Source organism: Pelodiscus sinensis, chromosome 1 (genome assembly GCF_049634645.1).
Source record: "Pelodiscus sinensis isolate JC-2024 chromosome 1, ASM4963464v1, whole genome shotgun sequence".
NCBI classification, from domain to species: domain Eukaryota; kingdom Metazoa; phylum Chordata; order Testudines; family Trionychidae; genus Pelodiscus; species Pelodiscus sinensis.
Genome location: NC_134711.1, coordinates 97,014,480 through 97,158,658, shown reverse-complemented (window position 1 = coordinate 97,158,658; position 144,179 = coordinate 97,014,480). Strand labels below are relative to the sequence as shown.

The window sequence follows — 144,179 nt, the reverse complement described above, 5'->3', positions numbered from 1 at the left end:
CATCTCTTTGGATACTGTGACCAGTAAAGCTGGGAAGTATAGTATGTTTTGCAGCTATTATGCAAGGTTATATAGTTGTGGGGGATTAAGCAAAAAAGCATCTCCCCTCACCAGGCTTTTTGTGAATCCTTCCATTCTTGAAAGGAGCAGTTTCCCATTCAGAGTAACTGCCAGTACCACAAGGAAAGGATGGAAGCATCACATGTACTCCTGGAATCTACTGACCCTCAGGAGAGAGCCTTTCATTTTCCAGTGTGGGCACAGGTCAAGTCACAGACTCAAGTCATAAGAGCTGCGGAGTGCAGCTTGGTGGTAGCCCCACTGTGAAACCCAGGTTTGAAATGCAGTGTGGTCGCCCAGTCATTGTGGTCTTGGACTTTCCACTGTGCTGCACTACGCAAGCCCACTGACTTCCCAAACCCAGAAGCTTGGGCCCCAAAGATCTGAGTTTAGTATGCAGTGTAGACGTTCCCTGGCAGAGGTTTGGGCCAAATGTCCAGCAGACCTGAGTCCATATCATACAACATGGAATCCAGGTGTGTCATAGGTGATTTTGCAGTTTCAGTCTGGAAGCTGAAACACTGAGGCTCTGACTGACTTTCATTTTGAAATTTTGGTTTGTTCCATTCCAAAACTCAAAGCAAAACTTGCGGGGATCTAACAAGAAGAGCAAGAGAGTAGCTTTGTGTAACCTTGGTTTAATGAGTGGTTTTGGACTTGGATTTGGAGGATTTTTAACAGGGTAACTGCTCCTCACACCCACCAGATCTTAAAGGTGTTTGATACAAGGTATTGTATAGCTTGAAAAATTAATATAATGAGACTTGATTCTCTCTTACCCTCAGCCCCCTTTACAATTGATGGCTTTAAAGTGGATATAAAACTAATTCACTCCCACTTTAAGACCTTTTATACTGTCAAAGCAGCATTAAGTGGCCTAACTCCTAACTCTGGTTCCAAGTCGGGCACATATCACCAAAACAATTTATATCTGATTTTCCTATTAAAAAAAACTAGTGAAAAATGCTGAAAAATCATTCAACTTGGCTGGTATTGTACAGTTCAGAACATATCTTACCAGCATATGATTAGAGGTAACCAATCTGTAAAGTGACACTCGTGTGTGTGTAACACTGTCTAAAGATCAGTTTACTGGGCCAGTCAGCAAACCAGTTTGGGAAGAATTATACATGTTTTTAATGTTTAGTTTCTCTTTCTGACTGGTATTTGGTTGCATTGAGGCTATGTCTGCACTACAGAGTTTTTTCGGAAAAAAAGGCCATTTTTCCAAAAAAAACTTCACTTACATCCACACGGCAATTGCGTTCTTTTGAAAGAAAAATCAAAAGAACAGAGGGGGTTTTCCGACTTTGGTAAACATCTTTCTATGAGGAAGAAGCCTTTTTCTGAAAGAGCTCTTTCGGAAAAAGGTGTGAGTGGATGGGGAAAAGGGAGTTCTTTTGAAAGAAGAGGAAAGAGGGAAAAGCACAGGTGCCCTGGTAGCCACTCTGAACACAGTAATCACAGCTTAAATACGAGATAGCATCCATTCAGTGTGGACACTATCTGTCGAAAAAGTATCTGGCGCATTCTCAGTGCGCTTTTGCTGTGTACATGCTCTCTTTCGGAAGAAGTTTTTCTGAAGATCTCTTCTGGAAAAGCTTCTTCCAAAAGAAGCCCACAGTCTAGAATAGCCTGAGAGAATTAAGTTTCTTCAGTGACTGTTTTCCTACCTGCATGCATCATTCTAATGCAGCACTTATTATTTGTATTGATGGTTGTGCATTTATTTCACGGCAGTACTCTGTTTCTGAATTAAATAGAATGAAGGAAATTTATCTTTGACGTAAGTTAATTGAAGACAGAGAATTTATACCAGGAGGGAATTTTGTCTGTGGTATTACAGAAATAGTGAGACAAAATCCACAAGATGAACCACCGATGTATGTTTATGCTAGGCAGTATACATGCCTCAAAGAGCATTCTTTCATCTTCAAAGGAATTAAATAGTCTACCCTTTTTTACCACAGCCAAGAATCAGGGCTGAGTTTGGCATGGATCAAATCCTTCTTAGTTACACCCAGCACTGCTTTATTAACCCAAGATGTTCAAAGATATTCATTTGTTGCTTCATAAAAAGAAACTCACCTAAACCTCAATTTACAGATTTCTGAACCCCATCTTTTTGCAAGGTGAAAACAAGGTAAATAGTTGTCTAGACCAGCCTCTAGAAGTGGGCAAAAATTTCCGTGTGTACAGAGTGTTTTGTTTTCTGCTAGAGTTTGGGGCATTTCTGTGCAAGGTATATCTGTGTAAGACAAGAGAGAACAAGCTAGCTGTCTGACATTGCTGTGTGTGTATATATATACACACACACACACACACACACACACACACACATATATATATATATATATACACACACACTCACACATATATATAAGTAATATATACAATGTATAAATACACACACACACACACACACACACACAGAATGATAAATTAATTGCAGATGGCATACAGTAAACCTCAGTCTCCTGGGAGTTAGTCAGTAATATACAACAACAACAACACAATCTCTGGGCTCTACACACACCACCCACACTCAACAAAACTAAGGGCTTCTTAAATCGTTATGCCAAATTGTAATGCAAACAGTGTACAGAAGGATGAACAAAGAAAATAATTGACGTTTCTACCCTGAGGTTTCTCTCCAGATTAGAGAGGCCCTGGGGCTGGAATGTTATTTTCTTTGTTCTTCATCCTTCTGCTGGTTGTTTGCATTACATTTTGGCATAAGATGATTTAAGGCACCCTTAGTTTTGATGGATGCAGGTGGCGTGTGCACAGCTCTTCAGTAAATAATGTTACCAATATGGATTGCTTTAAATGGCTCTGCTATAGGTTTAAAGAGCAATATGGCTTTATTTGAAAATGCATTTAGGAGATTAAATAATGTCTCGGAACTGGATTATTATGTCTTCTCTGATTTTAATACTGTTCTAATTAAGACCCCAAACTCATAATTATTTAAAACATAACAGTAAGTAACCAGTTCTTTTTATTATTATAAATTAATACATGGTGGGAGAATTAACCCAAAACACTTATGCACAAAGGCGCCATGTGTAACCTGGCAAACAGTAATATTGGAAGAGCCCTTGGGATGATAGACAGCAAATCAGATGTTTCCTTTGTAATATATGGCTGCAAAAACAGCCTATGCAGTTTTAGGGACACATACACAGAAGGGTCTCAGAGAAGGGAGGTGGTCATCTCGTGCTGCACAGCAGTGGTGCAATGGCATCTGGAATGCTGTCCATGCTCGATGCTGTGTAACTACAAAGATACTGACAAACTGTTGAAGGGGCTTTGGAGAATAGGAGCACAAATTATTGGGGGGCTTGGGGTTTAAGAGGAAAGATTAAAAGAACTGGCTGAGTGACAACTGGATATATTTGCAGCCTCCCTGAGTCCTACCACCCAGCAAAGGGAGGGTAGAACAATCTTCTATCCATAATCCCATATGAATTTGGCTCTTGAGTCTTTCTCCTCCATTCCACTCTGTCTTGAAGCTGTTCCTCAGAAATTTCTTAGCTAATCAGATCCTTTTGCAGAACATCCAACTCCCAAGTGTTGGGTCTTCCAACCCTTCTCCTACCCCCACTTCTAAGTTGAACATGCTGTTTGCTATTTATCTTCTGATCTTCTTTACACATGCATCTCAACTATTCTATATTGGTACTATCTTCACACTTCCCTTAATTCGTTTGGTCTGAACCTGTCCTATCCTGGTAACTCCAAGCATCCATCTTCATATTTTCATTTCCACCCTATTCAAAATCTATTCCTATTTCTTCCTCGGGACCCAGCATTCGGAGCCATACAAAAGCGCAGGCCTGATTACGGTCTTTGTAGACCTTATTTTTCAGTTTGATAGGCATTGCACATCGCTTCACTCACTTCTCACCTGTTAGCCCAAGTCTCTCAGGTTCTGCTAATAATTTTGTCATTGAGTACACTGTTTTCCTGTATTAGAGAACCTGTGTACTTGAACTTCTGTATGTCACAGGGTGCACTCCCAGTCTGGCAACTCCCTTGCCCGGCGTTGTCGCTGCAGCTGTGGCAGCTGGTTCTCTGGTTGCAGGGGCTGTCCAGGAGCCCCTGCCTGAGCTCCTTCCCCTCCAGTGGTCAGCCTCATCTGCCCTGAGTAGCCCTCTTTTATGCCCAGCAGGGTACAAGGGGTGTGGCCTCTCTCGCCCTCAGAGTGGAGTTAACCATTTCTGGCCTAGTGCGGGGGGGATCTTACCCCATCACACACCCACCCCTTTCAGAACGAATCCCCCTCAGGTCTTTCTGTACCTTCCCTACCCTCTGGCTGAGAAAAGAAGTCAGCATTCAGGTGCGCCTTCCCTGGCCTGTTTTACCTGAAGTTCATAAGGCTGTAGTGACAGATACCACCGCGTTATTCGCGGGTTGGTTTCCTTCATGCAATGGATCCTCCGCAGCAGAGCATGGTCCGTCACTAACACGAAAGCTCCCTCCCCCCCGAGCAAATAATACCTTAAGGCCTCTATAGCCCACTTCACAGCCAAAGCCTCTTTTTCTATAGTAGAATACTTAGTCTCCAGGGGAAACAGCTTACAACTCAAATAGAGCACTAGGTGTTCTTCCCCCTCCACTTCCTGGGATAACACCACTCCAATTCCTACAGTTTGCAGGATAAAGAGTTTCTGGAAATTAGGATTAGTTAAAACTGGCTTCTGGGTTAGCATTTAAGACCCTAAAGAAGAGGCTATCTCGCAGACCTGTGACCATTGGACCTTCTGGAGAAAGGATGTTTTTGTTAGATCCGTCAATGGGGCTGCTATGGTCGCAAAATCTAAGACAAACCATCTATAGTAGCCTTCCAGACCCAAAAACTGACTCACTTGTTTCTTAGTCATAGGGAGCGGGCCAGTCCTGCAGTGCCTTTACTTTACTGACTAGCGGTTTCAGTTGTCCTCCTCCCACAGTATACCCAAGGTAGGCGACCTCAATTTGCCCAAAGCTGCATTTGGCGGGGTTGGCTGTAAGCTGGGCTTCCTTCCAGACTTGCAAGACCTCCGCTTGAGGTGATCTTCCCAGGTAGGGCTACACACTATAATGCCATCTATATAAGCTGCCGCGTATTGAGCATGGGTCTGTAGGACTCGGTTCATTAACCTTTGAAATGTGGCAGCTGCCCCGTGGAGTCTGAAGGGCATCGTCACAAATTGGTACAAACTGAATGGGGTTGGGAAGGCCATCTTCGCACAGGATGCCGGATTCAGGGGGATTTGCCAGTACCCCTTAGTGAGATCTAACATGGATAAAAAGGTGGCTCCACCCAACCTCTCCAGGAATTCCTCCACCCGAGGCATCGGGAAGGTATCAAATTGAAAAATTTCATTGACTATTCTAAAGTCTATACAAAACCTCATGGATCTGTCATGCTTCAGGACCAATACTATTGGACTCCGCTACTTACTATGTGATTCCTCTGTTACCCCCAAGTCCAGCATCGTATCTAGCTCTTTCCTCACCGCCTGCCACATTTTCTTGGGTAGGGGTCGATGGGGGTTCCGTATTTTTTGCCCCAGGACCATGGCTATGTGGTGACTGGTGACCTTAGTCTGCCCCGGTTTGGTGGACAATACTTCTGCGTAGTCCCTTAATGGGTCCTGGAGCTGCCGTGTTTGGGCTCAGTTGAGAGTTTCCCCTATTGAGAAGGGTCCGCCCTCCTCCTTTTCACAGGCTAAAGGTCCCAATTCAGGTTCTGAGGGGTAGGGTGCAATCAGTAAGGGTATGTGTACACTACAAAGTTAATTCAAACTAACAGATGTTAGTTCGAATTAAGTTCGAACTAGCGGTTTGCCTGTGTAGCGCCTATCAAAGTTAATTCGAACTACCGGTGCGCTTAATTCGAACTAGGTAAACTTCATTCTACGAGGACTAACGCCTAGTTCGAATTAACTAGTTTGACTTAAGGGCTGTGTAGCCACTTAATTCGAACTAGTGGGAGGCTAGCCCTCCCCAGCTTTCCCTGGTGGCCACTCTGGGCACCACCAGGGAAACTCTTCTGTCCCCCTCCTGGCCCCGGAGCCCTTAAAGGGGCATGGGCTGGCTATGGTGCCCGTGCCAGGTGCAAGCCTGCCAGCACCCAGCCAGCAGACCCTGCACCTGGCACGGCACAAGCCAGCCACCCGCTGCCACCCAGCCCTCCGCCTCTTCCCGGGACCAGGCTGGCGGCTCCCGGGAGCCTGCCCAGGTCCGCAAGAGGCGGGCGCCCACCTGGTCTAGTGCGGACATCGTGGATCTCATCCACGACCTCCGCACTAGGCACAGGAAAGTGGCCGTCTAGGGCAGGAGAGCTGCCAGCCTGGCCACCCAGGAGCAGGTTTGCATGAAAATCAGGGTGGTCCAGTGAGACCCCCGACCCTGAGCCCTGAGCTTACAATGGCCAAACTGGGTCAGACCAAAGATCCATCTAGCCCAGTAGCCTGTCTGCCGACAGTGACCAACATTAGGTATCCTGGAGGGGATGGACCGAAGACAATGACCAAGCCATTTGTCTCATGCCATCCATCTCCAGCCTTCCACAAACAGAGGCCAGGGACACCATTTCTACCCCCTGGCTAATAGCACTCCATGGACCCAACCTCCATGAATTTATCTCACTTCTCTTTAAACTCTGTTCTAGTTCTAGCCTTCACAGCCTCCTGCAGCAAGGAGTTCCACAGGTTAACTATTTGCTTTGTGAAGAACAACTTTCTGTTATTAGTTTGAAGCCTGCTACCCAGTCATTTCATTTGGTGTCCTCTAGTCCTTCTATTATGGGAATAATGAAGAACTTTTCTTTATGCACCCTCTCCACACTACTCATGCTTTTATAGACCTCTATCATATCCCCCCTCAGTCTCCTCTTTTCTAAGCTGAAAAGTCCCAGGCTGTGTCCAGACTCCATGCCTCCGTCGACGGAGGCATGTAGATTAGCCAGCTCGGAAGAGGGAAATGAAGCCATTTAAATTTAAATGGCTGCCCCGATCTGCCGACAAACAGCTGATCGTGAAACCAGGTTTACCTGTGCCGATGAAGAAAGGCTTCTTTGTCGGGGCATCGCGTCCAGACTCTCCCGATCTGCCGACAAACAGCTGATCGGCAGATCGGGGCAGCCATTTAAATTTAAATGAAGCCGCGATTATTTTAATCGCGGCTTCATTTCCCTCTTCCGAGCTGGCTAATCTACATGCCTCCGTCGACGGAGGCATGGAGTCTGGACACAGCCCCAGTCTCTTTAGCCTCTCTTCATATGGGACCTGTTCCAAACCCCTGATCATTTTAGTTGCCCTCCCCTCTCTCACCCTCTCTCTTCCCCTCTCCCACCTCCTTTTCCCAGTCTCCCCGAGTTTTGCTCAATAAAGACAGTTTCTATTTTTGAACACAAGTGTCCTTTATTTTGTACATTAGGAATTGGGGTTAGGGAGGGGTAAGTGGAAGGAGGTGAGGGAGGAATGGGGTACGAGCCCCCAATGGGGAGGACTGGGGTGGCTCTGCGGGCTCCTCGGGGTGGAAGCTCTCCTGTAGCCCCCCGATTGACCCCCCCCCCTCTGGATGGCAGCCTGCGGCAAGTGCAGTCGGGCTGATGGCCGAGTGCTGTGATGTGCCGAGTGTGGGCACTCAGGGCACTCCAAGCCAGGACTGCTTTGCAAGCGGGGAACCCCTGAGAACTGTCTGTCCGGGGAGGGGTTCGGGTCCCTTTAAGCACAGCCCTCGGCTAGCCTGAGACAGCAGCTCCACGCTCAAAGTCCTAATCTGATGCCCTGCCGGCACTGCTTCCGGCCATCCTTAACCTCGGTTCAGGGTCCACTCAATGTGGACATGCTAGTTCGAATTAGCAAAATGCTAATTTAAACTAGTTTTTAGGTCTAGATGCACTAGTTCGAATTAGCTTAGTTCGAATTAACTAATTCGAATTAAGTTAGTTCGAATTAGTGCTGTAGTGTAGACATACCCTAAGAGTTTCCGAAACTTCCAGGGATTAAGCAGATCACAAGGTATGTTCGGGTCTCACGATGGTGGCCTGGCAGCCGCTCCTTGTAATCCACCGGCCTTATCTTCTGCACAATTTCAAACGGGCCTTGCCATTTGGCCAACAGTTTTGATTCTGAGGATGGCAATAGAATCAAGACCTGATCCCTAGGCTCGAAAGTCCGAGGTCATGCCCCTTTATTATAGTGTCTGCTTGGGCTTGTTGGGCCTGCCCTAAGTTCTCTTGGGCCAGTTCGCCTAACTTCTGGAGTTTTTCCCTCAGCTGTACGATATAATGGATCACCCCTTTGGCTTGGGTCTCTTGCTGTTCCCAGCTCTCCTTCAGCAGGTCAAGGATTCCCTGCAGCCAACGACCATACAAAAGTTCAAATGGGGAAAACCCGGTGCCCTTCTCTCACGGCGAACAGGAGTGCTGGCAGCAGGGAGTCCCATCGATGTGGATCTTCCTGCATGAACTTTCAGATCATGCTCTTCAGGGTTTTATTAAATCGTTCCACCAATCCATCTGTCTGAGGGTGATACAAGGAGATCCACAGGGCCTGTATGTCCAGGAGGTGGCAAAGCTCAGCCATCAACCGGGAAGTCACATCTGTCCCCTGGTCGGCCAAAATCTCCCAAGGAATCCCCACCTGAGAAAAAAGTTTGATCAGCTCGGCGGCTATCTTCTGGGCTGTGGCTGTTCACAAAGGGATGGCCTCAGAGTAATGAGTCGCGTAGTCCACTATTACCAGAATATATTGGTATCCTGCGGCACTCTTTTCTAATGGCCCCACCAAATCTAGCTCTATCCACTCGAACTTTATACCAATGACAGGGAGGGATACCAGGGGTGCCTTGGGTACTTCTTTCGGTCCTGCTTTCTGGCATTCACGGCATGACCCACAGTAGTCTCTGACCTCCTGGTGGATCGCTGGCCAAAAGAATCATCACGCCATCTGCTGGAGGGTTTTCTCCCAGCCTAGGTGCCCTGCCCAGGGTACTGCATGGGCCAGGTACAAAAGTCCTTGGTAGCATCCATGGGGAACTAACAACTGTCACAAGACTTCTCGCGTCTGGGATTCTTTGACTATACGATAGAGATGATCATTCCAGATCTCAAAGTGGGGGCCCTGTATCCTAGTAGCATTACTCTCTTTAGGGTCACCCATGGAGGCTTGTTCCCAGGCATGCGGCAGGATCCTCCCTCTGTTCCTGGACGAAGTCTCCCTCTCTCTCCAGGGCCCTCTGCACTTCTTCCACCTAAGACCAAGTCAGGATATGCAGGTCTGATGCGGTGCTGTGCCCCTGGAGGTTCCCTCTCCCGGGTCTTCCTTATGTGGGTCCCCCACCCAATAACCCAGCTCGCACTGGCCGCCCTCTCTCCCTGGCTTGAAAGTCCTAAGCTGTTTTTTTCACTAAATCTCTGAACTACGGCCAGTCTTGCCCCAATATTACTGGATAGACCAGCCTGGGCACTACCCCAACAGAGAGGGAGGTGGTCTGGTCCCCAACCTCGCACTTCACCTTAGCCATGGGATAGGCATGAAGGACCCCATGGACACATTGTACAAAAATAGGGTTCCCTGCTGGTGATGACTCAGGTACCAAGTCTTTCTGAACCAGTGTCTATGAGTGCGGCTGGCCACCCCCTCAATGATCACCGGGGCCTTCAGTTTCTCAGAGCCTCTCCTTCTTGCACAGAGGCTGCCTACCCAACCTTGTGCATAGCTGCAGTCCATAAAGGGGCAGTCCCACCGAAAATGGCCTTCCTGGCCACACTCAAAACACTGTTCCCATCCCCCACTAGCCGTTGCCTTCCTCCCCACCAGCTCAGGTCCTCCAGTGGGTCCCTCCTCCTGCCGCTGTGGCCCCTTACCAGTGGGTAATTAATGATCCATGTCTTTTGCCTTATGTGGCACCATCTTCCCTCGGTACATTGCCCCCTGGGGCCCCGGTGGAGATGGTCTCTGGGGAGGTACGGTTTTCCACCTTGACTCCTCTGTCCTCTGGGGTTGCAGTGAAGGGGTTCTTCTGCCATAGAGTCCTCCATAAGGTCCATGGTTTCTAAAAGCATGGTGGGCTGATGTCTCTGGACCCACTCCTTCCCTCCTGATGGGAGGATGGGAGTGAACTGTTCCAGCACCACAGTTTCAGTTATTTGCATGCTAGACCTTCATTCAGGCTCTAGCCACCACCATGTATAGTCCCAGAGGTGCTGAGCCACCACCCAGGGGCTAGCCCTGTCAGATATTGCTCCTGCTGAAAGTGTTGACAGTATGTCTCAGGGTTAATCCCCGTCTGGTCCAATATGGCAGCCTTTACTTTTGCGTAGTCCAGGGCTTCCTGCAGGTCCAGGTTACGATATGCAGCCTGCACTGACCCAGTCAAGTAGGGGGCTAAAATGGTCGCCCAATGCCTAGCTGGCCACTGCCCTACCGTCATCACTCGCTTGAGAGTCACTAGAAATGCTTCAGGCTCGTTACCTGGTCCCATCTTGGTAAACCTCAGTGGGACTCCCGATGAGGGAGCACCCAAGTCGGCATCCCCCGGTGTGGTGAATGGCATACTGAGTGTCCTCCACAAGGTTGCCAGCTGCTGGACCAAGTCTTCTTGCTGGGCTCCCTGTTGCGCCACTACAGTCTTCATCAGCTCTTGCTGGTGCATCATTACCTGCTGACAACACCTGCACATACTGCTGCTGCTGCTGAAGGGATTGCTGCTGCTGGTTCTCCACCAGCCACTTTAGGACCTGGTCCAAAGACATCTCAAGCCCACTCCTTTAAACCTCTATGATGCAAAAAACACCACCAAAACAACAAACAGAAAGAGGAAAAAAAAAACCAAGGAACCCTGCGTTCTGTTTGAGTTCCCCTTCCCTCCTTAGTCTAGGCCTTCCCTCAGGCCTGGGGCATTGCCCACATTCTCCAACATGTGTCACAGGGTACTCTAATGCCTGGGGCACCCCTCGTTACTCCCCACACAGTACAGCCCTGTGACGGAGCACCCACGTCCCGGGCCACTTGCATTTGTACGACACCCCTCGTCCTCCGTCTGGGGAGGGGTCGTGCATAACACCTTTCAGGTGTCACGCCCTTCCCGGTGTGCAGTCAGAGTCTGAGTACCCTTTGCCGTGATACATGCACTTTCTGGGTCTCTGGTGGTTACCGAGACCGATCAGGGGGGTAGGGGAGCTCAGGCCCTCCCCCAGTTCAAGCCCTGACCCAGGGCCCTAAGAACTGAAGGAAAGAGCTTCTCCCATGGTTCGGTTGGTGGTGGTTCCACCCCTGCAACGCACCAATCCACGGGCCACCACAGCCATGCCCTGGGTCGCTTCCTACCTCCCGTGGCCAAGGGTCCATGGTCTCAGGGTTCCAGCCGCCTCACTCGCTCCCGGGGAGCTGTCCCTTGCTCCCCTCCTCTTCCACTGGTGGCCACCTTTTGAGTCGTCCCACCGGCTCTGTAGCTGATGTGTGGGGGAACGGGGCCGTCCAGCGTCCAATCGGGTCTTCCCCTGGCCGGGAAGACGCAGCCAAGCCTCCTCCCACTCTTCCCCCTCGGCTCCACTCCCCCCCCCCATCCGGTGCAATGTGCCACCGCTGTGCCGATGGCGTAGGGGTTGGAGCCTCTGGCGTCTGGCCAAACGCCACCTGGCTGGGGGTGCGCCTCTCCCCAGAGGGACAGGGATGGCGCGGCCTTGTAGTGGGGAGCCAGAGCGTCCCCGTCACAAGCCCCTATTAGGCTACTTACGGCCCCTCAGGCCTACTCACATACACAGCCTCACTCCCTCAAGGTGTAAACAGGCTTTTGGCCTATTTCCCAGGTAAGCTTCCTCTAAATTTAGGTAGCTGGGTTATGGTGGGGCGGGGAGGTCTGGGCACCCAGGCCCTCCCACTCCACTGGGTCCTGGCCCAGGGCCCTGTTGGCCCTGTTCACTGCCTGCTCGGTAAGGATGCGGCCAGAACACGCCGAACTCCCGGAGGACAATCCTCCGCCCTGGGCCATTTCCTACCCCGCCGGTGCACTGCACTGTCCTCTGCGTGTGGCTCCGGCAGTCACTTCCAGTCTGGCAACTCCCTTGCCCGGCATTTTCACTGTGGCTGTAGCAGCGGCTGTTGCAGCGTCTGGTGCTGGTTCACAGGTGGCTGCAGTTGTAGCTATGGCAGCTGCATCGGCCAGTGCTGGTGCTGGTCTGGCAGCAGCTGCGGCTGTAGCTGTGGCTGTGGCTGCTGCGGTGGCTGGTGCCACTCTGGAGGCAGCTGCAGCTATAGCTGTGGCAGCTGATGCTCTGGTTGCAGGGGCTGTCCAGGAGCTCCTGCCTGAGCTCCTTCCCCTCCAATGGTCAGCCCCATCTGCCCTGAGTAGCCCTCTTTTATACCCAAGCAGCAGGAGCCCTGCAGGCTACAAAGGGTGTGGCCTCCCTCGCCCTCAGAATGGAGTTAACCACTTCTGGCCTAGTGTGGGGGGATCTTACCCTATCACGCTGTCTTTGGTATGGCTGGCCTTCAAATGTAGTCCTGTTGTTTTCCTGCAGGGTATCATTTCAGCTACATACCAATCGTCTGTTTTATTTCTGCTGATTTTTCATGTCATTTCTTTCAAGTTCACACCTCTAGCTCTGTAAATCTTCTTCCACTTCCCCTCTGCTGTCCTCCATGAACCCTACTTCACCTGCAAAAAGCCATTCTGAATGGTTTCTGTAAGTGCATCTGTGACAAACAATTTCCTGTAATACCCTGAATGAACTGTATTGAATTAAGTTAAACCTTATTGAATTAGGGGTTACATACACAAAGCGGTCACAGCGAAGGGAGGTAACAATCTCTTGCGGTACAGCTCTGGGGCAAAAGCATCTGGAAGTGTCCAGTACTCTGGGGTTCCCCTTTGGGGTCTATTGTATTAAAAATGCAGTTGTTTGAGTGTTATTGCAGAATTACATTCCATTTCCCTGGGAAGGGTTAATAGGAGAACAGCAGGGAGCAATTAGGCAAATTCACTCAGATTGTAACTTCCCTGGAGAAGCCAGTTGTGTCCCCGTCCCGTCCCTCCCTCCCCCCCGCCCAACTCCTCACATAGTCTAGTTCAATGTGGCTTCTCCAGAGACTGACAAACAAGGAAAGGGGTTTTGGAGCAATGGCCTGATATTAAACTTGACTTGGAGTCACCTTCCTGATCCAGCAAATGGGGATCAGGAGGCCTGGAATGGGGCAGCAGCAGCAGGGGGCAGCCCCTTCACACTCACCAAGGTGGCAGGAGACGCAGGAAAGCAGAGCCATGCAGCAGCCTGACATCTCCCAAGCCAGGCCAGATGTCCTGCTTCTCCACTCTGCACACACCTCCCCCCTGGGCCATGGGGACATGCTGGCAGCGGCATAGAGTTGGCAGCTAGACATGACAGAAACCCCCCACTTCTCCTGTGTCCTGCCCAAAGGAGGTGCCCACTGGCTCGCTAGAAGGATTTGAGGACTGCCACTGGCTCTAAGATAAACTGAATTTGAGACCCCCCATCCTAGAAACTATTCATTTTCTCCACCTGGCCTGCTGACTTCGGTAATAGCACCCTCCTCCATGTCCTGGATGGGTATGAGAAAGTCTTCAGGCATCAAAGGATGAATATAGGCAAGCAACACGGGAATGCAGGGGCAAGATTAGAAAGGCAAAGGCACAAAATGAGATCAAACTAGCTACAGGCATAAAGGGAAACAAGAAGACCTTTTATAAATACATTAAAAGCAAGAGGAAGACCAAGGACAGGGTAGGCCCACTGGGCGGGAGAAGCAGAAACAGGAAACTTGGAAATGGCGGAGATGCTCAATGACTTCTTTGTTTCAGTCTTCACCGAGAAGTCTGGAGGTGTACCTAATGTAGTGAATACAAGCAGATAGAGGGTAAGTTTAGAAGATAGGATACACAAAGAACAAGTTAAAAATCACTTAGGAAAGTTAGATGTCAGCAAGTCACCAGGTCCTGATAAAATGCATCCCAGGATACTCAAGGAGCTGATAGAGGAGGTATCTGAGCCTTTAGCTATGATCTTTGAAAAATCATGGAAGACAGGGGAGATTCCAGAAGACTGGAAAAGGGCAAATATTGTGCCCATCTATAAAAAGGGGAATAAGAACAACCCAGGAAACTACAGAACAGTCAGTTTAATTTCTGTGCCAGGAAAGATAATGGAGCAGGTAATTAAGGAAATCATATGCAAACACTTGGAAGGTAATAAAGTGATAGGGAATAGCCAGCATGGGTTTCTGAAGAACAAGTCATGCCAAACTAATCTGATAGCTTTCTTTGATAGGATAACGAGCCTTGTGGATAAGGGAGAAGCGGTGGATGTCATATACCTAGACTTTAGTAAGGCATTTGATACGGTCTCGCATGATATTCTTATTGATAAACTAGGCAAATATAACTTAGATAGGGCCACGATAAGATGGGTGCATAATTGGCTGGATAACCGTAGTCAGAGAGTTGTTGTTAACGGTGCTAAATCCTGCTGAAAAGGGATAACAAGTGGAGTTCCGCGAGGGTCTGTTTTGGGACCCGTACTGTTCAATATCTTCATCAATGATGTAGATATTGGGATAGAGAGTACGCTTATTAAGTTTGCAGATGATACCAAACTGGGTGGGGTTGCAACTTCTTTGGAGGATAGGGACATAATTCAAAATGACCTTAGCAAGTTAGAGAAATGGTCAGAGGTAAACAGGATGAGGTTTAATAAAGAGAAATGCAAAGTGCTCCACTTAGGAAGGAACAATCAGTTCCATACATACAAGATTGGAAGCGACTGTCTAGGAAGGAGCATGGCGGAAAGGGATCTAGGGGTCATAGTGGACCACAAGTTGAATATGAGTCAACAGTGTGATGCTGTTGCCAAAAAAGCAAATATGATTCTAGGTTGTATCAACAGGTGTGTTGTAAGCAAAACTCGTGAAGTCATTCTGCCGCTCTACTCTGCACTAGTTAGGCCTCAGCTGGAGTACTGTGTCCAGTTCTGGGCGCCACATTTCAAGAAAGATGTGGAGAAATTGGAAAGGGTACAGAGAAGAGCTACAAGAACGATTAAAGGTCTAGAGAACATGACCTATGAAGCCAGGCTTCATGAACTGGGCTTGTTTAGTTTGGAAAAAAGAAGATTAAGGGGGGACATGATAGCGGTGTTCAAATATCTTAAAGGGTGTCACAAGGAGGAAGGAGAAAATTTGTTCCTCTTGGTTTCTGAGGACAGGACAAGGAGTAATGGGCTTAAAGTGCAGCAAGGGAGGTTTAGATTGGACATTAGGAAAAAATTCCTAACTGTCAGGGTGGTCAAATATTGGAATAAATTGCCAACGGAGGTGGTGGAATCTCCCTCTCTGGAGATATTTAAGAACAGGTTAGATAGACATCTGTCAGGGATGGTGTAGACGGAGGTTGGTCCTGCCTTGAGGGCGGGGGGCTGGACTCGATGACCTCTCGAGGTCCCTTCCAGTCCTATGATTCTATGATTCTATGATCTGCTTTTCATTCTCATATATCACCAGATTAGCAGCAAAGAGAGAATTACTGAGCTATATGTAAGAGTTACAGAAAGAAACGGAGACAAGAGAAAATGTTCAGTAAGGGCATGTCTGCACAGCACCATTATTCCGAAATAACAATGCTCATGTCTACACAGAAAGCCGTTATTTCAAAATAATGGTGAGCTGGAGGACTTCTTACTCCGACTCCTGTAGCCCTCATTTCACGAGGGCTACGTCTAGATTGGCATGATTTTCCGGAAATGCTTTTAACGGAAAAGTTTTCCGTTAAAAGTATTTTCGGAACAGAGTGTCTAGATTGGCATGGACGCTTTTCCGCAAAAGCACTTTTTGCGGAAAAGCGTCCGTGCCAATCTAGACGCGCTTTTCCGCAAAAAAGCCCCGATCGCCATTTCCGCTTTTTTGCGGAAAACAAATCTGGGCTGTCTACACTGGCCCTTTTGTGCAAAAGTTTTGCGCAAAAGGACTTTTGCCCGAACGGGAGCAGCATAGTATTTCCGCAAGAACACTGACCATCTTACATGAGATCGTCAGTGCTTTTGTGGAAATTCAAGCGGCCAGTGTAGACAGCTGGCAAGTTTTTCCGGAAAAGTGGCTGATTTTCCGGAAAAACTAGCCAGTCTAGACACAGCCGAGGTGTATTCAGCTTTGGAATAATATCCCAGGAGAAATAGTAGAAGCAGGAGCCATGCTGGCAGGTAGAGCATAGTTAGCAGAGCCTGTCACTATGGGATGGTTCCTGACTCTGCAGAAATGGGTGCTCTTCCCCAATGAGAAGATGTGAATATGCACATTCTACAGTCTCCCTAGCACCTCGCATCAGATGGAAAGCTTAGGGAGAATTCTGCAGGGGGGAACCTTACTGAGCTTTACTTGCTCTTGCAGGTTTTTCCACATTAAATGGGTGACCTGGTTCTATATAATACATCCCTTTATAATGCAGCCACCTCAGGGATGAATGATGGCAACTAAACATTGCAGATTACAGTACACAGCACAGAGTAGAAAAAGGAAAAAATTGACCATGGATGTTGGGGAAAACTTTCTTTTACAGGGAGAACATTCAAGTCTTTGTCCTTCAGAGCAGACAGGATTTGACTTTTAATGTCCCAGCTAGCAGCAAGAGTGTGAGAGAGAGACACACTCACAGATGAACAAACACACATGGTATATCACTTGGAACTACAGTTTTATTATGAAGGGCTCACACTGTCTCAAAATGTGTCCCGAAGAAAATGCAGGTGTGCTAACTGTTTTTTTCTCCCCTCATACTACTAATCTATCCTTTCCAGATAGAATATAAAAAAATGTATCAAGTCAAGACAAAGGGAATTATACCAACCTAAAAGCAAAAGACTTGGTTCTCCCACTCTTCTAGTTTTACACCAGTGTAATTCCATGGGTTTGGCTGGAAAATACTTTCAACCATAAATGAAAAAAGAATTGGACCCAAAACATTTACATCAACACAGATATTTCAAGGCATCATAATGAAACAGAGAAAAGACATGAGCAGCTGTGAACAAAATGATACAGGGCCTTCTGATGAACCTTTTACTTTTCACAAGCATCAGCAACAAGATCTTGAAGCATTGTGGGATCTGGACACAGTTACAGGATCTAAAGGCAGAAGATTGACATGAACATTACTAATCCGTCAAAAGGTCAGGGTTAAAATAGAAATCCAGTGATTTCCTGGGAACAGTCCAAGTTTGGAAATTGCAAAGACATTTATAAATTATTCAAAATGTTCTGCTTTGCCTTTGAAGTTCTACCTTAGAAAGGCAGGGTTTGTTTTTAAAGGCATTGTTTCATGAGAAACTGTTGAACACCCACTACCAGGATCTCTCTCATTCAGATCCTTTGCCTAAGGGGCATCTTTGACTCTTCTCTCTCCCTCTGAACTATGTCCAAATGCTGCTGCTTCTAGCTAATCTGTATCTTTGAATATCAGTGCCCACCACCTTAGTATCTAAGGGCAGGTCTACACTACAGTGAAAGTTGGCTTAAGGTATACAATTCCAGTGATGTAAATTACATAGCTGGAGTCAACATACCCTAAGTTGAGCTTTGGCATAGTTCTCACAGGTTGATGGGAGGTTGATGGGAGAAACACTCCCGTTGACTTCTCTCACTCCTTGCGGCAACAAGGAATACCTGTGCTGACATGGGCACCCTCAGCATTTGATATAGCGGGTACATACTGGACCCGCTAAATCGAACGCCGGAAGATCGAAAGCCATGGTGTCAATCTTCCTGCAAGTACAGGTGTGCCCTAAGAGTCTCCACAATCACAATATCTCGATTTCTCTTTCTTTGCTTCCACAGAAAGGCCAGTCTAATTTTAGGACCAAATTTGACAAAGTTGTGATGGGGGAGAAATTGTATTTTAAATGGACATTTTGCATAGTGATGTAGGCTTTACCCAAGAACGCTTTGTCCCATGTTCCCTTCTAGGAACAGCATTTCTTCCTTTAAATCTTTGCACCTCTCTGCCGTGTGGCAGCAGACTCTGAGATGTTCATGGATCAGTTTCCCATTTGGAGCAGAAATTAGTGATGCAAAGTAGGGATATTTCCTTTGTGTAATTTGTTTATTTACTAACTACAGGAGTCCTCTTCCCAGAAGCAAGGGTGGTAAGGAGCAGCGCACAGCAAGCAGACAGAAACCTCCAGCCTAGCATCTCTGCCCTCTCTCAAGAGATATCTCTGTCTCTCTCTCACAGCTCCACAAGCCCAAGCCATCTACTTCTGTTTTCTCTCTAGTATCTACTATTTCCTCCGACTGCTCACCCACCCCCACCCCACAATGAAGCCAACTTCTACTCCTGTTGTGGCTATGTGGCCAGGAGAACCCAAATCATAGCCTCTTGGTAACATCTCTCTGGCTACCTGCTTGATTTCAAAGTGGGGTTTACATACCCCTAAGGTATGAGCTCTTGTCAGGGGGCATGCAAATGAAACCCTGTAATGGTGGACTTCATGTTTTATTTCATAAGACTTGGCGATCTAACCGCAGGTATGTTATAGCCCTAACTCAGATGAGGATACATGTCAGACTACATTATTTGGAAAGGGTACTCAGCCTAAAAAGTTTGAAAAGCCACTGCTTTGGGGTGGGGGTTCTCAAATTGCATTGCTCGTGTCCCTCTTCTGACAACAAAAATTACTACATGACCCCGGGGGGACGGGGACGGGGAGGGGCTGAAGCCTGAGTCCATTCAAGTGGGAAAGCCAAAAGCCAAAGCCTGAGCCCCTCTGTCCCAGGCAGGGAAGCCATAGCCAAAGCCCAAAGGCATCAACTTCAGCCCTGGGCAGTAGGGTTCAGGCTCTAGAGAATTCCTCAACCTCAATGATTTAATGGTAGGCTATTACAATGTATTACATTTTATAATGGTTCCAGACAGCAGCACTGAAAGAAAGCTAGTGGTCAGTCTTAGATCATCTAGCAGGGAGGTCTTCCTCCACATCTGTAAGAACAATACATTCTCTGCTGGTATAAATGGGTATAACTCATGGTGCTCCTCATCCATCAGTCTTAACAGTTTCTATCTTGACAGAGAAAACATTCATCCTATGCCCTCATTTCCTCCTCTTGATTCCTGTAGCTGCTGCTTTGATACTCACATCATCCCTCCAGACATGATGGTAAGAACATTTTATTTGTTCATCAATCTGAGCATGTCAGCACCCCTTCTTTGAATCACTTAACTGCCTGCACTTTTCCAATACATCAAGGACAAGCAACTTGTTCTTGCCTCCAAAGCCCTCTGCCTACCTGATCTTATCAGCTAATGGTGAAAAGGGGTGTCTTAATTTCCACCTGATGTGAATAAGCTGCAGCTGCAGCTATGTGAACCATTTACAACCACACCCCAAACCATAAAGAAATCACCTACAAACTTCAGCCCAAGTTGGCCAAAAGAACAGCTATGGGTTGAGAACCTGAGCAGATTTTTACAAAAACTCTGGCAAACTTGTTCTAGGAGAAGACAGTGCCCTGGAGGGAATGATGGGATCTGGTAGAAAACATGGCAAACTGTGTTTTCAGTTGTTTCCTTTCTAAAAGTAACACTCATTAGATCTGAAGCCACATAAACTAAAAACAAATAACACGTTTTATCCTAGTCTCAGTGAACTCAAATTGCTACATGCATTGAGGCATTGGGTGCGCTAGGTGATTCAGCAGCTCATTATTACAGGTTGATGGCAATGTAACTCCCCATTGATGTCAATGGAATAACACTTGTGAGGAACTGAATTAACCCAGCAGTGAAGCAGCGGCAGGTGCATATTCTCTAGGGCTGTGTCTAGACTGCAGGGTTTTTTCGAAAAAAAGTAGCCTTTTTTCGAAAAAACTTCACCTGCGTCTAGATTACAGCCGCGTTCTTTCGAAATTAAATCGAAAGAACGTGGCTTTTCTTTCAACAGTGGTACTCCTCATTTCACGAGGAATAATGCCTTTTTTCAAAAGCGCTCTTTTGAAAAAAGGTGCTATGTAATGCAAACTCTGCTTTTTTGAAAGAGAGCATCCAGACTGCCTGGGTGCTCTCTTTTGAAAAAGCAGCTCGCTTTTTCGAAAGAAGTGGTTGCAGTCTAGATGCTCTTTTTCGAAAGAGGCTTGCAGTCTAGACGTAGCCAGGGGGTACGTCTACATAGCAACATTGTTTCGAAATAACAAGTGTTGTTTCGAATTAACTGAGTCCGCATCTGCACAGCAGGCAGTTATTTTGAAATAAAGTCAAAATATTGTCAAGACGGAGGATTCTTAACTGATTCCTGTAACCCTCATTGTACGAGGAGTAAGGGAAGTCGAAGGCAGAGTGCTTTGTTTTGAAATAAGTGCTATGGTGATTCTTCCAATTTCAAAATAAGATACACAGTTGACATAGCTCAATTTGCATAGCTTATTTTGAGTTAAGCCCTGCAGATGCACAACTGTACTCATCACCATGGTTTCTCACTGTACTGGTATTTCTAGCATACTTCTTACCTGAATCCCCCAGCAGAAAATCACTTCAGTCAAGATCCGATGTTTTGTAGTAGAGTGCAGATCACTTACATCTGTGATCCAAATGGCCACACACACAAAAGTCCTGTTGCAGCTGATGACTTTATCTTATATTGGCTGCTATGCATTGTTTTGGAAAGCCACTGTTTCGTGTCTGATTTGACATTTCTCTGAATTAGTCTGGCTTGTGTGTGTGACAGCCTACTTCCATTTCATCTGCCTGGCAGGTCTAATACTGTACCTATAATTATGCAGCTTTACCCATATTAGGTTGACTAAGCCTACCTCCACCTTGCGCACTGTATTCCAAACAGCAATACATTTATTGAAAGGGGATTAAAGGCCTGACGTACCCACCAGAGATGCTGGGGTCCACAGCAAAGGAATCGGGGGGATATTGCAGCCAGTTTTTAAAAAGTGGGAGGAAGTGGGCAGTTAAAATGACTTTTATGTGCCTTGAGCCTGATCCTCTGAGGTTACATCATGCAAGTGACTTCAGCTCCTAGTAGGGCACATTCATCCCCGCACCTGCACTGATGGAAAGAGATGAGGTGGTTTATGTCTTTCTTATTCAGAGACTGCAAGGAACCAGTTCTTTGCTCCTCGTACCCTTGTTGCAATAGCTCCTCTGGGTCACTGTGGAAGTGCAGAATCACCACTGTGAGTGAAGAACCCCCTCAGGCTACATCCCTCTGCCTACCCGCACCCTGCCTGCTCCCTCCCCAGAATTGCCCACAGGCTACTGTGGAGATGGCGTGGAAGTCGCAGAATCAACTCTGAATCTGAGCTGGGGTCGGGATCCCATGCACAAAGGTCATTCCTCATGGCCAACTTAGGCCTGCTTTGTTGGTGCTATGGGACCCTACAGCCACAATGGCCCTTGTCCAGCAGCTTCAGTGTTTGTTGGGATCTCTCAGGCACAAGATTTTTGCTTTGTTCTTGCAGCTTGGCACTTAGTTATTCCCATCATAGAAACGCATGATCTGTCAAGCCACATATTCTCCATGAGTAAGGGCTGGAGGCGGTGACTACACCAGAACTGTGTTAGACAAGCGCCTCATCATGATGCAACCAAACACATACTGCGGCTGTGAATCTAAAATCACATTACCCATTTGGCACTGTCAGTGGTACAAGGCAGGCCCACACAGCAACTAGAGGGTGAGGAATTCAGTGTTGTTTTTCTTCCCAAGGGAAAGCCTTTCAGTAAATAACCAGCTTTCGCTAAAGACAATAAATGACACCGACTGATTGCATTTTTAGAGGAACCAAATCTGTGTTTCCCCACGAGCTTTGTGCGAAAGGCCAGACAGGCCTGCGCATGCAGGGAGGGCCATATGTTTGACTAATTTTCTGGCCTTTCAGACGAGACAGAGTTTGCACGTAGGTGCTCTGTTTGTCGAGGCGTCAGACTTTCCATAGCATTATGCGGCTTTCTCTGGTGTAACTGCTGACGGTGGCCTTGCCAAACACACTCCACAACAAGTGACGTGCTTGGCTGGAGTGTGTGTGGTAATTTTGCGCATGCGCATGCAAAGAGGTTATTGCTACAAGTTCCAGTTTAGGCAAGCTGCTATAGTCACCTCGTTCCACGAGGAGTAATGGTAGTTCGGAATAGGAAGCCTAATCCGAACTACCTAGTTCGTGCCACGTGTAGCCGCGGGCACGGAGTCCGAACTAGCGGACATTTAAAAATGGCGGCGCCCGGCAATATGCAAATGAAGCCCAGGAAATTCAAATCCTGGGCTTCATTTGCAACTCCAGTTGCCTACATTAACCACCCTAGTTCGAACTAGGGTGGTAGTGTAGACATACCCTAAGGTATCATAGATGGCTATTTGGGTAAATATTGACTTTTTAACAGAGACACTGAACAAATGTGGCATCATATATATAGTAGCCCAATGTCTGTGCCTCTGTGATGCTGAAACGCTGGCTGTTCCCTCTGGGCGGTGCTGTTGCCTCCTGCCATGGCACTTGGCTGACTTCTGCACCACTCAACTGGGCCGCCACGCAGGAGCAAGCAGTGCAAGCAGCTGTTTGGGGTCCGCAATCCCCATGCAGAACGGGGGTGCTGCATGGGGAGCGCGGGGCTCAAACGGCCGCTTGTGCCGCTTGCTCCTGCGCGGCGGCCCGGCTGAGCAGCGCAGAAGTCAGCCAAGCGCCATAGCGGCAGGCAACAGCACCGCCCAGAGGGAGCAGCCAGGGGACGGGGCCTGGACAAGCCAGGCCTGACGTCAGGAAAGGACACCGGATTCAAAAGGAGGAAAGCGGAGCAGACACAGAGGAGACAGAGAGGAGAATGGAGGAGGTGGAGGACAGCGAGAGAGAGAGTGAGAGAGACGCAGCAGGTGGAGGAGAAGACAAACACAGAGTGAGAGGCGGGAGGGAGAGAAGAGAAAGAGAGAGAGATGGAGAGAGAGGCAGGAGGCGGATGAGAGCTGAGAGAGAGAGGGGGCGAGACAGTAGGAGGAGAAGAGAGAGAGAGGCTGTTTGTGCCACTTGCTCCTGCGCGGCGGCCTGGTTGAGTGGCGCAGAAGTCGGCTGAGTGCCACAGTAGAAGGCGAAGGGGGGGGGCAGGGCAGTGACGTACACGCCTAGGGGGCGGGGCCTGGACGAGTGTGCATCCCTGATGGAGACAGCGGAGAGCGGAGAGAGAGTGAGAGGCAGGAGTAGGAGGAGAAGAGAAAGGAAGAGTGAGAGGCAGGAGGGGGAGAAGAGAAAGAGAGAGATAGAGAGAGAGGCAGAAGGTGGAGGAGAGCTGAGAGAGAGAGGGGGAGGCAGTAGGAGGAGGAGAGAGAGAGAGACGGAGTGAGAGACTGGAGGCTTAGGAGAGGAGACCAACATGGAGGAGAGACCTGAAAATCCCATCTTATGATGGGCTAATTGGCTAGTATTTAATACTAGCATATTTACCAGATATTGTTCAGAACCATAATTCAATTAAGGTTTTTTTTTTAAAGGATTTTTTTAAAATGGGAATTCCATGAAGTGTATTTTTCTTCATCCCTATAAATACTTGTTATTTACCATGTTTTAACCTAAAAAGAACTATAGTCAATTTGGTTTCCAATAATATTTTCTTCTAGTTTTCAAACCTTAAGCATTGATTTAGCTGTGACAAAAGAAAGCACGACTCCATTTTTTTCTGTTTTATCTCTTTTCTGTAAGGTTTATTGAGAAGCAATCCTGTTGCAGATTCATCCTAGTTTTCTGACTCATCTTGGTTCAGACTCTTTCAACATTCACTCAGGTATGTCAGTTTGGTTATGAGAAGCAATCCCATGCCAGGCACGTCCTGTTTTCCTGACACAACCAAACCCTGACCTTGCTTTAAGTTAGAATAAGAGGAAGCTGCCTAACAAATGTGGTGATCCTAGCTCTTACTGTTTAAGGCAGAGTTCTTGATCAAACAGACAGACAAACTCTCTAAAATATAATAGATATGAGAGATCCAGTGCAGTTCTTGTGTTATAATGCCACCTACTCACTTGTCCTATGCACTAGTCTGAACTACCTAGTCCGTGCCGCATGTAGCCGCGCGGCACGGAGTCCGCACTAGCGGACATTTAAAAATGGCGGTGCCCGGCTTTATGCAAATGAAGCCCGGGAAATTCAAATCCTGGGCTTCATTTGCAACTCCGGTTGCCTACATTACCACCCTAGTTCAAACTAGGGTGGTAGTGTAGACATACCCTAAGGTACTTAAGCACATGCCTAAATTTCAGCACTGGTCTAGTCCCACTGAAGTCTAAAAATGCTGAAACAGGGGAAGGGCCTGACTTCACAGAGGTTTATTTGCCCCTTTTCAGTTCATTCCCCCCTCCTTTAATACAGCCACGCCCATATGGACAACCAGGATGGTTTCTATTTATTTGTGTCAAGTCTGTCCACGGTTTGCCTTCCCAAGATGAACACTTTTGCCCTTATGGCTCATAACATGAGAGTTGATCTAAATAGATGCTATTCTGCTGTGCCCCCATTCCTAGATAGAAGAGTTACTGCAGTAGCTCACTAATGTAAAGAGCTGAAACAAGGAGCTGCGTGTCGGCACTTGGGAGATAAACAGTGTTAGATACTAGAGTGAGAGCCTGTAGCTTTTTAATGTCAGATGCAAGTAGGTGTCATCTTGTTTGAGACACTTGGCATTAAACCAGGGACTTTGAGCTCAAGCATGAGCTTCTGAAGGTTGGGCTCAAGCTTAATAGGTAACACTGAAACATATTCATATCCTCTGCACTTCAGGCCCACAGGAGCTCTGCAAAGCATCCAGATGCACCACTGGGTGGCACTAGCCTAGTTTTGGCCAGCACAGGGCCTGGACGAGCTGCACCATTTTAGGATGGGCATAAAAAATGGTAGCCCGAAGAGTGTCCACTTATAGGTTCATAAATGACGTGTTGAATGGATGCCAGTTCTCTGTTGACATCTATAGGGTGCATCATTGCCCAAAGGGGTCACCCAGAGAGGGAGTGAGACCAAGTTTGGTATTGTGTTGACTTGTGTTTTCTGCTACATAGACTGGGGAGGAGGGGAACTGAAGAGTTACACGGCCTGCTTAAGTTGGAGGAATTGCAGCCAGGAGCTGGCGCAAATATCTCAATTGTGACACCTTGGCACGAAGCTTGTTCTAACAAGTAACTATTCTGAGAAGAGAAACAAGGATAAAAGTTGGCAAGAGGCACCTGCAGCTCTGCACTTTACATGGACATTTTCCTATGCTCGCCAGGCTGCAGAGACCTTACCAAGCTTCTCTGACTACAGTTCTCTGTGAACCTGCCTTCTCACGGCCCTCCTGAACACTCACAGCCTTCTCTCTAGCATGGTGCCTTTGCCTTTCAACATTCTTTTGTTCTCAGTTCTCCTCCAGCTTTTGGCACTCTCCAATTCTGATTTTGGTAGTATAATTATGTGTAAGTGCAGTGGGAGCTACCTCAAATCTCCTCTGAATCTCTCTTTTCAACTCCCACACTTACCAAGGTAGATTTCCTCAGGTATCTGAACTGTCAGGTAATATTGACTCTCGGTCACTACTAACCAGATTCATCCTAGGGCAGAGGTGGGCAACCCACGGCCCAGGGGCAGCATACATCTCCTCAAAGTCATCTGATTGAGGGCCGTGAGACATTTTGCTGACATTGACCATCCGCAGGCACCACCCACTGCAGCTCCTAGAGGCTGCTGTTCTCTGTTCCTGGCCAATGGGAGCTGTGGGAAGTGGCGACCAGCATGTCCCCGCGGTCCCTTTACCTGCAGGCACCACCCTCAGGGTATGTCTACACTAGCCCACTAGTTCGAACTAGGGAGGCTAATGTAGGCATTCGAAGTTGCAAAGGAAGCCCGGGATTTAAATATCCCGGGCTTCATTTGCATCTTCCCGGGCGTCGCCATTTTTAAATGTCCCTTAGTGTGAACTCCATGCCCATGGCTACACACGGCATGGCGTAGGTGTAGCCGTGGGCACAGAGTTCGGACTAAGGGACATTTAAAAATGGCGACGCCAGGGAAGATGCAAATGAAACCTGGGATATTTAAATGGGCCATTAGAGCTTTGTAACTGGTAGAAGACGATGACTTTACCGAACGGGTATGATCCTGGCAAAATATATTTCTGCTTCACTACTCAGAGTGTTCTCTAGAGGAGTATCCAAATATCCTATCCAAGCCTGGGACTTTGGTATGTCTCTGTCCCTGTTTGGCTATAAATAATGGCAGCAATTGTAGTACCTGGGTCAAAAAAAAAATATTCTCAAGTAATTCACTCACACACTCAACCCAGAAATTGCCTTTACCTTCTTCCCTACATTTTAGCCTGGTCTACACTAAAAAGTTAGGTTGATCCAGCTATTTTGCTCAGGGGTGTGAAAAATCGACACCCTCACATACACACCTGGCAACATAATTAAGCTGACTGAACCCCCAGCACAGACAAAGCTAGGTTGAGAGAAGAATTTTCCCATTGACCTAGTTTAGCCTTTCTCAGAGAGGTGGGTTACCTACTCAGACAGGAAAACCCCATCCAAAAGGGAAAGTAGCATTGACACTGAAGTGCGAGCAGTGCTGGTGTAGCATTACAAGGGTAGACAAGCCCATGCATAGATTAAATAAACTGTGGCACTTATGCCACTGCCTCGCCCCTCATGTGGAATGAGGAGCATGAGGGAAGTAACGCCTAGGCAGACACAATCTCTTTTGGGGCTCTGCTTTGTGCAGTGAGGTGAGCAATTCCACAGAGAACCAGCCTTACTCCCCAGGCCATTTGCAGAAAGGGGTGGGGGCTGAGCTATATCATGTCATCTCCTCATCCTTCTGTGCTCCTGTTGCCTCTTTCCCAGTGTCTCCCATTCCCTTGGAAGCAGAAGCAAGTAGTGCCTATGTTCCCCAGCGTACAGAGGCTGCTGTTGTGCAGTGTTTGTTGCACATCCTGAGCACCCTCAGAAAGGCCACTTGGCCTACAGCGTGTCTGATTTTGAGTTCAGTCAACCTGTGTAAAACCAGAATAATAAGTCCAGGGATAATAATAGAGTTAAGCTAGAATCAGAATGGCCTTAAGCTCAATGACGACTCGATTACACCTGTATGGTACAGCGCACAATCTAGAGCAAACAAACCCCAATTTCAGATGCAGCTAACTTTCCTTTCCTATAAATTCCAAACACTTATAGATTCTGAGAGGTGAAAGCGTGAAAGGGACCTTAGATCATCTAGTCTGACCTCCTGCATATCACCGGCCATAGCATTGCACCTAGTATTGGGTTTCCCTTGAGCCCAATAATTTCTGTTAGGCGAAAGTATATCTTCCAAAAAAGTGTCCAGACTTGATCTGAAAACATCAAGAGATGGAGAATCTATCACCTCCCTCAGCAGTTTGTTCCAATGGTTATTTACTCTCACAGGTAAAAAAAAAGTGAGCCATATAACCCATTTGAATTTCTTTGTCTTTAATTTCCAGCTATTGATTCTTGTTATGCCTTTCTCCACTAGATTAAAGAGCCACTTAATGCCTGATGTTTTCTCTTTTGGAGTTGTATTTACACAGTATACTCAAGTCACCTATTAAAATTCTTTCTCATAAATTAAGCAGATTGAAGTTCTGAAGTCTTTCCTTATTAGGCATATTTTCCAGGCTTTGAATCATGTTTGTGGCTCTTTTATACTTGCTCTCCAGTTTTTTCCAATATCCTTTTTAATATGGGACACAATGTTTCAGTAGCCTGCTCTCAGGAAAGGTGAAGGCTGAAGAAGATGAAGAGGGCCAATAAGATCCATGGCTCCTTGAATAAATTTGGTTGGATCTTTGCATAACCGAATAGGAAGAACAGGACGTGTACCAAAAAGAGGAACTATATACTCCTTGTGCAACGGCATAGTAATTACATGCTTCTGCTGAGTACAGTAGTTAGTAATTACACATAGCAAGCCCAAAAATATCTAACATGTATGCAGGTTTTTAAGGCAAAAATAATGACAAATTTACTTGGTGATTATATGGTACTTACCCACATACATATTATGCCAATACATGCTACTCACCATATCATTAAATGGTCAATAATTGCTCTGGAAGTAAAGAATACTTGTAAAATTGTTTCCTGTCAAATAAAGCATTATTAAAAAATCATTATCATTTTCCCCACGACATTGTTTCTAGGGATAAATATGCAAGGCTTCTAGTTTGACTTTAGGGAGTCAACGTTCTGCTGGAGAAAGGTTTTCGTTTTATTGGTGCAATAGCACATCAAGATGTTGCTTTCACGCTATCTTGGCTTTCTGTGATGATTCCTTTCATGTCTTCCCTTTTCTCGGTATTTTATACACACACACACACACACACACACACACACACACACACACACCCCGCCCCATCCTCAGACATATAAAATGGAGACCAATTGTAACATTTAGCGAAACCTAGAAACAATGACATGTCCAAGTTTCCATTGACCTCAATGGGCAAATTCTGTCAACTTACACCTGTGTAAATGTAGAGCAACTCCACTGAAGTGAACAGAGTTGCTCTGGATAAACCTGGGTATATAACTGACAGCAGAATATGGTCACAGTGGGAGCTGGATTTGTTCCTATTTTTTAAACCAAGGTACATGCCAAAAAAAAAAAGAGTGGGGTTTACTATCTATTAGGTTTCGATTTAGCTTTGCTGACCCGGTACATTGTCTGATTGGACTGCGGCGCTATCAAGATCCAAGGGGGTGGTGGGTTTATAATGAGGGAACACTGGGAACAATACAAGTTCTTCAGATGATATGGCTCTTCCAGTGCTGAATTTGTACCAGGGCCTGCCAAGGCTGAGCCCCTGCACAGATAGGCTTGGCAGATCATAGCCCAGCTTACGGTATCATTTATGAATGTAAAAAATGTGCTTGAGTACCAAGTACCTCTTTCATTACAAATTAAGTGTTGAATTCTTCTCAGGTATAGTGAAAAAGAAAGCTACATTCTGTGCTCATTTATATTGAGGCCAATCTGGATTAATTCCACTGAAGTCAGTGGACCAAAATAATTAAGAATAAAACTAAAAACTAAGATCAGAGCTTGTGGTGTGATATATAGAATTTTAATGGGAAGTACCAGAAATGTGTGGTTCTCAATGTAAATCTTGTATTTCAATGTAGCTCTTCTTTTGTTTTGTCTTGCAGAAGTTTTGGGGAGGTTGTTTGTTTTTTATTTCTGTTTTTTGGTTAAGTTCAGCTGTAAGAGTGGAAATGGCCCATCTGCAGAGGAACAGCAGAAGGCCCATGGGTTACTTAAGTCCTCAAAATAGGGCCTTGTGTGGCTTCCAACACAGGGTTGAATCTTGCGCTAATTATTTTATAAATCCAGGGCCCGTCACGAGAATATCGAAGACAAACTATAACCAATATTAAACTCTTAATGGTCTGATTCAACATCCCTTGCAGTCAGTGGAAAGACACTGACATCAATGGGCATTGGATCAGGTCCAACAGTAGAAATGAAACCTCTCAGTTTGAGATGGCTCCTTCTGTGTCTTATTTTAAGGTCAGAGCAAGAAGATGAAGGGCTTTTGAAAAGTGCAGAGAGCTCAATGAACAGTATGGCAGGAAAAAGAAGATGAAAACACAGCACCTTCAACCACAAGATTACTTGCTGACTGGCAGGTGCAACAAATATTTTAATAGCTACAGGGCTGAACCACATGAAACAGCTGATGTAACAAATGCCAGACCACAAAATATTTTGTGGATTGCATTCTTTCTTTAATAATAATAATGTTTGCCCCCTTTGAAAGTCAACCATTTTCATTAGGCATGGCTCTGAGGGAAACCACCCTTTTTCAGATGTTTCTCAGCTGATGGATTGCTTTGGGGAATGTCTTCTGAGGATCCTAGGGAAATGGATCCATCTTGCTTGCATGCCTCATTAGTCTGCACACACCTGTGTGTGAAGATGAATTCACAAAATGGAGTAATTTAAAATAGCTATGTCTGTAAAAATGCATCTTGGTTGTAAGACAATGGATGTAGTTCAGGGATTTGAATATAATCTTTCTTCACAGGCATTTTTATTCTGGGGGATGTAATAAAATAAGCTAGTTTCTTGTAACCCCTATTTTTGCATATACATGACACATGCAGTTTTTCTGAAACCAAACAAGGCCACAGAATGACTGATTACTAGTATTCTGTTATTCAGCTGAGGAAAACCTAGTCTTTCAGGCTTGTCTACTTTCAATATATGCATGCTATATTTTTAATAGCACCAGTACCTAAAAATATTCTGCTGACCCATTGGTTTAAAATGATTTCCCTATCATAACATCCTGGACTTTTCTGCTCTCCTGAAGAGATCAAAGGCTATTCTTTTCAAATTGTAAAAAGGCCAAAAAAGAACCACTGTAATCGAGGCCAGAGCAAAGAAGGCAGGTCTGCTCTAAAAATTGGAGCAGCAAAAGAGATCGATGGTGACTTAAGGCTTGAGTTTGCTCTTAGTTATACTGTGTAAATCAGGAGAAATTCCCGTGAGCTACTGATGTTAGCACCATTTTGAAATGGTGCTCCTTTTTGAGTAGTTCAAGGCTTGTCTACATGGTGTATTACTGCTCAGCACAGAGTTGTAAATTCTACAGTGCACACAAACTGGCCTTTGTGGACCATGTTGCTGTGAATTAAAAGTTCCCTAGTGCTCATATATGAAATGGGATGGCATTAACACACACAATAAAAACTTTTAGTGGGCACCAGCAGTCTACACAGGCCAATTAAGGTGCAACACCTTAGTACACAATCAAATTTACATCCCTCTGGTGTGGACAAATGCACAGTGCAGATTAGCCCTAGACTAGACTATGTGGGATCAAGTCATGACAATGGATTAGTTTTTCAACTGGTGTAAATCAGATCTAAACCAGTTGGGGATCTGGCCCAGTATTTGGAAAGAGAATTGATAGGGAACAATATGAACAAGTTTTGAGTTAGTTTGGGGATACATGAGGGTGTACCCATGGGTGGGCCTGAGTACGCCATGGCCCACCCACTTTTATCCAGGCCCAGCCAGCCCAGCACTCCAGCGGGGGAGCGGACCGAAGGCTTACTCCACTCTGCTCTGGCTGAGGTGTGGGCCTGGGGTGATGGAGCCTCCCCTACTCTGCCCCAGCCAAAACACCAGGGAATGAGGCCAGGGTGTCTCCTGCTCTGTCCCAGCACTTTGGCCAAGGAGCGGGATTGGACCTTAACCCCCTATGCTTCTCATCTCACTCCTGCCCCCATTCTTGCCCACTCACCCAAAATCAGGACCCACCCAAGTGGGCCCTTCTAGCTATGCCTCTGGAATACATTGAGAGTTGTACTCCTTTGGGACAGAGTGCTTACTATGTATTGGCTACAAAAATTAAGAGTCCCTAAGCACTAGAGTTGCCTGACTATTTTTCTGTAACAATAGGGATTTGTTGTCAACAGTTTTTTGTGGGAAATCTTTGATGAAAAATGATCATTTTCTTACTTTCACCAAAAATGTTCATTGGAGGAAAAATTGTTTCCAAACCAGTTCTGCAAAGTGCTCTCAGTCCCCAGTGCATAGGAGTTAAGGATGCTAAATAACTCACTAGAGTCTTCAGGGTCTTCCAGAACTGAGCCCTGGGAAGGAGAAATATTGTGTGAAAATTGTACAAGGAGGCTTGGCAAGAGAACTCTCCCTGGTGGAAATCTTTAAAAGAGTCTAAACAATGTGCAAATTGTTGTGATCAATGCTGTAGTTAAAGCTGTATAAAAGCCATAGGAGATATTCTCCTGACTCTGTACTGTACTTTGTTCTGCCTGGACCCCCCACTTAGAATACTGGGCCACCTGCTCACAAAGCAGAGGTGTGATCAGACATCACTTATTGTCCACTGAGGAGTGGAAATGAAAACAATTTAACATCTGCTACTCCTCATAGCAACAGAGCAACTCAAGTGTGCAACTCAGCTATCTAGCTTTTATACAAACAAAATATCATGTCAGCATATACAATATGATAAATCAAGGTAATAACCCTAAATGAGGTTACCCATACTATAAATAAAGATAGGTAAATAAAAAAAATCATCTAAGCTAACCCCCCCCCCATGTCTCTCGAAACTTATGCTGCTTCTAAAACAAAAGGAATGGGATTCAATGGGAACAGATGTTCCTTGCATGCTTTTGCCTCCACCCATGCATTTTAAACAATATTCAGTTTAAATTGAGCATTCATAATGATATTTTTCCTAGTGCTTTTGTAACGTCTAGTTTCCCGCCCTTACTCCCCTTCCCCCCGCCACACACACACTCTCATATTCTGACTATTTTTTTTGATCTCCCAGCTGCTAATTGCATAGATACTTCAGACTGTATCATTCATGGGCAATCTAAAGTTTTGACTCCCCTTTTGGATTCTGTAGATGTTAGGGACATGCTTGGATGCTTGGACCATGTCTTGGAAATTAATTCTTTAAACAGAGCTGGACTGTGCCTTGAGAACAGAACTGAGCCATAGCTGAGTCCAGAAGTTTCAATGTACACACACACACACACACACACACACTCACTCACTCTCTCTCTCTCTCTGTCCACACACACAGAGATGCCTAGGGAGACACTGTGGCTCAGAGGCACAATTCAGTGATTCTCAGGCATAATTCCCTCTCTCTGCTTCTGTCTTGCACCTGGGTGTACGTGTCTAATAATTTTCTGCCAGCAGAAAATTAGGATGCACATCCCACAGGTGCGCTGGCTAGTGCAGAGGGGGCCAGAGCCAATGTTCCACCCTCTCCCTGTGCTCTTGGGCTGGGAGTTGCACTCCCCGACTTACTCCTACATTCCTGGACCAAAGGCATGGGTAGCCCACTCAGGGATGCGAGAGATGGTCTTACTACTACTGCTGACACCATTGTTTGGCTGTGTAGTCCAAGTCATGGTACAGCACTTAGAGGATATCCTTCAACAAGTAAGAAGAGGGACACATTACAGGTGTTATAGGCCAAAACAATGTAAAAAAAAACCTTAGAGTAAATTACAAGCAGACCCTCATTTGCATAATAACTTCATTATCACTCTTTTATTACACACAGGTTTTTTTCTTATATTACCCTCATTATTGTAGTAGCTAAATCCCTCCCAACAGGGTATGCAGCCACATGACTGACAAAGTGGGGATTTAAGGCAATAGGAACACCCAAGTCTACATAGGTTCTTTTGTGCACTACTCACTCCAAAATCTGCTCCAGGCCTGCCCACATCTGTGGCCCTAGTTCCCAGTCATATGCCTGATGCCTCCCACAGTCTCAGCCCCTAGCTGGGGTCCAGCAACAGCTCTGTGTACAGCCCCCATCCCAGTCCTGGGCCTTCCCCCAACCTTGGCTTCTGGCTTCAGCTCTGTTCTAAGAGCCAGCTGTGACACTTATGATCCCATATTTTTTATGGAAATATATTTTAAATATGAATATGAATAACTCAAATGTGCTTTATGCAAAACAGGCTGAGTAACCTATCATTCAAGAGCCTGTGATCCCCCAAGTGTGTATTTCTATTTGTATGCATGTATCATTCTTATATGTGACATTAGAAATATGAAGTATAAACCTGCTTATTAATCTAGATTTTCTAGTGAGAGACATTAGTGGTGTTTGAGGGACTTAATGGCCCAGTGCTCAAGACAATGATCTGTGAATGTCTTTATTTTTCCTGTAAGCCCAAACTGGTTGGTCTTACAGAGATATGTGATCACACTACCTGGTGCTAGAACCCATTTGGAATCCGGTATTTTTCTATGGGGATGGAGAGAGTTAAACAAAGGACTCTTCCCCAGGAGAAATTCTATTTAAGGAATGGAAAGCAATCAACATGGTCTTCGGCTGCCTTTTGAAAACTGCCTCTTCACCCTAAGAGAATACATAAGAAGCTCTTAGACCTATGGTTCTCAACTGGTGGTCCATGGTGACTTTTTCAGTGGTCCACAGGAACATTGTCCAAAGTTACATGGCATGAGCAGACACCACCGTTAGGCTGTTTTACACCGTGTTCACAAGCACACGGCGTGTTATCCACAGCGTCACCTAGGACGCAACCACGTTGTGTTGCCAGTAACTTCTGTCTGAAGCTCTGAGCGTCAGTGTAGCTGCCGCCGTCGTGCTGAGTGGCTGCTGTGTTGTTCGTCCTGTGCTACATGTGCTGGAGGTGGTCCATGAAAATGTTGTGATTGGCCTGGTGGTCTGTGGACTGAAACAAGTGGAGAACCACTGTCTTAGACCCAAGCCAGGGAAAGATCAGCTCTGATTTGAAGGAATTTATCTGAAACAAGCTGAGGGATGAGAAATATATTTGTAACAATCTCTCTTAGTGCATTAAGCTTAATTGGCATGTTTTGTTTATTTTGGCTTAGTAACTTACTTTGATCTCTTTCTTTTCACTTGCAATCACTTAAACCCTACTTTTTATACTTAATAAAAACACTTTTGTTTATTATCAAGCTCAGTGTAAATAATTGTTACCTAGAGGAGGGGGGGCCACAGCTGTGCATATCTCTCTTTCATTTGTAAAGGGGGTGAACATCTTTAGAAGCTTTCTCCGTGCACAACTTTTGTACAGAGAAAGATGGATTTATATGGGCATTTGGTCCCTTTTGAGGGCTGTGCTCTCAGATGCTGGCAAGCTCTTATCATTGAGCCCTCCCAGAGCTGAGCTGGTACAGTATCTGTGTTTCTCTGCTGGAGGGCTTTTTCCCTCAACTCTGTGCCATTCCTGGGACAGACCAGGGCTTCTGGTGGTGGGGCACCCTACAGGAAAGATACGTGGGCTCAATGGTATGTTCAGCACATGGGGTGACAACCTCAACTTGCAGTCCCAGCCTTAGTTTCATTACCTTTGGCTTCATCCCTCTGCCACCTTCCCCTGCCCCCATGAGCCATAGCACCATGGCAGGGGCAGAGAATACCGATCTGAGAAACTTGGGGACCACTACCATAGTCTCTGAGCACCTTCCAGTAATTCATTAAGCAACTTGACTAACATTTGTCCTGCAGAAGTTTTCTAAGCTGTAGATTTGAAAGGAAATGCTTAGATGGCATAGTTTACTAATAGACCACATTTGATATAGCATTTATATTATGGCAGTCCTGGTACCTGCCATGCAGGTGAACATGTACACCATTTGGAAGTACATGGGGCTAACTGGGGGGAGAATTTGCCCCGGTGATTTCCTCTAAGCTTCACTGCTAAAATGCAATTGCCACTGACTTCTCTTTCATTTTGAATTACCCCACACAGCTACAAATGTAGGCATGGGGCTAGGCACCTGGCAACATTTGGTATATTTAGGGTATTTTTAAATACTCTTTTAAACAAAAGAATGTTGCAAGGATTTAAATTGGGTTGTGTTTTTTTAGATCTAATTGCACAGTGAATTCCATAAAAACCCCACTATCTCCTGGGCAGCAGGTCTAGAACAATGTATATAGTAGGGGTGCGTAAGTCCTATTAATTTCAATGAGATATAAGCATGTATGTAAGCCTTTTTTTTAATCACATCGTATATGGTTAAACAATCCTAAATGTAAAAGATTTTTTTATTTATTTTACATTTCCAGTATCCCATTCTGATCAAATAATTTGCCAGACATTAGTTTGGATTTTGTTATTTTTCAAGACAGAGTTCTGTACACTTTTTCTTCTGTCATGTAAGCAATAAGCCAAGCACATAAATAAACAGCAATATTTCTAGTGTTCTACACAGATTAGTGCTGCAACTAGAGTGAAATTTGTTGTTGTTGTTGTTGTTGTTGTTGTTCACCCTGTCAGTGAACTGTTGTTGTCCAGATGGGTTTTTTTCCCCTGATAACTAGTGCTCCAAAAAATCCATAGTGGCATTTAAAGCTGGAGCAGCAGGGAGAGGAAACAGTTTTGCTGTGTGTAACAGAAGGAGTTTTGTAAACTAAATTCAGTTTCACAGTTTTCTTGGATAAACACAAAGGCTACATCTACACTGGCAGCTTCTTGCACAAGAACTCTTTTGCGGAAGAGTTCTTGTGCAAAAACTCTTCCAGAAGAGCGTCTACACTGGCATGTGCTTTTGCACAAGAGCATCCATGCCAGTGTAGACACTCTTTTGTGCAAGAAAGCTCTGGTGGCCATTTTAACCATAGGGCTTTCTTGAGCAAGAAATTCATGTTGCCTGTCTACACTGGCCTCTTGCGCAAGAACACTTGCGCAAAAGGGCTTATTCCTGAGTGGGAGTGTCAGAGTTCTTGTGCAAGAAGCCCTGATTTCATACATTAGAATGTCAGTTTACTTGCGCAAGAACCCGCGGCCAGTGTAGACAGGCAGCAAGTTTTTGCGCAAGAGTGGCCGCTTTTGCGTCCAGTGTAGACACAGCCAAATAGTACAATTGAACTGTGGCCCTGAGCCTGCAGCCGTGTCTTCCTTCTTCACTCAAATATCCCACTGAAGTCTGTAAAATGAATTGACTAAGAACAATTTGCACTGTTTTAATAACCTGTATTAAAAAAGTGATTATGAAAATGCAGGCAAAAATCAAAATATTCTTTAAAGGGTCCAATCTTGCATCCTTGAAGACTATATCTACATTGTTTGCTTTTTGTGGAAGAGGAAATACAAATGGAGCACTCATTTGCAAATGTTACATTCTCATTTGATATTCTCTTCCGATCCTTTTTGTGGAAGAGTTTTTTCTGAAAAAAACCGTAGTGAAGAGGGAGCCATTTTTCGAGGAAAAAAAACCTTTTGCGCAAGATCCTGGATACCAATGGTCAGTGTAGCCAGTATCTTGTTTTCTGACACCGGCCAGTGCCAGAGGCCAAGAACAGAATGGGCAATGTTGAGTGATCCATTTCCTATCAACCAGCCCCAGCTTCTGACAGTTAGAGTTATAGGGCACCTGGAGCACGGGTTTCATCCTTGACTATCTTGGCTAATAACTCAAGGACTTTCTCTAATTTGGTTTTTTTGACCTAGTTACGTTTTTGGCCATCACAGCATGCCCTGGCAACAACTGTCATGGGTTGACAGTGCATTGTGAAAGGTATTTCCTGTTCCTTTTATACCTACTGGCTATTAATTTCTACAGGTGACTCCTGGTTCTGGTGTTCTGTGAAGGAGTAAATATCACTTCCCTATTCACTTTCTCCCCACCAGTCATGATATTATAGACTGCTGCCCTAACCTTCCCTTAAGTCATCTTTTTTCCAAAGCTGAACAGTCTGTTTTCTCAATCTCTCCTCATATGAAAGCTCTTCCATATCCCTAATCATTTTTATTGCCTTTTTCTGTACCTTTCCCAAATTTCATATATCATTTTTGAAAAGGGGTGGCCAGAACTGCACACACTGTTTAAGATGTGGGCAAGCCAGGGATTTTCATGACATTATGATATTTTCTGTTTTTAATATCTATCCCTGTCTGTTTTTTAACTGCCACTGCACAGCTGAGCAGGTAGTTTCAGAGAACTAACCTCAATGACTTCAACATCTCTCTCAGGAGTGGTAACAGCTAATGTGGACACCATCATTTTGTATGTATAGTTAGAATCATTTTTCCAATGGGATTTTTTTCAGCCTTATCAACATTGAGTTTCATCTGCCATTTTGTCACTTAGTCTTGTCAGATCCCTTTGTCCACGGCCACCTTTTGATTTAACTATGCTGAGTAATTTTGTATCACTGAAGATTTTGCCACCTTACGTTTCACACCCTTTTCCAGATCATTTATGAATGTGTTGAACAGCACAGGTCTCAGGACAGATCCTTATGGGAAAAGCTATTTTACTCTCCATCGTGAAAACTGATTTACCTTTGCTTTCTATTTTTTAACCTGTTACTGATGCATGAGAGGAGCTTCCATTTTATCCCATGACTACTTAGTTTGCTTAAGAGCCTTTGATGGAGGTCCTTGTCAAAGGCTTTCTGAAAATCTAAGTACACTATATTAATAGCTTCTTGACTGTCTCAAAGAATTCTGACAGATTGGTGAGGCTTGATTTCCCTTTCCAAAAGCCATAGTGACTCTTCCTCAACGTACTGTATTCATCTGTGTATATGATAAGTTTGTTCTTTACTGTAGTTTCAACCAATTTGCCTGCTTCTGAAGTTATGCTTGCTGGCCTATAATGGCCAGAATTACCTCTGGGGCCCTTTTTAAAAATAGGCATTACATCAGCTACCCTCCAGTCATCTGGTACTGAGGCTGATTTAAGCAATAGGTTACAAACCAGAGTTAGTAATTCTGCAATTTCATATTTGAGTCTCTTCAGAACTCTTGGGTGAATGCCCCTCTGGTCCTGGTGACTTATTACTGTTTAATTGATCAATTAGTTCCAAAACCTTCTCTACTGACACCTCGATCTGGGACAGTTTCTTAGTTTTGTCACCTAAAAAAATGGCTTGGGTCTGGAGCTCTCTACCATACACTTAGCAGTGAAAACCAACACAAAGAATCCATTTAGCTTCTCCTTAATTATCCAGTGGTTCCACTGACTGTTTTGTCAGGCTTCCTGCTTCTGAGGTACTTAAAAGTCACTTTTTGTTTTTGTGCTCTTCATATTCTTTCTTGGCCTGCCTTCTTATATGTATACCCTTGATTTGCCAGAGTTTATGCTCCTTTCCATTTTCCTCAGTAGGATTTGACTTCCAATATTTAAATTATGCTTTATAAAATCGCTATGCGCTTCTTTTACTAGGCTTTTTAGCTAGGGTTGCATTTTTCGATCCTCTTGCTGTTTTTTTTATTATTACTAGCATTACTTGTCCTACTGAGAGGGTAGATGTACACGTGGCCTCAGGGGCGGATATAGGGCAGGGCCCCACGCTTCAGAAAGCCCCGCGCATGCGCCGTGGCAAAGGGGGGACCCCACGGAATTATGCTGCCCGGGGCCCTGCAAAACGGTCATCTGCCCCTGCGTGGCCTCCTTGGGCTGTGCGGCCTCTTTCCTCCCCGCTGCTCTTGGGGGACGGGGGTTGGGCCTGTGCAGCCTTTTCCCTCTCTGCTGCTCTGGGGTTGCTGGGGCACATGCACACTGTTCCCCGCCCCGTCAGGGGGGGGGGCATGCATGTGACCTCTTCCCTCCCCACTGCTCCTGGGCGCAGGGAGGCTCAGGCAATACGGCCTCTTCCCTCTCTGCTGCTCCGGGGATGCTGGGGCGCACACACACTCTTCCCCTCCCTGTGGAGGGCACACACGTGCTCGGTGCACTGCTCCTCCTCCCTGCCCTGTGGTGGGGGCGGGGCCTCCGAAGAAGGGGTGGGGCTGTAAATGGGGCTGGGAGCCTGCCTCCCACTAGAAACTGCTCATGATAGACGACTCTCCTTTTATAATAGTATCGATTATTTGAGTTCTGCATTTAATTTGAACCTTTGTTATGGTGTTTTTCAGTTGTTTCTTTGCAGTTTGTAGGCATTTCATCCCTGTGACTGTTCCTTTTCATTTCTGTTTAACTCTTTTCCTCGTGTTTGTGTAGCTCCCCTTCTTGAAGTTCAATGCTACTCTGTGGGTTTCTCTGGCATTTTCCCTCTACCTAAATGAATGCAAAATTTCATTACCTTATGGTTGCTATTACCAAGCAGTTCAGTTACAGTCACCTCTTGGTCTAGATCCTGTGCTCCACTTAGGTCTATAATCACGAATTGCCTCTCCTCTTGTAGGTTCCTGGACTAGCTGCTTCAAGAAGCAGTCATTAATGGTGTCTAGAAACTGTATCTTCGAATCCTTTCCTGAGGTGACATGTACCCAGTCAAAAATAAAGATCGTTAAAATCCCCCATTAGTATTTGTGTCTTACCATTGTAGCCTCTCTAATCTGCCAGAGCATTTCACAGTCATTGTCAGCATCCAGGCCAAGTGGTCAGTAGTATATTCCCATTGCTATATTTTTATTGCCTCAAGCATGGAATTTCTGTCCCTAGAATCCATTCACAGGGCTGATTGATTTAAGATTTTTCTTTTATTTGACTAGCTTTCTTTCTCTTGTAGTATAACTGCTCTACCTGTGTGAGCTACTCCAGCATTCCTATATATTATGTATTGCCATACCCCATTGATTATCCTTATTCCATCTAAAGTTTCAGCAATGCCAGTTATTTCAATTAGCTCAGGCACTCTTGATTCACTCATCTTAGTATTTAGACTTGCAGCATTTGGGTGTATTGTCTTATTCCACTGTTTGCCTTTTACATTTGACTGTTTCTCACTAGCTCCACTCTATACTTTTCCAACTCTTTTCCTAGCCCATTTACAAATACATAGAGTTCACTTTTTAATAGATTCATCCCTAAGAGATGTCTCCATTTGAATGGTGTATTCCTCCACACCTGTTGGTTTTCCCCCAGCCCTAAGTTTTAAAACTCCTCTACAACCGTTTTAGTTATAAGTGCCACAAGCTGGTTCTATTTTGGTTTACAGGGAGCCCATTCTTCCTATATAGGCGCCACTTCTCCCGTAAGCTTTCCCAGTGCCTCGGCTGGGAAAATGTTACTAGAAGATTGGATGATATGTTGGCCCATTCTGACATGGAGTTTGCTTCAACCTCTGTAATTCCTGGCAAGTGGCAATACATGAACAAGTCAGTGCTTTGTTCTTGGTGCCAATGCCACTCTAGCATTTTCTTCTAGGAAAGAAAGAAAGTCATAAAATTTCAATTGGCCTAAATAAAACTGATGATAAAAGAAATGAAAGCTGGGGAAAGCTGTTATTGCCTACCTTTGAAGCAATTAATCCACTAGCACCTGAAAAACACAGAAGAACTTTAGGCTCAACTCATAAAACCAGTTTTGAGCTGTAGAATTCTTGCTCTGTGGAAAATGTACAGAGACAGGCTTGTGCACCAGGTCAGTATGTAAGTGTTTCATTAGCCCCTGCCCTAACTCATCTTCAGGCTGTGGTCCTTTAATAGAAACCATCTTATATTGAAAGTTAGCCACATGACAAAGGTGGGAAATGCATCCCAATTTCTCATTCATAAAAATGAATGGCTCCATCTATAAGAGCAAAGGACGACATATCAATTAGCAGGAAACCAGGGAACCGTGACAGGATGAATTATTTCAGTGCTCATGGTGCTTACTCCACTGTCTGTTGTGAGCAGAGCAATTACAGGCAATTACTAAAGTGCTGGTACTGAGAGTTTAACGTGAGTGAGGGGCATGGCACCCATCAGAAATGCAACCATAAGAGAAGATCAGAGCATTCTGAAAAATAAAGCCTAGAGATGAAGATGTGTCTGGAACAAGACACATTAAACTGTGCATGGACCAGAGAAATTTAGTCCACCATCAAAGTGAAAATGAGATGGATTCAGGATTCATGATCTTGAGGCTGTGAGATCAGTTTGTACAAAAGAATACAGGAAAACGCATAAAGCTTACTACCACGTGCGTCTTCCAGAAATAGCTCTTGGGAGAGAGCACTCAGACATCTTGGAAGTCAGCACATTATAAATGGATGGGCGTGGATAGAGAGAGATCAGCCAGAAGAGAAGCGTTTCCTTTTGGCTTGAAAGTTTCTCTCTCTCTCTTTTTCTCCATGTAGAAGGCCAACAACACAAAGCAACCTCTATGAGAGGAAGAATAATCTTGTGGTTAAGCACTGTATTTGGACTCAGGAGATCTGGATTCCATTTGTGTCTTGGCCACAGACTTCCCTGGGTGATCTTAGATAAAACAATCTCACTGTACCTCAGATCCCTATCTGTATAATGGGGATAGTACTCCCTCCCCCCCACACACACGTTTTCTCTGTCTTGTCTATTTTGACAGTGAACTCTCCAAAGCACAGTCTCTATGTTCATGGACAGCACCTCCCTGAGCTTTAAGTGCTCCTGCAATATAAATAACAATACTTTCTCAGAATGAGAGTTTGCTCTTGGCTCAGATGGGAGCAGGACCAGACGCCAGGAGCGGCCTGTGGTTATTTTTATGAAAATACAATTGATACCATTTAGAGCAAAATTTTCAAAGGGTCTCGAGGATTTGCTTGCAGTATTTTAAACCTCATCTGTTGCACCAGAAACACTTACCACTCTGCACAACAGATTATTATGAAGGACTGGTATGTTCGAAAACAAGTGCAGCTGCAAATATTGATGACACATTTCCAGAAACCCCAACCAACCAATGTTTGTTTAGAGGCACTTTGCAAATATGGAACTTGAAATACATTTAGCATTTCAGTGCCTCATTATGTAATCTACATGCCTTATTAGCAGCATGATACTATTTTTTGAACATGCTCAAATCTGAGGTCATGTCCATGAGGGGTCCATGGAGTTCATTTTAACCAATGGCAAAAAAATAAAAGACCTGAAAACTTCAATTCATGAGTGAAAGTGGAGGCCAAGTTTTCTGTGTGCCAGACATACAGAAAATGCCACTTTACTGTTTTTATAGGCACGGGTTTGCCTGAGTGGAATTTCCATGAAAACAGTTATTCCAAATTATACACCACTTTCCTTGCAGACATCTTTTATTTAAAGAAAACACCAAACTCAACTGTAAAGCACAGCCTCCATCCCCGGAGCCTGAACTAGCTGTGCTTCATATTTTCCCTGCTGAAATCTGCTAAGACACTTTCCCGGTCATCCCCACCTGCTACAGGTGTGTTTAATTCCTCTCAGCTGCTGAAGTGACAATGCCACTTAAATGCTGGGTTGGAGGGGGAAAGAGGTTGGCTTTCAAAACAAGAACAAAAATACAGCTTCTAAAAATCAACCATCATGTGTATGGAAAACCTTCAGAATAAGATTTTAATATTTCTGCACTGTAAACACAGATACATTTACCAGTTCTTTCCCCTACATTAAACATGAAGATCCAGCATTTTTTATCTTCACTCCTTTAGGAAGGAAATCCTCCAAGTCCATGGCTATGTCTACACTGGCATGATTTTCCAAAAATGCTTTTATCGGAAAAGTTTTCTGTTAAAAGCATTTTCGGAAAAGCACGTCTAGATTGGCAGGATGCTTTTCCGCAAAAGCACTTTTTGCGGAAAAGCGTCCGTGGCCAATCTAGACGCGGTTTTCCGCCAAAAAGCCCCGATCGCCATTTTCGCGATCGGGGCTTTTTTGCGGAAAACACTACTGTGCTGTTTACACTGGCCCTTTTGCACAAAAGTCTTTCGGAAAAAGACTTTTGCCCAAACGGAAGCAGCATAGTATTTCCGGAAAATCACTGACGATCTTACATGAGATCGTCAGTGCTTTTCCGGAAATTCAAGTGGCCAGTGTAGACAGCTGGCAAGTTTTTCCGGAAAAACTTGCCAGTCTAGACACAGCCCATGTTTTTTCACAAATGAAACCTATTTTCCACTCCCCACCATTCAGGAGGGGTGGAGGTGGCTGGTGTGAGAACAGCTAACTTTTCAGGTGTTCTGCAGGGTTAACCCACTCTATAGAAGTCTAATGATTTGCTCACAGTCCTGGGAGCCAAGCACTCCTGCATATTCATTTCAGTCACTTACTTCCTTTGTTGCCTTCAATGAGTCACTGGCGGGGCCTAATTTTCAGAAATGCTGAACATCCACAAATCCCATTGATGCAGATGGGATCAGTTGGTGGTGAACGCCTCCAAAAGTCAAGCACCTTAACTTTTCTGTCTTGTCTGCAAAATAGGGCTGATGACACTTCCTTCTCCACAGGATTGTTGTGACTGGATTACTTGGTGTTCATGAAGTGTGAGGTAGAGCCCTAAGTAGTAGTATTATTGTTAACAGAGGGCAGTTTTTCTGAGGTACCGCTCCCAAGGCAGAACACATTAATGTCTGCAAAAGACTCACTCAAACACGTGTGGCCATGAGATATACTGATGACTTACCCAGGACTGTGTTGGCATCAGAGACACAACTATAAATAAACCTCCATAGTGCAGAATCAGCTTTCATTCTGACCAGGGTCCTTCCAAGGGCACAGGAGTAACAATCCTTTGGGATTGTACCTACATGTCCAAATCATTTTCCATTGCAGTTGGCAGTTCCATTCACCTCTGGGGAGCTGGGAACATCCTCAGCTGTGCACCAAACCTTGTGGTGGTTGTTAGTGCGTCTCCTGTTTTAATAATCTGCATTCAACAGCCTAACATTCTGCACAGCTTACAGCATGTCTCAGAAGCAGCTGACTTCCTTAAGTACTGAAGCCAGGGTACCTTATATAATCTTGGTGAGGGAAACACCAACATTCCTCCCTGCCCCCCGCCTTTGTTTTTGGTTGCTAATCTAGGAAACACACGTCCATAGTATTTTACTTAGAAAATAATTAATAATAACCTCGTTGTGCCTGGAGCCACACTGCACCTAGCTATTAAAATGGAAACCTCTGTGCTGCAGACATGGCGAGGCTGTTAGAGCTCTTAAGCAACACACCGTGCGTTGCGGCCATTTACTACATGCAATTGTTTCTATGAGACCTAATAGTTCTACCATTGTTGTTATAACACTGTGCACTAATATAAATGAGCCTGTAAATGGGGGGCCAACTAAACTAAAACCATTATAATCACAGCCTGGGTTGTAAATCACAGGCTAGTGTGTTCTGCTGTGGTTTGACTGCGCGCCAGGCAATAGTCAAATAATCAAACTACAGATGTTGGGATAGCGAATTTAAACAGTGGCAAAGATCCAAGCGTGGGAGGAGAGTAAAAGCTTTGCACAATGCAGGAATTCCCCCTTCCCCCTTTGTTGTTAACTGGGTCTATGAACTAACCAGACATGTTAACCAATAATAGCATTGTTCCTTGGAAGTGTGTGTGCCAGCGTGGGCTCATGAGCTCAGCCAACTCCATTCAGAGCAGCAACACTAGCTCTCTGCAATAGTATTCATAATTAGCATAAGTTTCCTGCCTTCTGTGTAACCCCCCCCAACCCTCCACAAACGGTGAGTTAGAGCATCAGCCCCAAGTGAGAGGAATCCACGTGTTGCAAAGAGTTTGAAAATGCTGGCCCAATTAGGATGTCCTCAATGTTGGTGTAAATCAGTGTTTCCTAAACTTTTTGAAGCCATGGAACACCAAACAATAATATTTTTTTACGTAGAACACCTATGATTTAACAAAAAAATTATTGTCACACAAAAAAAGACATAAACCAAGAAGTAAGAAAAACAATGGGGAGATCATGGCACACCTGCGAGTTGTTCACGGAACACCAGTGTTCCGCGGAACATAGTTTAAGAAACACTGGTGTAAATCCAAAGGAACACCCCAGATTTTGGGGTGGTCACTCGCAAATGTATGCTCATGTCACTCACCTCAGAATCAAACCCTTGATTTTGAACCAAATAAACACCTTCCTGTATTGTCCTAACTTTCTTGCCCCACTGCTTATTTCTGTCTCTGTGCTTTTGTTAATGACTATAACAACCCAGAGTAACCTAGGGTATGTCTACACTACAAAGTTAGTTCGAACTAACGGACGTTAGTTCGAACTAACTTTCATAGGCGCTACACTAGCGCTCCGTTAGTTTGAATTTAATTCGAACTAACGGAGCACTTAGTTTGAACTAGGAAAACCTCATTCCATGAGGATTAAGCCTAGTTCGAACTAGCTAGTTCGAATTAAGGGGTGTGTAGCCCCTTAATTCGAACTAGTGGGAGGCTAGCCCTCCCCAGCTTTCCCTGGTGGCCACTCTGGCCAACACCAGGGAAACTCGTCTGCCCCCCTCCCGGTCCTGGACCCTTTAAAGGGGCACGGGCTGGCTACTGTGCCCGTGCCAAGTGCAAGCCTGCCAGCACCCAGCCAGCAGACCCTGCACCCAGCACGGATCGAGCCACCCACCCGATGCCCCCCAGCTCTCCCCCTCTTCCCGAGACCAGGCTGGCAGCTCCCGGGAGCTTGCCCGGGACCGCAAGAGGCGGGCGCCCGCCTGGGCTAGTACAGACATCGTGGACCTTGTCCATGATCTCCGCACTAGGCACAGGAAAGTGGCCGGCTAGGGCAGGAGAGCTGCCAGCCTGGCCACCCAGGAGCAGGTGTGCAAGAGAATCAAGGGGGTCCACTGAGACCCCCGACCCTGAGCCCTGAGCTTACAATGGCCGTACTGGGTCAGACCAAAGGTCCATCTAGCCCAGTAGCCTGTCTGCCGACAGCGGCCAACCCTAGGGACCCTGGAGGGGATGGACCGAAGACAGTGACCAAGCCATTTGTCTCGTGCCATCCCTCTCCAGCCTTCCACAAACCTTGGGCAGGGACACCAATCCTACCCCCTGGCTAATACCACTCCATGGACCCAACCTCCATGACTTGATCTCACTTCCCTTTAAACTCTGTTCTAGTTCTAGCCTTCACAGCCTCCTGCAGCAAGGAGTTCCACAAGTTGACTCTTTGCTTTGTGAAGAAGAACTTTCTGTTACTAGTTTGAAGCCTGCTACCCATTCCTTTCCTTTGGTGTCCTCTAGTCCTTCTTTATGGGAACTAATGAAGAACTTTTCTGTATGCACCCTCTCCACCCAACTCCGGCTTTAAGAGACCTCTATCCTGTCCCCCCTCCGTCTCCTCTTTTCTAAGCTGAAAAGTCCCAGTCTCTTTAGCCTCTCTTCATATGGGACCTGTTCCCAACCCCTGATCATTTTAGTTGCCCTCCCCTCTCCCAGCCTCTCTCTTCCCCTCTCCCACCTCCTTTTCCCAGTCTCCCCCAGTTTTGTTCAATAAAGACAGATTCCATTTTGGAAGACACGTTTTCTTTATTTTGTACATCAGGAAGGGGGGCTAGGGAGGGGTAAGTGGAAGGAGGTGAGGGAGGAATGGGGCACGAACCCCCGATGGGGAGGACTGGGCTGGCTCTGCGGGCTTCTGGGGGTGGAAGCTCTCCTGCAGCCCCCCAATTGCCCCCTCTCCCCAGATGGCAGCCTGCAGCAAGTGCAGCCGGTCTGATGGCCAAGTGCTGTGATGTGCCCAGTGTGGGTAGTCCGGGCACTCCAAGCCAGGACTGCTTTGCAAGTGGGGCACCCCTGAGAACTGTCTGTCTGGGGTGGGTGTCGGGACCCTTTAAGCACAGCCCTCGGCTAGCCTGAGACAGCAGCTCCACACTCTAAGTCCTCCTCTGATGCCCTGCCAGCACTGCTTCCGGCCATCCTTAACCCCGGTTAAGGGTCCACTTAATGTGGACATGCTAGTTCGAATTAGCAAAACGCTGATTCGAACTAGTTTTTTAGTCTGGATCCGTTAGTTCGAATTAGCTTAGTTCGAATTAACTAATTCGAACTAAGTTAGTTCGAATTAACGTTGTAGTGTAGACATACCCCTAGAGTCTCCAACCAGGACAATTCAGTGCCTAATCGCCCTGTGCCTCTTAATTAATCTGTGGGTGATGCCAAGCTGCACAGTCCCACTCTCCGCCCCTCTCTGCTCTCCCACAAGCGTGGGGGGATACTGTTCCTCAGAGAGCCCTGTCGGCTTCTTTTGGGGTGGCACTGAGCGGGGTGTCTCTGAGCACTCAGAGGTTTAACTTGTTTTTAGTCCCTGAGCAGCTGACACCAAGGAGAGCAAGGTTCCTTGCACCCACATTCTCACAGCTGGCATATTTCTGAGCAGAAGCCAGTGATCTTCTGGCCCGAATTGTAGTGTCCCCTGAGAGAACAGTGATTGTTGTTGCATTGAGATGGGGTTAGGGCCCTGTGGGAGAGGAAGAGAAGGACCGGGAGTGGCTCTGTACAAATTATGAACTGCATGTTCAGGTGGTAAAAGTGTTTAGCTGAAGACCTGAGGATGAAATCCATCCTGTTGCAGAGGGCCAGAATAAGGCCTATGCACAATTTTAAGCCCACTAGGGCCTTGTGCTGGAACCCCTGTACAGGAGTGTGTAGCACCTTGGTTGTTTACCTTTTTTCGTCACCTGGCAAACCAGAGAACTCACACTATGTGATCCCCGCCATTCCTCTCAGTAATGAGCAACAGAATGTAAATGGGGATGAGGAGCGCAAAAAGCAAACAAACAGAGGCTGAGACTCCCAATAGCATGAATAAAATCCATATCAAGGTGAAGCCAGAAAGAATAATAGGCTAAAGAAAGAAGAATAGGCCAGAAAGACAAGGGCAGGGGCTGTCTCCAGAGCTGGTGTTGCTTGTCTTAGCCCCACTACATTTGGGCTGAGAATTCTTGGTATGATTGTGACTGTGATCACGATGACAGGTCACTCCTGAATGCACGTGTGTTGTGTTTCCTGTTTCCACAGTTGTGAGAGATGCAATGTGGTTGCTTTTCACTTCCAGTCAGGAGCCAGACTCTCTATCAGCAGTATATAAACAAAGGAAATATGTTTTCATTTGGCGAATATACAAGCCCCAGACACTGCCCCGTGACATTTGAAGTGATATTATAAGCTTCTTTGGGAAAAGGATATCTCCATTTGTTTCTTCAACAATCCCAGGCCAACAAAATGGCTGGATTTCAGTTTTCTATTTAATACACATCAGCAAGCTGTCATGTGAGGTGACAGGAGCGGGGTAAAATATAAGAGCCTCCTACTTGTTACTTAAAATGACCAGGGAGGATTTTTTTAAAACTGTTTTGAGTTTTTATTTCCAAATGTAACATTTAAAAGCTGTCAGCGAGTGGTAAAAACAGTCGCTCACCAGATACCATGGAAATGCATTGCTTATGCGGATACTATCGTGTGGGGGGATAAAAGAGCGGCCTTGCTGGAGACCAGCATGACCTGAGTTGGCCATTCTCGGATGCAAATTTGATGGGTGACAATTTAGTTTATATTCTAGAACTCACCTCTTCCCCAGCCCATGCCGCCGACACTGCAGCGGTGAATAGTACTGTGATTGCCCTGAGATTCGGGCCACCAGCAGGACAAATTTTCCCTTCCGGCTCTGGAGGTGTTTGCAGCTGAAGGATCATGAAGGTTACCAGAACTCTCCCCTCTCTAGCTCCAAGGATGAGGTGACTAGGGCCAACGCCATGTCTATCTCAGGCCCTGGTTTGCACTAGGGAGTTATTCTGAAATAGCCCCCTTTATTTCAAAATAATAAACAGAGCGTCCACACTACCATGTTCGTTATTTTGAAATAACAGGCTTGTTATTTTGAAATCTGTACTCCCGCTTTCCTCAGGAGATAACGCTTATTTTGAAATATTATTTTGGGGGTTGTTATTTTGAATGTAATTATTTTGAAATAATTTCCTAGTGTAGACAGCCCCCAGGAGTGTAGTACTACAACACAGGACAGAGCTACTATACACACACACGCATGCACGCACACACGGACACACACGCACTGATAGCTATCTCTGGGACCTGTGGTTCACCTGGGGGCTGGGCTCCCTGCCTCTGTCTCACTGGCTCTGGGATCTGTACACTACATCTTCCATGATGGCAGGCAGGAGGCCAGGGCTATGCATGGGGGAAGCAGTAATGTGTGCAAGCCAAACCTGCTATGTCAATATCAGCAGCTGCTGCTGGCATTTCAGGAGTATCAGCTTGGACCAGTTGGTATCAACACCTTTCTAAATTGTTCCCTCCTTCCAACCGGCTTCTTCTGGACACCTGAGACTATCCTCCCTATTCTACCAAGGAGAATTATTTATCTCATCCCACCCCTCCAAAAATGCCTTATCTCCTACTCCTTGTATGCACCACGTTTTACTTTGTTTGGTTTGGCACTAAATTAACTAACAAGCCCTAACTTTGGCCCTATGAAAGAAGAATGGGTCCAACCAAATGCATGGGGACTAGCTGAAGAGAGGAAAGAATTAAGAAAATTCATCCAGAAGGAGAAAGCAGTAAAAGAGTTATTCTCCAACAAGAGCATGTGGGCCAAGACAAGGAAGTTAAAAAGATCATTCAGAAGAGATAAGAGGAACTGGACAGAAAATAAAGCAAAGGAAGCTGAGGAGATTTACAATGGAGGGGATTCCAAAAAGGCTTTTTTAAGTATCTAAACAGCTGACATCACAATTCTTGAACTGTTGTGGCATGATGAAGGCTCCAAATGGTACAATTTTAACCACAGAGGAAGGACAGAAAACCCAGTTGGATGGAACTTTTCCAGGAGGTGCTCAGCCTGCCAAGTACACTAACACACACTGAGAGATGTGAAGCAATAACTGACTTGCCTATGTCCCTTGAAATGACAGCCTTTGCTGAAGCAGCTAAGACCGTAAACCCAGCTGAAGAGTGGTAGAGCGGCAGGCTATACAAAGACAGATGCTGAAATGCTAGAAGCTGGAGAGGAAGTGATGGTGAAATCCATAGGCAGGTTATACAGGTAGATAGGTGGAAAGGAGAGCTGCTCGAAAGATTGGAGAAGAGGTATTATCTGCAAAATTCCTAAAAAGAGGAACCAGCTTTTCTGTGGTAGCTGGGTAGGGGTGACACTTCGACCTATACTTGCAAAAACCTTTTGCACCATCATTTTGAATAGGATGAGAACTTCGGTTGATAAGTAGTAGGGAAAAAACAGGCTGGATTTCAATCTGGTCGGTCATGTTCGGACCAGATTTTCACCCTTAGAAAACTTACTGTGAGAGGCTCAGAATGCCTTCATTTTATGAAAGCATTTGATAGTATCCACAGAGAAGCTCTGGGGAAGCTCCTAAGACACCGAAGAGCTCCAGAGAAGACTGCTCATTTGATAAAAAATTGTATGATCAGTCTGCCAGATGCATCAAGACAGAGAGTGGTGAGCAGAGTGGTTTAAATATTAAGATACTAGTGTAAAGCAATGTTGGATACTATCCCCACTTCTCTTCCACATTGTCATGGGCTTCCTAATAAGAAGATTGATGGCTGTTGCAAGACTTAGATTTTGCAAAAGATGTAGCCATATTGGATGCCAGCTTGCATGGAATGAAAAGATTCTTCATGAGCATAATAGCAGATGTGGGACTTTGTATCAGTATGCAGAAGGCTAGGACCAGATAGGAGAGAATGCTGTCAACACAGGTAGATTTGTGATTGGTGGAGAAGGGTGCAAAAAAGCTGATGGCTTCATCTATCCCTGAAGTACAATATCTACTAGGGGTCAGATCACCACAAGGATCAGTAAAGCCTGTGGATCATTTTCCCATTTGTCAAACCTCTAGAAAAGGGAGCAGAGGCATCTGCACACTAAAATGAGAGTGTTCAACTGTATTGTCACCTAGCTCTACTGTATGACTCAGAAACAAAGCAGATGGTGAAAGTATGCAAGCGAAAGCTGAATGCATTCAACCAATGCTGGTTAAGAAGACTATTAGGAATTCATTGGACAGAATATGGAAGCCCTGCACTGCGGGTATCTGTAAACTGTGGTCTCTGCAAATAGACAGAGATGGCTACAGTGGTCTGGCCATGTCATCAAGCTGCCTTGAGGCAGAAGCACATGGTACAAAGTAGGCTGGATTCTATCTGGAGGGAAGAGAGGACATGGAAGACAAAGAATGAACCATCACAGGACAAGTGAAAAGGATGGTGCCATTGTAGAGAGAACTTACAGTGGTGCCAAACACCTCGCTCTGAACAGACAGCAGTGAGGAAAGAGGTTGCCTCATATGACAGTAGGCAGGGAAGATTAAATAAGTAAATCTTGGTCCAGCCCCTTGGGACAAAAGCTGCCATTGTGGGTTGAGTGCAAGGTGGGGTTGTTCTCTGAAGTCCCACCCACTGCAGTCTCTCCTCTATACTGGGGGAAGATAGAGACCCCACATACACTGGGAAGACAGGGCTTGACAACCCCAAAATGTAGGCTGTTTGCACACATGGGACCTACTCACACTCTTCACCTAGCATTTCCCACCCCCCAAGAAGATTATTTTCCCCAGCCACCTGTGCTGAGGATATTGGTAAGGTGTTGTTTTAAAAACTCATTAGTAGATTGAAACCACTTTCCTTATTGCTCTGACCTCATGCTGAGGCAGGAAACTTCCTTCTTTCTCCTTCTTTGTTTCTTTATAAAAAAAAAAAGTGTCATCTCTGAGACAGAGAGCTGCTTCCACATGAAACTCCTATGAGAGCAAACACAACATGAAAGCAGGAAACTGTGCCACTCAAAGCACTTCCTCTAAATGTTGACTTTGATTTACGTTGACTATAGGTCGTCTCTACTGGATTCCCAGTTCCAAGTACCTTTCCTGCCTTTTCTGTCTGGCGTACCCATTTTTTTAAACCTGCCATTCTTTTGGTTTCAGGCTTACAGTAAATCAGCATTGCTCAGAGGAAACTTAAAAATTCCACGTCCTCTGATACATTTCTGCATTGCTTACATAATGAACAGAATTGTTCTGGTATGTGAATCAGCCCAGCTTCCTCTGATTCTCACCCAAAAGATAAAACAAAAACAAGAACCTTGCATTGCTGATACATTGTGCTACGTATAATGTGAAAAGTCTGCTATTTTTTGCTACATATAGGTGTTTTCCTGCAATGTACATAGATTAAACCTATTCCGAAGGCCACAATGAACCTTAAAAAAATTGTTAAAGAAATTGCAACACTTGGTGAATAATCAGACAGTCATGCTGCGAATGCTGATGACTGCACATAAAGGAAATTTCACTGTGTGGCTTATAAATTTAGTTGACTAAAATAAGCATAAACATACTAGACATATTCAGCTTGATTCACCACGTCACTCCAGTTTCTTCTCATATAGTGCAATAGAGTTACTCCTGCATAAAACCGGGGCAGTGCACTGGTGATTTGGGTCCATTTTGTTTTTGAAGGTTCAAGACTTGTTGCTCTTGCCATCAGTAAGAACAAGGATTAGGTCATACGTACACACACACAGTACCATGCTCTGCAAAATGTTGATAAGTCAATTCTTGAAAAATTCTACGCTTGCGTTTCTAGTATACAAGTTGCACCCACTTACAGTGAACTCCGACTGAGTGATGGTCCATGGACGAACTGAACTAAAAGTCCAATATCATTTTGGGGTATGGTAGTGCAGTCACTTTGAGGCCATATATAGTGAAACTCTCTTAATAGTTCAAAGATTCTGTGAAAAGTGTGACTTCACTGCTGTGAGGCCTTCTGAACTTTTGGCTACTAAGGCTTTGTCCTCAAGCTTTTGCAATGAAAATATAATTGAAAAGTCTGTTTAAGATCCCATGCTATTGACAGTACTATAGACAGTAGAGCAGAAAGTGACTATTAGGCTATCTGTCCCATCATCCTATTGATGCAGTATTACTCTCTGTGAAGTATTGTTGTGGGTGTTGTCTAGTCTACTGCTAAATAGGGAGTCTACCAATTTCCTTGGGAAATTATTCTGTGGTTTGATAGACCTCATTGTTAAGATTCTTTTCCTAGCATCCAGACTAAATTTTCCTTTACTCAGCTTCATCCTAACACATTCCTCTCCCTCCTTGGTGTGCTTGGATACTTCTAGACAGTTATCATTATCCTCCTTCAATTGCCATCTAGCCAAGTTAAACATAATTGACTCTTTTAATTTTTCTTCATAAATCCAATTTGCTGTCTTGAAATCTAATCCCCTTCTGTTTTACTGAGCTAGCCCCCCATTCCTGGGACTAAAGAGTCAAGTACCCTGTGGTTAATTCCACCAGTTATGCCCACTTCTGACAGGAAGGAACCATTGTGAGGTTCGGAAGCAGATCCAGAATAGCATCTGTTCTGCTTAAATCCTCTGCTCTCTGGCTCTTGACCGTGTCCTTGATGACCAACAAATTTTGGGTTCTCCTTGAAGGTTCAAGTCATTGGCAATTTCTGCAGCTAAAACCCTATCCATACTTTGCAAACTAATCCCTCAGAGCAAGGGTGGGCAATAAGCAGCCTGCAGGCTAGATGTGATTTGCCAGGTTAGCCCCTCGCGGGCCACCAGACGCTTTATTTACCTGCATGTACAAAGGTACAGCCTCTTGTTGCTCCCATTGGCCACAGATTGCCATTCCCAACCTATGGGAGCTGCAGTAAGTGGCACGGACCAGGACACTGCTTCCCGCAGCTCCCAATGGCCAGGGACTCATTTGACATCAATGGGAGCAGATCCCCAACCTTTATGTAGATCACTGGAGTATACCAGAGCCGGAGGCAACAACTCACAGTTGTCTTGACCCTGCCACTGACTTAGTGATGGAATCTTGGGCAACTCACTTAATCTCTCAATGCTTGGCTTCCCGTGTGCAGGTGGGCAGGGTTATGCTTCCCTGCCTTTGTATAGCATTTTGGGATTCTCCAATGAGAGAGGTGCAGTATAAATCTAACTATTCTAATCATCAAACCTCTTTGTACATTTCTCCTCAAGCTACAAGAACTTTGGGAAACTAATAATACTTTCCACCCCAGACCTGTTCCATAGGAGCTTTATTGTACAATCAGGCAGAGATTGTCAAAATTGCCTTAGGGATTTGGATGTTTCAAGTTGTCCCTGAATAGCTCAGCTTCATATACTGATGATAAAACATTGACACAACTTACTAAAGCAGGGGTCTCAAATACCTAGTCCATGGGCCATTCCTGCCTGGAACAATTGTGTAAGTACCTCCCTGAATAAAGGCTTATATAAAAGAGAGAAGATGAAGACATTGTAAGAGGCCTGAGATAGTGAAAAGACCTGTAGATGTTAAGTTTAGAACTTTTAATCTATTCACATGTCTTCCTTCTTTTAAAAGGACACATCAGCTGTGGGTCAGCCACAGAATACTATGATGTTGCGGTTCTTCAGGAAGGAGACAGACTAAAGCTAGCAGTTACTTTCCCAGTGTTCTTAAGACATACAATGGCTCAGGCTAGGGCTATGTCTACACTGGCAGCTTCTTGCGCAAGAACAGCTGTTCTTGTGCAAAAACTTGCCGGGTGTCTACACTGCACGCACGTTCTTGCGCAAGTAAATTTACAGTCTAGTGTCGGAAAACAGGGCTCCTTCCGGAAGAGTTATTCCTCTCTCCATGAGGAATAAGCCCTCTTGCGCAAAAGCTCTTGTGGCAAGAGGGCAGTGTAGATAGGCAACATGAATTTCTTGCACAAGAAACCTCTATGGCTAAAATGGCCATCAGAGCTTTCTTGCGCAAGAGTGTCCACACTTTCATAGATGCTCTTGCGCAAAAGCACATGGCAGTGTAGACTCTCTTGTAGAAGACTTTTTGTGCAAGAACTCTTCTGCAAAACAGTCCTTGCGCAAGAAGCTGCCAGTGTAGATGTAGCCCTAGAGTACTGTACATTATTTATTCTAGGCAAAGCCCCTCAATATAACAATATTTAACAGGGGAAGGGGAGTAATTAAAAATCTATAGAAGCCTTTCCTATTTCAGTAGCAAACTTGATACTTAATTTTGTAGGTGCTGGAAAATAAAAAATACTGTGAAAGAAATCTACCAAGGTCAAAATGTACAAACATGGCTAGTGATTTGGGGTGCCTTGATTTTTAGATTCTCAACATAAAATAACTTAAAGGGGTCTTAATTTTCAGAAAGTACTAAGTCACTCACTCTGTGAAAATCAAAACCCTTGAGCGTTTCTCAAATTGGACACCCAAGAGCTGTGGCACATAAAATCAATAACCATGTTTAAAGTCTTGGCCCTTGGTACCTTGAAAGAGTCCAATTAATTTACTAACGAATAGGTCTGTAACAAACACACCACTGTCCTGTTGAAAGATAATATCTATAATCACCTCTAAGAAGACCACATTTGGTTATTTCTGGTCATTCTTCCCCACCTCTCAAAGGAAACTGAGGTGACCTTTTAACACTAGTTTATTTCTTCTCTGCTTGATCTGAATAAAGGCTTTCTATTTCACATGGATGTGAATGCAAAGTGGATATTTTTGTGATGAAACATCAAACCTTTCTTTTGAACTTTGCCACACATAAGCTAATTGTAGTATCACTGCGTATTTTGCTGCCATTTCAGAAATCAGCCAATGAAACATTGTACCAGGGTGTACAATGTAGTATATATTATATACTAAAGTAGTGCTGAGAGAATAATTTATAGCGGGCAATCTACTTAAACAATGTTACTTCTTCGTCTGCTCTTGGGGTGTTGGGGATCCAAATGCAATTTCCTTCCATTTTTGTGTGTGTTGGAATTGCTTGGCAGTTTTTCTGTGTATTTTTTACTCAATCAACTGATCACGAACAGTTCATGAACTAACTATCCAATACTCAAAATTTGAGTTGCTTGGGAAAGCTGTGATTGGCCACATTAGTCACATGGTATGGTTTCATTTCCCCAGCTGGATGAGCCTCACTTTAATAACGTTAGTGGGCTTGAAGCAGCTATTGTCTGGGGCTTTGAACCTCACTGGGAAAAGGAGCAGTTTAAGAAGTGGAGGTAGATGAACAGAATTAGGGAGTTCGACATTTTTAAACCCTTTCCTTTTGCAGACACACAGGCCTTGCCCAAGGTATTACTCCTAAGAAGATCAAACTCATGTAAGATTTAATGGCTGGAGACAGAGTTTTAATTTAATGTGTCATCCATATTCATTCAGTGTGATTAACTGTGTGTGTGCAGTTCTACTTACAAAGGATAAGGTCTGACCCTTGGCTGCCTTAATGCAACGATACTGATGAAGGATGATGGCGCTTGTGGAGCCCTGCTGGGTTAATATGCAGTGTCCCACCCCATTTAAAGTAGACTAAGTGCTTTATTGCATTTACTTGTCTGTAATTTTATGTCACCACCAACTAATTCCATATACGTGCATGGTCCTAACTGGGAAGAGTGCAAGTCACATCAGAAATATGCTGCCAATACCACAGCAAGGGGCTCCCACAAAAGTGTCCCACTCCCCACCCCGGCCTGTGCTATGCCCTGTATGCCAGGAATATTTCCTTTCCCAGGGAAATTGTTTGAGCATTTCTGCCATTTGAAGCAATTTGGTCCATTCCAGAGGTAAATAGGCTCTTCAGAAGTATTTTTAGACTATCTCTGGCAGGGATGATGACTGAGGAGAATTTCAAGAGGGGAGGAAGTCTGCCAAAGAGCAAAATCATCCAAACCCTCCCTTCATTTGAGTGGCAGAATTTTAACCAGAGGCTCCCTGGAGTCTTTGAGAGCCTCTTGCAGCACATTAATGTTCCCAAGCCCTCTCTCTGTGTGCCTGAGGAGGGGTTTGGAAAACCTGACCTGCTTCTAAGCAGTGTCCCACATGGCGTAAGCTATTGCACTGCTGCTGCCATAGCCAAACGTGTCTATGGGTAGGGCCCAGGTGAAACTCTCACACTTCAGAATGGTGATAGAAATGTAGCCGTGTTAGTCTGGGGTAGTTGAAGCAAAATGCAGGACAATGTAGCACTTTAAAGACTAACAAGATGGTTTATTAGATGATGAGCTTTCGTGGGCCAGACCCACTTCCTCAGATCAAATAGTGGAAGAAAGTAGTCACAACCATATATACCAAAGGATACAATTAAAAAAATGAACAAATATGAAAAGGACAAATCACATTGCAGAACAGAAGGGGGATGCGGGGGGGTGGGAAGAGGGAGGAAGGAAGGTAAGTGTCTGTGAATTGCTGATATTAAAGGTAGGGAGAGTGGGATGTTTGTGAGTTAATGGTATTACAGGTGATAATTGGGGAAACTGTCTTGGTAATGGGTGAGAAAGTTCAAAGTCTTGTTAAGTCCTTGTTGGCAAGTGTCGAATTTTAACATAAATGACAGTTCAGAGGATTCCCTTTCAAGTGCAGATGTAAAAGGTCTTTGTAGCAGAATGCAGGTGGCTAAGTCATTTAGAGAGTGTCCTTTCTGGTTAAAGTGGCAAGAAACTGTTTTCTCTTTGTGATCTTGTCTGATATCTGTTTTGTGGGCATTAATCCTTTGGCGAAGTGTCTGAGATGTTTGTCCAATGTACATAGCAGACGGACACTTTTGGCACATGATAGCATAGATTATATTTCTGGATGCGCAGGAATATGTGTTCTTGATCTTATAACTCACTTGGTTAGGTCCAATAATGGTATCAGCAGAATGAATATGTGGACAAAGCTGGCAACGGGGTTTGTTGCAAGGGAAGGTACCAGGGTTGGTATTAGTGTGGTATGTCCTGTGGTTGTTGGTAAGAATCATCTTGAGGTTAGGTGGTTGTCTATAGGAGACTATGGGTCTGTCTCCCAGAGCCTCTTTGAGTATGGTATCCTGTTCCAATATAGGCTGTAGTTTATTGATAATGTGTTGGACAGGTTTAAGTTGGGGGTTGTAGGTGATGACAAGTGGTGTTCTATTGTTGGTTTTCTTGGGTCTGTCTTGAAGTAGATGGTTTCTAGGTATTCGTCTGGCTCTTTCAATTTGCTTTTTTATTTCTCTGGGTGGGTAGTTGAGATTTATAAATGCTTGGTAGAGATCCTGAAGCTTCTGGACTTAACAGAGGCCACCAGTCCATTCTCACAGAACACTGAACAGTTGTAGAAGGATGATGCTGGATCACTAGCAATCTGGCCAGCATTTGAACAGGAACTGCGGGGGCGAAAGGTTCGGTGTCCCATTACCCGTAGCCTCAGCCACCCGTCCTGCCACGTGAAAGTTATTTATCATGATTTTTCATATGCAACTGAAAATTATGTTAAGATCCAAAATATTGGTGCAGGGAACTTATTTAACCTCCTGTAGTGCACCTCTACTCTGCTGAATAAATAATGTGAAGTGTTCCATGGAGAAGGATTGCCGAGTAGAGATGAGGTCTGGGAGGCTGGCAGACCTGGTGTCAGCTCTTGCCGAGGCCCCGGGCCTCCCTGAACACTGACAAATGCATATCCGGAAACCAGTATGGCTCACCTGCGGGTTAGTATTGTCTAAACAGATATTAGTTTAGTTTGTAGATTTCATGGAGTGCCTGTAGGATGCTGCATGAACCTGACTTGTTTCTGGGATCCCATGACTAAGGTAATCCATAAGTGTGGTGAAATGTTTGCTATGAAATTCTGTAATTCACCAAACGGGGTAGAAATGACCTTATGCAAAATGCTGGATTGCTACAGCTCCTTTATCTCCTGTCCCTCCGGAAGGACTACTGAATCCAAACAGGCCTTTTTGGAACAGACTTTGTTGATTGCTCCCCACCCACCCAGTGGGTGGTGAGGTTTTGTGTAAAGAGCTAGCTCATCCCATCCACTAGGACTTTAGGGAGGGGAAGAATAAAAACCTTGGCCAGAAGGAAATAGGGTTTTTTTTATGCTGTTTGGACTCCCAGGAGCAAAGATTCCTGAACATAAGCAAGATAGCCCCAAGATTTAATAGACATACTAGAGCTGACATAGTTTGGCTGTTCTGTCATCATCTCAAACTTAAGATTTCAACTCATTTTGTGTGTATATTTATATGTTTTGACTGCGTAAATAACTCTTATTGCTCTTTCCTAGTGAATAAACTTTGTTAGTTTATTACAGGATTGACTACGAGTGTTGTCTTTGGGGTAAGATCTGAGGTGCAAATTGACCTGAAGTAAGTGATGGGACCACTGGAACTGAAAGTAGCTTGAATATTTTGTGATATGTGGAGTCAAGTGACCATCTATCACATAGTACAGCTTGCCTGAGTGGCAAAATAGCTAGGAATGCCCAAGGGGACTGGCTGTGACTCCATCTTAAACCTGTATCGTGCCTGAGGAGTTTGTACTTGGTTGGGGAAATCTAAATACAGATCAGTTTGGGGTTTGTGCCCCGCTTCTTAACAGTCTGCCCTAAGGCTGGTATTTATGAATCACTCGACAGTTTGATAAAGTCCACCTGTCAAAGAGGGGGAAGAGTATCTTTGGATACAGACCAGCTAACTTAGTGAAGCAGGATTTAAGCTAGGTTTGATGAGGGCAGGAGACAAATGCCCACAGGTAAGTCCAAAACATGAAAACCTCTGTGGAGAGTCAGAATGTGGGTAAGAGGGTGGAATGGGAAACTGCAGCGGGGAGAAAGAAGGGGGAATAGAAGGGAGAAATCTAAGGAAGATCTCAGATATCTGTACAAGAATGTAAGAATGAGAAGGAACACATGGGAAGAACTCAAAAGTAGTGTACAGTCACTGTGGCATAACTGGCATCACAGAAACTTGGTGGGATAACTTAAATTCCTGGACTATTGGTATAGTAGGACACAGCTTGTTCAGGAAGAGCACACAGCCATAAAGGGAGGAGGTCTTGTTGGTACCTCAAAGATATATACACTTGCACTGAAACTGAGATAGAAGTGGCAGGCAGACCAGCTGAAAGTCTCTGGATAAGGATAACAGAGGTAAAAACAAGATTGATGTCATGGTAGGTGTCTACTGCAGTCTACTTAACCAGGAAGAAGAGGTGGAGGTGTTTTTTTCCCACACACAACTAATAAAATCATCCAAAGCATAAGACTTGGTGTGTGGAGGAGGGAGAGGACTTCAACTATCCAGACATCTGTTGGGAAAATAATACAGCAGGGCATAGATCCAAAATGCTCTTAAAATATATGAGAGACTACTTTTCATTACAGATGGTGGAAAAAGCGAGTAGGAGAGAGAGAGGCTGCTCTACATCTTATTCTGACAAAAAGTAAGAAATGTTGATCCACGGCCAATGGGAGCAACAGGCGGCTGTACCTACAGATGCACAGGGAAATACAGTGGCAATGGCTCATCCTGGTGACCCACATCCAGCCCATGGGCCACTTACTGCTCACCCTGATCTAGATAATTCTTAGTCCTGCCTCAGTGCAGGGGGCTGAACTAGTTATTTGTTGAGGTCCCTTCAGTCTTACATTTCGAAATCTATGAAATTAAGACCAACATTTCTGTAAGTTAAGGTACCTCAACTTTTGTCTGTCTTGGCTGCCACACCTGGGGTTTGATTTTGAGAGAGGCTGAGCTCTGCAGCTCTGACTGAACTCAAGAGGACCCCAGAAAGTGTTCAACATTTTCTGAAAATCGGGTGCAAGTTGTCTCAACCTGGACACCCAGAAACTAAGGTACCCAAACCAAGGGTCACTTGTGAAAATATGGGCCTATGTAGTTAGGAATTTGCTAACCAGTGTTGAGGGAATGCCCCTATTCCCATTCAATCCAAAAGACTTCTTTCTGTAATATAATTCATATAAATAATATATTATTATAGTATAATTATAATTTGCACAAGCGGGCAAATCCTCTGCTTGTGCGCATCAGCATAGCTTTATTGGTGTCAGTGGAGTGATGTCAATTAACCTGAGCTGGGGCTCTCATCTTAGGGTATGTCTAGACTACATGGCTCCGTCGACAGAGCCATGTAGATTTGTTTTTTTGGCAAAGGCAAATGAAGCCGCGATTTAAATGATCGCGGCTTCATTTAAATTTACATGGCTGCCGCGCTGAGCTGACAAACAGCTGATCAGCTGTTTGTCCGCTGAGTGCGCTAGTCTGGACACTCCCCTGCCGACATCAAAGCCCTTTGTCTGCAGCCCCGGTAAACCTCATCCCACGAGGAATAACGGGGCTGCCGACAAAGGGCTTTGATGTCGGCAGGGGAGCGTCCAGACTAGCGCGCTGAGCGGACAAACAGCTGATCAGCTGTTTGTCGGCTCAGCGCGGCAGGCATGTAAATGTAAATGAAGCCGCAATCATTTAAATCGTGGCTTCATTTGCCTTTGCCTACAACCCTCATCTACATGGCTCCATCAATGGAGCCATGTAGTCTAGACACAGCCTTAGTAACTGCCCATTGAATTTACTGTGGTGACATAAATGGCTCCTAAAACTGCAGGTGGAAGTTGCGTGCTACCATATGGTGGGAGTAAGCCTGCAAACTGACACGTAGCACTGGGTTATACTGGAACTTTGCAAATCACCTCCTCCCAATGAGGCAGCAGGTTTGGCTGAAGACAAGTTCTGATTTACCAGTCAAGGTCTGGTGCATTTCATTAAAAATTCAGGAAACTGTAAAAAAAAAAAAATAATAATACAGCCTATCCAGGCTTATTTCTTTGGTAAATCCCAGTGCAATGCTGACATATGGCCAGTTCCTGCAAGTTTTCCCAGCAGGCCTTTACTTGCAGTTAGGGCATCTTGCAAACAAACAACCGTTTCCTGGCATCTGTTTTGAATTTGTTCCCCTTTTGTTGTTATTTATGGTATGCCTCATCCTATTATCTCTGAGGCTGAAATTTGGAATGGGAGGTTAATAAACTGTATCATTGCAGTGCAATAGCATAAACTGTCTCCAGTTCCTCTTCCTTTCACTTATTAGCCAATTCTCGTTAGCTCCTTGCTCAGCTTTCTGTATTTTCCAAATGCAGCAGTATTGTCCCTATGTATGAAAAAAGTGGATTTCTGCTGGGGACTATAGAATCTCATCATAACTTCTGCAGAATATTCTGCTGGTCTGTCTAGCCTAGCCTGCTGGCTTTTTAATTGCTCCTTCACATGCCCTCATTATTTGAAGGGAACAAGCCACTATTAGCTCAAGTTCTCTTCCACAGTTGCCGTGCTTTAGTAAAACACTCCATAAAGAAAAATTACCTGATACTGAGCACCAGAAATGGAGCCAAACTTGTCCGAGCAGAATCCCGCCATAGGCTAATGATCTCCTCTAAAGAAATGCCAATTACTGATTCAAATACCACAGCCATGGTGAGTGCCCAAAATAATATAATTTGTAATATCCAGTCCAGCATACGACAGCTTCCCACCATAGACTCAGTGCCACCTTTGGTTTAAATTGCCAGGAAATGTCACTACTTGTGTAAATTATATAGTGTAATACAGATGGGAAGAAGGCAAAAAGAGAAGGGAAGTTGATGCCTTTTTTTTCAAATAGCCTCTGTTATTGGTTACGTTCTTTAATTTTGGATGAGAGACTTTGCACCTGAATTTCAGAGGAGCTCAGGACTTAGTATTGCTCTTGGATTCTCTATGGTATGAGCAGGGGTTCAGTCTTGTGAATCATATAATCAAAACCCAGCGGCACCCAACTACTAGCAATGAGATCCATGGCGTTTTTGAAGGAGCCATTCTGCATTAGATAAAATTGCTTCTTTAAATGCTCTCTCACAGACCATATATTTGCCTACACAAATAGGGATGACTTTAATATCCTTGGGTATGTCCACACTACAGTGTTATTTCGAAATATCTTATTTCAAAATAGTTATTTCGAAATAGCTTATTTTGAAATAACGCATCTATACACAAAATGCATTTTGAAATAGCATTTTGCTATTTCGAAATAGCGCGTCCACTGAGTGGACTCTGAATCGCATTTAAGGCTGGCTGGAACCAGTTCCAGCAGGGCACCAGATCAGGACTTACTGTGTGGGACTGCTGCCTGAGGCTTAAGGGGACCCTCCCGGACAGCCAGTTCTCAGGTTTCCCTGCTTGCTTGTCTACCTCAATGAGGAACAGCAAAGCATTTTGTCTGTGTGCTCTGGTTGCCCTCACTCGGGACACCACAGCACTCTGCAACATGGAACCGGAACTGCCCCTGGGCACTCTGGTGCTTCTCTTGGACGCGTTGTTGCAATCCTGGCTGCACTTTCTGCAGGCTGCCATCTGGGAAGTCCATTGGGGGGCTGTCAGTATCCAGGAGCCCCTGCGGGAGAGCTTCCACCCTGAGGAGCACTAAGAGCCTCCCTGGTCTGCCCCACTGGGGGCTTGTGCCTCTTTCCTCCCTTATGTCCTTCCACTTACCCCTCCCTAACCCCCCTTCCTGATGTCAAATAAAATACATATTTTTTCATAATCACAAACTCGCTTTAACACAACTGGGGGGGGAAGGACTGAAACTCTGGTGAGACTGGGAAAAGGAGGGGAGAAGAGAGGGTGGGAGAGGGGAGAGGGAAACCTGGGAAGAGGGAGCTGGAAGGGGGAAGCAAGGGGAAGAAGGGGGAGGGGAAGCTCAGGGCTCAGGATTGGGGGTCTCGCCGGACCAACTTCATTTTCATGCAAACCTGCTCCTGGGTTCGCATGTGGCCTTTGGTGGCCAGGCTGGCAGCTATCCTGCCACAGATGGCCACATTCCTCTGTCTAGTACGGACAGCATGGATGTTGGGGGCATTCCCCCAAACCTGGGCCCTGGCAGGCTCCTGGGAGCTGGCAGACTGCTCCTGGGGAGTGGTGGAGGGCTGGCTGCCAGTGGCTTGCTGGCTCATGTTTTGGGGCCACTGGGTCAGGGGCAGTGACTGCTGGCACAGGCACTGTGGCCAGAGTCTACCCCTTTAAGGGCTCCGGGGAGGGGAGGAGGGAGAGGAGTGTTCTTGGTTGAGGCTGGAGTGGGCACCAGGGCATCCTGGGAAGGCTGGAGGCCCCCTATTTCGAAATAAGTGTCTACACAGCACTTATTTCAAAATAGCTATTTCAAATTTTGCATTATTCCTCATAGAATGAGGTTTACCAAATTCGAAATAAGCGTTCTGCTATTTTGAATTTATTTCAAAGTTATTAGTAAAGTTATTTTGAAATAACTTTGCTGTGTAGACATATCCCTTTATGCTGAAGATATGCAGGTCTGTATCTGCCCTGATGATACATCAACTATTTTATGTACTCAGGGGCGGTCCATTAAATGTTACAAAAAGGAAACTAGATATTGCTGGCCAGAAATAGAGGGAGGGAATCCGAAAAAGCTCTTGCCCAATCCAAGTTCATCTAGTTAGTTATTTGTGACAAATTGCTGTGTTGATTTGAAATGGAAGAAGACAGCCCCTCATGACATACTGGAGGCAATACATAGCCATTGATGATCTTTGTTCGAAGGAAGCAACATCTATAGCTCTTGTATTTAAAAACCTGATATGGGGACTGCTGGAGAGATCCATGCTGCCTGGGATGACATTAGCAAGCACTGTTGTTCACTTAATACTTTCCTATGTCAATTATTACAAAGCTGGCTTAATCACTCCCTTTGTAATGTATTAATATGCATGTTTGCCTTTGTGCTTTATTGGTTTGTGGCTGCAATTGCACTGCTCTGCTGGGTAGTGTTGCGTTACGCAAGTCCAGCACTGAGAACCATGCTTCCTTAGTTCTAAGATGATCAGGGAAGAATTAATTAGAGAATGAATTCACATGGCATTCAAACCTCCTGTAAACAAAAAAATGTACCTTGATGAACTCAAGCAAGAGGTTTTATGTAGCCTTGGTCAGTCACTAGCAGGTTATTATCACCGTTCCCTTTACCGAGATAGGTCCTTGACACCGATGGGATATTGCCAAGACAAAACACCAAGGGTAGGTCTAAACTACAACGTTAATTCGAACTAACTTAGTTTGAATTAGTTAATTCGAACTAAGCTAATTCGAACTAACGGATCTAGACTAAAAAACTAGTTTGAATTAGCGTTTTGCTAATTCGAACTAGCATGTCCACATTAAGCGGACCCTGAACCGGGCTTAAGGATGGCCGGAAGCAGTGCCGGCAGGGCATCAGAGGAGGACTTAGAGCGTGGAGATGCTGTCTCAGGCTAGCCAAGGGCTGTGCTCAAAGGGTCCCGACCCCCACCCCGGATAGAGGTGCCCTGCTTGCAAAGCAGTCCTGGCTTGGAGTGCCCGGAGTACCCACACTGGGCACATCACAGCACTCGGCCATCAGACTGGCTGCACTTGCCGCAGTCTGCCATCTGAGGAGAGGGGGCAATCGGGGGGCTGCAGGAGAGGTTCCACCCCAAAAGCCCGCAGAGCCAGCCCAGTCCTCCCCATCGGGGGCGTGTACCCCATTCCTCCCTCACCTCCTTCCACTTACCCTTCCCTAGCCCCTTTTCTTGATGTACAAAATAAAGGACAATTGTGTTCAAAAATGGAATCTGTCTTTATTGAACAAAACTGGGGGAGACTGGGAAAAGGAGGTGGGAGAGGGGAAGAGAGAGGCTGGGAGAGGGGAGGGCAACTAAAATGATCAGGGGTTGGGAACAGGTCCCATATGAAGAGAGGCTAAACAGACTGGGACTTCTCAGCTTAGAAAAGAGAAGACGGAGGGGGGACAGAATAGAGGTCTCTAAAAGCATGAGTTGGGTGGAGAGGTTGCATACAGAAAAGTTCTTCATTAGTTCCCATAAAGAAGGACTAGAGGACACCAAAGGAAAGGAATGGGTAACAGGCTTCAAACTAGTAACAGAAAGTTATTCTTCACAAAGCACAGAGTCAACCTGTGGAACTCCTTGCTGCAGGAGGCTGTGAAGGCGAGAAATAGAACAGAGTTTAAAGGGAAGTGAGATCAAGTCATGGAGGTTGGGTCCATGGAGTGGTATTAGCCAGGGGGTAGGAGTGGTGTCCCTGACCAAGGTTTGTGGAAGGCTGGAGAGGGATGGCACGAGACAAATGGCTTGGTCACTGTCTTTGGTCCATCCCCTCCAGAGTCCCTAGGGTTGGCCGCTGTCGGCAGACAGGGTACTGGGCTAGATGGACCTTTGGTCTGACCCAGGACGGCCATTGTAAGCTCAGCACTCAGGGTCGGGGGTCTCAGTGGACCACCTTGATTTTCATGCACTCCTGCTTCTGGGTGGCCAGGCTGGCAGCTCTCCGGCACCTAGCCAGCCACGTTCCTGTGCCTAGTGCGGAGATCGTGGACGAGGTCCACGATGTCCGCACTAGCCCAGGCGGGTGCCCGCCTCTTGCAGTCCCGGGCATGCTCCCGGGAGCCGCCAGCCTGGTCCCGGGAAGAGGGGAAGGGCTGGGGGGCATCGGGTGGGTGGCTTGATCCATGCCAAGTGCAGGGTCTGCTGGCTGGGTGCTGGCAGGCTTGCACCTGGCACGGGCACTGTAGCCAGCCCGTGCCCCTTTAAGAGCTCCGGGGCCGGGAGGGGGGCAGTAGAGTTTCCCTGGTGTTGGCCAGAGTGGCCACCAGGGAAACCTGGGGAGGGCTAGCCTCCCACTAGTTCGAATTAAGGGTCTACACAGCCCTTAATTCGAACTAGTAAATTCGAACTAGGCTTAATCCTCGTGGAATGAGGATTACCTAGTTCGAACTAAGCGCTCCGCTAGTTCGAATTAAATTCGAACTAACGGAGCGCTAGTGTAGCGCCTATGAAAGTTAGTTCGAACTAACTTTGTAGTGTAGACATACCCCAAGAGTTCATCTCTGAGCATCAAAAGCCTCCAATTTTCAAGTAGACAATTTTCAATCAAAAAGAAACTCCTTTTTTGTCTTTCACTAGCCAACCACTCAGCCTGCTGAAAGCCGTATGTCTGAAACCACAGCTCATCTGATAGCAACATATGGCTGTTTTGTCAAAATGGGCCTTGGATTACATCAGAAGGAAGATTTAAAATAATAATACATTTTTCTTTCCTGACCAAGGATGGGCCGGGATCACCGCTGAAGTCTTAAATATACATGCCATGGCCTGGCTGCGAGACTGCCTGTCTTGCCCTTCCCTACGGCACACCTGGCTCATGGATCTCACTCTCCAAGAAAGCAGATTGCAGTTAGCTCGTTTTCTCCATGCTTACAAGTCTAGGTGACAACCCATATTTTCTTCAAACATACAAATAAGCCAAAAGCTTTGAGTAAATAACTCGACACAGTTTACTGGAGATGCTGCTGTATTTTTTGCATGAAAAGCTCATTAGTATTTGGCCACAGTTGATCTACATTTAAAGAGAAAAAAAAATCTTACATTCAGTTCATTTTATTTTTATTTAATAAAAAACAGTATCAGATTAAAAATACAAACACTTTGGGTGATTATCCAGCGTTTTCCCTGTGTGCCTTCTAGTGTCAACCAATGAGTGGAAAACAAAACAAAACCATTTTGGCTGCAGCTGTAAAATAATGTTGCATCAATTAAATTACACCAAATATATTATTATACCTTTTTGAAATGGCTTTCAGACCAATAAATAAAAAAAAAGACAAATTCAAATAAAAAAGGCAACTTTGTATTACAAAAAATTAAATAAAAATCACAACACTAGTAATAATGTGCAGTCAAGTTTTTTTTTCTCTATTCTTCTAGGAATGATAACATGCCAGTAAATCCCTACATGACATTTCCAGTTTGGCACCAAGCAGTCAATCATTCATTCACATTTGTACACAAGATGTCAGGCCTGGGCAAAAGCCTGGGGAGAGCTGAGTATTTGGGGCACTTCTCATTTCCTTACAACAGCAAGCTGAGGTTCCTCTGCCTCATTTTGAACCTGTATAAATCATTTCTACCAGAGGTGGTCCGCATATAGTTCCCTCTAAGGTATAAGCTGAGCGGCCACGCACAAGAAAATGAAGGGCTGCCCACCTAATTAGTGCCTTGCAGTCGTAGCTCTACTAGCTGCCCATAAGCAGCAGCAGGTGTTTCTACTGATGGTGCACATCTGCACATGCCTCAGTGCACAGAAGAAAATGTATTCTGCACATGGCTGAAAAAAATAGGAGGAACATTGGCCTGGACCTTGGACCCTCTCACCTGTAAGGTGAGGAGGTGGCTTTGGGGGATTAGAGGGCATGTGGGTGGGTGAGTGAGGTGGGGGGAAAAATAGACAAGTGAAGGGGAGATGAGGAATTTGGGATGTGCAGGCTGCGGCAGTCAGAGAAAGAGGTAACTTTCCCCACATCCAGTTAGGGATGTGGCTGTCAAGGAGAAATGGCCCTCCTTCCTAGCCTCAGTTCAGTGGCTCATGTGGTGGGGGAGAGACCCCTATTGATATTAAAATATGAGTTGTACACTTTTTTGTAGAATAAAAGCATTAATTATTAATGTTTTTATATAGCGCTTTTTATCCAAATCCCCTTAACAATATTTAGCTAATGGTACACACATCATTTGGAAAGATCATTAAATGGTCTGCTGAGACCCTCAGAAGCTTTCTAGTGGTCCACGAAAAAAGCATTTTTGAGAACCACTGCTTTCCACACGTAGAGCCAGATTCAAAGCTGGTGTCAATCAGTGTAGAACTACTGAAGCCAGGTTCCATTAGGTCAATGGAACAAGGCTGATTTACATCCGATCAGGGTCTGGCATCTTATACTCCAGGGACTGTGTCTACACTGGCATGAATTTCTGGAAATGCTTAAAACGGAATAGTATTCCGTTTTCAGTTTTTCCGGAAAAGGAGCGTCTACATTGGCAGGCTGCTTTTCCGGAAAAGCCCTTTTTACGGAAAAGCGTCTGTGGCCAATGTAGACGCGCTTTTCCGGAAAAGACTACTGGGCTGTCTACACTGGCCCTTTTCCGGAACAGTGTTCCGGAATAAGGACTTATGCCCGAGCGGGAGCAGAATAGTTTTTCTGGAATAGCGGCTGATTTTGTACAGTAGAGCATGGTTGCTTTTCCGGAAATTCAAGGGCCAGTGTAGACAGCTCGCAGCTTATTCCGGAAAAGCGGCTGATTTTCCGGAATAAGTGGCCCAGTGAAGACACAGCCCAGGGCATCAAGAACATCTTTTGCCCAAAGCTGCAATGTTCATCCGAAGTGCTGAAACCAGGTAGGCTCTAGTTCAAGTTTCCCTAAAATGGAATATGGCAGACCTGTTAACAGTGCACCCTTCAAAATAGACTTTAGAGGGACAAAAACAATATGACACATGTATGCATTTGGGAGGACAGGATGCCTCACTGTTATACTGAACGATGTCCATAAATAAAAGAATGGACTGAAATATCCCCTCTTAAGAGAACAGTGAGCACTTATATCTTGCTTTGTATGAACAGAACACCCGTGGATGCCTCTTAAACCAGAGCTGAATTTTGGCCCAGTGTCTCATGGAGGAAGGACTCTCTCCTTGACACAGACAAGGTGAATCAAGGAAATAAAACTCACCCACCTTTATGCCAGTTAATTCACCTAACCTTAAGGAGGAGCCTCCCTAAACCGGTACTCTCTGGTCTGGCAACATCCCTGGTCCGGCAACATCCCTAGTCTGGCAGAACCATGGATGTTGCTGGACCACAGAGCCCGGGGATAGGGAGGTCTGGTGCAAGGTCAGCAGCATGGCAGGGAGGGTCAAGGAGAGGGGGAGGGTCTGGTGGCACAGTGGAGAGCAGCAGTGGGAACCTCTGGCCCCAGTTGCTGAGGATCTCTGGCCATGCAGTGGAGAGCTTTGGCTCTGGTCACGGAGGAGCTCTAGACATGCATAGGGAAGCTCCAGCCCCGATCCAGGCCCCAGCAATGGCAGGAATGGAGGCACAGTGGGGAGCTCTGGACACCAAGGAGCTCTGGCCCCAGCTGAGCAGCAGGGACTCCTGGCCGGGCTGGCAGCAGGGGGCCTGGTGCTGAAGTCCAGCAGAAGTGGGTCCAGGGCTGGAGCCCAAGCCTAGGGGCAGTGGGACCAGGTGCAGGCCAGAAGCAACTGGCAGTAAGGAAGGGAGGGGGAGGCCCCATGTCCAGCAAATCCCCTCGTTTGGGACCGGTCAGGTCCCAAGGATGCCGGACCAAGGAGGTTCAACCCGTACTCTGACACAGAAAATAAGGAGTTTTCGAGCTGGAAGGCAATGAACAATACAGCAGCTCTTTGTTCTCTCTTAAATCCAATCACATTGTTATTCTGGATTCTCAGCTAACCCCACACTGAAATTTGTAGTATTTCTCCATGGCTTGTAGGATTTTAGAGCATGCTCAGAGAGAGTGGGCCAAATACTACTCCCAGTTGAAGTTTGGGATAAAGATGGGACCAGAATATGGCACATTAATCTCCAGTTCTGTGTGTGTTTAGACCATTAAAGCTGCTGCCAATTAGACCTCACAGGCTAAATTCTGTCTGCAGTCACACCAGTGTAGCCCCAGTAAAGCCTAAGAGCATATGTTCATGTAAATAAGATCAAAAATTGGCCATATGACTCCAGTTTGCCCAGGCCTGTCGAACACATAGTGCCTTGCTAACCGAGGCTTACATTCAGGTAATCCAGTAGACCCAAGTGGTACCTTTATGGGAGTTGAAGCCTTAAGTTTAGATACTTAGATATATCCAAGGAAACATATACATTTTTCTCCTTTTCAGACTGATACCATTGCTCATGTAGAACCAACTACAAATACAGGTATTTATCTGTATTTTTACACCAAATCTCTTATCAAGTCGACTGTTCTCATTCCAGTACTCATGGTCAAATTCCTTCTGTTCCACTACTACCTACTTCGAAACCTTATTTGGAAAAAGGCACATTCTCACCGAGTTTCAGTCCTCTGTCCATTACTACATGCTACAATCCTTTTCTTAAGCTAACATTCTAAAGGCAAATTATTATCCACTCTCAGATACATACTAATAAGCAAAACACCACCATTTGCTGACAGTGTAAATGACTGAAATCTGGATTTTGTGCTCAATTAAACCTTGAGAAATTATGAAAAACACTGCTCTTCCTTGGTATTTGTTTGGCTGGCAATCTGGAAAATGTCATAACCCTACTAAATGTGTTTGAGCAGGGGGGTAGGGACTCAATTAGCTACTTGCAATATACAACTTTTTCCAGCTCACACGATGGTTTCAAATGTTGCATTTTTTCACTGATCGGTTCATATCTGACCATAAGTACTATGCTCTTCACTAGTGAGGAGAATGACATGGTAGGTGGAAAATCTGAACCTGTAGCCACATGCCTGATATTTTCCAGGAACACCACACTGAGGTGACTATTTAAAACTACCCTTTCTATAGCAAATTCTGAGATTTCTAGAACCAGAAGGGACCATAGTAAACATCTGCTCTGGCCTCCTGCATAACACAGGCCTTAGATATTTCACCCTGTAATTCTTGCATCAAGTCAAAGAACTTTGGACTGAACTGGAGTATATCTTTTAGAACAGGGGTGGGAAACCACAGCTTGCCTGGATCTGGTCCCTGAGGCTCAGTGCCCACCCCCACACTGAGGCCCCCATGCTGGCACTCCAATCACTCCACTGGGGGGCCAGAGCACACATAATCTACTAATCTGGGCCCCCAGGGGCATATGTGTGAGGGGAATATGGGAGTGGGTTTTTGTTTTTGCTTCTCACTTGCATACAGCCCCCGACTGATTTTTTGGTGGGTCAGCAACCCTGACCCAAAAAGCATTCCCCACCCCTGTTTTAGAAAGACATCCAATATCGGCAAAGATTTCAGTGATGAAAAATACAGCACTTCAGTAAACTAGTTAACTACCCTCGCTGTTAAAAATACATGCCTTATTTCCAATCTGAATTTATGTTATGCTTTTGGCTGCCAGATCCTGATTTTGTTTGTTTGCTTGTTTGTATGACCACAGTACTTATAAATCTCCATCACGGAGCACGAGCCCACTGATCCAGGCCCTGTATGTTTGTATCACATATGAATTATTTTCTTGGGAAACTAGGTCATACTTCAGTAAAGCAAACTAAAAGAGAGTTTGCATAATGTTCAAGAGAAGACTTGGAGGTTTTATGTATCTCAAGGTTTTCAGGCTTGCACATTCAAGTCCATTTGGATGACCCTATCACTGTCAGCAAATTGGTAACCAGGCTAACTCCATCATAAAGGTACACGACAACTCCCTTCCCTTCCCACCATCTCCACTGTGCTAGTTGAGTTTGTTGCAGATCTCCAGCGCCTTCTTATAGACCTGAGTCACATCGTCCATGTCCGTTAGAAGGGAAAAACTGCTGTCCCCCAGCCGATTTCGGTAACGTTTCAGATGCTGTGGGCGGGGGCGGTTCTGGAGTCCTTCGAAATCTCGGATCTGAAGGAAGTTTTCAGCAGAGACACAGCTCCGGATCCTTTGCCTGTTTGGCCTGCTCTCTTGTAAATCTAGCAAGTCAAAGGAGTCATTGGAAATAATACTGTCATCACTAATCACACTAGAAGGGCGACTGTAACTTCGAGATAATCCATCCCCAGGCAGGATCCCTTCTTCCATTGCTTCTACCATTGATGTTTCGGGACTGACCAAAGCAGAGTCAATGGTACTGGTGGAATACTTGCTGTTGTGTTTTAAGATTCCCTTGCGTCTGTAGGAATGGCTATGAGACCCAATTCTTGGAGTTTCAGTGATGTCTGGGGAAGTGTCACTGTTTCCTGTCTCATCCTTATTGTCCAACAATTCAGAAGATTCACTTCGTTCTGGAGAAGAGTAATAGCCAGACTCTCTCTGCTGAGTCTTCTTTAAGATTCCTTTTTTTGGCATGAGGGAAGACGTTTTAGTGCCATATTTGCTTGCTATCTCTCCCTCTATGGCACTCTTAATGACTACACCAGTCCTACACAGTTCTTGCTCTATCTTAAAAGTGGAGGGTAACACTGGGTTAGCCACTCCTTCGATGAACCCTGCACTGTGAGACCGATGCTCACTGTTGCTCCTTTTCTTCAAGATGCCTTTGGGCCTCTTAGAGCTTGGTTTGGAGGTGTTCTCAGCTCCTCCTTCCTGGATTGATTGCACAACAGCATTGTCCTTCTTTGATTTTTTCAGGGACCTCTGTCGCTCCAGCGTAACTTCGGAACCTTTGGGTTTGGAAAGGCACTTCATTTTGGTATCAGTTTCTGGTTGGAGGCCTGTTGAACGGTGGTGCCAGTCAATAAACCTAGCCAGCAGTGGGGACTCCGAATCTCTCAAGGCATCACAGTCACAAACACTGCTCTTGTAGCCCCAATTAACCCACCAGTGATTGGCTATGTCTTCGATGGTTGCTCGGCGCTCAGGGTTCACCATCAGCATCCACCTGATCAGACCACGAGCATCTATGGTTAAAGCATGACATTGAAAATAGTCAGAATATAGAATTCTTTGGGCTTTTTGACATTTTAAAATGGAAATATGGGCAAGACAGATGAACAGAAATGATGCTTCTCAAAACAGGTGAAGTGATGGTGTCATGTGGGAAGAGTTAGCCATCAATTCAACTTCAGAAAATGAAATTAAGTGATATTGCATAGCTATAGACACATGATACATCGAAACAAACGTACTATTGGCTTGTCAACAGCTGAGTGATTTTACATATTAATAAAGGAATTTAGTGTAGACACTGAACTTTACATCGAATCAGGTTAAGCCTTAGAGGAAAAAAGGGCACGCTGGAATTTCAAATTATATACATTATTGATTTTGTATCTTTTTTTTAAAGCAAAGAGGGAAAGGAGGGGGAGAAAAAGTTAAATGCAATTGTAATATAGTCTTCTATAGGTTAATTTACACAAGCAAATTAGGTAGGAATAACCAGAAAGGAGAATATAAAAAATGGTGGCAAACAAATTATGAACATTAAATGCATACTAAAACTTATTGATAGATTCACAATTTCATTGCCAGAAGGGACCATTATGACCAGAATTCTTTGGTGTCTTTCTATCAGGGTGGCATCCCTTGGTGCAACGATAATTTTGAATATATTAGTATTAAATTCAGATTTCTGAATGAGTTTTCGGGCCAAGCAGTTGCTTCTCCGTGACTATTCATCTTCTCCCTGCTTTTGATATATATCCCACAATGCAGTTAGACTAGAACACTGATCCGTATTAGGACCTTGGGTCGGTTTACAACTTGTCTGAACAATTCCACTTGCAATAGCTAACAGACTTTCCGCTGTCATGGATCTAGTTAAAAGACCCTGTTAAAACTTCCATAAGGCAATAAAATCTATCTGCTGTAAAACTTTCATTTCAAAAGGGCTTTTGGTAAGGGCTCTACCCAGATGGGAACTGATGGCAGATGATGCTTTGAGAGGGGATGGAAGATCCTTTTACTTTTCATCCTTAAGTGACACACCAGAAAATGCAGGAGGACGCCAGAGAAGCCAGCCATTCTCAACTTCAGTCATCTTAATGCATTACACCGATTCTTTTTTTTAATACCTGAGGGCTGTGTTGGCTCACGATATTCTCCGCTGCTGATCTGCCGGATTAGATTTTTGTGATCAAAGCCATCAAAGGGCATCGTTCCATAAACCAGAGTGTAAAGCAATACACCAAGGGCCCAGCTGTCGACCTAAAAATACATAGACAAGGAGCATAAGGGCTAGAAAAGCTGATTCCTGCAGTCTTCTAGACCATTAGCACTACAAGAGCAACAGAACATCCAGCTGTGCTTGGTTACCGGCATGCAGGTATTTAGTAGCTGACAATGTGTAAGCAAACCAAATGAAAATAACAGAAAGCAGCTTGAATACTTTCAATCTACGAGAGGCCCAGTTTTTCTACGTGTAGGATATCATCAGGACAGAATATTCATGCTTGTTATTACCAAATACAAGTCGTATAACTGCTATCAATGTAAAATTAATTTTCATTTTACTTCCCCCTTACCTCTGGGCCTCGATAGGGTCTTCCATTAACAATTTCTGGGGAAGCATACAGTGGGCTCCCACAAAAGGTCTGCAGAAACTTGTCTTTGTGATAGAGGTTGGAGAGCCCAAAGTCTGCAATCTGTAAAGACAAAAAGGGGTCTATAGTACTGACATTTACCTTATGAAAAGATAGGGATGGAGTAAGATCTACTGGTTAAATCTTCAGGATGAGGCATCAAAACTCTTGGTTTCTATTACAGCTCAGACACTGGGTCCCTGTGCAGCCATTCGTAAGTCATTTAAACTTGGATACCTCACCTATCTTTGCAAGGGTAACTGGAAGAAATTGAACCTTACTGTCTTCTGATTGCCCTGCACCATGTGTAGTCATTTACACCAGTGCAAGGTAAAGTGTTCCTCTTCTGATGTGGTTGCACTAGTATAAATGCCTACACAAAGTGCAAGCAAACCAAGAGTCAGGCCCTTAGAACTCAATAGGAGCCATGTGGCAGTGGTGTCCTAGGGACTCAGGGCAGAGGGAAGTGGCATCTGAAGTCATCTGGAGCTAAATGTTCAATAGGCATTGATCTATTATGCCACTATGGATTTGAATAGTCAACCACAATGGAAGTCCATTCCTATTTGGGAGCAAGGATCTGAACTGCTGCATTCCTAAATTTCCCAGCACAGACAAAACTCCCCTTGAGATTGTTGGGACATTCATTTATCTCTTCTAGTCTCTGCTCTTGTTCTTATCAAACAAAAGTTGAAGATTGTGACAATGTGGCTTACAAACTCTTACATCCCTTGGATTTTCATTGTTTTTCTCCAGCACAAGGCAACAAAATTAATAATTTTATCTTGTTTTTTACTCAAATGTCTGCATCATAGAGATCTCCTTTTTTTAATGAATGTACATGATTGACGTAAACATGGTGGATCACAAAACTTACAAATGGTGGTATGCATAGTTGCTTTCTTTGCAGTTACTCCAGAACTGCCCTGAGCCACACTATAGCTTCTATAGCTTCTAGCACAGTCAAGTTCTCCCTTCATAGGACAAATCCTACTCATTTACTATTATGGTTTCAATGGGATTATCATACGAGTCAGGGGTGTGGCTTCCTCTCAGACTTTGTGGGGACAGTAGCTTGCTGATCCATATGGGTATGTCTACACTACCCCGCTAGTTCGAACTAGCGGGGTAATGTATGCATACCGAACTTGCTAATGAAGCCCGGGATTTGAATTTCCCGGGCTTCATTAGCATAAAGCCGGCGCCGCCATTTTTAAAAACCGGCTAGTGCGAACCCCGTGCCGCGCGGCTACACGCGGCACGGGCTAGATAGTTCGAACTACGTAGCCATTCCGAACTATCTGTACTCCTCGTTCCACGAATGGCTATGTAGTTCGAACTATCTAGCCCGTGCCGCGTGTAGCCGCGCGGCACGGGGTTCGCACTAGCCGGCTTTTAAAAATGGCGGCGCCGGCTTTATGCTAATGAAGCCCGGGAAATTCAAATCCCGGGCTTCATTAGCAAGTTCGGTATGCATACATTACCCCGCTAGTTCGAACTAGCGGGGTAGTGTAGACATACCCTATGAGATTTGGGGTGCAGAAGAGAGGAGATTACCATCTAGGATTATGTTGCTAAGAATTACATCACTGGGTCTTTGCTGTGTTTAAATGCAGTGCCGTAACTAGCTAATTTTGTGCCTGAGGCAAGAATATAAAATTGTGCCCCCTCATGTTTATATATTCATAGTAGTTATTTTGTAAAAAAAAAAAAGGGAAAATACACAAATAACAGTAATAATAATAATAACACAACATTTATTTATTATAGTTATGAGATCTGCATAAGCAATACATTAATACATATATAAATATAATTATAAAATATCACCATGTCAGGTACTATTAGGTATTTGTTTATAATTGTACCTTGCACACTTTTAATGAGGCAAACTCATCAATAATTGCGTTGAAATTAATATTATTCGCTAGCTCTTGTTTGTCAAGAGGCTCCCAGCCTGACACCCCCACGTCACCCCCTGCACCTCTGCCCCTGTGCAGGGCAATCTGATCCCCTTCTCCCCCAGCCCCGCATCTGGGAACTGCGCTAGGACACCTTAAGGTGGCGCTTGGCATGGCTGAGCTGGTGCCTGGTCTCCCACGCTGCTCAGAAGCAGCTGACACGCTGGGTGACTGCCAGGGCTGGTGACCACTGGATCGCAGAGCAGCAACGTGCAGCCTGACATGTAAACTGCGGGCTGGCCGATGCTAATGGGCGGGGGAGGGAAGTGGCGCGGTCTTAAAATAAGTAGCTGTCTTAACATAATTAGTTTTCTATATTATTTTTCTGCGCCCCCTCAGCTATGTTATGGCCCTGTTTAAATGCCTCATGCCTGTTCTGCCAGCAGGAGAGAGTTTAGTGTGTACCTGGAGTGGGAGCTGATCAACACACAGAACAATGGCTAGCCAGTAACACAAAGAGGGTAAAAAGAATGATGAGAAGACATGAGGTTAGTGTTGACAACTTATATCATAGTTCCTACCATGACAATAGATGGCTTAAAAGTTATCAGAACAATACATTGGTTTGCCCCCGTTTTTGCTTCTTTATGATGTTTTATAAAGGAAGCTCCCAACGTATTTTTCAGACCATAAACAAAAATATGAAAAAGGAAGGAGTTTTCTGTTGAATGTTTTTGTTAAAACTACATAAATGCATGCCTTTCCTACCATGAAGAACTGATGATATCACAAAAGACTAAAAAGCAAAAGCAGAGAAGGGGACCAGGGTTTTTATTTTTTCAGTGTTTAAGACTTTTTGTCATTGTTTCCTCTGGCTAGATCCAATGTCTAATCAGAACTTGGAGAAAAGGATGTCCTTATTAAACATTTTTGACATCCCTTACCCTTTTGCCTATCTTTGAGATACCTTGTACATGCCCCCCAAAAATACTGTGTGTCAAAACTAGGGAATGCCAGACTAAAAACCAAAAATAAGCAGCTTCCAGATTTTCTTTGTGTGTCATAAAGAGAAAAAAATTAGGGGCTATCTCAATTTTTTGCTTAAATCCTTAGTCACCTTTAAAATCATATCTATCCCATTTCAAGTTCCCACCTCTAATATTTTGCAGGGGTATGTGTCTCTGCACCATGCAGATATTTGCAGCTCCTAAGGAGCTGCAAATGAACAGAAGGATTTCTGTTCATTAATAGTACTTTATCCCATTCCAGTATAATTATAACTTGAATTTACTCAATATAGCATCTACTACATTAGAAATATGCTGTAGCCACTTCAAGCCTTAAGTAAGTGTTTTGTAAAAATCTTCAGTGTCTGGTTGGAACGCCACTGAATGGGGTGTACTTCTACAATTTGCAGACATGTTCTGCTGGCTCAAATTGCACTTAATTGCCCTAAATTCCACTTTTTTATCAAGTCACCCTGACTGACTTGCAGGAAGTTGGTTTTAAGTCTGATGAAGTGTGCCCTGTCAATCAGAAGAAGAGTGGAACCAATTCAATGTTAAAACTTTCCTGCTAGTCCCTGAGCTTCAGTTTAGTTCAGGATGCAGTTAAGACAGGGGCAGACACCGCACAGTATGCTTCATTAAGAAAATACATTCCCTTAAGGCCATGGAATGTATAAAATGTGCGTATATGTACACTGACACATGCAGGGATACACATACCACTTTTCATACCAAGGAACTCCTAGACTTGGGCATTCATGTTTTCATTTTGGCCATTCAGGAAAAGGGGTATTTATATTATAATCCACTCCCATACTCACAGACTGATACTTATCAGCTTTTCCCATAAAAGCTGTTGTGCCTCCTTCCCCCCCCCCCCCCCCAAACAAGATTAATAGAAGCCAAGATTACTTCATGTTCTTGGCACTTAAATGGAACTAAAGCATTAAGTCAAAAAACCTTCAAAATTGGGAGGTGCTGGAAACAAGCTTTTATTCCCTTTAGCTACAGTAGTTTCATGTTTACTATTTACTACAATAACCTAGATGCAATTTATTGGTTGGTTATAAGTTTGGACTGTAAATTTAATCATGTGTGCATTTATTTAAAGAACGTGAGCAAGGGCTTCAGCAGGTGTAAAATAGCAAGGCTCCACTGACTTCAACGGAACTATGCTGATTTACTTCTCATCGGGATCTGGCTTTGTATTTCAGTGCAGACTGAAAATATATTTGGTACATTAAAGCAGATGAATGACCGAAGAATTTACATGCTAGGGGTAACATTTTCAAAAATGACATGTATCTGCTGTGATAAAGTGAGCAAATCCCCTATTCTGCATATATGTAACACCCTCCTGGGGCCATGGGGGGGGGGGGGGTTACCAGAAATTATTCTAGTTTGTTTCCACTGTAAAGCCCAAAAGAAGATGCAGTCAGCAACTCCTTGTTGCTACTCCACTTATTTTTCTTTCCTGCTGTCACTTTGTTTCATTTTAAGTTTACTATATCAATAGGAGTTTTGGTGCTCCCTTAGCCCTGCTGTCTTTCTAGCTATTTATTACACAGGCACAGCTGGAGTGTGACTGCCAAAGAGGGTGGCCTCCTTTTTACTGGTACAAAGGCATTGGTGGAATTCATGAGCTCAGGGGAACAGCAGAAGAGATAGCTGATTGGGAAGATCTATATGTTGGTTGCAGAATATTAGAAACACTGTGTGTGAGGCTTTGTTGTTTACTGGACCAACTTTAGCTTGAGATTTGTCTCTCACCAACAAGACAAAGCTGAAGAAGAGCTCTGCGTAGCTCAAAAGTCTGTCTTACCAATGGAAGTTGGTCCAACCAAAGATAGATCCTCATAAGGTGGGTGAGGTCAGATGATATACTCAGCTTTTCAGGCCACATCTAGACTGCAAGCCTCTTTTGAAAAAGAGCGTCTAGACTACAATCGGTACTTTCAAAAAAGCAAGCTGCTTTTTTGGAAGAGAGTACCCAGGCAGTCTGGATGCTCTCTTTCGAAAAAGTACAATTTGCATTACATAGCGCCTTTTTTCGCAAGAGCACTTTCGAAAAAAGGCGTTCTTCCTTGTAAAACAAGGTTTTCTGCAGTCAAAAAAACTGACGCGTTCTTTCGATTTACTTTTGAAAGAACGCAGCAGCAGTCTAGTCGCAGGGGAAGTTTTTTAGAAAAAAAGCCAGTTTTTTTCAAAAAAAAAACCTGTAGTCTAGACACACCCCCAGTTCCCAGCATTCCACACAAACGTTTCAAATCCATGAGAACTGGAGGAGCTGCAGTGAGGAGGAGGGAGCTCTATTATTTGGACCAAGCTCTGAAACCTAAAGTACTAATAAGGTCATTTTAAAGTAAATTGTATTGCTGGCAGCTAGGAAGTGAGTCAGAATAGGGAGTGGCTAATATTTGTTGCAGGATCCCACGCTTCATTATCACACAAGTTAAAATGAATATTGTTTTATGTATATTACACTGTGTGCAATGCGATAAAGATTGTAAAGTTTTTTCAACCTAGCAGACTGTGCTGACATGGGGAGTCCTGGGGAGGAGAGAGGATCAACTCATGGGATTCTACCCCATTTTTCAGCTCCAGGATACAGATAATCAATATTAGAACCCTTTTCAGTTTGGGCAGGTGACTCTTCCAGAGGCAGGGAAGTTCAGCGGTCAGTTTGACTGTAACACTTTGGTGAAACCAAATCTGACAGATTTCATCACTATCAGGTTCCCTACTTGGTTTAAAACAATGTTATTTCCTAACATAACAGGCTATCCATACTTGTTCTGATTTACTGGTACTGCGGTAGTGTCTATGTGGCAGGGCGGGGTGGCCGCCCTACACAGGTAACGGGGAATTAAAGCAGCCCTCAGAAAGGCTGCACAGAACCTTGACAAATGGGAAGAGGGCTTATTGAGACAGCCAATAAGGAGGAGGCTTGTGGAGCAGCCAATCAGGGCCAGGGAGGGCCAATAAAGAAGGGCTGTTCAGCAGAGTAGAGGGAGAAGGACTGATTGCAGAGAGGAACATCTCAGAGAGAGAGCAGGGCTAGGTAGGGTCAGGGGAACAAGAAGGAACTCCAGCCTGACTGGCTGCCAAAATGAAAGCCCTGATACAGAGGCAGAGAAGGTGCTAGGGCTATAGGGAAGTGGCCCAGGGAAACAGGCAGCAGAGATTGTTGGGACAGTAGGTGGCTGTTGCTTATTGGGTCCCTGGGTCAGGACCCAGAATAGAAGGTAGACCTATGTTCCACATCCCCCTTAGCAGCCCACTTGCCAATGAGGAGAGTGGCTGATCCAGACTGCAGTTTGCCCCTGAGGCGAGGGGCTGGACCTTGGAATGCAGTTGGCTGTTGAGGCAAGTGGCAGGCCTGAGGATTGCCAATCCCGCAGAAGAAGGGAAGATAACAGAGTGAGGTTCTCTGCTAAATCAAACTGACCAAGAAACCAGTTATGCAGACAATTGCTCCAAAAAATGCAACATAATAGCGAGTGCTTAAGGACCTTAAGTACTTAGGTATATGACTGCAATGGTCAGTTCTGAGCCAAAAATAGTATGGTTGTTTTTCTTGACTTCCAAGGGATCTAAGCATACAATCCATCTCATGAGTGACTGAAACAAGACATCATTTATGATTTAATATAGACCAGCTCCCCCCACTTCAGAGAGCGCTCAAGAAATGGTTCTTAAGGAACAACACTACCACAGAAAGTCCTTTGGTAATCGAACCACGTAACTTGAACCAGAGTCCCTTGCACTCTGGGGCCTGTGGAACAGTGGGGATCTTCCCTACGGTCTGCATTCCAATGGTGGCACGTTTGTCAACCTTTAACGATTGACTCTTCCTATTTGTTGTACTTGGCTCTGAAATTTCCAGAGATGTCACTGGCTAATTAAATTAAAAAATCCAATTATCTCTTTGCACACTGTTCACCTACCTCATGACTTAAATTTTTCAGATCAAATTTAAGGATGGTTCCAAAATTGGCAGGGTATCAAGTAAAAAGGATAGGACAAAATGGCGAAATGATCTGAGAGGGTAATTTCTAATAGATAAAGTATTCTTTACTTCTTGTCTTGAATAGCACAGTGGGGTGCTACTGTACATTGTTCTGGTTTCTTATTTAGCTGTTAACATAATGGATGAATAGTGCAATTGTGTAATCTGTGCTATATGTGCCATTGGTTATGTGAAAAGTTTATATTTTGCCTCCCAGAGTCTGTCCACACAACATGCTTATTTTGAAATAAGCTATTTCAGAATTTATTTTGACGAAATAGCTTATTTTGAAATAGCACATCTATACTACAGGGAAGCCTCAAAATTAGTCTGAGGAAGGGTTCCCTAATGTGGACATGTTACCTCAATTTAGAGACCAAAGAGGCACTGGAGAGTAATTACTCCAAATGGCTCTGGGGAGGAGCTCTTTTGAAATAGCAGCAGTGGAGCATCCACACTACTTCTATTCCAAAATAGCTATTTCGGAATAAACATTATTCCTTGTGCAATGAGGTTTATAGATTTCGAAATAAGCCATCCGTTATTTCAAAATTATTTCGAAATAACAGAATTGCTGTGTAGACACTCGCACTGATATTTAGAAACAACATCAGTTATTTCAAAATAACTGTGCTGTGTAGATGCACCCCCAGGGAACAACATGGTTCCTTTTCATATACATTTCTTACAATCAATTAGTAAAATTTATGGAGTGTTTTTGGATCTACTGGCAAAATAAAAAATATAAATACAAGTTCATGAGGATAGGTGTCTTTAAAGGATAGAAGACAGTAAGTCTCATCTCATTTCAGCAGATGTATTTCCACTGAACATTCAAAAGCAACAGCCCCTTCCTAAAGCCCCAAATTGCACATTTCTCTCTTTTTTCTGTATAAATATTTTCAGAATCAGGGCCTGTTATAGTTACTCAACTGAAAATAAATAATTTACAGATCCAGATGTGTTTCCTTGCCAACAAACACTGTTTATGAAACAGAAAAAAAGAGAGAAATAAAACCCTATGTTACTAACAGAGAAACCACAATAACACATTCTAACCCCAAAGTATCAAGGCAAATACTGGCTGTCTGTTTAACATCAAGTACTGGAAGTAGTTCTCAATGTGGTAGGTAAGATACACAAAAAAGCCTTACTCAGAGGAATCCAAATTCAGACACCATTGATAGTGGGAACTATGAAATATAAACTGTACTTCCAAATCCCAATCCTTATACCTCAGGAGCTTCTTTGTTTAATATAGGCATCATGAGAAAGTAAGACAGCTTATAGCCACCTGTGTGTATAATCACGTCCAGGCATATTTGCACATACAGAGATGTGCATTACTTTTAGCAAAGGAATGAGAGAGGAAGAATTGGAAATATGCAAAATTCAGTTTAGCCTATCATGTATGTATTTAATCTAACAAAGGGGGTCCCTGAGAAAAGTCTATAAATACTCCAAGTTATTCTTTACTGGGAGCTATAGGAAATGTGTATTTATTAAAAATTCATCAGCTACTTATGTTTCATCAGGTATTCCATGAACACAAAATTTACGTTAAAAACCCACTGCAGTATTTGACACATCTAGATCCCCAGGGTGAAATCCTGGCTATACTAAAGTGAATGCAAGTCTTGCTGTTGTCACTAGTGGAGCTAGCCTTTCACCCCCATCCAACCAGCCCTTTTCCACAAGAGCAATCCTGATTTATATCCATCAAAGTCAAGAGGACAATTATTGTGGGTGAGGAATTGCAGAATCTGGCCCTTGTTTGCTTTCTGACTAGCACCTATCCACTTTCTAATAATTGTACCAAACATTTTAGTATCTGAAAAAAAAATCTGTGTTTTTGAAATGCTTTGATCATACTGAGTTTGGGTATTATTCTCACTGGGGTATAAATCAGGATTACGTCCCTTGAAATCAGAAGAGTCGAAGTGGTATAAAACAGACATAAAAAGAGAATCAGGCCTTTTGTCTTGGTGCAATTTCCTGCAAGCTTGAGAAAATGCATGTGATGAACACAGCCTACCCCATGTAACAAATTCCCCAAATTCTTCTTCTCTCTCAAGAAATCTGTGATTATCTGGGAAGATAGTTTTGTACGTGATGCTGAAATAGAGGTCATTCTGCACACAGAAGCCTGAACCACATGCAATGTCCTGGAAAGGCTATTATTTGTTTTCAGCGCTATTAAAAGGTGTGTTGGGGCTGCCAGCATTGATGACACTGTTGGCACATAAGGGAGAGATTCACACTAGCACTACAGCCTTGACGTTAACAACAAAAGTTCAAGTATCGCATAGGATGTGGCCGCTGTAAAATGCTATTTTTAGAAACTGCATATTGATATGCTTTAATCCACCACTTGATCCAAGGTAGCTTGTCATCAGTTTTACACAGATGGCAACTACCATATATTATTTTCTATTTCCACTGTGCGTGAATTTAGGATCTCTTTAGTATGAAGCACAAAAGGTAGCGCAGGGAGCACCATGACTATCAATGGAGACAGAAGACAGAGAACTGACAAAGACAAAACTTAGGCTGTTGGGACAGTTGGCTGTGTAGATTGCTTGTTTTCTGATTGCGTTGCATTGTTAATTAAGCCATAAACCATAACAGCCAGTGGGCAGCATCTATCCTCTGCCTTTCTGTTGGTTCACACACCAAACCAATCTACGCTGCATTAGGAAGGGATGATAATGGTACGCCCAATGAGTGTGAAGTGACACCAAGCTGAAGGTGTAAAAGGGTCACCGAGTAGGAACTTTAGCTTCATTAATCTCCCAGAACTGCATTATTTTTCTGGTGTTATGGCTATTAATAATATTAGTATAGAATAAGAAGGACGAGGAGGAGGAGGAGGAGGAGGAGGTCATTCCCATGCTTTCACTGAGAATTACTGACATAGATATGACATCACCGATAGCCAATCAGAAAGCTACATTTGTGTCTGGCGTTTTAAAGCCATTTCCTAATGAAGCACATATGCTTTGCTAAGTTTATTTTGAAACTCTATTTGCTTATTTTCCAGACATGATCAAAAGGCCATTCGGAGTGTTCAGTAGGAGGCACTTGAACCTTCTAGGCCTAGAAAATTTTTTCGAGTCTTAGCAGCTGCCAGCAATAATACCATTGGTAATGTAAGATGTGCTGCTTGAAACACTCTGTCTTTCCCTGGCAAATTAATATGACTTTGGGAACTGAGCCCCTTGGGTGGCAAGAAGAGTTTTCCCTCCAAAATTATCCAGAACTCCATATTGAACTAACCATACATGGTGTTTTCTCACCTCAACTTCCCACCCATGGGCAGCTGGTAATCTAGGCAAGGGAAGGTATTGCCTTCCCAATATTGCCTACACTGCCCAGCTACCCTGGGGCCAGAGAAGGCTGGGACTGTGCAACCTGGCAGCCCCATCCCCAGGGGCAGATGAGAGTTTTGCGGGGCCCAGGGCAGCACAATTTTGCAGGGCCTCCCCTTTGGAGACAAAACAGAAAAAAGGTGTCAAATGCGCAAACTGAAGGCTATTTTTCATATTAAATGTGAATTGGGTAAATTTGATAGAAACTTAATTTAGTTGGATAATTTTTATTTGAATTATATTGTAATTCATTCTTAAACACAATTCTACATCAATAATTAAACATTTTAATTTGTATTTAAGTCTACTATAGCTGTCTAGCTCTTTTGGCAGCACATTCTTCAATTATGTCAGTAAAGTCCATTTCTTTACACAGGTCATTTTCAATCGATATAATCGAAAGACCTACAAATCGCTCCTGACTCACAGTAGATTCTCTTTGGCTGCCCATGGCTGGTATTTGCCAGGCAGCGTTGGGTGTTCCACAGCCAGGCAGCATTGGGACCTGCGGGGCCAGGTGGAGTGTGAGTGTTGAGACTTGGGGGGGGGGACGTGTGGGTGTTGAGGCTTGGGGGGGCAGGCAGCGTTGGGTGTTGGGGGGAGGCAGCATGTGGCTGTTGGGACTTGGGGGGGCAGGCAGCATGTGGTTACTCGGGTTGGGGGGCAGGCAGCGTGTGGAGGATGGCGCACAGATGGGCCATACAGAGGACTCATCAGACAGGCCAAAATTACCATTTCAGCCTCTCGAACAGCTCCTGGCTGGGCGGGGGCAGCTGGCAACTCCTCCTGCTCCCAGGGACATGTTGGGGGAGGGGGCGCTGTCTGTGGAGCTGGATCGCACTGCGCCCACGAGTGGGGGGAGGTGGGGACTGGTGGGAGGAGATGGGGTCTCCCTGGAGGGCGGGTCCCTCTACCCCCGGGCACAGCGGGAAAGGGGTCTGGGCTCCCCCCGGGGGATAAACCACACTACCCCCAGCCTCTCTCTGGGCGGGGCAGGAAGGCGGAGCAACGGGATACCCTGGCAATGAGCCGCCGCCGTGCACGCCACTGGCTAATGGATCCGCTTGTGGACTCGCAGCGAAAGGCAACAGGTAAGGGCAGCAGCAGCAGATATACGTCAGGGCAGGTGGGGCTGGCGCAGGGCCCTGGGCAGCCGTCCCGCTCGCCCTGCCCTACATCCGCCACTACCCATCCCTCAGCTGGGTTTGGGTAGGGATTGGGGGTTAAGGTTGTGAAGGGGCATGGTCTTGGGGAAGGAGTGTGGCTTTGGGTAGAAGGGGCAGAACTTCAGCTGTCTTCCCCAAGCTGGGCCTTCACCTGCCGCCCATGTTCCCACCCATTCATTTACTTGCCAGTTGCTGTTGCTATAAGCGTGGATTTTATCACGCTTAGATAAAAATTGCTATGGAACTTCCAAATCCATTTAGAGAAGAGGAAAGAATCTTACCTTAATGTTAAAATTGTCATCAAGAAGGATGTTTTCCAGTTTTAGGTCCCTATGGACAACACCGTTCTAAAATGGAAAAAAAATGGGGGGGGGGTATTGCACAGGTTAAATAATTGAATCCTGAGGGTGGTCTGTGTATCTATATTTCGGGACTGAGTTTGCTGTCCTAACACTCACAGCCCAGTGACTAGTGACAGGAGATGTTAGTCACTTGCTGTGTGGTTAAGAGAAGAATGACTGGAATCTGTCCTCCCACAAAGCCAGTAAAACAGCAGGGGGATTCTTTTCGGAACTTAATTCCAACTCCTATCCTCCCCCCACTGTGTGAAAGCAATATATTCTTCCCAGGCACCAGAATACAATATCTGTCAATGACATTAGTTCTTAGAAAAGCCCTAATTCCTCTAGTGTGCAGCCATTTGGGCAATGGGAATTATAACACTAAAAGACTGCTACAGCCTGTAAATGTTAGAGATGGAAATTAACAAGCAGAATTTAAATCACAGCATCTTGTTCCAAAAGTTCTCAAAACTAACCATGCTCAGAAGGCTGTAATGGATTTTCTGTACTGCACAATGAGATCTCAGAAAGCCTCCCTTACCGCACAGAATTCAAAGAGAAATTAACATGTTTTAAAACTTCGAATGAAAATCTGTGCAAGCTGCTTTTTGGCTTTAGTCTGGTACAAATTTTGGCTCTCTATCTATATGACCCGTCGGTTGGGGCACTGGCTTAGAAGACCCAATGTCAATTCCTTGCTCTGTCATGGACTTTCTGTGAGACCCTGGGCAAGACACTTAACTTCTTTGTGCCTTAGTTGCCTATCTGTAAAAACTGGTATGACAATGCTTCCGTACTTCAAGCAGCACTGCTGGGATAAAAGCAACACCCTCTGAAATGTAATGAACGTAACATCCCTACAATTGCATCAGTCACAGGGCACACATGGACAACCACAGCCTATAAGGGAGCATGAAGAGCCCATGAAGTTAATCAGCCAGATGTTTGTTTTTTATGGCTTAAATTGTCCTTCGGAAGCATGCCATGAAGAATAAAGACAAGAGCAAGGGGAGTCCTTCTGATGCCCCTATGATATCTGGAAGAGTTACTTTTGGATAACTTTAGATGGCACCAGGGGAAGTACTCTCACTTTATTCACCTCTCGGAAGAGTTCCCTTGTACTGAAATTGCACATGTACACCTCTGCTCTGCTTTTTTTAATTGTCCCTTATTCTTCCATCAAGAATTCTTCAGAATTCAAATTACAGGATAACTATCCGTCCTTTTCTATGACTCTGTCATCTACAGAAAGCTAATGAGGTATTCTGTTAAATAAGGAGAATATTTTCAAAGGTTGAAATGAGAGCTAGATTTGGTGGAAACAGGCCCACATAATATTATGGCCTTTAGTCTCTAACCCTGGATGGTGAATGCTTGTGATACCTTTCTGTATGCTTAAAATACTGCACCTGCACCCTGCCACTTCAGCAGCTGAATCTTTTTACCTCACTTTTTCTTTTAAGCATTAGAGTCACTGTTAAATCCTCAAATAGCTCCTTTAACACCAAATGCTGTGCTCACCTTGTGACAGTAATGTACAGCGGAGACAATCTGCCGGAAGAAGTGTCTTGTCTCCCTCTCGCTCAGCCTCCGCCTCTCACTGATGTAATCGTACAACTCCCCTTTGCTTGCATACTCCATGATGATCACAATCTTATCTTTATTTTCAAATACTGCAGAAGCAAAAAAATTAAAAAAGAACGGTTCGTTTGATAGATTTAAAATTAGTACTTAAAAGAGGGGAGAGAATACAAATGATTCAGTGTGTTTGAGGCACCCTCCCTGGAGCACAGAGATTTTCAATATACTGCCCCCAACACGCTTGGCAAAGGTATAGACTAGTCAAGTGCATTGGTTCTCATCTGGAAGGTCACAACCCTAAGGGGGTCATTGTGATGGGGCGGCAGAGCCCCACACTTGCAGCTCCCCCCTCCTTTCGGGGGATGAGCGGCAGGACACAGCGCGGTGCCAGCCGTCGCCCCGCGCAGCCGTGCCGAAGCGGCCGGTCGGCGCATGCACCGGCGGCGCCGCACAACGGGCCAGTTCACCCTGGGTTGCTGGGCAACCATACACAGCCCCAGCTGATGGGGCCGGCACGTGTAAGGCCAGCCAGGGAGACGTGGGCGGCTGCAGCACCACACAAGGTGCTGCCTCGCCCTGGTTTGCCGGGCAACCACCCGCTGCCCCAGACGTGAGCAGCGTGTTTGGGGCTGTGCAGGGAGGCGTGGCGAACGATGCGGGACATCACCTGCTGGCCGCGGGTCAGGTGATGTCAATGGGGATGTCACAGGGCATCCCAGGGCAGAGGTCGGGAATATAAGAGGGAGAAGGGAGGAACCATGGGGGGGAGACAAAGACGTGGAAGGGGAGGAAGAGAATAGGTGAAGGAGGGAAGGAGGACCTATGAAGGGAGTGGAACCGGAAGAGTCTGGGGAGAAAGGAAGCCTGGACAAAGAGGGGCATGGCGAATCTCAGACGCCGGAGGGAGAATGCCCAACGGAGGTGGAGACAGGTGAGCCAAGAGCGAGAGGAAGTGGCCCAGGACAGAGCTAGGGAGGTAAGCCCGCGGACTGGTGAGTTAAGGGGTAACGCCCCACCAGTCAGGTCACACGAGGGAGTCGTGACTCTCCCTTGACCTTAGGGCCCTAGGTTGGGACTCGGAAAGAGGGCGGGCCCGAGTCCCCCTTCCCCTCATCCAAGACACACTATCCTGGGTAACGGGAGCAGCATTTGTAGCGACTGATAGGGAAGTAGCCCTGTAAGTCCTGACAGGGCCAGTGACTAGAGGCTCAGACTGGAGAGGCTATTTCACAGTCATGGACAGAGCAAGGGAAAGAGGATTGTAACTACCCTCACTGTCTCTACAGCTGGGGGTATGTCTACACTGCAACGCTATTTTGGGATACTGCAGTATCTCAAAATAGCCATCCTGTGTCGTCACAGCAAACCCGTTATTTGGGCTCGCTATTCCGTCCCTGTAAACTTCATTCTACAAGGAATAAGGGACATTTCGGAATAGCACTTTATTCTTATTTCGAGTTATGGTGCTGTGCAGACACACTCCCATGTGGGAGGGGGATCCTGACATTGTAATGAGGGCTTAAAAAAATCCACTAGGCTCTATGAGTCTGAGGCTTTGTCTACACTTAACAGGTTAAAGCAGTATTGTGGCTCCCAGCATTACAGCATGGATCACACTGGTGCTTTACAGCACTGTGACTTGCTGTGCAGGGAAAGGGGGTAGGGGTCCCTCACACTTCTGAGCCAGAAAGTTACAGCACTATAAAGTACCAATATAGAGCAAAGTACTAGCGCTAAGAATTCAGGAGTTCTAAGCCCAGGTCTGACAATGACTTTCTATATCCTTGGGAAATGCACTTAACCAATCTGCATGATAGACATTGCACATTTTTTGAAGAACTTAAATTATCTGGCATGCTAGAGAAAAAAGGCAGAACTTGAAATGCAAGTGATAAGCCTACATCTTAATGCCTGGACATCTTTTGTGAGCCAATAATGCACCAGATTCAACCCCTGCCTAAGTTATCTTTTCAAATGCTTATCCAAACAAACCATGTAACTCCAGGAACTGCCTAGGGAAAGAGGCTGGTTCACAGGGTTGGGAGTTGGCAACCCTGCATTATAATTCCAAGTCTGACCTAAGTTTCATTGTGGCCTTGAGCATTTGCATAGAGACGAATTCTCAACTCACTGGCACTGATGTAAATCTCAGAATAACTCCACTAAAGACAGTAGCAATACCCACCTCAGGGGGGTGTCAGAAAGATTAGTGACTGCTTGCAGTGAAGCAGTGTAAAGCACTCATCACTACTATGATTATTCAAAAAATACAGATAACTTAAGACACACAAATTAAGTATTAGTTGAACAATTACAAAGATTAGGTCTGAGCTCTTTGCTGCAGGCATAATGAAAGGATCTGTGATAAAGGCAAAGGTGCTTAATGTTCTACACTTGTTCATATTATAAATCATTACTGCTATTAAGTATCACTTTATTCAGTTACAGCAAACAGCAAACTTTTCCCTACTACACTACTGTGTAGTCACAGTACTGCTAAACAGCATATTAAGATAAAAGGGCCTGATTTAGGAATGTTTACAGATACCCAGTTAAATGGTTACCCAGTACCTGCAAGCAGTCCTCTGCCTGTAGCCCAGCCATGGTCAGAGGGCTGCTCCAGCCCCACTGGGTCCCCTGCCTAGGGTTGCCAGCTCCCAGCCCATGCAGGCTAGGAGCTGCGGCATCAGCCCCTGTAGAAGGCCAGAAGCCATGGTGTCAGCTCCTGCGTGGGGTGGGGCGGACTGGGAGCAACCCCTGCCTGTAGCAGGAGTTGCTCTAGCCTGACCCCAGCAAGGAGGCTGGAGTGGCCTCCTTGCCCACCTCCTTTAATCATTTAAACACTGTGTTAGCACTGCATTTTACCATTTAACCAATTAAATGGGATTTTACATCCTGAGCCTGATTCTGTTTCCCTGCACAATGTGTCACCATTTGCACCAGCGCAAAAGGAGTGTAAAACCATTCTAATTTGGCAATCAGAGTTCTGCAAACAGGGTTCTATTTATTTCAATAGTAATACACTCCAGACCCTTCAGTCACACTATCTATCAATATGTGGCCTTCCTGGTCTGAAAGAAGTTTTTCGTAACCATGAGTCATAATATGCTTAGATATGTGACTGCTGGATATGTGATTTTATAAATCAAACAATACATAAATAGCCAGTTAGGTCTTAAATGTGCCAAATTCATGAACAATTATTTTACTGCCTATATTTACCATAAATATTTCAGATGTTTGATGTTTTTCATTAGATTTGAAAACAGGCACGCTAGCACACATTTAAAGGCCACTTCAAAGAGGTTTTGAAGTTATATTGTTAACTTTTGTTAGATACATTACAGTAGTGAGTTGGGGCCCATTGCACTATGAGCTGTACAAACACAAACAGAAAAAGCCCTGGCTCTTGTCTTAAAGATCTCACAGTCACAAAGAAACACATTCCTCTCACTTGTTTAAATTGGTGAAATTAATAGAACAATGCCAATTTTCCTCAGCTGAAGCGCTAGCCTTAAGGGTTTATGTATAGTGTACAACAAATATTGTAATTTAGCAACTGTAATACTTTAGCATAGTAGAGGAGTCTGAGATGTCTGTAGGGAGTTTCATTTATTTACTGTTGCCTATCCTTCTGCCAGGAAAAGGTTATGCCTGTGACTGAATTTACTATAACAATTCTACATATTCATTATTATTATTTAATTGTGTGTGTGTGTGTGTACTATTCTGAACTTCAATGGGAGGGCTAGCTGCTCAGCACATATAGTTCTTCCCCCTCCAGCTCTCACACCTACAGCTCCTGTATGGGTGGGGAGGGAGAGAAGGAGGAGTACTGGCTATCAAATATTTGTGATTGCCTTGAAACTCAACATTTTGTAAAAGCATATGCATGGCCATTAATAAGAATGCCAGAAAGCTTATCTTCATGGAAATAAAAGTTTACACAAGGACAACACTGTGCCTTTAATGACCAGCTCTGTATTGGGTGTGAGTTAGGAGCTGTCATCCAGCATTGAAACGTTACCACAGGGATTCTGGCTGACCCAGCTAGGACTCCTCATGGGGCCTTTGAGCAGGTGGAAACAGGAGTGCTGCTCTGCCACCCTTCAAAAGTGTCCTGTGTGCAATTCTCTCTCAGTCCATTCAGCTCCCCTAGCTGGTACTGAACAAGCAGGTGGACACATTTCTGCTTTCACCCATTCTTCCCTACCTCCTCTGGGTGAATGCCACCAACACTAGCTTTAAGCAATGCCTATGTTGGCCACCCTGCAAGTGGGTGTTTGTGCTGTCTCTTGTGCACCTGTGCAGAGCCAACTGCAGTCTGGCCCATATGTTCCCTGACATGACTGCTCCTTCAGAACTCAGTCCAGCAAAGTACTGTGCTGTGTGCTATCAACTGCCATTGACTCCATTGGGAGTTCATGAAAACTAAACATTTAAACTAACAAAAAAGGCTGTGGCGAGTTTCAAATTGCCACACAGTTTGGGCTGCTGTATAATATTTCCTCTGACTCTGAAAATCTACTGTACACACAGGAAACACTGTACCTGGCCTGGATAAACACAGGTCCCTTTAGAATGTATTGAATTTCTTTTTGTTTCATTCTATGGAGGCAAGAAAAAACATGCTGGCTGTGAAATTTCCTCCAAAGTAACAAGGTTGCAGGGGGGTCTTCCAAGCCAGTGAAATTCTGGAGCAGGACAACTAGAATGTTGTCTTCTAACGTGGCTATTAGTGTTTTAAGGAGCATACTTCAACTTTTGCAGCTCAGCGTGAAGCTGCAGTTCCCAAAACACACATAGTTTTCATTCTTGGGCTTTGTCTCTTGTCCCCTCACACCTTGTCATTGAATTTTACAAGCCAAAGCCTCTGCAGTTCTTTCTAAATCCCCATAGGCTTCAGCCAAATGGCTCTGATAAAAGGGAAGGGAAACTGCCAGATAAAATTGGCCGCTGACTTGTCTGCTGGCCTTACAGTACCCTGAAGCATAGACTTCTGCCAGTGATTACATCCTACATGTATCCTCATTAACAATAACCTTCGGAAACTGGAAGAACTGTCTCTGGATGGATTATACCACAATATCCTCTCCAGAAATGACAGACTGGAGATGAGTCAACATAATATGTGTTCTATATAAAAGTGTTCTGACACACTATTGATAAAGCATTAATGAGTGCACTCATATCTCCAAGCACAGAGACAGTTGCTAACTAATCACTATTCAGCTCAGGAAGGGGGGAAAGAATCATTCTTTATGCTTAGATAATAAACTAAGAATACATTAATTCAACATTTTGAATCAGAAGTAAAGTCAGTTCACAAACTGCTATTGAACTGTGGACCAGGTTTTATTATCAGAGGGGTAGCCGTGTTAGTCTGAATCGGCATAAACAACGAGAAGTCCTGTGGCACCTTATAGACTAACAGATTTATTGGAACATAAGCTTTCGTGGGCAAAGACCACTTTGTCAGATGCATGTGTGACAGACTGATAGTCTCTGGAGACGACTCAACATAATATGTGTTCTATATAAAAGTGTTCTGACACACTATTGATAAAGCATTAATGAGGGCACTCATATCACTAAGCACAGACAGTTGCTAACTAATCACTATTCAGCCCAGGAAGGTTTATTGTCTACCAGATGTACAATTAAACTGGCTAAATTCACCACTCGTATAAGCGGGCCAAGATCCATTGATCTCCATGAAGTTTCACTCACAACAAGAGTGAATTCCACACATGCATGTGCAGGGACACAATTAGGGTTGATGAATCCCAATGGGCTTGCAACTTTGTTCTGACTAATAATATTGAGTCTAACAGATTGTTGTGCATATATGCTAATTGAGGACCAGCAGCTCTGAGAAGGGGGACGGTTTGTACCTGCACTCCCTCCAGAAAATGTTGTGGGGACTCCTTTGTGAGCAGGTAGCTGGTGTGCATTTGAAGGGCATGCACAGGGCTCTGGTCCCTCTTCCAGCTTTCTGTTCTTGGGACAGCTTGCACACCAAAGGGTATTAGCAAACAATATGCTGAGCTCAGGAAAGTGTTAGCGATGACACAGGGGCACAAGTGGAGAGACTCCTTTTGCCTCTTCTAACGCTCTGGACACTCTCCACTCATGTCATAAAAACGGTTTGATGCTACTAAACATGTTAACTTCCCTATGTCTCATGCTTGACGAGAGCATTCTTTTGATAAATGGATTTACTGAAGTTGTGACTTAGCAACTCGACCATTTCAGCTTTGTCAAATTCTTTATATTAAGGTTGTAAAAACCCATTTAATTGGGTAACCAGTTAATCTTCCACATTCCTACTTTATATTCAGAAATTTCTAATTCCATGACCAAATTTCCCTCTGGTCTAAAATTTAACATTTAGTTTGAGTCTCAGTCCAAGAATATTTCCCCATAATTACCTAGAAACAAACATAGAGAGCATTCAGAAAGGCATGTTATTTTAGATATTTCTATTGTTTTCTAACAAGCAGGCCCTATATTTTAAAAGCTATATTTGGGGAATACTAAAACTCTACTATGAATGTTTGCATTTGGGGGAAAGCATATTACAGGCAGTCCCCGGGTTACGTACAAGATAGGGACTGTAGGTTTGTTCTTAAGTTGAATCTGTATGTAAGTCGGAACTGGCGTCCAGATTCAGCCGCTGCTGAAACTGACCGCCAGTTCTGACTTACATACAGATTCAACTTAAGAACCCCAAGCTTCCCCAAGTCAGCTGCTGCTGAAACTGATGAGCGCTGATTCCAGGAAGCCTGGGGCAGAGCAACTCTGCCTCGGGCTTCCTGTAGTCAGCGCTGGTCAGTTTCAGCAGCGGCTGACTTGGGGACGCCTGGGGCAGAGCAACTGGGGTGCTGCTGGGTTGCTCCAGTAGCACCCCTCGGCGCTACTGGACCAACCCAGCAGCACCCCAGCTGCTCTGCCCCAGGTGTCCTGATTCAGCCACTGCTGAAACTGACCAGCAGTGGCTGAATCAGGACCTGGGGCAGAGCAGCTGGGATGCTGCCGGGTTGGTCCAGTAGTGCCCAGAGCGGGTGCTGCAGGACCAATCCGCAGCACCCCAGCTGCTCTGCTCCAGGGTCCAAAACAAAAGCCTGGTCTGCTGGGGGGGAGGAGGGCACACTATTCGCGCCCCGCCCCCCAGCAGACCAGGGACACGGGGAGCAGAGCAGCAGCGGCAGCGGGGTGCCGCGCCTCTGAGGCTTTGCTCTGGCAAAGTCTCAGAGGCGCGGGACCCCTCCCCCCGCGGCTGTGGCTTCAGTCCCGGTGCCTGTGGTCTGCTGGGGACGGTCCCCAGCAGACCACAGGCACCGGGTCTCAAGCGGCAGCAGCGGCGGTTCCCGCGCTTCTGAGGCTTTGCTCTGGCAAAGCCTCAGAAGTGCGGGAACCCGCCCGGTGCCCCTGGTCTGCTGGAGACGGTCTCCAGCAGACCAGGGGCACCGGAGCAGCTTACGAACGGGGCTTTCTCGCCCCGGAGCTCGCAGGTAGCAATCCGCTACCTCGACCTCCGGGGCGAGAAAGCCCCGTTCGTAAGTGCGGATCCGACGTAAGTCGTATCCGCGTAAGTCGGGGACTGCCTGTAGATCCAATCAGTATACGAGCATATCAGTGCCTAGCATCTCAGATTGATTGTGTTGTCTCCTCAAGGTTGCATTGATAAATGGTATTTTTCTCCATGGAGGAGACTTTTCATACGGTATGTCTACACTGCCACTCTAGTTCGAACTAGCGTGGCTAATGTAGGCATTCGAACTTGCAAATGAAGCCCGGGATTTAAATATCCCAGGCTTCATTTGCATGTTCCCGGGTGCCGCCATTTTTAAATGCCCCGTAGTTCGAACTACCTGCCCGTGGCTACATGCGGCACGGACTAGGTAGTTCGAATTAAAGCTCCTAATTCGAACTACCGTTATTCCTCCTGCAAACAATGAGGAGTAACGTTAGTTCGGACTAAGGGCTTTAGTCCAAAATAACACGTCCCGGTGCACACTTCCTGGTTTGAATCAGCTGTGATTCGAACTAGTGCGCCGGTGAGATCATGTTAATGAAGCGCAGGATATTTAAATCCCCACTTCATTAATTACTTCGGTCATCTCCATTTGCATCCCTAGTCCGAACTAGGGATGCAGTGTAAATGTACCCTGACTTAGCTTCTATCATGTCAGTGTATCTCAACATAAAACAGAATGACACAGAAAAGGCAGCAGCACCTCTCTCCACTATGGCAACAGTGCCTCAAGAACTCTCTACTGCAACATGGAGGAAACCCTTCAAGCACAGATTCTATGACATACAGACCTTTTCATCCCACCTTCATGCATCCTTGGCCCCATACGCAACAAATCCTAATTCACACATTGGCCCCTCACCTCCGTACTCTCCCTCCCTCCCCCGCACGCAGATGCAGATTTCAATCCTCTAATTTCTATATAAAAATTAATACCAATTTTACAACAATCACCAACGTAAGTCACCCAATTGCTTATGTTCTCAAGAACATTACAGAAAAGCCTAACACATCCTTGGCCCATACCCTATTTGCAGTCCGCTCCTGTACTCTATTGCTTACATACACCAATACACAGTCCTATATACAGGCAGTCCCCGAGTTACGCGGATCCGACTTATGTCGGATCCGCACTTACGAACGGGGCTTTCTCGTCCCGGAGCTCGCAGGCAGCGGGACCGCCCAGAGCGCAGCGGTCCTGTCACCTCGACCTCCGGGGCGAGAAAAGCTGCTCCGGATGCCCCTGGTCTGCTGGGGACCGTCTCCAGCAGACCAGGGACACCTGGAGCAAAGCCGGGGAGGCGGAGGGGTCCCGCGCCTCCGAGGCTTTGCCAGAGCAAAGCCTCAGAGGCACGGCATCCCGCCGCTGCTGCCGCTTTGCTCCCCGTGTCCCTGGTCTGCTGGGGGGGGGGGGGGCAGCTAGTGCGCCCTCCCCCCCTGCAGACCAAGCTTTTGTTGTGGACCCTGGGGTAGAGCAGCTGGGGTGCTGCCAGGTTGGTCCTGCAGGGACCTACCTGGCAGCCCAGCTGTTCTGTCCCAGGCTCGAGATTCAGCCGCTGTTGAAACTGATCAGTGGCTGATTCCAGGAAGCTGGGGGCAGAGCAATTCCAGGAAGCTGGGGGCAGAGCAATTCTGCCTCCAGCTTCCGGTAGTCAGCCCCTGGTCAGTTTCAGCAGCAGCGGCTGAATCTGGAGCTAGTTCCGACTTACATACAAATTCAACTTAAGAACAAACCTATAGTCCCTATCTTGTATGTAACCCGGGGATTGCCTGTAGTATAATGAAAGCCACACCAATCCTACAATAATCACCAAAACACCTGAACACATTATCAATACACAGGAGTGTATATTGGTTACTCAGGATGAAGGTGGAGATGCTGGTAGAAAGGACGTAGCTAGACTTAGAAGGAGTAATGAGTGGAGTGGAAATACATGACTTTGCTGCTTATTTCCTTAGGTTCACATGCAATCTGAATGTAGAGATAAAGGTCCATCATTAAAGATTCATGGAATGTAGTGATTCTATGTCAATGTCCATCTATATATTTACATGCATCTTCAAACATGATACAACACAGTGCGTGTGTGCTGAACACCCACACCAAATGTAGTTCTGAAATATATGCCCCAAGAAAATAACGTGATTGTGATTTGGGGGAAGGAAAGGGGCATTAACTAAGTGCTGGATATATTTACTGTAAATAATAACGAGGTAATAAATATGATACCCTGTTAACATCTAGGCTGTGACTTGCAAGCTGATGATGAACTGATTGCCCCTGCATAGCTTCTGTGAATGTTTTGTGCACATTGTGTTTTCGCTGTGTTTGATTTATTATCTGCCATCCTGAAGCTCACTCCACCTCTGAAGTGCTTCTGCATCTCTGCTGCAGCTGGCAATTTCAGGGAACTGGGTTTAGCCAGGAGAGGCTAGTTCACGAAAGGCTGTCCTAGACTGCTCCTCAACTGCTGATGGGGGATAAAGGAGCATGTAAGGTTATTTATGCATATGAGCAGTGGGAGAGCTTTTTGAAGGAACCAGTGTGAGCTCTGTAAACTGATCAAGAGCAAGAAACAGGGAGCTGTCAATATTAACAGATGGACTATGGAGATAGGCTGTCAATAAGAAATCAAGAGAGATGATTTGTACAGAGAGAAGTGAGGAACCCAGTTATTATACGACATGAAGAAGAAATACTTGTTTTAATTTGAGCCATTGACTTTGTGGGGTGATGTTGAGAGAGATGTAGCAAGGCCCCAGAAAATGAAGGAGGGAGCACCACCGTAACATATATTAGCAGGTGGAAGGAAAGCCACAGTAATCTATCAGGGTATGTCTACACTACCCCGCTAGTTCGAACTAGCGGGGTAATGTATGCATACCGCACTTGCTAATGAAGCCCGGGATTTGAATGTGCTACAGTAATGTAAAGGGTGCTACAGTAATGTAAAGGTGAGTCTACACTGCATCCTAAACTCAAATTAAGATACGCAACTTATTCAAAATAGCTTAATATGGTGCATTTACACAGCACCAAATTTCAAAATAACATGCTATTTCAAGCCATTCCTTATCCCGCATGCAATCAGGTTTACTGGGATGGTGAAATAGCACGCCCATTATTTAAAAAAAATATTTTGAAATAAGAGGCGGCTTGTGTAGACATGGGATAGCTATGCAGTGTAGACATACCCTTTGAGAAAGGAGGTGAGATACTAGAATAATGTATCAAAAGGGGGCAGATGCACTGGAGTAACGTGAAAAGTGCAGGAAACTCACACTATGATAGTGTATCTATCAGGAGGTGGAGGGAGCACTGAACATAAGAATATAAGAACGGCCGTACTGGGTCATACACTGCAGTAATGTATGAGGAAGTAAGGAGAATTATTTTTCACTGAGCTATATCAGTTTTTCCACCCCAGAGACCTTTCCTAAAAGAGAAAAATTGTGTAAAATCAGCAAAGGATGATTTATGTTCAAATATTCAAATATGTGCTGCAGCTTCTCTTTCAGTTTTCCTGTTAATTCTAAGGAAAAGGTTTGTTTGCGTATTTGACTGTTAAAAAGAATAGCTCTATGCTTCTGAAACCAAATCCTTTGGCTTGGGAGCTAACTGAAGAATACAAACATATAACTGGATATACGTAACTTCTCTACCAAAGATGTATTTGAGTTTTAGTACATTTTGTAAGGGCAACAATTGTTCTCCATCATACTCTGTACTACTACAGCAATAATTCCTGAATGTAATCTCTCTACTGAACTATATTTAGAGGGCTTGAAATGATGGACTCAGATTCTATTCAGAGCTTTACAACTCCAAGATAGGACTGGCAGTGCAGAGACCACTCTCGGCTCAGAGATCTGGAAGTCTATTTCCCTCAAAGTGATTAATATTCCTCTTCAGGAACAAAAGAATTACACTTCTGCAGAAACCCTATGGACCACATTCTGCTATTAGATGAATACACTTTCTTTATTCATTTAAAGCCCTGGTGTCCAACAAGCTAACCACTAGCTGCATATGGCTATTTGGCCGGTTGAGGGTGGCTAGTTGGCTATGGCAGGAGCCACTATGTTATTTACATTTTTCAGAATAATGTGACTAGTTTGCTCTAGGAGTAGCCACTATAGTGACTACTGCTTCAGAACTGGTTGAACACCATGGATTTAAAAAAATTCAAGTTATGCAAATGTGGCCCTGAGGGTAGAATTTAGCCCTAGCAGTATGAGGCATATGAATATGCCTTTGCAAAGACTAGTCAAAAGGATTCAGTGGTGTTGCGGACATCTCTTTGGTATTTTGCCAAATTTATTGACACCTAATTTAAAAAAATACCCTGATCCCTTTGTTTCTGTGTTTACAGAGTGCTAATTCAGACTGGGCCGGAGTTTATTTGTATTTATTTGAAATGGACTACCTCCTCATGGGCTAATTTCTTTTGTTTTATATGTAACCCTGAGGTAAGAATTCTAGTTTGTTGGTTTAAGGGGGGCAAGCCAATCTCCTTCTACTGGAACCATTTGAATTCTCCTCATGCCTTTGCTCTCTATCAGAGCAATCTCCTAAATTAGTTCCAGTATGTTGACATTCCTTCCATCTGGTGTCTTTCCATTCCACGGTATTTTTATTACTCTCCTAACAGCCGCAGACAGAAGTACCTTACCTCTGCTACAAAGTGCTCTTTTATTAAAGGTCAGCCAAATCCAGAGAACAAGCAAGTTTATCTTTAATTTTAGGCACATGGGCTGGAATAACCTTTTCATTCAATAAAATCATTTAAAGCCCAATTAGCGCACTCATGTTATAAAGGACAAATTATTCCTCAGAAAGACATGTGAATAATGGGACATAACTTCTTCCTAACAATTTTAGACTAATGTATCTCATGAGCTTCATGACTAGCTGGAAAAAAAAGTGTCATTTTGTTTTAAAGCCTCAAGTCTGTATCTTCAGAATATTATTTACTAATTTAATGTTATATAATTTTAAAAAATAAAAGTATGTGATGGGCCTGGGTAGCCTTACTCTTTCAGAGTCCAATTCAAGAAAGCACTAAGCACGTTTAACTTGAAGCATAAGATTAGCAACCATTGAAGTCAATGGAATTTAAAGCATATTTAAATTCGCTTTCCTAAATCACAGCTGTATACAGTGGAAATACAATGCATTTTTTCTTAAATTAAAGGAATATAGTTAAGATCCTGTGATAATCATTTTAAATCAGTCTGTGGGTTAAAATCAATCCCTATCAAGTGGATTAAATCAAAATGAGAGCCATAATCCTTGCTGATATCAATTTTCTATGTATATGGATGAGACATAGAATCTGATGTTTCACCATTTAAAAAAAGAAGCTGAGAAAAATGTGAGACTCACTAAATCAGCCATAACGTTTCATCTTTCTGTTACACTAATCTTAATTTTATCTGAGTGAAGAACAGACTTGCTAATTACATCTTTAAATTATGACTGCAATTGGCTTGGAACTTCAGATAAGCAAGCATATGCCATGAGGTGGCAATAACACATTGTTTTTATTTCTTAAAGTTAATGTAGCTTGAGTTCATGGCAAAATGTGATTTGAAATTGCCAGTGTGCTCAGGAACCTAAGGGTTCATCTCACATGTGGTGTTGTTTAGGTGTTAAAGCATACTGAATGAAAGGAAATTCACGTGGGTGGAGCATGATAACATGGGAGTTAAGTTTGTTTATACTTGTTTCATTACTAATCGCTACACTATAAAAACTGTTTTATATTCTTGGATGTTATCAAAAGAAAACAATAGAAATAATATACTTGATGGTCAAAAAGCTACACAGAGGAAGCCAATTAGCAATATGGTTAAATGGTATCACCACTGAAATACTTTGCCTTGGTTAAATGTTTTTTAAAACAATCTCAGTGTGACATGGATCCTCCATATTTTTATGGAAATGTTTTAATATAAATATGCATAACTCAAATATGCTTCATGAAAAATGGAGCAAGTAACCTATCATTTAAGAGTTTCTAATCCCCTGAATATAGTGTATATTGTATTTGTGTGCATGTATCTTTCTTGTACGTGAAGTCAGAAGTATGACATGTAACCTATTTATTTACTAAGGTCTTCTAGTGAAAGTCATCTGTGGTATTTAAGGAACTTAAAGGCCCAGTTCTCAAGACAATGATCTGTGAATAATGTTGTTTTTCCTGTAAACCTAAACTGTGGCTGGTCCTAAAAAGACATGTGACCCTACTACCTGGTGCTGGAATCCATTTTGAATTTGGTATTTTCCCACAGAGGTGGGGAGAATGGCACAAAGACTTCCTGTCCTGGGGAAATTTTATTTAAGCAATGGGAAGCAAACAATGATTGTCTTCAGCTGTCTACCCACATCAAGAGGACACATAAAATCACCTGGAAACAAAAGAATTCTAACCATAATGGTGAAGATGAGCTGTTGGACCCAGGTCAGAAATATCAGCTCTGGCCTGAAAAGACTTCCCCTGAAATAAGAACTGGGATAAGAAGCTATGATTTTTAACAACTTGTCCTAGTGTATTAGGCTCAGCAGGCATGTTTTCTTTTATTTTAGCTTAGTAACTTGCAACCACTTAAATCCTACTTTTTATACTTATAATCACTTTTTTTTATCAAACTCAGTGTAAATCATTCTTACGAGGGGGGCAGATAACTGTGCATCTATCTCTTTCATTAAGAAAGGGGGAGAACTTTATGAGCCTTCTCTGTGTAAAACTTTTATACAGAGTAAGATGGATTTATTTCGGGGCTCGGTCCCTTTGGGGCTATGCTGAGGGTTACAGTCAAATCTCTGTAACTGAGACCTCCTAGAGCTGAGCTGTTATCAGTGTCTCTGGGTTACTTTGCTAGGGGACTGTTACCCCAATGCTGTGCCTTTTCTGGGGGAGACCAGAGCTCCTGGCACAGCAGGACAAGACAGTGGGTGTCCCAGATAGCAGGTAGGCAGGCTCAGTGGCATGACCAGCCCATCAGGCAACAGTTTCAAGGGGATCTCTGTGACCAAACCCAGGACAATCAGCTTTCTAGTTTTTCCTATTCATGTTAAGAGCCCAACCCCAAATGGGCTTCATGCTACAGGACATGTATTGATGTCAGGAATTCTCCACATGGAACTCACACGATCAGGCACTCAGGTCCATTTTGACTGTCTATAAAAATTTAGGGTGGAACTGACTGGCAGTGACTGAAAACTAACTGATCATTTTCTGTTACTGTTGCAGAAGCATGATATGAAATGTTAGCTCTAAGAAGTGTTTGTGCATGGCACATTAGGAAATATATACCATCTTTGTAAATATATGTTAGATTTTAAAGATTTTACATTGAAGTTAAAAGGTTTAAAATAAACTAATTTCCTAATTAGCAAGGTAGGAAACCTAGTTCAAGTCAGTTTACATTTGTAATTTACAGTTTGTGAAAGTGTGAAGAATTTTTTATTCTCTTTATTAATCAATAAAATGCAATTGCAAAGACCTAAGGAAATGTGTTTTTTAAGGAAAATGCAATTTTAGCACTGTGATGTTTTAAAGGAGTTTGATCCTTCAAGGTACTGAGTGTCTTGTTATTGACTTCAATGGGCTTTGTATCGGGCTCATAATATTATAATTCAGTAAGAAAAATCTTTGTTAAATCATTTCCACCTAATTTGCAAACAATCTGTTCACTTTTAAAAAAGTAACTTGTCCATTTCACAAATTGAAGAACTCTGTTCAGATTTACTGAAACCCAGGACAACTTGCAGCAATGGAAACACTTAGATAAACACTGTAATTCACGACATAGAGATCCACAGGCCTGATCCTGTGCATCCATGTGCATAATTTTACTCCCATGAACAGTCTTACACATGTGTAAGAGTTTACAGGATTGGGCCTATACACTCCCCATATTTTAACTTTTATAAATTAAAGTATTGCCAGATGGGATGTCTTCTGCAGTCAGACTACCCATGGAATAATATGTTTGCTCTCAAAGGCTTTAGATACCAAGTCCTGGAGTTTGCAAGGGGGGAAAGAGAGAGGGAGGAGGGGTTTTGCTTTCTGTGTTAAAATTTATGCCCTGAAATCAGAACACTTCTGGCAAAGTCAGCTTCATCTTTTCAGTCCTTTTCATGGAATTTAAAGTCACTCGAAAGAGCACTTCCCTTCCAGCTGCACTCTAAAGATTGCCAATTACAGTCCTGCATGAGAGGATGGAATTTCTTCTGATTCAGAACTGGAGGTCTACTTCTTTCAAACAGCACATGAGATAAATTCATTTTGATTTGGGTACAAAAAGTATCAGTAAACCAGAAAGTCTATTTACATGCATTTGGATTTGCTTAGCATTAAAAACCAATGGCTTATGTTTACACTGAGTTGACAAATTCAGAGGTTAATCACCTTTAGCCAACAAGGTCAAAAGGATACCAAAACATGGATCCCATTTCAGGAAAACATGTGTTTGTAAGTACAATTCAAAGAACTGTTAAAGATCTTCCAGACAGAGAGAGAAGTACTCATTCCAGCCAGACTCAGTGCAGCTCGGCACCTATATTTATAGATTTTAGGGCAATACAAGTCTCTTCTTAAATACCCATAGAAAAAGATACATTTTAAGTAGACAACAGAAAACTAAAATAACCTTATTTATAATAATGTAACTATAACCAATTTTATGGCTCATTCACAAAGCTTATTATGTACTCTAGTCTTTGATGTAGCAAGATCCAGTATCTGCCTAATCTCAAATATGGAAATAATCCCATATCTTCATTGGAACTATCTCAGTCTTCAAGTGAAGCACACGAAGAGTTACATTTCTGAGCTGGGATCCTACACATTCTGCAGCATGTAACTATTCTTCTGGTGGATATGGCTATGTCTCAGTTGCTTTGCCACGCACTTCAGTACCCATGGTGTAATGTTGGCCATTAGAGAATACTTCTTTTTGTCTCCTGGAGTTGGTAAAGCAACAGCTGCTATGCCTCTGTTCCCAGTGTCACGTGACTGATTTTGTAATGGATAGGATCACACTGTGCATCTGAATTCCTACTGCCCATCTGCACAGGCCATGACTGAAATACAGAGGGCCATGCCAGACTGCTCTAGTTTCTAGATAATTATTTTGTGTCAGTAACAGAGCAGCTATTCGACCAGGGATAGAAGCAACCAGTAATGGCATGAACATCCTGAAAACCTCTAAAGATCAGAGGAAAGCTGCCTCCAATTCCCATATAAATAAGCATCACTCATGCTTAAGGCATCACAACAAAATTAACAGCAAGGGATCTTACTTGACAGTAACACTGTCATGTGCCAAATGCACTTTCAGTACGGTAGAAGGGGTGAAGAACCCTGAGCTGCAAACCCACTTTGGTTCTGTTGTGGAAAGGGATCATATTCAGCTGGAATAAAGGAGCTGAGGGTTATGGATAAAGGTTTTGCTTCAAGCTAATTTTAAATTATTTTCTGTTTTTAAATTGTTCTAACTCTTCAGTTAATTTTACTGGGTTACAATATTTTAAAGCAGAGCAGGAGACATAGGAATGGCACTTTTTCAAAGCATTGGAGCATACCTAATTTTTTAGTTCCAGTACACACTGGAACTAACTTTTGCTCCATTTGCAACCCACATGCTGACACAGCATCCCTCCCCTTTTCTGTTCCCAGTTCCTGTTATGAGTTTATTCCATAAAAAGATAGATGAATTCATCTCCTTTCAAGTAAAAGAACATGCTTTTGAATAGCTCAATATGTGATATTGTAACATAATTCCAACCCAGACCTTGTTTTAATCAGTCAGATCAACTCTCACAATAGAGTTGCCATATACCTATCATCACCTAGCCTGTACCGTGGGTGTGTAGAGTTAATACATAGGACCAAATTCAGGTGCCTCTTCCCAATATAAGCATGTGAAAAAAGAAAAGTGACTAAGTGGAGCCACAGCTCCCTCACATCTTTAAAGTTTCCACTTTACTGGTCTTTTGTGACAATGTTCCTACTCAGGGGCAGAGAATATATACACTTCCTGACCAGTTTAGTTCTAGCCAGGATGTCAAAGCCTGTGCAAGGAAGGAGGAGGAGTTTCCATTACAGGCCAGTATTCTATTTTTTTTTAAAGTGGCCTTTTAATACCTGCTCCTCTCCAGAGTCAGAAGCAGCCCTGAAGCCAGGAACTCTCTGTTGAAGAAATCTACCAGTCCCACTGCCCTATGCTGCAGGGAAGGATGCCAGAATGCAGAACCAAGGGAGGGAGATGGAACTGGACTGGAAGAGAGGAGTGGCAAGCCAGTGAGTGGATTGGGAGGAAGGGTTGAGAAACCAGAGCTTAGATTCAGGAGAGAAAGGAGCCTGGAGCCTGGAGAGAGCCAGCAAGAGGGGATGGAGGCAATGAAAGAACAGAGTGGAGGCAGGGGGGGAGACTGAGACCAACCAGGTGCTCCAGAAAAGTTAAACAATTAACTACATGGGAAATGGTTGGGGGTGGGAAAGGTTCAAAAATTTTAAGACAAGAAGAGATGATAAGATATCTAGTCTGACCTCCTCTGTGGTTGAGGAATATGAACTGAAATTGACTTTATATTGTGAGGGGGGAAATTAAGTTGATTTTTCTGGTTTGGGACCGGAAGGATTGAATGGTTTGTAAGACAGTTCTCCTCACACACAGACACCAGCATTTCAGCCACACATTAGCAACTTCCCCCATGCAAGGACCAACTGTGGTTGCTAGAGAAGCGGTCTGCATCTGCAAAGTGGAGTGTGATTTGAAGGGGAATTGGTGCACAAAATTCTAGTAAGAGACAGTATAAGCCCTAACCTAAAAGCATCTGAAAACTAGGTCTGAGACAACAAACAGTACAGATGGTCAAAAGCATCACAGTCACTAACCTTCAAATATAGTGATGATATGAGAATGGCTGAGGGATGACATGATTTCAATCTCTCGTCTGATGTGAACCATATCTTGTTCATCCTTAATTTTGTCCTTACGAATGGATTTTATTGCAACCTATAAATGCAGGAAATCAAAGCATTACTCTTGGAACTAAACAGATGCAAATAATCTATTAGGAGAGTTCAGAAAATAAATACAGATGTCAGGTGCTGGCACAATGTGGAATGACCAAAACAAAGTTTTAAAATAAATACCCCATTACCTCTTCCACTTCATTACAACAAATACACTCTCATTACTGCAGTGGATCACATTAAGTTTTGAGATTTTTATTTGCATGCCTTTATCCTGCAAAAAAGGGTGGGGTTTTCAAAAAAACACTCAGCATTGGCTTAAATCTGAAGTCAATGGTAAAACCCCCCACTGATATCAATGAGAACAGCATTTGGCCAGAGTTCATTGTTTTGACAATCTCACATAAAAGCTTTAGCCCATTCCCATTAGAAATCCTATTTGTTTTTCACATAAAAATGCTGAAATGTTAAGGTACCAATAACAAAATATATTGGAACAAGCTCATACAATGAGCATGGTTTTAATACAAGTTATTACATGATGAGCTACAATATGCAAGTCCTAAGTCCTGAGCAAGTCTTAAGTAAAAAATAAAGAAATCCTTAATATTTGGAGCCTTGAAAAAATCACTCTTGTATAAATCCTGTGCTTTCATTTCCTATACAGAACTTGGGCAATCACTCCAAAACCATATCCTTCCTGCATCCTTCCTCAATCAGCCACCTTTCTCAAGTACATCATGTGACTGGGTATCTTTCCAAAAAGCAGGGTGGGAACAGAGGAAGTGATAGGCAAACTTGCAGCACAAATTCAGACTCAAGTGTTTGAGTTGCCTGTGGAAAAGAGAGGACTTTTATAAGCTAGTTCATATATAATTGTGGGGGTCAGATTATACTACAAAAGAAAAACATAAGCCAACAACAGTAAGACCCTGATTGGTGGAATGTGTTTTTGAATGACAGCAAATGGCAACACAGACTTTATGATCAGAGATACTTACCCCAAATGGCTTTTTTTATAAGTCCAGGCACAAGGAATAAATTACCAGCTGATTTAAAAATCAAACATGGGCCTTTCAGCTAACATAATTATCTGACAATGCACCTCTAGTTTCCTTGCTCTTGCTATGGAGGCCACCTTTGTGGGTGAATAACACTTTTGTTATTCCACTTGCTTATTATAATATGGAACTATCTTGAGAAAACATTTTGCCTTGTGAAAAAATATGTGGGTTTACAGTGTTCCAGTCTACTATGACACACTGCTTGAGTGCATCAATCATTGCAAATGCCACTATTGGTGCCATTTTAATTAGCGGTGTGAATTGTTAATCAGTTAACCAGCAAGCATCACTCTGGGTGATGTTCACAGATGACTAGCAAGGGCTGGAGCAGTCCCTGCCCACTGCAGGCAGGGGGCTGTTCCAGTCCAGCTGGGCCTGCTGTGGTCAGAGGGCACTCCAGTCCAGCCAGAGCAGTCCCCACCATGGCACGACGTATTGAAGGTGGGGAGCACTCCAGCCTGGCCAGAACAGCCATTGTCTATGGTGGGCCGCACTCCAGCCTGGCCCAAGAAGTTCCAGCTAGTTAATAGATTAAATGGGATTTTACAACTCTATTTTTAATTATTATATTGTGTAGCCTCAAGGACATTGGGGAGAAACAGGAAAATATAAAAGAATATTAAAGTGAACTATGGTTAAATGGAATCATGTTACAAGATCAGGTTCCTTGCTAGTTACTACAGAGTTCCCAAATTGGGAAGGCATCGCTATTGGGGAAAAAAAACAAAAAACCACATTCTTAATTTTAAGCGTGAACCTAAATCCCCCTGAAGTCAACAGAGCTTAAACTTTAAGCATGTGCCCAAGCACTACCCTGATTCATGAATGAACAACAGCAGACAGTAAAGGATGAGTGGAGTCATATTTAAAAGCTAAAAAACTTTTTTCTGCTTCTTAAAAAAATGTTTGGGATAGAAGCTTAAAAAGTAAAAGTGCAATGCAATGTTTTCATTGAGGATTCAAACCTTTCTAGTAAAGGTAACAAGACAAAGTCCCCATCAGAGGAATTCCAAGAAGAGAGCTAAAGCAGCCAACACTAGCAGACAACATATGATTTTTTCTCTTTATCCACTTCTCTAAGGCAGCCTAGGCTGTAAGTGCATACCTTGTTTACAAGGAGGATGTGGGTGGCTCTTGGAGCAGCACATGCATTCCTGCAAGTAAATTTAGACTTGGGTAAAAACATGCTTTTTATCATAATACAGCCTTGCACTTGGCTCGCTACAAGAATTTTAAAAAGATTTTATTGTCAAGAATATAACAGGTAGCAAATTCTTCACCATCCTGGATCCAGAAAGGAATAATGGCATCCAGCACTGCAAGACAGACTTCCACATCCTAACTCTCTACTGGACCAACTGGAAAATTAGGTCCTTCTCTCTCCTATGTAGTTTCTACAGAAGAATTTTAAACATGGAGGTAAGTGCACCTTATATGAAAAATACAACAGTGATTCAAATTATGGTTGCATTATAGAAATTAAAATGTGTCTTTGAGTTTGTCTTGGAATACAGCGTGATGTGTTGTCCGTGTCTACATTTTTCAAAAGTACCTAAGTGACTTAAGAGCCTAAATCCAATTTTCAAAAGAGTCTTAGGCATGGAGGAGCCTGTCTCATGGAATATCACTCTTTCTTTAGTGTTTGTCACTTTTGAAAATTTGAATTGGGATCCTAAGTAATTTAGGATTGCTTGTAAATGTTACCCCATTTCTTCAAGTCCTAGACCCACTGAATTCAATGGAAGTTTTCCCATTGATTTCTTAGCCCCAGGATTTCACCCCATCCAAGAGAAGAAACATCTACACAAACTGGTAACATAGACTTTCACACTTCTCCAGTCCAACAGGTTCTTTTGGTCTCAGTGACTGATAGTTAGGAATCATGGAAGATGAGGGTTGGAAGAGATCTCAGGAGGTCATCTAGTGCAACACCTGCACAAAGCAGGACCAACCCTAACTAAATCATCCCAGCCAGGGCTATGGTTAAGCTTGGAGCTAAAAACCTCTAAGGGTGGAGATTCCACCACCTCCCTAGGCAACCCATTCCAGTGCTTCACCGCCATTCTAGTGAAATAGTTTTTCCTGTTATCCAACCTAGACCACCCCCACTGCAATGTGAGATCATTGCTTCTTGTTCTCTCATCTGCCACTACTGAGAATGGCCTTTCTCCATCCTCTCTAGAATCTCCTTTCCTCTTCTTAAGAAAGAACTCTCTCTTCCCCATCCACACACACCTTTTTCTGAAAGAGTTCTTTCGGAAAAAGGCTTCTTCCTCGTAGAAAGAGGTTTACCAATGTCAGAAAAACCCCTCTGTTCTTTCGATTTTCTTTCAAAAGAATGTGATTGTAGTGTGGATGTAATTGAAGTTTTTTCAGAAAAACGGCTGTTTTTCTGAAAAAAAACCCTCTGTAGTATAGACATACCCTCTGAGGCTGAAGATTATGTGGGCATGGCATCTGAACTTCCTTACCAATCCTACAATTGGTTGAGTTCAGTGGGGGAGAAAGAAATGGGAAAATCTCCCCTCCCCTCTTCTGAGGATAGCCAGAAATAAATAGAATAAATTTTGCGCTCTTCAGAAACTCAAAGTTCATTCAAAAACTGAAAAAAACAACAAAGACAAAAAAGTCTAACCAGCAGCTAACTCTTTTTCACGGACGTATCTAACCCCAGTCTTAAGAGTCAATAATGTGCCCCACCCTCTGCTGATTTACTGGAAAGAAAAGGAAACATACCTAAAAGTATAACTAAAGTAGAAACTTCTGCACTGTGGAGTACTACAAGAAAATCTTGCCCATTCTGACTCATTTTAGAAATGTCCAGTGTTAAAAGTTAGGTCACGTGGGTGAGGTGCATTTGGAAATGAAGTTTTCAGTTAAAAAAACCCCACAACATCACACTTTACCGTTTAAACATTTTGAGTTAGATTGTCAGTAACCCTCACACAGTCCTGCAGGGCAATAAGGTCCCCTCAGCTGACCAGTGCTGTTGTGTTGCATCATGCCATTGAGTCTTGTCATCTATGGTTCCCCCTCCAATAAACAAACAGGCAAAGATGAGGCAGAGCCACAGCTGCACTCCTCCATGCAATGGTAAGAAGAGATGGCTGCGCATGAATTTCAGGGAAGTAGGTTACTCCCTTTGCTGGGCTGGGCTACAATAAATTACCTTTCTTAGTTTGCTAGAAAGAGGATTTATATTCGTTCTCTGGGTCTGCCTGGGGGATGGTGGAGAATTTCTCAAGTATATTTCATACTTATTTGGCTTTTGTTTGTTGCAAATATTTTATACTGAGTTATATTTCATAGATGGTTCGTGACAGTTACAAAGGTTTCTGTACATTCAGTGCTATCTTCATGAGAAATGTTTCATTTCTTCCAGACTTCTGGGCATAGCAAAATGGTTAGAATTTTCTGTAAAGATAAAGAGCACTGAGCACAGCAAAATATGATATATCATAAACACTTGGTAAAGACCACAAGGAGGTAGTGGGTGTTCACTCCCTGGGCACTCATTCAATTCCCATGAGGCATGTACGTCTGTGGAACCAATATGGCCATCAGTTAATTGGCAGGTGAGGATGGAGATTAAGCCATACTGACCTAATTGTGAACAATAACGCCATATTTTCCTGAAATAAAAAAAAAGTTCCTTTTGGCTGTTTCTAACTGATTTTTTAAATACAATGTTCCAAATTCTGACTCATTCCCTCCTGGGATTTCATGAGCGTACACAAAGCAGAATTTGCCCTATGGCATACATTTATAGATTTTTAAGGCCAGAAGGAGCCATTATGATTATCTAGCCTGTCCTCCAGCATAACAGGCAATAGACTCTCCTGCAGTAATTTCTGTATTCAATATGTTCTGTATGTCTGATTAAAAAAAACTATCTTCTGTTCTGCAGAATATTTTTGTGTTGAAAAATTAAAAAAGCAAGATCCATCTAGATTCTGTGTGCTCACAAGCTGTTCCATTTCAATTTGGAGGGTGGGAATTTTAATCTGATTCAATCTCTTAGGCATAATAGTTAGGCTATGGAGCAAATTCCAATTTGTTACTGCAACAGCATTCTAAGAGTGCAGGGAAAATGACATCAGGGAGAGAATGCAGTCCCCTGAGGGAGGAAGACCAACTACTGTCACCAGGAAATATGTTAAAAATGCAGCTTTAAACAGTTATTTAAAGCAAAATAGAGTTTGTTCTGTGTGTGTGTGTGTGTGTGTGTGTGTGTGTGTGTGTGTGTGTGTGTGTGTGTGTGTGCGTGCGCGTCTCTCTCTCTCTCTGTTTTAAAATATACATAGGTCACCACTTTCTCAAATCTGTGCACACAGGGGATCACCAATGTGTGATGGGAACTAGTCAGGTCCAACAAGTTCTACAGCTCTGTTTCCTCTCCTCTGGACTTTATGGAAGGTGATGTGTAGATCAAGCCATTGCTGACTTCCAGATGCTAGGACTGGATGACAGGGGATGACTCATGTGATGAGAACCTCTTCTGTTCATTCCTGTGGAAGCACCTAGCATTGGCCACTGTCAGAAGACAGGACACTGAACTAGTTGGACCATTGATTTGGCCAGTATGGCTGTTCTTATGTTCTCATTTTCTATGTGTGGAGTTATAGGGTAGAAGCAGAGATAGTATTTGTTGGAGGTGACTGAGAAGGACACATTTTCCTCCACTGCCCTGTGGAGCATAGTCAGGGGGGGAAAAAAACTTGGAACTGTTATATTTTTCATGGAGGTCCCCCCAGTCTCAGGCAGTCCCTGGGGCAGCTGCAGTCAACTGAAGAGGAAGGAGCCCCTGTAAGTGTAATTCCATTGGAATTGCTCTGCCAGGGCCCAGAGAGGCACCAGGGATCAAAGCTAGGTACAAGGCCTTATTGGGTCTCCTAGGTTTGGAGGCAGATTCCCTGGGTTGTTCCATGGGGAAGGAGAACAATCAGGAAAGAACTCCACGAGGATGGCATCCGTGTGTTGATTTCTTCCCCTAGAGCCCCCACATGTGTACCTTCCCTTACTCCTGGGCTACACTACAGCTCTCTTGGCAATCTGACTTCAAGCCATATTGCTAAACGACAAACTTTTACAAGAAGCTTCTGCAAAGGCATAGTAAACACTTCGGGTGTGTCTAGACTACAGGGGTTTTGTTTTTTTTTAAAGTGGCCTTTTTTCAAAAAAAACTTCCCCTGCATCTAAACTGCCGCCAAGTTCTTTCAAAAGTAAATCGAAAGATTGCATCAGTTTTTTTCAATCGCAGAAAACCTCATTTTACAAGGAATAACGCTTTTTGAAAATGCTCTTTCGAAAAAGGGCAACCTATGCTTTTTCGAAAGAGAGCATCCAGACTGCCTAGATGCTCTCTTTCGAAAAAGTGGTTCACTTTTTTGAAAGTACTGGCTGTAGTCTAGATGCTCTATTTCTTAAGAGGCTTGTAGTCTAGATGTATCCTTTATGTGCTGAGTGGAAAGTAAGATAAAAAGGCATTATGAGTTGCTGTAAAATTAGTGCCAGGCGCAGTAGCGGCCCGTCAATACAGGTAAAGTAGGCGGTCACCTAGGGTGCCAAGATAAATGGCTGCTGAGGGCTTTGGAGGTGGGGGCGCCGATCGCACGTTTCGCCTAGGGCGCCAGTTGCCAGCAGCTAGTCTAGGGCCACTCTTGGCCAGGCGTAGTATGTTGGACGGATATGCCTCGGAGTGTTATCCTTTTGCAAGGTATACAGAGCGAAACCATCACAGTACCACCATTTTGGAGACTATTACTTTTTAGATCCTGCCAGCCAAATTATCTCCATGGAGATACTGCCTGGGAGACAATCATGCAGCAAAATCCTAATTAATTATTTATAAACTACCCAACTCCATTGTTTAGTAGATTGGCAAACAGTGTCATAATCAGGGAAGTTGCTCAGATGCTTTCCTTTTAAGCAAGCAATGGTGCAATCTGTACCCAATGGAACCCTGCTGATTTAAACCCCAGGGCTTTTGCTTTTTTTTTTTATTTGCATGTTTGTTCAAGTCATTACATGAATGTTTCCAAAGACGAATTCTGTTGTTTAAGAGCCAGCAGCTGCATCAACAAGCACATAAGGGCAAACAAGCATGTGCCAACCAAAGGTTATGCAGGCACCTTTGATTTATCTCTTTTAAAAGACGAGGAACCTTTTACAGGAAACTCATTTTGCATGGTAAAAACAGAACATCTGTAACTATCTGCCGCAATCCTCTACTTGCCAACCAGTCACATATAAAAGATTCTATTTTCCAAATCTGAAGCTGATTTACTGCTACCGTATCGCTGCCTGTCACGAAACTCTCTCCTGATCAGGCACAGAAAGTCCTGGGTCTAGATGATAAATGTCAAATCAAAATTTTATTTGCATAAGATGAGACACTATGTGCTGTGCCTTTGTAGAGAGCCAGGATACTTTTATCTGTATTTTACTTCTTTCCAATTTGTTGGCTTTAAATGCCATTATCATATCATGAGCGGTGACTCAGCAACAGAGGAGGAATTAGCGACTCATAAATATTAGGTGGCTTTTCATTGCCTTTATCATGCCTCTTATATTTATATACTCAGAAAGCTGTCTGTGTAACTGGGTATATGGAGCAGTAGAAGCAATCAGACCAAGAAATTTATGCTGTACATATTCAAAGCGGGTGACAGAAGGTGATATGTGCAACACCCTTCCTCCCCTTTTGCTCTTATCCTCATCTATGGTACATGTTCACAGGATTTATGTGCGTACTTCCTGAGTAATGCCCTGCTGGAAATTTTACATCCCTTGATTGTTTGGTACTGGTTGTCCTCTGCTATGTAAATGCAGCTTGGCATATTTTTACTGTGCATCCTCTAACAAAATTCCCTGGACAGACCCATTATTTTGGCATTCGAAAGAAGCACCGCCTTGTCTTTTCATTATTTCCAACTGGAAATGACAGCTCTGCATCATCCATTTCAAGACTGATTTACCCTCAGCAGTAAAAGGCAATTTATCTGATGTGGCATAAATCTTCTTCCCAACAGGACTTAAAATATGGGTTAGGAGTTTGGTTACTCATGTTCCATCTTTGTGCAGTGGATCTTGGAAAGTGTGGTGGGAGGACTCAGTCAATAAGCAATAAAACCTTTCATTTCTAGATTATTGATGGATCAAATCCATCCTAAATCAGTTACCATCTGATAGTAATCTGGTAGTCTGAATCCAGTTGCCACAGAAGACTTCTTCTTACCCCAAGACCAACACATGACCTATGGACCTTGCAATAGTAAAGTAAGACACCTTCCTCCAAAAGCATGATTTTAAATATGGTGACAATACAATTCCATATTGCAGTGGTTATGTTCAAAATGAAGAATAAATATATCATAATCATTCATAGGGCTCAAGTGTAACTCAAGATAGGTGTCCTGGAGCTTATGGTAAGGTGAATTCTAAAGCTTACCTTCCTAATAAAAAAGGGATTTAAAAAAAAATTAATTCTTACATTAATTGGAATGAAACCTGTACCTGTTGCTTAGACCTGTTAGAAAATTAAAATATATCACTTTTAATACCTATAGCTTTGTGCACTCCATCCTGAGGAAAAAAATCTTACGCTCTGCTTCCTAAGGACATTAGTTAAAAAAAAAAAAAAGAGTCTGAAGTGTTACATGCAATTATTTTTAGGTTGAGAATGGACAAAATAATTGTTCAATTTCTGAAAAGTGGATAACCACCTCATTTCCAAAGGCTCATAACTCCAAAACGTCTTATTACCTTCAAACTTTCAAAGAAAGTTCATCTCTGGACACATGAGAAATTCTTTGTAAAAAGATGGAGTTTAGGTTTTTTTTTTTTCCTGGAACATAACAAAGGTTCATGATTGGAATTAAAATAAAAACTACCTTACAACCTTAACTATACAGTCATTACTCCTTAAGAGACGTTACCCAATACTGAAGGCCACTTTCATTGAAAGGATAAAAACTGCATTTATATTAACTTCTGGTGAAGTTGCCAAGCAGATGTTTATTTTTGGCTTCCACATTTACTACAGCCAAATGCAACATCGAATTGGGATTCCACAATGTCTAACTGCTTTCCTTCAGGTTACAATTTTGTTGGAACAAAAAAAAATGACTTCACTTATAAGTAGGGAAGAAAAAATGGGTAGTATCTGTTTCTAACATGTCTGTTTATAGCATAGTTTGAATAAAGCTGCAATTATGAAATCTTTGTTATTCAACAGCTTCCAAACACAGCATAGCATCATCCAGAACATATACAAGGGAGGAAAGCCTACAGCAAGTATCTCATGTGCCAATCCTTTAACATCTGCAAAGTCCACGTGCAGAATGTTTATTGCTAATTTAAAATACTGGCAAATCAGGAAAAGGGGCAATGAAAGAATTCACAAGTCCCAAGATCACTGTGCTCAGTTTTGCATGGTTACTAAAAATTCCTCCTCCAAATGCTAAAAGACAGTTCTCAAAATTAATTTTGGGGCTTGATTTCTCAGCTACCATAGCCAAGGATATAATTAAAAGTGCCAAACTGAAGCAGTAGAAAGGCTCTTTAGTGATTCAGTAGGCAACATCTTCACTGTGAATTGGTCTCGAAGCACAATGTTTGGAGACACTATGCCTTTGTAGGTGCTCTTTTGGGATGAAATGTAAAAGCAAGATGCTGGCCATGTGTCGTCATTTAAAAATTATTTAACATAAGGGTGCTAGCTTTGGTGTTCTGGCCAAACTCCAGCTTTATATAGTCTCCTTGTCTAACTACCCCCTTTAATTTAAACTGGATAAAATATTATTCACAACCTCTTAGAAACTTGCAGCCTGCTGTGTGCTGTTAAACAGTTGCCACATTGCACTCCATCAGTTAGCAAAGTCTGTAATGTGTTTTGGCATATGTTTAGGTGAAACGTGCTAAATAAATTACACACACACAAAAATAGAAGAGTTTTGGATGCTTCTAAAACTCTTTCTTACAATTATCTAGCACTTTCCAAGGATCCACCTGAAAATACACTGTCCTTTCAAGGATAAAGTCCAGTTGAAGATGTTGTAGATCAAGTTTAACATTGCCTTCATTAAGGGAATTCTTCACCCTATTTTTTCTCTCTATTATATACTTCCACTAAGATAATTAAACCTATCTTAATAATAAGACCCAATGTATGGGCATGGGCATGATAATAAAAATGCTTGGCTTTCTCTGCCAGAGCTGTAACAAAGGAGACATCTTCAAAACAAGCTCTTAAAATAAAACAGGAGGGGAGAAGCACTGCATGCCCCTCTAAACAGTCAAAATCCAACACTGCCTGAAGCTAGTAGTAGTTTTGCCATTGACTTCAATCACAGCAGGACTGACCCACTATGAGAGGAAAAAGGTGCCTCCCGACGACACTAGTGAGGGAAGAAGTCTGCCACCTTCCTCAAGTATGTCACGTAGAAGGAAATAGGTCTATTGGGGTGTGTCTAGACTACAGGGTTTTGTCGACAAAAGTGGACTTTTGTCGACAAAACTATACCTGCATCTACACTACCGCTGAATTCTGTCGACATAACGTCGACAGAACTCAGCAGTTTTGTCGACGCTGGTAAACCTCATTTTACGAGGCATAACACCTTCTGTTGACAGAGTTTCTGTCGACAGAAGGTGTTATTGCATGTAAACTGTCCTTTGCGTCTACACTACCATGTCGACAAAGCAGCTTGCTTTGTCGACAGAACTGAATGTAGTGTAGACGCTCTTTGTCGACAGAAGTTTTGTCGACAGAATCTGTCAACAAAACTTCTGTCGACAAAAGCCTGTAGTCTAGACGTACCCTTGGATACACTCCAATTAACTAAAAGGGCCTGCAGCAGCCTAAGATTTCCCATAAGCCCCCACAGCGGGTAGAGGCCTGTGAGATGATGGACAAAAGGCCCTTTTGGGGGCCTTGTAATCACTAGGCAACCAATGAGTTAATGCTGGAACTACCAGCCAATGATGGCTGGTAGCCTCACACAGCAGCTGGGAGAATAAAAGAACTGAGGAGCACGAGATTAGGTGGCTGTCGGAGGGGGAAGCAGGCTAGACTGAGAAAGCAGAACCAATGGAGGTAGACTGGAGCTCAGGGTACAGCAGGAGAATGACTGGGGTGTGGTTTTGCCTGCCAGGGTTGAGGGCCCTGACCTGGAACACAGTGGAATGAATGGGTAGACCTGGGTTCCCCAACTTATTCCCAAAGAAAAACTTAAGAACCAAAGGGGGTTCCAGACAGCTTGAGGATAAGGACCAGCTAACCCTTGTGAAACATAAGGGGAAGCTCATACACCCCTCGGAGCTAGAATGTAATGTCTTTGCCTGGTTAGAAATTAAGACAAGAAGGACAGATGGACTGTCCAGGGGAACTGAACAGACTGTGCAATGCTCCATTTGACCAAAGAAAGGTGCTGACATACTATGGTATCAGCTCATAGAGCCTCTATAGCAGGGGTGGGCAAAAGGGCCTCCATGGGCCGGATCTGGCCCACCAAGTGGGTGGATTCAGCCCGCGGAGGCCCTGCTGCCCCCTTGTCCCCAGGCCTCCGTTCTGCCCCCACCCCACGTGCAGCACACGGCGCTTCAAACCTAATTGACCTGGGGGCAGGGGAGCATGTGAAGCCTCCTCCCGCCCTGCCAGGAGCATGTGGCGCTTTGAAGTGCCGTGTGCTGCTCGCAGGGCGGGGGGGAGAAGAGAGGAGGCTTTGCTCGCTCCCCCGCCCCCAGGCCCTAATTGGCCTAGGGGTAGGAGAACACGGGAAGTCTCCTCCCACGCTAGGGGTATGGGCACTTTGGGGGAACGTGGGGTGGGGGCAAAGGCACTCCCTCACCCCCAGACCAATCATTGTCTGGGGGTGGATAACTCAGAAATATCTTGGCCCCGCCCCTTCCGCTTGATGCCCGGCCCCTTCCGCTCAATGCCTGGCCCAGGGCCACTTCAAAAATCTCCAAAGTGGTCACCGGCAAAAAATGATTGCCCACCCCTTCTCTATAGAATCACAGGGCTAGAAAAGACCTCAAAAGGTCCCCTGAACCCATGGCTGGACTAAATATTATCTAGACCATTTCTGACAGGTACTTGTCTAACCTGCTCTTAAAAATCTTCAATGATGGAAATTCAGGAAAGCATCAGGACTGCTTTATGCTCATCAAACCACAGACTTTTGGGGGTTCTCTCCTCCATCCTTAATAAGAGGTAATTTTCCATTATAAATGCAGGGGAGGTTGTCTTCATGCATATGCTTTTACAATTCTCATCCTGGGTTTTATGTGGATTTTGTTTTATTCCCCTGAAGATGCTGTCCTTAGAAGCAGAATAAGAGTTAATTAAAAGGGAAAAGATATTATTATTACTGGGCATTACCAGGGGGCATGGAGAGATTTTATTTGAAAAAAATATTTTAAAAAATAATGACTATGGACTATGACTACTAATCAAGACCCAGTCCTGTATAACTTGAGCATCTAAAATTCCCAGTTAAATCAATGAGATTTTGGGTGTTCAAGGAATTTGGGACTGGACCTGAAGTTCAGGCTCTAGGATTGCCCCTTATGGGAAGCAATTATAATACAAAGTGTGTTTTATGCACAGGGAATATTATATAAGTACAGAAATGTATGTAATGGAGAGGAAAGGATAGGGGCTAGAGTTTATCACACACATAGGAGTATAAACTCTGAAGCCTTATTTTATAATTTTATAAAATAATCCAGACTGCAAATACAATCCTCATTGGGGGGCCTAGTAACTCACAGTCCCCCATCCTGTTTGGAGAACTGACCCTGGAAAATATTTTCAAATGTTGGCAACTGTGTCAGTTAAACCTCACCCAGTTTCCTTTGTTCTAGGTCTGCAAATCATTCTGTAATATTAAACTCTCGTCTCGTTTTATAATAATTCCTACTTTGGTTTCATCTTGTTCAGCCTGAATGGTATTAATTTAATTGCCCTTTTGGTTATGGACCATCCTGGAAATTATTACAGAGTTCCATGGAATTATTACAGAGGGAGGAAGGAAAAGGCTAACTGTTTTAGCCCATTCATCTCTGATTTCTAAGAAATATCTGTAGTCCTGAAAGCAGAGAGACCTGCTGCTGCTCCTTTCTATTTAGCAAAAGTAAATGAAGGGGCCTCTCTAATGGCTCAATGGAGAGGCAGCAGCATGGGGGCAGAGGCATCAGGCGACATCGCAGGGATGGTGCTGGGGAGAACCTACTTTTAAGCTGGCTCCCCCCAGCACCGGCTCCCCCCCTTTTGCTGCCTCTGATACAGAGGCAGCAAGGGGGCGGGTGGGGGAAGTGAGTAGTTGAGTCACCTAGCAGTTTTTCAGTGACAGAGAAAAATACTTATTCTCCCTGTTCAGAAACCAAAGTGGTTGTTCTGAGCAATCAGGGGAGAACTGAACTTGAAAAAGAGGCACCTCAGAACAAAGGAATGGGTAAAAAACCCTTTGGCAATGAACTCACTCAGACTATGTATCTCACTCAAACTGTAACCCGCTCACCCTGTCACACACACACCCTTTTCTTGGCATCTGCGTTAGCAAGTCAACTGAACAAGGGAGAGTCAGCGCTCAAATTTCAAGGATCCTTTTGCCAAAAATTTAGGTAGAGCACCAACAGCAATGCAGGCTTCCCACTTCACCCTGCCAGTGACCTTAACACAGACTTGGATGTACCACTGTCCCCAGAGTAGAGAACAATTCCCTTTCTCGCTACTTGGTCCAGAATTTCATCTCAGCAAATACCACAAATCATGTTATACTGTGTAGAACTATTTAAGTGGTGCTGTGCAATGTGAATTGCTATCCACAAGGGACTGAGCTAGCGACTGCCTAACCCATTTTATTTAACTTTTTACTTAAGCTACCCTGAAGGAGGAGGTTGCATAGCTACCCTGGAACTCAGAACCGCTTTCATCTCATTTGATCCATGCATTCCTTTTGCTAAGTGGCAGAAATAATTTAATTTTTAAAACAGACCCTAAATAAAAACATTTGCAACACTTTCTACCTAAATTACTGGCTCCACTTCCTAGAAATATATTAACCCTGACGTGGCTAAAATAAAACCAAATGCATTACTTTCAGTGAAGTCACACCAGCAATTAAGTCCCTTTTTTTTGCTACTGGATCAAACCATGCATTCCATTAAACTATGTGTTTTCCCAATTTTGCATTTTTTCATTTTTAAAAAGCAAGAATGCACATGGCTATAACACTGATAACTTCCAACTCAATCCTATATTAGTTTGTGCAAGTACTGTACTGACCTCTCAGTTGCATCAGATAATCCATAACAAGGATTAACAGAGCTGCCTTCTTGAAAATGAAACAATTTTAGCCCTCCTTTTACTGTGATTGCTTTCTGAAGTGTGCTTTAATGTACATGCCATAGCTGAGACGGAGCCAACATTCAAATTAGTTTACATAATAGGCTGTTAAAGTGTCATAGAGGGCTTTGTTGGGCAGATAGTGAGAAGAATTTGGGTGTACAGTGAAACAAAGACACAGCTGCCTGTGCCAAACATTCAGTTTATGGCAATACTTCATACAAATTATTCCCTATAACAACTGAAATGTCATATCCTACAACCGCATCCCAGGCAACCTCCCAACAGTGCTCACTAAGGCTGCTGTCTGATGTGCTGTGCACACAAACACCAGTAATACCCAGATGTTCTCTATGTAAAACATTTGGTTTGAAATTCATAGCACTTCTTTCCAAAAAGCCATTACATTTGTTTAATGGACTCATACAGTTCAACTAAAATATCCTGGAGCAGACATTTGACTGCAATTCTACTCTATGAGCCCCATCTGCAAAGAAGAGAAAAAGCAAATGAGAATGCTTTACATGATTTATGCAGCCTTTATGATCAGCCAGTTCATAAAACAAAAGCCCTGTTCTACAGAAAATAACACAGATTGCTTTCAAGTGTGTCGCTAAGACCTTGCCTGCATGAAACAAATACTTCTATCAAAAAGGCCAAAATTCTTCATCTTACAACAGTGCTAATGTAACCAAGAGCAGAATTTGGCCCAACGCCGTCACAAGATGTGACAGATGTGATTTTCTGTTTTACATTCAGGGAAAGTGAATAATGATAACCAATAACATTCATGGCTATAGTTTTCTTTGCGTCTGAGAAAGGCTGGAAGGTGGGAGGTTAAAGTACATAATGAAATTCTTTTCTCTAATGAATTCTTCTACGGTAATATTCATTCCATAAGCAGTTCAGGGTCCTGTTAAAAAACATTTTTATAATGAAATGCTAGGAAGGATGAACTGACAGATATACTTATTTCACTGAAATAAAGAGATGTTTAGAAAACTCTTGGGCTATGTTTACATTGGCAAGATTTTGCGCAAATATTCTTTAATGCAAGAGTTTTTGCGTTAAAGTATTTGCGCAAGAGAGCGTCTACACTGGCATATGCCTTTGCGCAAAAGCTGTGCTTTTGCTCAAGAGCATCCGTGCCAGTGTAGACGCTCTCTTGCGCAAGAAAGCGCCGATGGCCATTTTAGCCATCGGGCTTTCTTGCGCAAGAAATTCATGTTGCCTGTCTACACTGGCCTCTTGTGCAAAAACAGTTGTGCAAGAGGGCTTATTCCTGAGTGGGAGCATTATAGTTCTTGCTCAAGAAGCACTGATTTCACACGTTAGAACATCAGTGTTCTTGCGCAAGAATTCCCCACCAGTGTAGACAGGCAGCATGTTTTTGCACTAAAGCAGCCGTTTTGGCGCAAGATCGTGCCAATGTAGACACAGCCCGAGTCGGATTATTCTCAGGATAAGACTGATGCTGAAAAAGAGCATCAGCCAATCTCTCGGCTGCCAATATGCTGCACAATTTTTTGCTGAAGGCCCTTGTAAATTATGAGTCTTAACTATTTAAGCTGAGAATGGGGTAGGATATGGGGCATGAAGAAGAGGTGACAATCTGTGGGTGAAAAAGAAGATAACATCTATAGAGCTCATGGGATACAACTAGGCTACGTCTATACTGCAGGATTCTTGTGCAAGAACTGTTTTACGCAAGAGTTCTTGTGCAAAAGGTCTTCTACAAGACTGTGTCCACACTGCTATGTGCTTTTGTGGAAGAGATGTGCTTTTGTGCAAGAGCGACCATGGCAGCGTGGACATTTTAGCCATAGGGCTTTCTTGCGCAAGAAACCCCTGTTGCCTGTCTACACTGCCTTCTTGAGGAAGAGCTCTTGTGCAAGAGGGCTTATTCCTCATGGTGAGAGGAATAAATCTTGCGCAAGAAGCCGTTTTCCAACGCTTTAGTGTAAATTTACTTGTGCAAGAACACACGTGCAGTGTAGACCCTCTGCAAGTTTTTGCACAAGAACAGCCATTCTTGCGCAAAAAGCCTGCAGTGTAGACGTAGCCCTACAGTCTCAAAGAAAGATGCTCACGTTACTTGTCACAGAGAAAGTGCATCGTTTTCCTGGGATGTATGAGGCTGCCATATATAGTCAGTAGAAGGTCCCTAAGCCTATGATTAAGGCATTGGGTAGTACTTGAGAGATTGGGCTTCTGTTTCTGGCTCTGCCCCCTATTTCCTGTGTGACCTTGTGCAATCACTTAATCTCTCCTGAGACCACATCTTCACTAGAAAGGGTTTGTCAGTATAGCTAAACCAGTATCCGTATATCATCAAACCCTCCTAAGGTGGGACCGCGAGGTCCCGCAGTCCGTGTCCTCCGGGGCGAGAAAAGCCCCGTTCGTACCTGCAAGTCGGGGACTGCCTGTATGTTTATACCCGGCGTATAAGACGACCCCCGATTTTTGGGGGATGTTTTTTAGTATAAAAAGTCGTCTTATAAGCCGGAAAATACGGTATCCCGAAACAGAGCTACTGTATAGACTTACCCTTGAAATATGCTATATCAGCAAACAGACTTTATGCCAGTATTAAGTGTGTTTACATTAGGGCTTTCGCTGGCATAGCTGTTTTGGTTAATGTTGTGATTTTTTTTTTCATATTCCTAACTTATATAGCTGTGCTGGCAAAACTTTTAAGTACAAAACAGACTTCATTTCCCCTTCTGTAATATGGGGGAAATAATTCTTCCTATCTCAAAGGGATGTAGCAAGACTATGTCAATGCCTGCGGGGTTCTCAGACATTATCGTAATGACAAACGCCACATAAAAATGAATGAGGAAAAGATGAGTTAAATAAAGAAAAGGCAGTGCGAGATATAACAGTGGATAAACAACCTATTACTCATATGTAGAAAAGGTTCAAAAATTCTTTGCTTGTGGGTAGGAAGTGAGTACCCCTCATGTACACAGTTATCTGGGTTAATTAAGGCCAACTGAAGCTCATTCTCAGATGACTGAGACCAATGAACCGTAAAAACAGACCTAACATCAAACAAACAAATGTTTACCTAACCATTGCTATCACAACAGAGTTATCAAATATTTTAGCCTTTGGTGTAGGTACAACTGTGCTGCTTTCTAATGCACTTTAAATACTCTTATGGTAAGGCAATAGTACTGTATTTTAGCTGGTATTTTTACAGGCTATAATATTTCATATCGGTATGCAACTACTTCAAGCCTCAGGGAGTGCAGTGTTAGTCAACCTACCCTCCTGCTGAGCATTCAGCTACCAAGGCAGTTTCACTCTTCAGTCTGCCCCAATGGTCATTTTTTCCAATGCCAAAATGTTCCACTTGGAACAACAAACCACAGAATATTGCTAAGGTGATTAAGGGGTATGCCTTCAAGTTTAACTACAGATGCAATGGTTCTAAATTCCAGGAGTACACTATTTGCCCTATTTTAAGCATGTTATTCCTTGGGACAAACACAATTAAATCCCAATATGTATTATGATTTTATTTCTGCAAAGCGTTGCAACATCAAAACCAAAATTCTAAAGGTGTATGATCTTGGACTATTTTTTTTTAAGAAATGATGCATGGTAATTTTTCTTCCTAAAACTTTCACTTAACTATTGATAAATGCTTGTATCAACAATAAACAAAACAGTTATTTTCAATTATGATCTTCTAGCAAAGACCGATCCTAACATTTCTGCTGCCTTGAAGAGTCGTTTTTATCTAACCCTCATTGCTGGATTATGTAGCAGGATCTACAAGAAAAACATTCAGACTCATTTCTCCCAAATACAGTGAATATTATGGAGGTGCCCTCTAACATGTGCATCATTAGGATTGCTCCAAGACTAGTAGTTATAGTAGGGATTAGATCCCTTTTCTGGGTATGGGAAATGTATTCTGGAGGCATCAGCAGCAACTCCATATTCTAAACTGCACTGTGATTTCTGCACTGTGATTTCCTATCCCAAAGCAGGGCCAAATCTCTATCTCTTAATGATTGAATTTAGTCTCCAACTTTAGCAAAATAATCCTTCATAGGACAAATGAGTGTTCTGGTTTTTTCAGTCAAGTATATACAAATCACTGTATCCATGCCAAAGCACTGGGGCTTAAAAATACCCTGTCTGCCCCCCTCCCCTGAAAATGCTGCAGCTCTCCAGCACACTGAAGCATTCGTACCATGGGGAGTGTCTTTCAAACATGAGTCCCTGAGATCAGACACTTGGCTCCTCCAATGGTACTGCCTGAGCTCTCCAATATGCCAGCAGCATAGTGCCTCTGTGCCAAAACACCAGCATATCAAGGTCTACCTGGTAGCCAAGGCAACAGGTTTGGAGAAGCCGTTTAAGCACTGATGCCTTGGCATAGAGACAGTGGCTCTCCAGTTACTCTCCTGACCCCCCACCTCGGATCAAATCTCCAGTCACCATCGAGTTCCCCTCATCCCACCTCATGTCCTCCTTGGTTCACAAGCACTACAGGCAGTCCCCGACTTCAGTCCCGGTGCCCCTGCGGACCACAGGCACCGGGAGCGAAGCCGCAGCAGCAGTGGGGTCCCGCGCCTCTGAGACTTTGCCAGAGCAAAACCTCAGAGGCGCGGAACCCCGCTGCTGCTGCGGCTCTGCTCCCCGTGTCCCTGGTCTGCTGGGGGGGGCCGCAGCTAGTGTGCCCCCCCCAGCAGACCAGGCTTTTGTTGTGGACCCTGGGGCAGAGCAGCTGGGGCGCTGCCGATTGGTCCTGCAGCGCCGCTCTGGGCACTACTGGACCAACCCGGCAGCACCCCAGCTGCTCTGCCCCAGGTCCTGATTCAGCCGCTGCTGGTCAGTTTCAGCAGTGGCTGAATCAGGACGCCTGGGGCAGAGCACCTGGGGTGCTGCTGGGTTGGTCCAGTAGCGCCAAGGAGCGAGGAGCGGTGCTACTGGAGCAACCCAGCAGCACCCCAGCTGCTCTGCCCCAGGCGTCCCCAAGTCAGCTGCTGCTGAAACTGACCAGCGCTGACTACAGGAAGCCCGAGGCAGAGTTACTCTGCCCCAGGCTTCCTGGAATCAGCCGCTGATCAGTTTCAGCAGCAGCTGACTTGGGGACGCTTGGGGTTCTTAAGTTGAATCTGTATGTAAGTCAGAACTGGAGGTCAGTTTCAGCAGTGGCTGAATCTGGACGCCAGTTCCGACTTACATACAGATTCAACTTAAGAACAAACCTACAGTCCCTAACTTGTACGTAACCCGGGGACTGCCTGTATACAGCTGCCCCACTGAGAGTGAGGAGGTGGTAGATAACCCGCACAAGGAGACCATGAAGGGCTGAGTACGGTGAAAGCTCGAAGCCTGGGGTCAGCTGGGGACTCCCCAGCTGATTCCCTCCATGTGGCACTGCTGCTTTGAAATGCCACAAGAAGCCTGACGCTGGGCTCCCCACAGCATTCAAAGCAGCAGTGCTGCCCGGAGCAGCTGACCCTGGGCTCCATGCAGCGCTGCCACTTTGAAGTACCCCCCTCTTCTCCCTCCTTTGCTGCCTCTATCTGATAGAGGCAGCAAAGGGGGAGGGGGGAAGTGACTAGTTGACAAGTCGACTAGTCCTTCACATACCTATTGTGGAGTGAATTAATATGGAAAAGAACTATTGTAGGTTGCAAGAAATGACTGGGGAGTTACCCAGCGGTTAATTTGTTATATTGAAGGAAGAATAATTCTTTATTTAAAAAGCTTTCGGTCTGGGTTACAGGAATGGTGGTCATATGATTATTTTCACCAAGGAATAGACTCTCACCATGAAATAAGCTACAAACCATGGAATGAATTGAATTTAATTTGCAATTTTGAGTTTATCTAGAGTTGGCTTGCAAATCTAATTCTACCATGATTGCTTCTAACATTCCTATCCTATTCCTATCCCATAGCAGCCATTTTTTAAATATAAGGAACTAACCGTAAAAAATATTTTATTCCTTTCCTCCATGTGTCAAAACAGGATCTTAAAAGCCACACGCAAACAATATCTAGAACTTGTATTCAATCCTGGACCAGTGGCAGTTGTAAGTTCTGATATATTGGGAAGAATCAAAGCTAGTAACAGTGGAGAGCAGGGATATTATAAATATCACAAATCCATATTAGTGTAATGCAGTGACTTGGGGGTTGTTTAATTTGTACAAATGGTGATTTGTATAAAATTGTAATTAGCTGCAATCAGAAATTTGACAGCACCATAGCAAGTGATGACTGCAGTCAGGCATTTTTTCCCCATTTGAACATGTAGTTAAAGGTGATGGGAGGGCCTCTACATGAATTAAACATCTGGTATTTTTGGTGTGAGTCCAGGATGTTTGATCAGCATGGCCAGACACTATATTCTCATGGAATACTTCACCCAGCCCCCTAGTGTTCAAAGGTCTAGGATCTTCTAATTTATACAATGTACAATGTTGTCTGTGCAGACATGGTGATAAATATAATCTGTTTAAAAAGCAGATCCTTCTCAAATCATAACTCACAGATGCTTAAAGGCTTTCATGTGGGTAAGACAAATGAGTGCCACAGTGCCTGTTTCTATAGCCAGGAAGTACAGGAAGCAACAGCAGGAGAAAACTATTGAAAGCCTGGATACACTTATGGCTTTAGTGAATTGGTCATCAAATATAACATCCCACAGATGCAGTTTTTACCTTGCTCTGTAGTTTTTTCACTCTGTATATCTAGCAAAATGTAGACATTGTTTCTGGTTTAGTTTATTAAATAAACACATGGTATCACCATCTGTTAAAAGATAGCTAAAAGATGCACAACCAATACAATCTGCATATCAAATATTACTCTTCTGATGGGTCCTTATGAGGAATAATTGGAGTTACAAAGATGTAAGTCTCAAATAAAGTATAACAAGCATATTTTTTAAGAGTCAGGTGCATGCCCTGGCAATGCAGGGCCAAATTCTGCCTTTTAGGAGGAAAGTACAAGAGAAAAATCTCAACAGATTTGTGTGTACTATGAGGGCATTAGAATGTTTCCCATGTTTTCTCTCCTCTGATTTTTATGGATCTGTGCATGTGGACCTGGCTGTGGCATCTGCCAAATACTATCAGTGTTTTTTTTTAACCCAAGCACAGGTTGAACCTCTCTAGCCCAGAACCCTCGGGACCTGACCGATTCTGAACAAGAGAATTTTCCAGACCACAGAAGGTCAATATTATCTAGCAGCATTATCAACACTTCCACTGCTTACTGTGCTATTAAAGGGCATTTAGGCTATGTCTACACTGTGGAGCTATTTCGGGATACCGGAAGTATTCCGAAATAGCTTTTCCACCTCTTCAATGCAGCCCGTTATTTCAAAATAGATTTCAAAATAACGGGTATGCTATTCTGGTGTCTCTAACTCTTGTTCTACAAGGATTAAGGGGCGATTTGGAATTGCGCTTTATTTCAAAATTTGGCACTGTCCTTAGGGGTACATGAGAGCTAAATAACAGCATAGAACACTGAGAGCTAGGAGTGGTGGCTGTAAACAAACTTTATGGGATCTTAGGAAACTTGGCCACACCCATGGAAAGTGGACATCCAGCTAACTAAAATCATTCTGGACCAGAGAGTTGTGGATTAGAGAGGTTCAAACTGTATCTCTTTCTCCTCTGGTATTTTGTGGATAGCATCTGCTTCTTAATGGTTCTTTGATCCAACAAAGACTTTCTAGTTATTTATTTACCCAAAAAACACAGACTCACAAAGTAACTGTGATTAGAATTTTGTAGCGAATAAAATCTTTAGCAGGAACTGCAACTTCCAAACATTTTTATCCAACATAGATTAGCTCAAATCAAAATATGTACAAAAACACATGGGGGCTCTCCAAGTGTCATATCATAATTGTGATTCATAGGCAAAAATAAAAAACTACACCACAGTACATTTGATCAATATGTACTAAAAGAGACTATGTACTGTTATTTTGTGGAAAATGTTATTTTGCCACATTTTAAAAAAATTACAGCCTTTTCACTAAGCTCTAGCATCTCCACGCTTTGAAGCAGGAACTTACTTGCCCAATCATAAGCTCCTGAAAAAATTCATTTTGCATGTGTTCAATAAAGAGTTGTTAAAGTTTGGAGCTAAATTTGCCAAAGATTCTGTCTGCACAGAGCATGCTCCAACTCCTTGAAGCTCATGTGTGATGACCTGTGTGTGTCTACACTATCTCCACAGAAAGACTGAGCACGCTCCATTATGGGACTGCAGAAGTTAAGAAGATCTTCCTTTCTCATTGTGTCCCCAGGCACAGGATTTGGGGATAGAAAGACTGTCTCTCCTGTACTCTCAACCACAGTCATCCTGTCCAAAGGACAGTTTGGGGCAACTGCCGTGGGCCTCACACTTTAGGGGACTTTACAGGGCCCAGGGGCTAGTGGGGGACCTGGGACCAGCATCAGGGTTCGGGCCCAGCGAGTGGCAAGAAGAGGAACAACCCAGCCCCAGCCCACTTTGTTTCCCTGACTCCCAGCACCGCTTAGGAAAGGGGACTTGGGAGAAGAAGTGGGTCTGCCTCACACTCACCAGTAGCAGGAAGCAGAGCAACACAGCTGGGAGCCAGTGGAGACCACCAAGCTGGGGCTCCACACCTTCCCCCAAGCTCCATCCCCCAGGTGATGCACCCTGGGGGCCTAGTGGGGGTCTGGTGCCGGCAGCACAGGTCAGTCCTGCATTTCCACTCACTTGCAGTGATTGCAGGAAGTGGAGTGACCTGGTCACAGCCCACTGCACTCTGCCTGCTCCCAGCCATGTCGTTTCTCTTCTCTCTGTGGGTGAGTGCGAAGGCAGTTCCAACCCATCTCGCAAGCCCCTTCCCTTCAGTGACGCAAATGGGAGCCAGGAGAGGAGAGTGGGCTGGATTGCTCTGCTTCCTGCCAATGGCGAGTGTGAGTGTGACCTAATCCCTCCTGCTGATAGCATTCCCCTCCCCCAATTCCCTGGGCTGCATTGCTTGGGGGGGGGGGGAAGAGTTGAAGGGTGGTGGGAGGGGAAAGAAAAAGGGGCAGGAATAGGCGGAGCAAGGCAGGATGAGGATATTTGGAGAAAGGGATGGACTGGGGGCAGAATAGGGGCAGGAAGAGATGGGACAAGGCCTGGAGTGGAGGGGGGATTATCCCAGGCCCCCACCCACCCACCCACACGCACAACCCTGCTCTCAATGCTTCCCCTGCTTGCTTGCTCTCTGCCTGTATAATGGAGAGTGAAGGTTGACTAGAATGCAGATAGGTAAGGAACAGGTAGAGGGGAAGGAAAAGATGCAGGGGACAGGAGTCAAGTGGGAGAAAGTCTGTGCTGCCCTGTTTGTTGCAGACGTTGGAAGGTACATAGTGAAAGAGGCAGTGGACTGCAAGAAGAGAAAGGATGATCTTGTGGCTAAGGCACTTAAATGCTGCTGTTCAGAGTTTCTGTGTGATGGTAGGCATGTGAAAAAAAAATTTTTTCAGGTGGCCATGGTGTGTTCCTTGACTTGAGATGTTAGTGTCTGGTTTACAGAAGTGCACAACACTCAAAGCAGTATCAGAAGTCTACAGGAACTCTGCTTTGAACATATAAAGCACTATAAAATGCTAAGCACTCTGAAAAAATCAGATTCCAGCATCTCAAGTGGGCACCCAAAATATGTTGACACATTTGACAATTTTGGATACAATCTTTGCTCCTCACTTCACCATCTGTAAAATGGGAATAAAAATCATGCCAGTTCACATCACAGAAGTGTTCTAAAGATACATTAATTAACATCTGTCATGAACTAAGTCATTACAAAGACAGCACTATAGAAAAGCTATAAGGAGATTTATAAATATCAGTATTTGGTGCATGGTTTGAATAATGTGTAGTAAATAATGTATGGACCACACATGAACAATGAGAATAAAAATAAATATTGAATAACAGCCCATTAAAATATTAGGGAGGGGATAAAGTACTATGTGTTCGGGGAATTAAAATAAAGCATACAAAAGAGCTGAACTAGGTGCCACAAATAACTTTAACATTGACATTTCCTAACTTTTGAGTGCTTGAATTTGCAACATTAATCTGATTTTAATATAAGGATTTTCCCATGACTGTTACAGATTACTAATCTATCTCTAAAAGGTCCTATTATTGGTGATCTGACAGCTACGTTATATAATCTGATGATGTAAAAGTTCCATAAACTGGACCTGCCCTAAAGTGGCTCACTACTTGCCACAGAGCTCTACTGAAAGAGCTCTACACCAAACCCTCCAGTTTCCAGTGTATGGAGTAAGCCAGAAGACAGAAGGAAGAGTGGATGCTGCTATTCTCAGTCTGCAGCCACTCCAACCAGAGTTTATTGTATTTTAGAGCAGTCCTATAACCCTAAGGACTGGACAGAATCTTGGCTGGGTCAAGAATATTGGAAGGCTTTAAAGTGGTACACAACCCCTTTAGGCTCATCCTTCCATTTCTACTAACATCAACTCAGCACAATGAAAATCGGGGCACCATTCCTTGTGACCTGCACAACTGTTCTTATCTTGTTAATTGGGACACGCTCTGCTTAAAAATCTCATTGTAAATAAACACAAGTTTCTGTGTTATAAATTAGACCCTAATTGTTTAAATGACCAAACTTTAAAAAATCCAATTTACCTGTCACTATTTATATTTTCCATTTCTCCCAGTCAGATCAATGGCAATCAATGAAGCCAGTTTCCCTTTCTTTATTTTATTCACTTTCGGGTTCTCAAAAGCAATGTCTGAGTTTCCAAAACCACAGGGGAATGCTGATTTGTTTTGAAACAAAGTTTTATCACTGGAATTTTTTTCAACTGTGCAAATGTTTCTATTGATCTAAAATTTTGCAAGAGATTGCTTGTATACTATGTAAATTTGGGAGTCAATTTAGGTTGGCAATGTCCCTATACCTCCGAGCTGCACATCTACACAGAAGAGTAAATAAGATGTAAACATCTGTACCAAAATGCATGCAATTCCTTTGTTTTATGTTATGCTGCAACCTGTCATCAGTTCTCAGAAAAATAAGCCTGTCTTAGGGGTAAGAGAAGAAGAATGTTATTTGCCCTCTGTTGGCTAAGAAAAAGATAAAAGGCCTGACTCTCAGGAGGGGATCAGAGGAAAAAAAGCCCCACTGTGGCTCCCACTCCCTTAGCCCATTACTGGCTCCTGCAGAAAGAAAACTCTGTTCAATAACGGGTGCATCTACATTGCACCCTTACCTTGAAATAAGCTATGCAATTTGATAATTTCAAAATAAAGCGCTATTCCGAAACGTCTTTTAATCCTCATGGAACAAGGTTTACTGGGATGTTAAAATAGCAAGCCCATTATATTTTGAAATAATGGTCGCGCTCAAAAGACGCAGAATAGTTATTTTGGGATACTTCTGGTATCTCGAAATAGCTCCACAGTATAGACATAGCCTAAATAAATATTGAGAGGGACAGCCACTGAAAGATTGGGAGAGTGGGCACATGAGAAATTGTTACATACAATATACAGTGTTGTTAATAAGTGGGATATTAGGGTATAGAGAGGGGAGTGAATGATGATACAAGAGGGAACCTCTGTAATCAAGGGTGGGGAACTTCCCTGGATCTGGCCCCTGAGACTCAGCTCCCCACCCCCTAGCATTGAAGAGCCCATGCTGGTGCTTCAACCCCCTTACCACCTCACTGCGGGGCTGGAGCACTCAAAATCTACTAGCCCAAGTAGATCAGCAGGGGTACTGGATGTGCCTCCTTTTTTAAAAATCAAGTTCTGCTCTGCTTTGAGTGCATTATGCAGTGTAACAGGCTTTCATCTGCATTCTTGCCATGTTTCGCAATGCTAACCATCACCCCCCATCTTTTGCTAATATTAACCAAAGCATGCACCATATCAGCATAATTCCATTTAATGGCGTATGTGTAATCCCAGAAAAAAACTATATAAAAGATTAAATTAAAGTTGAAAGTACCTATGAATAATTTAGGGTAATAATCCTCAAACCAAGCATTTCCGCACATAACCATCTTGCAATATTTTCTTTCATTATACATCATGCACTGAACAGGCCCATATAACCATTACCTAACATGTCTTACACTTACATAATTTTAACTATGGATTCCTTGGCTAACCAGTACATATTAAAGCAGAGAGCAAAGTTTTGTTCTGCTGCCATCATGTACAAGAGGACAAGTGAAGAAAACACCTACATACATTTAAATGTACATCCTACTTCACAGACTTTCTATTTATCCTCTTTTTATCCTTTACCTATAGGAACTTTCACTTTAAGATATCATAAGGTGTGCATTTTATACCCAATCAGTACTAATTATGGAAATCTTGTTTGGAAAACAGGATATTCCAGAACATCCTATTGACTTCTACAATGTTTCTTCTCATTTACAGCACTGTGAGATTCAGAAACAGACCTTTCGCCTGTTAAACCTGTCAACTGACTTTGTTGCTGTTTGTTACAACCAGAAACAAAATTCAAAGTTCACATGAAAGTCTGGCTACTATGTAATATTCTTTAGCAAAACTCTGAATAGCTGAATTGCTTGTTGGCTAATAATAATAGGTTAGTACAGATCACTTGGACAGGACTAATAACTGAGAATGTAATGTTGTTTCCAAGGTTCAGGTTTGCAATCTGTTGCCATACAGCCTGAATTATTTACATACTGCTGAGTGAATAAAGATGAAGCAAACAGCCAGGTTAGAGAGTGACCTTGGGACTCTTGAAACCTAGCTTCTGGTTATTGGACAATTTGTGCTTAACTCATAATGGAATGGTGCCTGTCACACTGCTCTCTGTGCATCCCCTGCTGGTCACAGAACAAAATCTATTCAAGTCTTTTCAATGATGCCATAAATGCTGATGACTAATGAGAATAGAAGGGAAGAAAAGAAAGAGAATGAAAAAAGAATGAAAACCTTGTGCCTCTCCTGACCCATCCCCCTCTTGTGGATGAAGTGGTCTATAAGAGAAATTAGTGCTTAAAGTACCAAAGTCAGCTAGGGAAACTGAGGGAGGGGAAATAATTTCTATTAACTTATTGTCTGGTTGAGTTCAGACCAACTAGTTCTAATTCTTTAGAACAGGCAAAATGCAGATATTTTACATGTGCTCAAACAGGAGGGTTACATTACATCGTAATTGAATGTAGCCTAATTAATAAAAATTAATGCCATGTGGCAAGGATTATGCTGTATAATATAAAATTAAACTATAATATACTCCAGTAAGTATTCTAGATACCAGTAGACAGATTGTATGCAACATTTTTATTTCATTCTAGAATCTAGCTGAATTTGGTTTTCAGCCTCTCCCCCTATTTCTTCAAGCTTTGCTACCTCAGCCACATAGATTAAGTTCAGACTGAAATTTGAAAAACTTCATCTCTTTTCAGAAGAGGACTTTCTCCCAATTAACATCTTTTTTAAGTTAATAGATGTTTGCTATTTTTTGCAACTGAAAAACTTTAAAAAAATCAGTCCCCATGATATTGACTTCTGTTAGTATGAAATTTCAGACCAGCCAAGACAGCAAACATTAAAAATCATGTACTTAAAGTGAGCATGTGCAGAGATGATCATCTCTGGTTTCTCTTTAGCTAGCTGCCAAATAAGCTAGTAAGAACATGTAAAGTAATTGTACAGCTTGGTTTAAACTCTGATTTTAACTGTCTCCACATATGGTTGTAAAGAACATGTCCCTTGTTAAAGACACTTCACTGGCAGTTTCTTTCTTTCTTGGGGTATGTGCTGAGTTTGCAGACAACCAAAACAAAAAAGGCACTTAAACAAAACTTGTACATCACTAGGGTAATGTCTCGCTTTTTGTACAAAGTCTACTGAAAGTCAGTCTATCTCAAATAAAAGTACATGTTATAATCTCTTTAAAAAAGCATCTATGTCTCTGAGCAGTTAATCCCTAAAGCACTCCCTGCATCTTGTACCATCTCCCTACTACTGAAGGTGGATTTCAACTAAAAACAAATGGCAATATGTGTGTTACTTTAGAGGCATTACAAGAGGCAAGCCCATCTGTATGATGCTGAAGATGTTGGAGAATTTGTTGGATCCAAGTTATTACAAAGTGGCCTCAGGGCTGTGTTAGGTCTTGAGCCATACCACAAAATTGAGCCATGAACTAGACTGTAAAAATCAATGAGGCTAAACTGCAGTCCCAGCATTTTTTGAGGTGTCAGCCAAGTCCAGATCACAAAAGTTAACTGCAACAAATCACTGCAATGTATAACTTAAACTAGCAATTAATGTTCTGACACCATTCTGAAGGTCACTTCAATTAGCTGGGGAACACAGCAAGTTTCACTGCACTATACATCTCCACCGTTAGAAATACAGACAGGATTACTGGTGATGAGGGCCACATCTGGAAAGGCCAACAGAAATCCACATCCCTCTCCCCCTCTCCCCCCATCATAAATATAATATCATTCGGCACCAGGTAAATAGTCCTAAATATATAAATATCCCAAATGCTTCATTGTAAGTATTGGGCTGGTGTCAAAACACTGGGTTCCAAAGGCATTTGGAAGCTATTCAGATCCCATAACTCGCTGTGTAATGGGTACTAGTACCCAGTAAACCTGGGTTCTTAGTCTCCCATTCCAGACCCCAAGTTTTGAGGCTTGGACTCCCCTTGAATGCCACATTTGGGGCTCCCCCGAGATAACGGTCTCTAACGAGCGCTGGGAGGATGCCCCCGGGCGGTATAAGGGAAACAGCTCAGGCTGCCTTACCACTCTGCCGGAAAACCTCTCGATGGCCCGCTTCACTTTGCCATAGGTGCCCTTGCCCAGCGTCTCCTGCAGCTCGTAGCGATGCTTCAGGTTGTGCTTGTGGTGATGCCGCTTCACCCCTTGCTGCTTCCTCAGCTCCGGCGCCGGCGGCGCGGCTGTCACCTCAGGGGATGGAGCCTCTTCCGCCGGCTCCTCCACGCCCGCGGCTCCCTTGTCCGCGCCGGGCTGGGAGCCGCACGAGAGGCAGCGCTGGGGAGAGGGGCCGCGGGCGGCATCCAGCTCCGCGCCCTCCATCTCCGGCGGCGGCAGGGCGCGGGGGGCACCGGCGGGAGCGCTGCCCAGGGCTGCTGTGCACCGGCCCTCGCGCCCCGCGGGGGGGGGGGATCCGCAGCGCCCCCTCCCCTCAGCGGCGGCTGAGGCACATGGGGCGCTGGGACTGGGGGAGGCGCGCGATGCAGCCCCGCTGGGCAAGCCCCCTCCCCCAGGAGCCAGGCACCCGCGGGGAGAGCAGGCACCGCGCCTCGCCGGGGAGGCTGCTCCGGGAGCTGCGCCGGGCAGCCCGCTCCTGGCCCCGGGCTGGGAGGCGGCGCTGGGGGTGGCGAGCCGAGCCCCCGCTTTGTGCTGCAGCCGCGGCCGCCGAGGACCCCTCCGCCGGGCTGGCCGGGTCGGTATTTACAGCCCGCGGGCCCGGCCCCTGCCGCCGGCCGCGCCGCACATGTGCGGCTGGAAGGTGCCTTTCTGCGGCAGGCTATATTTGGTGGCGGGGGGTGGCCAGGCTGGGGCTGAAGCCAGCGGCGGGGCTGGGCGGCCGAGCCGCGCTCTCGGTGCAGAGCAGCCGCAGCAGCAAGCGCCGGAGCCGCCTCCTCATGTTCCCTGCAGCCCGGCCGTGGCTGTGGCGAGCAGCCGCTTTGCCGCGGCCAGGAGCGGAAGCCACAGTCCCTCCTCCGCCCCAGCTCCGCACATGCCCCGGGCAGCCCGCCGCCTGCCGCGCTCGCCTCCCTGCGGGCTCGGCTTGGGATTCAGGAGGGGGGAGGGCGGGCAAGGCAGCGCCTAGCGGATTTGCAGCCGGGAGCCGCCCCTCGCCAATGCAGGCGCTGAAGGGTTGGGTGGGGGCGGGCTTGAGGGGAGGGGGGGGGGGGGGAGCAGGCAGCCGGGAGTTGGGGGCGGTGGCCAGTCCCGCAGGTCACAAAGCGGGACTCGCGCCGCTTGTAGGGTGCGGTTGGCAATGCCCAGCCAGCCACTCAGCTCATGGGCTCACCGCCCAGCAGCCGGCATGATGCAAGGCAAAGACAAAAGCATGGCACAAAAAGGAGTCGGCAGCAATGTGCTGTTAAGGAAACTGAGATGAGGGGACAGATGGACGGATACCAGGACAGCCAGACAGGACAACGGAGGAGTAGACAGATGCCACAGGCAGAGGCTGGGACAATAGAAAGGCAGATCCCACAACCAGAGATATAAATGTGGACAGACAGGATGCTTTTAATGTCACTTTCATACAAGGATCTTTAAACATTTAGGACTTGGGTTCTAGTAAAAAGAACTAGCTAGATTAGGCACAAGTCTGTGGCCTCAACATTCCAAACACAAGATGTTTGACAATTGTCTATGCAGGTGCCAACACATGCACATACAACTGATTTACAGCAACACATGCATAAATGTTCACATTTGACCCTGCAAAAAGCTTGGACAGGCACAGTTTTTAAGATGCACATCGCAATGTTAGAATTTTTATAGCAACTTCTTGGTTTTTCCACCTGCAAAGTGCAGGCATAAATGTGTGCATGCTACAATTCTGTGTGAATAAATGTGCGCGCACAAGCTGGATAGAGGCCCAGAAGAAAATGTACCCATCTATGTCTAGAAAGCTTCTCCAAACAACTATTACATTCCCCAGTACCCTACAGCTCTGTAAGGTTTCTGTGTAATTAGAACTTTTAGAAAAACACTGGGCACACCCTTCAGCTTTCTGCATTGGCATCATGCAGCACGTATAATTCCTCTTACAATGCAGGCTAGCTTTTTTTCACCTTTAAGAAAAATCTGTGCTCAAAGTTTGCTCTGATCCATTCAACCCTGAGTCAAACTTTGGGCCCTGCAGAGCCCTCACCCCTGGTTTGTGGCATCTGGAAATATGAAGGTGTCCGCTTTTTCTTTTCTTTTCTTTTCTTTTCTTTTCTTTTCTTTTCTTTTCTTTTCTTTTCTTTTCTTTTCTTTTCTGTAAGTTTGTAGATCGTTCCCTTTCAAAGATAGCCTAAACTATAACGTAAACCAAAATAGATATGTCAACTGATTGCCAGGGTTGACATTTTATCACACATATTTTCTACAAATTGCATGTACCCTGAAGCTCAGGAGAGGGTGAGGTGGGGTGTTTTTAGCAGAGCAGGGGGAGCTGTGTTGCCCCCTTACTTTATCCTCTGTTCAGCATGACTAGTTTACTGGGCAGATACAAAGACCCAGGCCTCCCTGAGGTTACTGGCTCAGCATTTTCATCTTGCTGGATGACAATAAAGCACAGGCCTTTCTGTGGTTACTGGCAAAGGACCTCTACTTTGCTAGAATAATCACAAGGCACAGACCCTTTGAAGTCACTGGTTCAGTAGCATTGTCTTGGTGTCAGTGTCTGTACTGTTGTGAGTTCACTTACTCAACTCTTGCTGGGAGGATGTTAAGGCACAACTCTCTGTGCATGCACTGGCTCCGCTTGTGTAATTGGCTGGGCTAATGCAAAAGCTCGGGATGCTAGCTCAGCAGTGTTAGAATGCTGGGAGGATGTCTAGGAAAAGAGCTCTGTGAAGTTTCTTGATTAGCACCTCCAGCTTGCTGAGCTTATGTGAGAGCTTAGCTTTCTGTGAAGTCTGCCGCTGCATCTCTAGCTTGCTGAGATAATGACAAAAAATGGATCATGGTGATATTAATGCCTCTGCACCCATAACTTAATGGACTGATGTGAAATTATAGGTCTCTATGAGGTTGTTGGCTTTGAAGCTTCATCTTAGGAGCAAAGAAATTGCCAAACTGAATCACACCTGAGGTCCACCTAGTTGAGTATCCTGTCTCAGACAGTACCGGGTGCTTCAGAGGAAAATATAAGAACCCCACAGCAAGCAGATGTGGAATAATGTGCCCCATCTCATCCTCATCTCCAACCATTAGAGACTGGTTTATGCCCTGACACACACATCACACAAATACCCTTTCCTCAAAATGATCATTAACAATAATAATCGTATGTTCTTGATATCCATATACATGCCAAGTCCCTTTTGGAATCTTAACTTCTTGCCCTCCTCACCTTTGGGTGCTAATTAGTCTAATTATCCAAAATATATTTCTTTTATCATTTTTTAAATTTCCCACCTTTTATTTCATTGAACAACCCCTTCTTCCCGTGCTGCAAGACAGGAAGAATGGAAGCCCCTGATCTACCTTCTGTACGAGACATTTTATGGATTTTTATCATGTCTCCTTTTAATTTGTCTCCTTTCTAAGGTGAATAATTTCAATCTTTTCAATGTCTCTCCATAAGAGAATTTTTCCATGCCCTGAATCATTCTGTCAATGTTCTTAGAATCCTTTCTAGTTCAGAAGGCTGAAGGTAAAGAACAGGCCATTTTGAGGCTCCTGGCTCAGCACTTCATGTTGCTTGGCTAATTTCAAGTAAAAGAACTTGTGAGCTCACTGGTTCAGGACCTCTGGCTTTCTTGGCTGATGATAAGGCTGCGCCCTCTATGAGGTCAGTAGCTCACTGACTTTAATATACCAGGCAGATGTAAAAGCACAAGTGTCTATGAGGTCACTAGCTCAACACAAATGATTAAAGAAGATTAACATAGCAAAGGAAACTCACAGTTGTGGTGGTCATATGGGCTGTGTCTAGACTGGCAAGTTTTTCCGCAAAATCATCTGCTTTTCCGGAAAAACTTGCCAGCTGTCTACACTGGCCGCTTGAATTTCCGGAAAAGCACTGACGATCTCATGTAAAATCATCAGTGCTTCTCCGGAAATACTATGCTGCTCCTGTTTGGGCAAAAGTCTTTTTCCGAAAGACTTTTGCACAAAAGGGCCAGTGTAGACAGCATAGTACTGTTTTCCGCAAAAAAGCCCCGATCGTGAAAAAAGCGATCGGGGCTTTTTTGCGGAAAACCACGTCCAGATTGGCCATGGACGCTTTTCCGCAAAAAGTTCTTTTGCGGAAAAGCATCCTGCCAATCTAGACGCACTTTTCCGAAAATGCTTTTAACAGAAAACTTTTCCGTTAAAAGCATTTTCGGAAATTCATGCCAGTGTAGACGTAGCCATGTTGTGAGTACTGATATCATGTGATATAGTGGCATTGCATCAGCTACTGTGATGAGACATGGTGAAGAAAATGGGGCAAAAGAAATGAAAGTATCTGGAACCCATGTCTCCAAGCAGGCCCTTAGCCAACCACGCATAAGTGTGAGTGCACATGCCAAGTGTGGCTCTGTTCAGAACCCTTGTGCTCCAATCCACCCTCAGTACCAGGAAAAGAGAAGAAACTGACTGGAGGAACATTACCTTAGATCAGGGTGGATTGATTTAAATCACCAAAAAAAATCATTGATTTAAATCAAGTTACCAAAAAGCTAAGACTGACTGTGCTTGGAGAGCACTTAATTTTGGAGTAAGCCTGATTTAACTCACTGGCACTTTGTTTTTTTTGAGAAAACAAGTATAGAATTGGGTTCCCTTGGAAAAGATGAGTTATGCTGAAGTAAAATAGGGAATAGATTTATGGCATCACCATTATGGTCTATGGCCCTGATGTTCCAAAATTAAGGGGCATGTATTATGTAATATCTCTCTTTCTATATAAAAACAAATTCCTGTGGGCTGACCAAGTGATATCATCATATCACACTGGCTACGTCTACACTGCAGGCTTCTTGTACAAGAACTTTTTGTGCAAGAGTTCTTGCGCAAAAAGTTATTGCACAAGAGCATGTCTACACTGCTATGTGCTTTTGCGCAAGAAAGCTCTGATGGCCATTTCAGCCATAGGGGTTTCTTATGCAAGAAACCTCTGTTGCCTGTCCACGCATGCCTTTTTGCGCAAGAGCTCTTGCACAAAAAGGCTTATTCCTCGTAGAAAGAGGAATAACTCTTGCGCAAAAAGCTCTGTGTTCTTACAATTTACTGTACTTTTTCTTGTGCAAGAACGCGCTAGTAGTGTTGACGCTCTGTGAGTTTTTGCGCAAAAACAGCTGGTTTTGCACAAAAACTCTGCAGTGTAGATGTAGGCTCTGTGTCCACAGGAGCCAAACCCCACCCACTCCCAGCCTAGCCCTCCTGAGGGCCCATGTGGAAAGCTGGGGCTGCCGTGCTGCAGCCCCCATCCAGCCCTACCCAGTGGCTGGGGGGAGGGAGCAGCTGTAGCTGCCGCAGCCTTGGCTCCAGTCCTCCCTGGCAGCCAGTGGGGGGAGAGCTGGGGCTGCCTACTCCCATAGAGAAAGAGGTTGGCGAGCATAGTGAGCAGGGATGCAGCCCCTTAGTAAAATAAGAAAATGACACTCTGTGACAACTGGCACTCTAGGTTTCTCATACTGCACCTTTCTTCATTGTATACTTGGGTGATAGATCTAAACCTAGTTAACCTATTAAACAAGCCATAAGGATTAGCTAAGGTAAACTTTTTTTTCTAGCAACATCCAACACAGCAAACAGCTTGGGAATTTATTTGTCAAATCACACTTATACTAAAAGGCATAGGGAGAGTCTTGAAGAATGATGCATTGCAAAGTGAATTATTTAAGTTACTAACTAGTTGATCCACTCAGCCATATCCACCTCTTCATCTACATCAGTTTTTCCCAATAAGCAGTTTTCCTTATGATGTTTCATTCTTGCAAGTAGGCCTTGCATCTTCTTCTTGCACTACTTACACTTGACACATTTTCCTTTTTTACCTAAGGAACGAATTGCTTCAAAATATTCCCAGGGTCTCTCTGACACACAGAAATCATGATGGTTTTTCTGTGGCTAGTGTGGCAGAATATAGGAAGCTCTGTGTGGCTGAATAATGTCTTCCTTTTTTCCAGTCCACTCCACCTTTCTTTTCTATCCTGCCTCCGTCTTTTCCTATATATTTTCTCTCTGTCTTAACTAACTCCTCCGCCATGCTTGGCTAGCATCCAACACCACATAAGCACCGAATAAGAACAATCCAGCTTGTGTCTTTCTTTGCACATGTTACTGTTTAGTCTGCTAAACAGAAATTGAAAGCCCACAACTTTCAAGAAGCAAGAGTTGGTAGTTAGGCTAGGCAGAATAGAGCCATTATTTCATTTTTATGAGACTGCATGTTTATGATGAAAGTTCATTGTAATTGTTATTTTTAAATGGGAAATTTATTATTTTACTAATTTAAAAAAATCCTATTTAAATAAAAAAAATCTGATTTTTAATTTTTTTAAATGATTGATTTTTATCCATCCTGCCCTAGATTCTTTTCAGGTGAAGGGGGATGCCAGTGACTATAGTTCTTTTTCAGAAAAAGGTATGCAAATTGTGATTCACAATTTGCATACCTTTTTCCGATTCTTTTTTCAGAAGAGGTTTTTCCAACATTTGGCCCATCTACACGGGGCCAAATGTGGGGGAAAATCTCCTATTTTGGAAGAGCCCTTATTCCTCATAAAATGAGAAATACAGGGCTTCTGAAAGAACATGCCTGCTTTTTTGGAAACTGATCCGAAAAAGCAGACGCATTCCCTAGACATGGCAGAGTTTTTCTGGGATACCTCTGATATCCCGGAAAAATGCTATAGTATAGACATAGCCACTGTCTCCTTTTTCCTCTGCAGGGAGAAGAGGAGGCTGCAGACTCTTTTTCCTGCTCTGCTCTGCTCACTCCCTGGCCAGCACGGTTAGAGATCTATAGAAAGAAGAAGGAAGGAAGGGGACTGACTCCCAGTTGGAAACAATTCATCCCATCTTTTGTCATGTGAGTGCTATGCCATGTAGGGTGCATCTAGACTGCAGTTTTTTCGGAAAAATGGCCAATTTTCCAAAAAACTTCACTTACATCCACACTACTGCTGCGTTCTTTCAAAAGAAAATTGAAAGAATGCAGGGTTTTTTCCAACACTGGTAAACCTCAATCTGCGAGGAAGAACACCTTTTCTAAAAGAGCTCTTTCAAAAAACAGCATATGTGGACACGGAAGAGGGAGTTCTTTCAAAAGAAGAGGCCTCGAGGAAAAAGCACAGTTGCCCTGGTGGCCACTATGTCCAGTAATTACAGCTTACATGCGAGATGGCGTCCATTCAGTGTGGATGCTATCTTTCAAAAAAGCAGATCTTTTTTTTATGTGCTTTGGCAATGTGGACGCTCTCTTTTGGAAGGAGCTTGCAGTCTAGGGGTACGTCTAGACTACAGGCTTCTGTCGACAGAAGTTTTGTCGACAGATACTGTCGACAAAACTTCTGTCGACAAAGAGCGTCTAGACTACATTGAGTTCTGTCGACAAAGCAAGCTGCTTTGTTGACATGGTAGTGTAGACGCAAAGGACAGTTTACATTCAATAACACCTTCTGTCGACAGAAACTCTGTCGACAGAAGGTGTTATGCCTCGTAAAATAAGGTTTACCAGCGTCGACAAAACTGCAGAGTTCTGTCGACGTTATGTCGACAGAACTCAGCGGTAGTGTAGACGCAGGTATAGTTTTGTCGACAAAAGTCCACTTTTGTTGACAAAACTCTGTAGTCTAGACACACCCTAGAAGTACTCTTATAGGCAGTGAGAGCTCCATAAGTTCTGTCACCAGTCACTAGCTCCCACTGTTGTTCCAGTTTCAGATTCCCCAACTTACTAAATCTTCACTTCATTTGCCAGTGAAGAATAGAGAAGAGAGGGGATGGATGAGTGACCACAAGATCAGGAGAAGGAAAGAAAAGGAAAAGGAACCCACCTTC

At 44.2% G+C, this 144,179-nt stretch overlaps 1 protein-coding gene and 1 long non-coding RNA gene across 3 annotated transcripts; both read right to left on the bottom strand.

The window, feature by feature from the left end:
- Positions 1 to 67,490: 67,490 nt before the first annotated feature.
- Positions 67,491 to 136,674, bottom strand: NUAK1 (NUAK family kinase 1). Of its 2 annotated transcripts, none has more exons than XM_025178936.2 (7): positions 136,236 to 136,674; positions 106,942 to 107,062; positions 88,438 to 88,589; positions 86,857 to 86,922; positions 75,068 to 75,187; positions 74,618 to 74,750; positions 67,491 to 73,504 (listed from the first exon to the last, which is right to left on the bottom strand). In XM_025178936.2, the coding sequence occupies exons 1-7, from the start codon at positions 136,527 to 136,529 to the stop codon at positions 72,351 to 72,353; spliced, it is 2,040 nt and encodes a 679-aa protein (XP_025034721.2). In that variant the 5' UTR covers positions 136,530 to 136,674; the 3' UTR covers positions 67,491 to 72,350. The 2 variants fall into 2 exon arrangements, with proteins under 2 accessions (XP_025034721.2, XP_075794616.1); XM_075938501.1 differs by lacking the exon at positions 136,236 to 136,674 and adding an exon at positions 109,192 to 109,345.
- Positions 136,675 to 138,387: 1,713 nt separating this feature from the next.
- LOC112543836 (uncharacterized) lies at positions 138,388 to 140,319 on the bottom strand. The gene is made up of 2 exons (XR_012906437.1): positions 139,602 to 140,319; positions 138,388 to 138,497 (listed from the first exon to the last, which is right to left on the bottom strand). It is a non-coding gene; the product is annotated as an uncharacterized LOC112543836 (long non-coding RNA).
- Positions 140,320 to 144,179: the final 3,860 nt, after the last annotated feature.

What these genes read in the sequence shown, in the direction of transcription:
- NUAK1 (XM_025178936.2), bottom strand. Translation starts at nt 136,529, where the DNA reads ATGGAGGGCGCGGAGCTGGATGCCGCCCGCGGCCCCTCTCCCCAGCGC. An exon ending in ATGACAATTTTAACATTAAG is followed by an intron (nt 75,188 to 86,856) that starts GTAAGATTCTTT and finishes TTGTCTTTACAG; the next exon opens with ATTGCAGACTTTGGGCTCTC. An exon ending in TGAGCCAACACAGCCCTCAG is followed by an intron (nt 73,505 to 74,617) that starts GTATTAAAAAAA and finishes CTTTAACCATAG; the next exon opens with ATGCTCGTGGTCTGATCAGG.